Consider the following 144,179-nt stretch of genomic DNA (forward strand, 5'->3'; position numbering starts at 1 on the left):
TGTCCCATCATTAAATAAGGTTTTCATGTCCATATAATGGTGGAGTGATTATAGTTGATGTTCAGGCTCCTATATACTTGGGCGAACAGGGTGAGAGTCATTAGATTATTGTCTTGAGATGCAGGACACAGCATAGAAGGTACAACACTATTTTATTGCAGAGCATAGAAGTATACAGCTTGTACAACACATCTAACTTGGTAACTGTGACATAGACAATCAATCCCCTAAACCACACCCCCATCCGGTGAAGTCACTTCCCACTCTTATCACAATTATATTTTGGGAAATACTATATGGGATGATTTTTGGTGCAACTAATTTATATTTATTAGTTTTTAATAGGATAGAACCATGAATACCTTGTCATAGTGGGTTAAGCCACCCCTTTAAGAAATTAGAATTTTGTGTAATTTTAAAATGTATCTAATATTTTTAAATTTAAATATTTTAAAACCAAACATTTTCAGATAACAAAGAAATCACATAGTACTTGAACATAAAGAGATATGCATATCTCTGATTATCAAACTTCATCCATGCATGTCCTTACATTTTATTTGATTATTACTTCTTTCAACCAACCTTCCTCTGAAAACTAGTCCCCCTCTCCAGGGTGTCATTGTTCTAAACCTACTCATTTTTATAAATTGTAATAGTGACAAAAATAATACATTTTGTCTTCCAATTATTGTTTGAACAATAAAGATAATACTGATTTGAAATATTTACACCGAGATTACGAGTTTTGCGGTAACAGGGGTGCGGTGCTAACAAGCCTTTTTTTCCCACCGCTTCCTTAAGACAACGCTGGTATTACATGTTTTTTTAAACCCGACGTTAGCCTCTAAAAAGTGAGCGTAGAGCAAAATTTAGCTCCACATCTCACCTCAATACCAGCGTTGCTTAAATCAGAGGTGAGCTGGCTAAACGTGCTCATGCACGATTTCCCCATAGGAAACAATGGGGCTGAGCTGGCTGAAAAAAAACCTAACACCTGCAAAAAAGCAGCGTCCAGCTTCTAACGCAGCCCCTTTGTTTCCTATGGGGAAATGAATTTTATGTCTGCACCTAACACCCTAACATGAACCCCGAGTCTAAACAACCCTAATCTTACACTTATTAACCCCTAATCTGCCGCCCCCCGCTATCGCTGACACCTACATTATATTATTAACCCCTAATCTGCCGCTCCGGGACACCGCCGCCACCTACATTATACTTATGAACCCCTAATCTACTGCCCCCAACATCGCCGCCGCCACCTACATTAGAGTTAGGGACTAGCGGTTTATGGTCAGTCTCCAGACTAAATTTCTCTAAACCCACTAGGTAACGCTGGAAGCGCTTACAGGCCCAAACTGCAGCCAGGCACTCTTCAATTTGGGCGTATTTCGACTCAGCAGCCGCCAGTGTACGGGAACAGTAGGCGATGGGCTGTAGTTTGTTCTTATTCAACTGCAGGAGGGCGGCCCCTAACCCATAACTGCTCGCATCAGCACTAACCACAGTCTTTTTAGAAGGGTCGTAGAACCACAACACTGGGGCAGACCCCAGCAGGGACTTGACTTGCACAAAAGATTCTTCCTGTGAAGGTCCCCAGACCCAGGCAACATCTTTCTTCAACAACTCTGTGATAGGGTGTAGTATTGTGGATAAATCTGGAAGGAATATGCCCACATAATTCACAAGGCCCAATATTTGTCCCAGCTCATGTACATCAGAGGGACTTTCTATCTGTTCAATAGCAAGGATTTTATCAGGGTCCGGCTTGATGCCATCCCCATTGATAATATGCCCAAAGTAACATAACTCAGCCTTCCTAAAATGGAATTTCTCCTTATTTAATTTCTAGAGGTATATGCCAGAAGTCACTGGAAGCATCCAGTGTAGAGAAGAACTTTGCCCCAGCCAATTTCGGAGCTATGTCTTCAAGTGTCGGCAGCACATATCTCTCTCTCTCTCTTCACTGCCTCATTCAGCCTTTTTAAGTCTACGCAGATGCGTACCTTCCCGTTTTTCTTCGCAACAGGCACAATGGGAGCACACCAGTCAGTTGCTTCAACAACTTCTTCAATAACTCCCATATTCTTCATACGCAGAAGTTTCTTCTCCACTTGAGGCATGAGCGGGAACGGAATTCTACGAGGAGTGGTAATGCTGTATGGGACTGCGTCACCTTTAAAGGGACAGTCAAGTCCAAAAAAAAACTTTCATGTTTCAAATAGGGCATGTAATTTTAAATAACTTTTAAGAGGCCTTTATTACCCCTTACCATAGAAATAAATCATAAGACCCTCAATTTATAGAGTGATGTCCCATCATTTAAATAAGGGTTTCATGTCCATAATGGTGGAGTGATTATAGTTGATGTTCAGGCTCCTATATACTTGGGCGAACAGGGTGAGAGTCATTAGATTATTGTCTTGAGATGCAGGACACAGCATAGAAGGTACAACGCTATTTTATTGCAGAGCATAGAAGTATACAGCTTGTACAACACATCTGACTTGGTAACTGCGACATAGACAATTAATCCCCTAAACCACACCCCCATCCGGTGAAGTCACTTCCCACTCTCATCACAATTATATTTTGGGAAATACTATATGGGATGATTTTTGGTGCAACTAATTTATATTTATTAGTTTTTAATAGGATAGAACCATGAATACCTTGTCATAGTGGGTTAAGCCATCCCTTTAAGAAATTAGAATTTTGTGTAATTTTAAAATGTATCTAATATTTTCAATTTAAATATTTTAAAACCAAACATCTTCAGATAACAAAGAAATCACATAGTACTTGAACATAAAGAGATATGCATACAGGTATACCTCACTTTACAGCGCTTCGCTAATACAGCGCTTTGTGGAGCTGAAGTTCAGCCTCCAAAGATTTTGAAACAGTGCTGTAATCATTGTGAGATTGCGAGAAAAGTGACTGCCACCATTTTGTTATGCTTAATTCACTCTGTTTACAGCATTACAGTTCAATCTGTGTCTCAGTGCTATAGTCTGGCAAATTTTACTACAGTAATTGTCACTATTTTACAGGTACAGTATTTATTGAATACTAATTGAATACTGTGCTGTGCTAGTGTTAAACTAAACGTAGCACTATTGCACCCCTAATATATGTTAGTTCAAACATGTTTTCAAGTTCTTAAACACACTGGCAAGTGAAAAGAAAGCTAAAACGGCCTTGTTTCACTTTAAGGCGGTTTTCACTTTACAGCGGGGCTCTGGTCCCTAACCCGCTGTATGAGCGGGGTAAACCTGTATCTCTGATTATCAAACTTCATCCATGCATGTCCTTACATTTTATTTGATTATTACTTCTTTCAACCAACCTTCCTCTGAAAACTAGTCCCCCTCCCCAGGGTGTCATTGTTCTAAACCTACTCATTTTTATAAATTGTAATAGTGACAAAAATAATAAATTTTGTCTTCCAATTACAGGGAGTGCAGAATTATTAGGCAAGTTGTATTTTTGAGGATTCATTTTATTATTGAACAACAACCATGTTCTCAATGAACCCAAAAAACCCATTAATATCAAAGCTGAATAGTTTTGGAAGTAGTTTTTAGTTTGTTTTTAGTTATAGCTATTTTAGGGGGATATCTGTGTGTGCAGGTGACTATTACTGTGCATAATTATTAGGCAACTTAACAAAAAACAAATATATACCCATTTCAATTATTTATTTTTACCAGTGAAATCAATATAACATCTCAACATTCACAAATATACATTTCTGACATTCAAAAACAAAACAAAAACAAATCCGTGACCAATATAGCCACCTTTCTTTGCAAGGACACTCAAAAGCCTGCCATCCATGGATTCTGTCAGTGTTTTGATCTGTTCACCATCAACATTGCGTGCAGCAGCAACCACAGCCTCCCAGACACTGTTCAGAGAGGTGTACTGTTTTCCCTCCTTGTAAATCTCACATTTGATGATGGACCACAGGTTCTCAAAGGGGTTCAGATCAGGTGAACAAGGAGGCCATGTCATTAGATTTTCTTCTTTTATACCCTTTCTTGCCAGCCACGCTGTGGAGTACTTGGACACGTGTGATGGAGCATTGTCCTGCATGAAAATCATGTTTTTCTTGAAGGATGCAGACTTCTTCCTGTACCACTGCTTGAAGAAGGTGTCTTCCAAAAACTGGCAGTAGGACTGGGAGTTGAGCTTGACTCCATCCTCAACCCGAAAAGGCCCTACAAGCTCATCTTTGATGATACCAGCCCAAACCAGTACTCCACCTCCACCTTGCTGGCATCTGAGTCGGACTGGAGCTCTCTGCCCTTTACCAATCCAGCCACGGGCCCATCCATCTGGCCCATCAAGACTCACTCTCATTTCATCAGTCCATAAAACCTTAGAAAAATCAGTCTTGAGATATTTCTTGGCCCAGTCTTGACGTTTCAGCTTGTGTGTCTTGTTCAGTGGTGGTCGTCTTTCAGCCTTTCTTACCTTGGCCATGTCTCTGAGTATTGAACACCTTTTGGGCACTCCAGTGATGTTGCAGCTCTGAAATATGGCCAAACTGGTGGCAAGTGGCATCTTGGCAGCTGCACGCTTGACTTTTCTCAGTTCATGGGCAGTTATTTTGCGCCTTGGTTTTTCCACACGCTTCTTGCGACCCTGTTGACTATTTTGAATGAAACGCTTGATTGTTCGATGATCACGCTTCAGAAGCTTTGCAATTTTAAGAGTGCTGCATCCCTCTGCAAGATATCTTACTATTTTTGACTTTTCTGAGCCTGTCAAGTCCTTCTTTTGACCCATTTTGCCAAAGGAAAGGAAGTTGCCTAATAATTATGCACACCTGATATAGGGTGTTGATGTCATTAGACCACACCCCTTCTCATTACAGAGATGCACATCACCTAATATGCTTAATTGGTAGTAGGCTTTCGAGCCTATACAGCTTGGAGTAAGACAACATGCATAAAGAGGATGATGTGGTCAAAATACTCATTTGCCTAATAATTCTGCACTCCCTGTATTGTTTGAACAATAAAGATAATACTGATTCGAAATATTTACACCGAGATTAAGAGTTTTGCGGTAACAGGGGTGCGGTGCTAATGAGCCTTTTTTCCCACCGCTCTCTTAAGACAACGCTGGTATTACATGTTTTTTTAAACCCGGCGTTAGCCTCTAAAAAGTGAGCGTAGCTCCACATCTCACCTCAATACCAGCGTTGCTTAAATCAGAGGTGAGCTGGCTAAACGTGCTCATGCACGATTTCCCCATAGGAAACAATGGGGCTGAGTTGGCTGAAAAAAAACCTAACACCTGCAAAAAAGCAGCGTCCAGCTTCTAACGCAGCCCCTTTGTTTCCTATGGGGAAATTAATTTTATGTCTGCACCTAACACCCTAACATGAACCCCGAGTCTAAACAACCCTAATCTTACACTTATTAACCCCTAATCTGCCGCCCCCGCTATCGCTGACACCTACATTATATTATTAACCCCTAATCTGCCGCTCCGGACACCGCCGCCACCTACATTATACCTATGAACCCCTAATCTACTGACCCCAACATCGCCGCCACCTACATTATAGTTATTAACCCCTAATCTGCCCCCCCCCAACGTCGGTGCAACTATATTAAATTTATTAACCCCTAATCTGTCGCCGCCACTATAATAAATGTATTAACTCCTAAACCTAAGTCTAACCCTAACACCCCCCTAACTAAAATATAATTAAAATTAAACTAAATAAATTTACCATAATTAAATAAATTAATCCTATTTAAAACTAAATACTTACTGATAAAATAAACCCTAAGCGGGGGGGGGCGGAGTTTGAAGCCGAGCTGAGCAGACGTGCTGAGTGAGAGCTCTCCTTACAACACAATCTTTTTGCCCAAAAACTGCATATATTTAGTGGGAATATACCTGCACATTGGCTGTGTTGGTTACTGAGGGCCCCTGGAGTGCATAGAACACCCGCTTCTACAAAAAAAATCGGACCTCGCAGGACCGCACCAAAGAACCGGAACTAACCTCAGGACACACCGCGGCTGCGGCCTAGATCGTTAGTCACAAAGGGGCTGTGACTGAAACTCCAAAGGCAGCAGGCTTCCCAGATCTGACCACTACTACCTGCAAATACCACTGTCAGCTCCGGAGGGTCGGGGATCCGCTCTGGAGCCCTGCTGATAAACTATAGCTACAAACGGAGACACCAAGCAGATAGTACCACAGCAGAGGTATCGAGGTGAGGCGGTTGCCTTAGTTAACCCTTCAGCACCATCGAGAACTGTGAGTTCTGGCCATCTATCTGTTCCCCACAACAGCCACACCTGTACAATCACACAGGCTAATCCACAAGCCTTACACAGCGTCCAGGACATAAGCAGGCAGCAACACATGTGCTCTGACTGTGGCGCAAATCGCCATTTCTTTAGTCTCCCTCTCAGGTGCGCAGTTCACTGCTGTTCCGGCCAGACTTTATAAAGCTCCTGTTGGCTCTTTGGCCTGTTTGTGATAAAAATCCCCTAAATATCTGTGAAGGATTTTGCTCAATCCAGTGGCAGTAACTACAGTTAAGGAGAACTGGTAACCCCATATACGCACACATTTGCCTATCAATGAGCCTCCATTCTCCTACCAGACACGTGGAGCTTTTATGTGCTGCTGAGATCTATGACAGACATTATCACTGGCAATGTTTGGGGTGTAAACTAGAGTTACAAGCAACTACTTTTGTTTTGTGTGGAAGGGAAGCTTCTATAAATGAGTAATGAAGTTACTGGCCTTTGATTGTATACCCTGTAATTGACTCTGCTAATGACTTTTTAATCAGGGCAGCCAGGCTTGATTTTTTTTTTCCACCTAGCCTCCCCTATTACTCAATATACGGAGGGCCAGGAATTCTATTCACCTCATTACTATACCAGCAAACCTGTGGCCACCCTGCCATCTGACACAGCCCATCCCCATATAAAGTTAGGGGAACTACAGAGGTCTTTGAACTCAAAATAACAAGAAGGACTAATAGGGACAATCTATTTTACATAGGGTGTTTGCATAAATCATTTCAATAGCTGCCAGTTATTTCTCCCAAAGCTGCTGCGTCAGCGTTATTGCCTAATAACAATTTCTTTCTCTCAACAATCACTGTAAGGTTATACATAAATATTGTTTAGAGGTTCTGTGTGAGTACTGTTTTAAAACTAGTATATCAAGTGTGCTCTTAAGGGGCCTCCTACAACTGCATCATCACTGTCTGCCTAACCACTTTTATTTCTTGACAGGCTTCCATTATTGTTGTCTTACTTATTGAAATTGCTTAGTTATTGTTATTTTAAGGCAGTGACCCCTCAAGACTCACCCTTTCCAGCCTAGCTAGTCTAGGCTGGTCGCTACCCCTTCCCCTTTTCCCTTCCTTAGGGTTGTATCCCCTGTCCCTGAGTCAAGAGGGGGCCCTGGTGATCCGGAGATAGCCCATCCAGCAACTCAAATTCTAATCATTTCTCTTTATTGTGCTGTACCCTAAAGATATGTAGGTTACTTTTCTATGCCAAGGCCCCAGTCAGCCAGATAACAGCAGGTCTTTATAGTGCCTACAAATCTAACTGAAAACCCATGCAAGTCCACAAAATGCCTCAAACATTTAAAAGAAAACAGAAACCCCTGAATACCCCTAAGCGTACAATGGTTGATCACTTTAGCAATCCCCCCTCCAGATCTCAGGCTGGCTCTGATGAAGAACTTACAGATGCTAGTAGCTCAACTGAGACCACCGGTGAGCCGACCTTGACCCAGGCTGTGGGACGTTCATTGCGTGCTGAAAAGGAGGTTAATAACAACCTTATGGACTCTATAACAGCACTTATGGCCTCACACCATGACTCCCTAACTAAAAAATTCGAGAAGAGCCATGCGGATTTGAAACGCGACATAGCCTCCATAGGTGAGCACACAGACATAATAGAGCGCAAACAGGAGGATCTGATGATCGACCATTCCAATCTCCTTGGGTACTCTCAATGCTTAGCTGAGCAAATAACAGATCTTGAAGTCAAATTGGCGGACCTAGAAGATCGTACCCGACGCAACAATATACGGGTGAAAGGTATCCCTGAGACTGTCTCCCCACAAGACCTAGAGAAATACCTCCGGGAGATGTTCACTACAATATTAGGTCCAGAAGAAGGTCAAGAGATGTTGATTGATCGGGCGCACAGAGCACTGAGACCCAGATCTAGTGAAGGTGATAAGCCTCGGGATGTTATAGTCCGCCTGCATTATTATACCTTCAGAGACAAACTCCTTCAAGCTCTTGCAGGGGGCAGAACCCTCCCGGGCCAATACTCAGAGGTGCAGGTCTACCAAGATCTCTCACCACACACCCTTCAGTTGCGGCGCCACTATCAGCCGTATACCAGATTAATGAGAGATAAAGCCATCAAATACCGTTGGGGGTTCCCCGTCAAGCTACATATCACCAAAGAAGGCCATCAATACACAGTCTCCTCACCGCAACAGGCTAGAGAACTCATGCAAAAATGGGACTTGTTACCGCCAGATCCGCCTGATTCCCAGCAACTTAAAGATCCAAACAGGGGATTGAGGGCTTCAGCTCCAGAGTGGCAACCTCTCCTCCAAAGAGTGGGAAATGCTCAGAAAAAAAACCCTCAGTACGCGGAGAAGCACCCACCCACATGCAGTACCTCTACTTTTCCAGGCGCAACATGACCCCACTTCGCTTAACACTTCTCACTAATCTTTGGGCAATGAGGCCCCCTATTTCCCCTTGAGGTTCCAGATATCCCTTATGGGATTTACTACCTTTACTGTTCTCTAAAGGACTTAGCATGGATGTTTTCAGTCTCTTCTGTTTTGTGGTTCCTCCTAAATCCTTTCTTTTTTTTTTTACTATATGTTCCCCTCTCAACACAGAGGGATATGCAAATGTTAATGCGTTATAATATTGTTATTATCACTAATGATTGTTTGTTTATATTTCACAAAGTCAAGAGACTTGTTTGTAGAATAGATTATCCAACACAGTCAGGTGTAAGGGCGGTTACTCTGCCAGTTTCCGAAGCATAGGGACACGGCTTGACAGTAACAATCTCCCCTTTGGTAACCATGTACCGCCACTCTATACCTTGGGAACAGTTACCTTGTTATCAATGTTTGTTGCTGGTTAGTAGACTGTTAAGTAGAGAGCTATACCGCAAGAATAGACTATCTAGCATTATTGCCAATATTTTTGTCTGTTCCAGTTACTACCTAATAGTCAATGACATTGCTTAACTCTTTATGCTGGGTTCACCCTTACTGAAACGTGGTAATGTTTTGTTCATGTTGAGCTGTGTATTTGTCACGTTTGACCCACCACACACCATACGTGAAACGATACGCATGACATAGACCAGAGAACCTTGATTTTAGTTGACACTAAACACATGACACAGAACAACTGACTGAGGTCAGGCTCCATGTGCTGACCTCCCCCCCACCTTAATAGTTGTGACCTCTTACAATTTCTTGTAAGAGCACTCATAGAGATAGTGTAACTTACACATCGCTAAATATCCTGACAGTTCCTAAATAACCTATATCGTTGCTTGAGAGCAGACAGATTCACCCCTCCCTTCTTTTATTTCCCCCCTCTTCCCCGGTAAATATCCCACTCCCACTTTGTTTTGGCCTACTAGTGACATAGAACCTTTTAGCCTTATGGCGCCTATAACTGTAGCCACTCTAAATGCCCAGGGCTTAAACTTAAACGTAGCCTTTTATCTAGCTACCTCAACTCCCACAAATTACATATTGTGTTTCTCCAAGAGACTCATTGGGATAACAAAGCCAAGCCGTTTCGCAACCCAATACACTACCCCATATGTGAAACAGCTTCTATCTCAGAGAAAAAGAGAGGGGTAGCAATCCTGATCCACAGAGACATCTGCTGTACTATAGAACATGTTGATCGTGACCCCGAGGGTAGATATTTGATCCTAGTCTGTTTATTAAATGGAATGCTGTACACCTTAGCCTCTATCTACACCCCAAACGCCAAACAGATCCCATTCCTGAGAAAGTTCCTGGGGAGGCTAGGGGAAGTTAAAAGGGGACACTTGCTGATAGGAGGCCCTTAATTTGGTTTGGGACCCTACCTTAGATAAAAAAAACTCCGAAAGCTTACCTCTCTGACCGAAACCTTAATACCCAGTCCAATGCGCTACGCAAACTTATGTACCAACATGGCCTCTATGACATCTGGCGCTGCCTTGCCCCGACCGAAAGGGACTAACACCCATCACTCCAAACCACATAACTCCTACTCCAGGATTGACTACCTCCTGTGTGACTCCTGGACTTTGGATCAATTCTGTACCCCACGTATAAGACCATGCCCCTGGTCGGATCACGACCTTGTCAGTGCCAGGTGCTCCATACTGCGTCCTCCTGATTGCAGGCCCTCCTGGAAGCTTCCTGACCATTTCCTAGCAGAGGGGGAAATCCCCCAGCTGGTGGAGACAATCTCGGATTTCCTGAGACACAATGATACGGGTGACACGAGCCAGGGATTCCTGTGGGCTGCACTTAAAGCCTATCTCAGGGGTCATTTTATTAAAAAAAGTGCATTGTTAAAAGCTAAAAACAAGGTTTCCCTCGCTAAGCTGTATGCGGAACTGAGACAGACTGAATTGGCTAAGAAGAATATTCCCCCTCCCACTCTGGGTGAACGGGTTGGCGCCATCAGAGATGAAATTGCCAAGAGAGAGCAACTACGAGTTCAGGCAAACCTACTTCGACTTCGACAAGTGTATTTCTACAAAGGAAACAAGGCCTATAGGTTGCTGGCCCGTAAACTCAGGGATCGTGCGGTTCAGGCCAGAATCCCCACGATCTCTACGGCGACAGGAGCAGTCCATTCGCCAAAAGATATAGGGAAGGAGTTTGCTGACTACTATACTTCCTTATATAATCTTAATAATGACTCCTTGGGAGTCGACGCCCGCAGAATAGCGACTCAGCAGTTCCTGGCGAGGTTAGACATTCCCTCCCTAGAGGCAGACTCAGCGGAGGACCTAATTGCCCCATTCAATTTAGAGGAAATCAAAACAGCCATATTGGCCTTGAAGCCTCACAAGGCTCCGGGTCCGGATGGATTCACGAGCCTTTTCTATCGTACCTTTGCCCAACTACTGTCACCTACCCTGCTCCTTCTTTTTGGTTAGGGAGGAGGGAGCTTTCCTCCCCGAATTCTTGGAGGCCAGTATCTTGACTATACCCAAAGAGGGAAAAGACCCGACGCTCTGCGAGAGCTATCGGCCCATCTCCCTTATTAATGTGGACGTGAAAATATATGCTAAGGTCCTTGCGACCAGACTTGGAAAGCACTTACCCTTAATGGTCCATTTGGACCAGGTGGGATTTGTACAAGGAAGGCAAGGTACAGATAACACCCGTAGGCTACTGAACATATTTATGGAAACAGCAGATATGGGACTGCCTCTCCTCACCCTGTCCATGGACGCAGAAAAAGTGTTTGATAGGGTGGGATTATATGTTTTGCACTTTAGAACGTTTTGGGATCCCCCAACATTTCGTACAGCTATTGCCACTCTCTACACCTCTCCGACGGCCGTGATCAAGGGTATGGGTTTCTGTTCCTCTAAAATTGCGATCAGGAACGGGACCAGACAGGGGTGCCCCCTGTCCCCGCTCCTTTTTGCGTTGGTGATGGAACCTCTTGCGGAGGCAATTAGAGAAAGCCCTGAGGTCCAGGGTCTTCAGATACATGACACACTTCAGAAATTGGCACTTTTTGCTGATGATCTCACTCTCTTTCTCACAAACCCAGTGGAGTCACTTCCCCGCCTTTTTGAGATTATTGATGCCTTTAGTAGCATCTCGAACTATAAGGTCAATGTGTCTAAAACAGAGGCCTACATGATTCACATTGAACAATCAGAACAGAGACGTCTTAAGAGACTCTACTCGTTCAGGTGGTCGATAGATGGGATCAGACATTTAGGTGTCTTTCTGTCACATGACAAAAACACAGTGCTACAGGAAAACTACACTGTCCTTCTACGGGAAGTCGAGGTGAGATTAAAATCTAAAAAAATATGAGGAAATCTCTTGGATGGGCAGAATTGCTGCTCTGAAGATGATGATTCTCCCTAAGTTACCTACCATATGCGGTGTATCCCCTTTCCAGTCCCGGAAAAGACCCTACATGGCTTCCAAACCACATTCAATGCCTATGTTTGGGACAATAAGCGACCGAGGGTAGCGGCGGCCACACTTTAGGTCCCAATAGACCGAGGTGGGCTGGGGCTGCCCAACGTTCAACTTTACCATCAAGCGGCGATGATTTCGCATGTCTCAGCATGGGGGCCAGCCCTACCCCCTACCAGATGGAGGGAGCTAGAGCAGGCTTCACTCCCTGCTCATGTTGACCTCTCGGATCTGCTGTGGGTTCCACCGCACTTAGCCGCCCAGATACCAATCTCCAACCATCTCATTAAAGACTGTCAATTGGTTTGGTTCTGCTTAAGACACCACCAGTTGATAGCCCCACACCCTTCGCCCATCCACCCGGTCGTGTCGCTCCTACAGGGGCTACCTAATATTCGGCTCGCTCCCTGGAAGGCCCTAGAGATCGCTTCTTTAAGTGACTTCTACCTGAATGAGAATCTCCTCTTGCCCCAAGACATGATAACTAAATTCGGCATCCCCGGCCCCCTAGAATTTGACTTTATGAGACTAAGATCCCTGATGAAGGCTTGGGGATTCCTGATTGAAAAGATCAGGGCCCCCACCATCTGGGAGATGAGATGGAAGGCGAACCTACAACTGTGCAAACCTCTCACTGCCCATTACAGATCTCTCCCTGGACCTTCCACTCTAGTAAAAACTAGACATATGACCTCCTGGGAAACAGAATTGAGACTCACTTTTATGACACTTGACTGGACTAAGGCGATACAGTTGACTAAATCCGTGCTTCATTGTACCACAATGTATGAACTCTACTTCAAGATCATCACCAGATGGCACTTAGTACCGACCAAACTTCGGACTCTGTACCCTGAGCACACCCCCCTATGTTGGAGAGAGTGTGGAGAGATAGGTACCCCGCTCCATATGTGGTGGTCATGTAACAGACTCCGACCACTTTGGTTGAAAGTCTGTGCGGTCTGCACGGCCCTAGAACTCCCGATTCCAGATACTCCAGGCCTCGCTCTTCTGCATTTGGGGGTTAAAAAACTACCAAAACACAAGAGATTTTTGTTAGTCTACCTGTTGACATCAGTCAAGATGTTAATTGCTAGGAATTGGAAGAAACAGCAGCCCCCAAGATGGCAGGCAGTTATTGATTACCTGCAATACATTAAAGCAATGGAAGACTATGTCTTTCGGACTAGGAAACAGTCGGACGTCTTTTGCCTAATCTGGGGACCCTTGGAGACCTACCTAAAGCCGACTACTTAATGCCCCTTTTTCTTTAAACCTAGCGACCTTCCCGCAACTATGTCACTTCCCCCTCCTAGAGGAAGCGCCTCACTATGTCAGGCCTGAGGTGCCCCTCATTGTTCTGCCCCTTCCCCCCCCCCCTCCTGATACCTCTACTCCCCCTCCAATACCCCCCCTCCCTTTTAGGAGAGGTGGGTGTCTACTCCTACCAGTATTACTCTCAAGCATACACACTATATATGTTTCCTATTATGCCTTACTTAACTGTCAGGCTCATTGGATATGGCGTAAATGGCCATACGATACTCAAAATATAAAAAAAAAAAAAAGTTTTTCCTCAGACAAACCAATCCACAACATCTGTAACGTACGAATACACTGCTGATGAATGACTATTTTATAGGCTTGACCATTAAGCTGGGTAAACTGATCCTCTTTGAATGTCATTTAACCTTTGAATGTTTGAATGTAACCCCGTTACCAATTATGTCAAGTAAAACTGTGTTGTTATGTGGTTTTGTACCATTTTCACTAATAAAAACTTATTTAAAAAAATAAAAAAAAATAAACCCTAAGCTAGCTACAATATAACTAATAGTTACATTGTAGCTAGCTTAGGATTTATATTTATTTTACAGGCAACTTTGTATTTATTTTAACTAGGTTCAATAGTTATTAAATAGTTATTAACTATGTAATAACTTCCTAGTTAAAATAAAGACAAATATACCTGTAAAATAAATCCTAACCTAAGTTACAATTACATCTAACACTACACTATCATTAAATAAATTACCTAAACTACCTACAATTAATTACAATTAAATTCAATAAACTAAAGTACGGAGAAAAAAAAAAATTACAGAAAAAAAAAAAGAATTACAAGAATTTTAAACTAATTACACCTAATCTAATCCCCCTAATAAAATAAAAAAGCCCCCCAAAATAATACAATTCCCTACCCTATACTAAATTACAAATAGCCCTTAAAAGGGCCTTTTGCGGGGCATTGCCCCAAAGTAATCAGCTCTTTCACCTGTAAAAAAAATACAATACCCCCCCAACATTAAAACCCACCACCCACACACCCAACCCTACTCTAAAACCCACCCAATCCCCCCTTAAAAAAACCTAACACTACATCCCTGAAGATCTCCCTACCTTGAGCTGTCTTCACCCAGCCGGGCACAAGTGGACCTCCAGAGGGGCAGAAGTCTTAATCCGATCCGGGCAGAAGAGGTCCTCCAAGCGGAAGTCTTCATCCAGGTGGCATCTTCTATCTTCATCCATCCAGAGCGGAGTGGGTCCATCTTCAATCCAGGTGACGCGGAGCCATCCTCTTCAAACGAAGTCCAAGCGAAGAATGAAGGTTCCTTTAAATGACGGCATCCAAGATGGCGTCCCTTGAATTCCGATTGGCTGATAGGATTCTATCAGCCAATCAGAATTAAGGTAGGAAAAATCCTATTGGCTGATCCAATCAGCCAATAGGATTGAAGTTCAATCCTATTGGCTGATTGGATCAGCCAATAGGATTGAGTTCGCATTCTATTGGCTGTTCCAATCAGCCAATAGAATGCGAGCTCAATCCTATTGGCTGATTGGATCAGCCAATAGGATTTTTCCTACCTTAATTCCGATTGGCTGATAGAATCCTATCAGCCAATCGGAATTCAAGGGACGCCATCTTGGATGATGTCATTTAAAGGAACCTTCATTCTTCGCTTGGACTTCGTTTGAGGAGGATGGCTCCGCTTCGGCTGGATTGACGATGGACCCGCTCCGCTCCGGATGGATGAAGATAGAAGATGCCGTATGGATGAAGACTTCTGCCGCTTGGAGGACCTCTTCTGCCCAGATCGGATGAAGACTTCTGCCCCTCTGGGCCCCGGCTGGGTAAAGACGTCTCAAGGTAGGGTGATCTTCAAGGGGTTAGTGTTAGGTTTTTTTAAGGGGGGATTGGGTGGGTTTTAGAATAGGGTTAGGTGTGTGGGTGGTGGGTTGCAATGTTGGGGGGGGGGGTATTGTGTTGTTTTTTTTAGGTAAAAGAGCTGATTACTGCTATTTGTAATTTAGTATAGGGTAGGAAATTTTATTATTTTGGGGGGCTTTTTTATTTTATTAGGGGGATTAGAGTAGGTGTAATTAGTTTAAAAAAATGTAATTCTTTTTTTTCTGTAATTTAGTGTTTTTTTTCTTCGTAATTTAGTTTATTGGATTTAATTGTAGGTAGTTTAGGTCATTTATTTAATGATAGTGTAGTGTTAGGTGTAATTGTAACTTAGGTTAGGATTTATTTTACAGGTAAATTTGTACTTATTTTAACTAGGTAGCTATTAAATAGTTAATAACTATTTAATAACTATTCTACCTAGTTAAAATAAATACAAAGTTGCCTGTAAAATAAATATAAACCCTAAGCTAGCTACAATGTAACTATTAGTTATATTGTAGCTAGCTTAGGGTTTATTTTACAGGTAAGTATTTAGTTTTAAATAGGAATAATTTATTTAATTGTAGTTATTTTATTTAGATTATTTTAAATTATATTTAATTTAGGGGGGGTTAGGGTTAGGTTTAGACTTAGGTTTAGGGGTTAATACCTTTAATATAGTAGCGGCGACGTTGGGGGTGACAGATTAGGGGTTAATAAATGTACAATGATTCACAAGGGAAGATGTGTTCAGAGAAAAATTCCCCTTTAGGCTTCTTCAAAATGGTATATATAAGAAACCTTGGGAGTGGGGAATACAGTCCCAATATCAGTATATACGGGAACAAACAGTCAGAAATGTTCGTAGTATCCACAACTGCAGATACTAATGATAGTAATTTGTATTTAGATTTATTTTAGCTTGATAGATACGCCCCCTTGTATCTAAGAGTCTGCAGACTGCTCCTTATTTCAGTTCTTTGCAGACTTGCATTTTAGCCAATCAGTGCTGTCTTCTTAGTAACTCCAGGGGAGTGAGCTCAATGTTATCGATATGGCACACATGAACTAGTGCTGTCTAGCTAGCTGTAAAAAAACCTGTCAAAATGCCCTGAGATAATAGGGCTTAGAAATTAGCTTATGAGCATACCTAGGCTTAAAGGGACAGCTCTACACCTTAGATTATGCTGCAAATAGCCTTCTGCACCCTTTTTATATCATGCAGCAGGAACAGTAAAAAAGTTAATTTAAAATTTATAGTGTTTCTGGCCAGTTTGAAATGGCTTCCAAGCTCCGCCCAGTGATGACATCAAAATCTGGGTTTCATCTAGGCACTCTGCTGAATAGCATTGACAGTCTGTTGAATCCAACTAGTGAGCCTTTTGTGATTGGATGCCATATGTAGCCCAGATCATGATGTCATCAGTGGGCGGAGCTTGGCAGCCAATTTGAACTGGCCAGAAACACTATTCATTTTAAAATAACTTATTTATTGTTCCTGCTGCATGATATAAAATTGGTGCAGGAGGCTATTTGCAGCTCTAAATTAAGACACGGTTATATTAATATACTTTTTACTTCTGTGATTACCTTATCTCAGTGCTATTTACAGACTTGCATTTTAGCTAATTAGTGCTCACTCATGAATAACTCTGCAAGAGTGAGCACAATGTTTTTTTTTGTTTTTTTTTATAGTCAATGTTATCAACAAACAGAAATGAAATACACCATGTTTGGAGACGCACTTATAAACATCAATACATTGACATTTTTATACTTCTATGACCTACATTAACACACCGTCCGGACAAAAAAACAACGAGAAAAAAAGGGCAAAACTCAAAATACTATGTGTCTTTATAATTATAATAATTATAATTATGACCCCCAATGTTGCGGGAGAACGTTTTTCAAAATGAGTAATATGAACTCCGGTGCATTACTAAGAGGGTAAACAAATTGAGTCTGGACTGGTGGAGGCCAGGCTAAAATTATATTGTGTAAAATGTCAGACTTTTCTGCTTTACATTTATAACATTTACATTTTTGTGTTTCTGAAGTCCATTTATTTATTCTATCGGGTGTTAAATAGTAGTTATTCAGTAACTTCAGTTGTGATTCCTTCCAACTACATATTACCGTGGTTGCCTCAGCGATGCTGAGACTTTTTTTCTATATCATACACTTGAGTCTGAGGAAAAAACTTGTCTAAATAGCCTTTGAGCTGATTGGTCCCTACTTTATATAATTTAATGCCCAATTCTATCTCCTGCATGTCCCAATCAAAACCATATATATGGAGTTTCTGCATGAAATAACTCCTAATCTGAAGATAAGCATAGAAATTTCTAGCGTGAAGTTGATATTTAGTCGCTATCTCAGTCTGAATACGATTGAATTGATTGCAGATTATCTTGTTTAAGCTGTGCAAAGTAAGTTATTCCTTTCTCTCTCCATTCTCTGAAAACCAATTCATAAACACCAGGTATAAAATCCACAGCACCTATGAAAGGAAGGTATTGGGAAACCTGGAACCTACTTTGCATTGCATTACAATGTTTCTGCCATGCCATAAGGATGTTACTAAAGGTCAACATCTTGCTAATATTACTTGGCAGTTTTTTCTGCTCATAATGCAGTGCGGATTTAACATTGAATGGGGCAATCAAGTCTGATTCTATATTATAATATGATACATACTATAATATAGTGGTGGCGACGTTGGGGGCGGCAGATTATGGGTTAATAAATGTAGGTAGGTGGCGGCGATGTTAGGGGCGGCAGATTAGGGGTTATTAATATTTAACTAATGTTTGCGATGCGGGAGTATGGCAGTTTAGGGGTTAATATGTTTATTATAGTGGCAGCGATGTTGGGGCGGCAGATTAGAGGTTAATAACATTATGTAGGTGTCGGCGATGTTGTGGGCAGCAGATTAGGGGTTAATAATATTATGTAGGTGTCGGCGATGTTGGGGGCAGCAGATTAGGGGTTCATAAATATAATGTAGGTGGCGGCAATGTCCGGAGCGGCAGATTAGGGGTTAATAAGTATAATGCAGGTGTTGGCGATGTCGTGGGTGGGAGATTAGGGGTTAATAAGTGTAAGATTAGGGGTGTTTAGACTCGGGGTTCATGTTAGGGTGTTAGGTGTAAACATAAAATGTGTTTCCCCATAGGAATCAATGGGGCTCCGTTAGTGAGCTTTACGCTGCTTTTTTGCAGGTGTTAGATTTTTTCTCAGCCGGCTCTCCCCATTGATGTCTATGGGGAAATCGTGCATGAGCATGTACAACCAGCTCACCGCTGACTTAATCAGCGCTGGTATTGGAGTGCGGTATGGAGCACAATTTTGCTCTACGCTCACTTCTTGCCTAATAACGGCGGGTTTCTGAAAACCTGTAATACCAGCGCTGTAGGTAAGTGAGCGGTGACGATAACGTGCAAGTTAGCACCGCACCCCTCTTAACGCAAAACTCGTAATCTGGCCGTTAGTAAGTGCTGGAAATAAATTATCCCAATAGATAGAGTCACATGCTTTCTCTACATCTATCGCTAGCAAGGCTAAGTATCCTTTATTTTTATTATCTGCTTTCCTGGCTTTGTTATAATAATAATCCAGTGTTAGCAATACACGTCTCACATTTCTACCTGGCATGAAACCTGCCTGATCTTTATGTGTAAGATCCCCCATAACTTGTTTTAACCTTTCTGCTAAAATTGCCATCAGGATCTTATAATCTACATTTAATAATGATATGGGCCTATAAGACCCTAATTCTTCCGGGACCTTACCTTTTTTGTGAATTAAGGTAATTGTGGAATCAGCAAAATAAGATGAGTACATTTTATTCTTAATATAATAACAATTGAAGAGTTTGTCTAGCGTCCCCGCTACTTCCAGTTTACTAATTTTATAAAATTCGGCAGGTAATCCATCAGGGCCCGCTGCTTTATTGGGTTTTATCTTTTTTATTGCTGCCATAATTTCTTCTATCGTTATTTATTTATTAATCCCCTGCAAAGCCTCTCCTGAAAGCCTGGGTAGCTTTATTTTTTGCCAAAAATCTCTCCTTCTCCGATTCATCTACAAGCTCCGTGGAATATAATTTCTGATAATACCTAAAAAAAGACCGGTCTGATCTCAGAGGCCTGTGTATACTTCCTTTATGCTAGCAATTATATTCTTATTCTTTCTAAGTTTGACAAGCTTTGCTAAATATTTATCTGAGACCCCCTGATGCCCCTGAAAGAAAGCTCTTGTTTTCATATCTTCAAATGCCCATTTTCCTTTCAGAAAAAACTTCTCTCTCTAGCTTAGCCTTCATATACTTTTCCCATGTATTGGTATGAGGATTATTTAAATATCGACTGTAAGTGTTCTTTAATTGATTCGCTAATTGCGTTTCCCTAAGCTGATTCTTCTTTTTGCTTTAATCATGTACGCCATAATTTCTCCTCTAAGAACAGCTTTCCCTGCCTCCCAGAAGATCTCAGTCTTGTCTACATATGCATGATTCAATGTGCAATATTCTTTCCACCTGTTAATCAACCAGTTACAAAATCGGCTATTATTGCTCATATAGCTTGGAAACCGGAAACTATTTCTCCACTTTTCTTTAGTTAACGAAATTTTCATGCTAATAATAGCACGATCTGAACGTATGATCTCATTAATTTGGGATTCAATATTCAGATTCAAAAGCTTATTTTCTACCAGAAACAAATCTATCCTAGAATTTTTTTTATATGCTTTAGATTCACATGTAAAATTATGTTCATCTGGATGTTGTAATCTCCAAATATCTTTCACCTGTAGAGTCTTATTATATTCTCTGAATACTTTAGCTTCCTGAGCATACAATTTATTATTTTTTTGGCAGAATCTATCCATTTCTGGGTTCATCGTCATGTTAAAATCCTCAGTAATTACCAGATTTTGTCCCAGAAGGGGAATTAATCTTTTTTTAAGTAATTCCAGAATTCCCTATCAAATTTGTTTGGTCCTTACACATTACAGAATTACCAAGTTCTTTTCCCAGTTTCCACCTGCATAATCAAATAACGCCCATCGGGATCTAGTTCAAGTTTTATTATATTGTACTCCAATCTTTTATTAAACAAAATAACAACTCCACAACTCTTCTTATCACATGATGTCGCTATGATTTCCTTTATCCAGTTTACTTTTAATTTAGAAATTTCAGCCTTTTTCAAGTGTAATTCCTGAAGGAACATAATATCTGGTTTTTGTTTTTTTAAAAATTTAAGAATATTTTTCCTTTTAATCGGAGACGTAATCCCCCCACATTCCACGAGACTATAAACAAAACGTGAAAAAAAAGAGAGAGAAAAAAAAAATACTTAAAGGGACACTGTACCCAAAAAATTTCTTTTGTGATTCAGATTGAGCATGAAATTTTAAGCAACTTTCTAATTTACTCCTATTATCAAATTTTCTTCATTCTCTTGGTATCTTTATTTGAAATGCAAGAATGTAAGTTTAGATGCCGGCCCATTTTTGGTGAACAACCTGGGTTGTCCTTGCTGATTGGTGGATAAATTCATCCACCAATAAAAAAGTGCTGTCCAGAGTACTGAAACCAAAAAAAGCTTAGATGCCTTCTTTTTCAAATAATGATAGCAAGAGAACAAAGAAAAATTGATAATAGGAGTAAATTAGAAAGTTGCTTAAAATTGCATGCTCTTTCTGAATTACAAAAGAAAAAAATTTGGGTACAGTGACCCTTTAATACTTAAAACCCTGGAGAGCCGAGGTCTGTCTTCCCTCTGGTCTCCCGTGAACATGCAACACATATATACAGTACCAATTATAATGACATTAAAATTCTTTTTAACTGAATTATTGCTTTTTACCCTTGCAACCTGGGTTCCTAGTGAACCACTACAATACTCTACTCCTCTTGCTGAGTTACTAAACCTTACAAGTTTATATTCTTTTCCATAAAGAATGCTTTAGCGTCTTCAATGATGTTTGGTTAAACCCTCAGTATCTTCTACAATAATTTTAGCTGGGTATCGTAAACTAGCTTTAAAATTATTCCTAATAAGGCTTGTACAGTAGGGTGCCATGCTTTTTCTTTTAGTTGCAGTTTCTATTGAGTAATCTTGAAAAATATATATCTGATTAGTCCCTATCATTAAAGGGTTACACTTTCTATACGCCCGAATTATGTCAATTTTCTCTTGAAAACTCAGGTATTTAACCATGATGGTTAAATACCTGAATTTAACCATGGCTTAGTATTCCCATCTGGGTATCTCTTACTGCAACCGGTTCTATGTGCCCTTTCTACCTGTAATTTCCCACCTTGAACTTGCATCCCTTGTAATTGTGGTAATGTTATAGCTGCAAATGTCATTAAATCCTTATAGTCATTAGATACTTGTAAGCCCACTTTGCGAATATTATTGCGGCGAGATCTATCTTCTAAATCCTCCATCTTTGCCTGCAATGCTCTTATTGTATCTAGGGACTTTTTGTTAATTACTTCTTGTGAGTTACATAAGTCTTCCAAGTCAGAGACCCTTGTCTTTACTTCAGTTATACGTTTAGAAAATTGTCTTACTTCTATTGTCAAGCTGGCTAATTCTTTCCTAACCGATTCAAATTGTGGCATAATCATTTCAGCTAACTGGTTAAGCATCGTTTGTGAGTCTGGTGTCGGCTACACTCAACTGAATTTTCAGGGGAGGTCTCGTGGGCCATTTTTGTCTTTTTATCCTTTTTCAAGGGCATAGCTGGTGATCTTGTCTTTGTATTTGTCATGTAGTTTTCCATTACCTGGCTAAATGTGACTTAGTGTGAAAAAGTGTATTGCAAAGTCTTTTTTTTTTTTCTCAAATGCATGCATGAATTATAAGTTCCTTGCTTGGAGGTGGTGATAATAGTTTCTAGTACCTTAATTTAAAAAAAAAAAAAAAGTGCTTCAGAGGTTTATAATTTTAACTAGTGACAAAATACTCTTATGCACCCATTTTGCAAATTAGTTTTGTCCAATGCCCTTTCCAGCTTGACCCCCCCAGTATACTCTGCACCTCCCATCACTGGAATTTATCTCCTTCCCCAAAAAGTTTCAATATATACATGAGGTTACTGTCACGGATACTGGGCTGCATGGGTTAAACTCCCTACAACCTCACCCCTGTTGTTTCTCAGTGGTTTTGGACTCCTTAGAGCAACCACAATCTCTGGAAGCTTTTTGTTTGCTTTTTGTTGGCTTGTTTTTGTGTTAAGAGAAGAGCTGGTCTATGACCGGGAAAACCCTCCTAGGCTGGCCGGGCTCCTGGAACTCCCGGTTGGCTGCCTCACAACGGACACCCGCCTAACCCCTCTCAGGCTGTCCGGGCTCCTGATACTCCCGGTCGGCCACAGGACAGCAGGACACCAGCTAACTTTACCCCTGGTCGCTCCAGCAGCCCTTTGCCCCAGATCTCCGCTCTTTTAGGGATTGGTAGCCCCTAAGGAGGACAAGAGCTGGGGAAATTATCGGAGGGGAGCTCCTTTGAGAACCAGGGGTTTTGGACACCCCTAACCCCATAACTTCAATGGACTGTAACTCCGGTTCCCAGTAACGAATCATGCTGATTTTTGGAATCTTGCATCTGGGGACTGAGAGCTTTAAAATGACACCCTGGAAGTGCCACCCCTAGGCATTGGGTTTATGTGGGACTGTGGCTGCTATGGAGGTGCCAGTCAGTCTGGAGGGGCGGGAATGGCGGGAAAATTGTGGGATTGTCCTTTGTCTTATCAAGATGAACTGTGTGTATAAAAGGAGAGTATGTTTTTCAATAAAATCAGTTCCTGTTTCACCTGAATGCTAGTATGTCTAGTTATTTGGGTGGGCTCCTGCTAAAATCACTTTCCTGGGCTACATAGCAGCCTGTTCCAGGCAGAGGAAGGACCCTCTGGCAGAGCTACCTAGTCTGGGTAGCCGGAGTCTTCCACAGGGTAGGACCCTGAGTACTGGTGCTGTCGGGCATCAGGGGTGGCTACAGGCTGTGGTCACTTGCCAGCTACATAGCTGCAGTCGGCAGGGAGGAAGCAGGACCTGTTTGGCGGAGCTACCCAGTCGGGGTATCCGGGGTATCCATCACAGTTACTATATTTGATATTATCAAATGCTCTCTAGCCTCTCTCGTTTACCTAGGCTGTCTGTTGCCTCCCTTAATAAATGCCACCTTGATTTAATTAAATTCTTGAATACTTTGTTGATGTATTAATTCTATGCCAACCTTACTTATACTGTATAGAGTAATGCTTCTGGGCTTCCAGATAGTTCTACTAATAAGGTCTTTGCTCCACATCTGTAGCCTCCATCTATAGCTCATTAGTGTTCCAACGGACCTCTACTTCTTATATGTGATTATTGGTCTGTCCCTTTGCACCGCAGCTACTGTCACTACCAACTACTATCTAAATACAATCAGACACTATTATCCTGACAGTGTATGCCACTTATATATCACACAATTGCTCTTAAAGATACACAGACCCCTGCACACAAAAAAACAGGTAATATTTTCAATAGCACAAAGCTCTACATTCATCTAGTTTTCGTCCATGAACTGATTTTTTATACATATTTATAATATATAACAAGGGGCTCTGCAGGCCAATATCCAAATGACTGACTGTGGGTAATCACATATGCCTAGTCACTCCACGAAGGGGCCACCTTCATTAGGTCTGTGCTTGATGTTGTATCCAAACCCGGAGTTACACACAAACCCTTCTGGTCTTTTAAACATGCAGGTGCTTCCAAAGACACAGCATATAATAGCACCAATCTTAAGTCCCCCATATGGATATACCCCCACAAACGTGTGGTAACTTTTCCTTTCCTCTGACGTATCTAATGACTTCAGTTATTGCTTTATAACGCAAGGGTTATGCAGCCACAATGACCAATGTTTACAGTTAGGGACACTTTAATCACTTCCCTTTTCTGAGTTGTATTTTACATAGCACCACACAAATATATAATATTCTCTTTTCCTAGACGGCTGTAGTATGAAAGCGTTACTTTTTTGCCCAAGTTTACCGTAATTTTACCATAACCAGAAAAAGTAAAAGCTTTAGGCAATCGCCTTGTCCAGACCAAATAATCCTCTGTTCTGAGCGTACATTCTGTGCTCACACAACCTTACTGAACTCAAACAGCGTGTTCTTTAGTGTGGGCTCACTCCACAGGTTACACTCCCACCACAACCAGGAATTATGCCCACTAACATATTATATATCCTATGCACGATATCAGCCACTTTACTTGCGACTTTATCTTGGGTTATATTAAACACAATACTTACGATTTTATTCCAGTTTTCCTTGTGCAGACATCTGTTAGACCCTTTGAGCCGTCTTTCTATGCAAACTCCTTGAGAAGCCGCTCCCACCAGGACACCTCTTGTGTGGGGCCGAGTCCCATATTCGCGTGACTATTTCAGGCTTGCCAGCCGTTGGGTTTTAAAAACTGACCATGTTGCACCTGCTTTCTTTTTTACATTGCCGTGTTTCATGTAGGCGCTGATTTCTCCACTGTCTCTTACAGCAATCTTTGACATCTGGTTGTGGGGTCTGTCGCTATGACTGGGGTCGGCGCCACCCGACTATCGAGGCATTTGCGGGTCTTCCAGGGCACAGCCGGATACAATCCTTCTCCTTGAGCGGTTTGCTGTGTTCCCGCCAACAGGAGATCGACTGTCAGGTAAGATTTAACTCACTCTTTCGCCCACAAGCTTTGAGCGCTTGCTGCTTGCTCATGCTCCGCCTATGGGAAGTCAACAGTGAGCACAATGTTATCTATATGGCACACATGAACTAGCAGCCTCCTGTTGTGAAAAGCAAATAAAAAAGCATGTGATTAGAATCTTTAATGTCTTAGAAACAGGCAGAAATGTAGAGGTTTCAATGTTATAAAGTATATTAATATAACAATGTTGGTTGTGCAAAGCTGGGGAATGGGTAATAAAGGCGTTATCTATTTTTTTAAAACAATACAAACTTTTGAGTAGACTGTCCCTTTAAGCTTTAGAGAAGCACTGCTGTAGCCCCAAGCCCTTCCAGGAATCAGCTAATTTAATTCACACTAATTTACCCATAGATATATAGGTGAGTGATTGTTTCCTTTGTCTATGCAAATATAAATGGCACCATCTACATTTGACTGTATGCTCCCCATATATCGTTCCTATAGATGCCTCTGGGCCCAATTGGGGCCCCAATACACTATTCAAGTCAACAAACTAATCTATTAGGTAAGGATGGCAGCAATGTGACTATTCATTGAATCACCAGATGCTGATTTGCTGTTCTGCTCCGGAGCAGGAACGTTAGATCCATTTTCGAGTCGACATGATATATAAACAATCTTTTTCTTTTCTGGTATTCTGCAACTGCTATAAAGGTAATGTTCCTTGCTGAGTCTTCTTTAGGATGGTAGAAGTGGCCTTTATTTTTAGCTAATCACACACGGCTAGATTGCGAGTTTTGTGTTATGATTGAAAAAGCCTCATAACGCTGCTTTTTCACTCCAGCTGCTATTACGAGTCTTGTAGGTATAGCTGTACCGCACACTTTTGTGGCAGTAACGCAACGTAACTACCGCACCTTTCAAAAAGTCCTTTTTCAATGGGACTTCCATAGTGCCGGTATTACGAGTTTTGCCTGGGAGGCCAAAAAGTGAGCGGTACAGCCTATACCGACAAGATTCATACCGCCATCTAAAGTCAGTAGTTACGGGTTTTGCGCTACAAAGCTGTTACAAAGTACACTAACACCCATAAACTACCTATTAACCCCTAAACCGAGGCCCTCCTGCATCGCAAACACTAAAATAAAATTATTAACCCCTAATCTGCCGCTCCGGACACCGCCGCAACTATAATAAACATATTAACCCCTAAACCGCCGCACTCCCACTAAACTGCCAATAGCCCTTAAAGGACCAATCAACACATTCGATTTGCATAATCAACAAATGCAAGATAACAAGACAATGCAATAGCACTTAGTCTGAACTTCAAATGAGTAGTAGATTTTTTTATAATAAATTTCAAAGTTATGTATATTTCCACTCCCCTTGTACCATGTGATAGCAATCAGCCAATCACAAATGCATATACGTATAGTCTGTGAATTCTTGCACATGCTCAGTAGGATCTGGTGACTCAAAAATTGTAAATATAAAAGACTGTGCACATTTTTTTAATGGAAGTAAATTGGAAAGTTGTTTAAAATTACATGCTGTATCTGAATCATGAAAATTTAATTTAACCTGAGTGTCCCTTTAAAAGGGCCTTTTGCAGGGCATTGCCACAAAGAAATCAGCTCTTTTACCTGTAAAAAAAAATACAAAGAACCCCCCAACAGTAAAACCCATCACCCACACAACCAAACCCCCCAAATAAAATCTTATCTAAAAAAACCTAAGCACCCAATTGCCCTGAAAAAGGGCATTTTAATGGGCATTGCCCTTAAAAGGGCATTTAGCTCTTTTTCTTTGCCCAAACCTCTAATATAAAAATAAAACCCACCCAATAAACCCTTAAAAAAAAACTAACACTAACCCCCGAAGATTTTTACCAGACATCCATCCTCATCAAGCCGGGAGAAGTCTTCATCCAAGTGGGCAGAAGTCCTCAATGAAGCCGGGAGAAGTTTTGATCCAAGCGGCAAGAAGTCGTCCTCCAGGTGGGCAGAAGTCTTCATCCAGACGGCATCCTCTATCTTCATCTTTCCGACGCGGAGCGGCTCCATCTTCAAGACATCCGGCACGGAGCATCCTTTTCATACGGTCCCAGGCGAACACTGAAGGTTACTTTAAATGACGTCATCCAATTTGGCGTCCCTTGAATTCCGATTGGCTGATAGAATTCTATCAGCCAATCGGAATTAAAGGTGAAAAAATCCTATTGGCTGATGCAATCAACCAATAGGATTGAGCTCGCATTCTATTGACTGATTGGAACAGCCAATAGAATGCCAGCTCAATCCTATTGGCTGATTGGATCAGCCAATAGGATTGAAGCTCAATCCTATTGGCTGATTGCATCAGCCAATAGGATTTTTTCACCTTTAATTCCGATTGGCTGATAGAATTCTATCAGCCAATCGGAATTCAAGGGACGCCATCTTGGATGACGTCATTTAAAGGAACCTTCAGTGTACGGCTGGGACCGTATGAAGAGGATGCTCCGCGCCGGATGTCTTGAAGATGGAGCCGCTCCGCGTTGGAAGGATGAAGATAGAAGATGCCGTCTGGATAAAGACTTCTGCCTGCTTGGATGAAGACTTCTCCCGGCTTGATGAGGATGGATGTCCGGTCTTCAAAAACTGTAAGTGGATCTTCGAGGGTTAGTGTTAGTTTTTTTTAAGGGTTTATTGGGTGGGTTTTATTTTTAGATTAGGGGTTTGGGCAAAGAAAATGAGCTAAATGCCCATTTAAGGGCAATGCCCATACAAATGCCCTTTTCAGGGCAATGGGGAGCTTAGGTTTTTTAGATAGGATTTTATTTGGGGGTTTGGTTGTGTGGGTGGTGGGTTTTACTGTTGGTGGGTTGTTTGTATTTATTTTTACGGGTAAAAGAGCTGATTTCTTTGGGGCATTGCCCCGCAAAAGGCCCTTTTAAGTGCTATTGGCAGTTTAGTTTAGGCTAGGGTTTTTTTTTTTTGGGAGGGGGGCTCTTTATTTTGATAGGGCTATTAGATTAGGTGTAATTAGTTTCAATATTTGATCATTTCTTTTTTATTTTGTGTAATTTTTTTTTTTATTTTTTTGTAATTTAGTTAATTGTATTTCATTAATGTAATTTATTTAATTGTAGTGTAATGTTAGGTGTTAGTGTAAGACAGGTTAGGTTTTATTTTACAGGCAAATTGGTATTTATTTTAACTAGGTAGTAAGTAAATAGTTAATAACTATTTACTAACTAGTCTACCTAGTTAAAATAAATACAAACTTAGCTGTGAAATAAAAATAAAACCTAAGATAGCTACAATGCAACTATTAGTTATATTGTAGCTAGCTTAGGGTTTATTTTATAGGTAAGTATTTAGTTTGAAATAGGAATTAGTTAGGTAATGATAGTAAGTTTGATTTAGATTTATTTTAATTATATTAAAGTTAGGGTTAGACTTAGAGGCATATTTATCATAGGTCTTGCGGACCTGATCAGACAGTGCGGATCAGGTCCGCAAGACCTCGCTGTATGCGGAGAGCAATACGCTCTCTGTATTCAGCATTGCACCAGCAGCTCTTGTGAGCTGCTGGTGCAACGCCGCCCCCTTCCGACTCGCGGCCAATCGGCTGCAAGCAGGGAGGTGTCAATCAACCTGATCGTACTCGATTGGGTTGAATTCCGGCGATTCCTGTCCGCCTCATCAGAGCAGGCGGACAGGGTTATAGAGCAGCGGTCAGAAACACCAGGCATCAAGCTCCATTCGTTAATAACTTTAGTATAGTGGCGGCGGCGATGTTGGGGGCAGCAGATTAGGGGTTAATAAATTTATGTAGGTTGCGGCGACATTGGGGGCAGCAGATTAGGGGTTAGTAAGTGTAATGTAGGTAACAAAGACATTGGGGGCAGCAGATTAGTGGTTAATAAGTGTAGTTAGGTGGCGGCGATGTCGGGTTGGCAGATTAGGGGTGTTTAGACTCAGGGTTTATGTTAGGGTGTTAGGTGTAAACATAACTTTTCTTTCCCCATAGGAATCAATGGGGCTGTGTTACGGAGCTTTACGCTCCTTTATTGCAGGTGATAGGCTTTTTTTTAGCCGGCTCTCCCCATTGATGTCTATGGGGAAATCGTGCATGAGCACATAAAACCAGCTCAAAGCAGCGCTGGTATTTGTGTGCGGTATGGAGCTCAACGCTGCCATATTGCCCGCAAATGCAGGTTTTTGGAAAACCTGTAATAGCAGCGCTATTAAAGCTGAGCGGGGGAAATAACTTGAAAGTTATTACCGAGCCACTCAACGCAAAACTCGTAATCTGGCCGTGTCTTCTTTAAAGGGACAGTATACACTCATTTTCATATGCATGTAATAGACACTAGTATAAAGAATAAGATGCACAGATACTGATATAAAAATCCAGTATAAAACTGTTTAAAAACTTAATTTGATGCTCTCAGTTTAGATCTGTTGAAAAGGTAGCTGGAAAGCCCACTGCAAGTGGGAAATAAGACACTACCCCCCCCCCCCCCCCTCTCCCTTCTTTTGTATATAAAAAGACCATTTACACAAACAGGAGCAAGCTGGGGTAGGTATCTGACAGTATTCTCATAAAACTTTGGGGCTTGGTTAGGAGTCTGAAAATCAGAGCAATGTTATTTAAAAAAAAAAAAACCTTTATGGGCTATATAAATAGATCATCTACAAAACATTTATGCAAAGAAAAAATGAGTGTATAATGTCCCTTTAAGGAAGTATTTTCTGCACAACAGTTAATTCAGTTTTGTCTGGCATGGAGCCTAGATACCAGAGGCTACAAGCGGTTATGTAATCACAGAGATTCTCACAATCTGTAAGTGGTGAAATGAGATCAGATTAAGCTGAAGCTAAGAAAGAAAGACTTATGTTTCACTAGAAGAGGGGAGTGGGTGTATGGTGTTGATTAAAGGGACATTACATTCAAAATTAAGTTCCTCATAAAGTGTTGAAATGAAGATAGTAATCAATGGCAATTATGCATTTAGAGGGTTCATGAAGTAATCCATCGTTTTCACTGCAAACACCAAAATACCTTACCTTGGTTTATTCTTAAAGTGCAGTCCCCTCTCACAGGCTACTTTTGTCTCCTGTACTGCTTCGCTCATTCTGTAGACAATCACAGAGAGACTTTGCTGACCAAAGCAGCACAGCCTCATATGTTTTCTTTCATGTCTGAATTAATAGAAAATTTGACAACGTATACAACATAAACCTTATTTCTCTGCACCCTCACCTTGTAGACTGCAAGCTCTTAGAAGCAGGACCCTCCTCATCCTGTACTAAGTTGTTTTGTTTAGTCTGTTATTAAAGGGACACTCAAGTCAAAATTAAACTTTCATTATTCAGATAGAGCATGCAATTTTAAAGAAAGTGCACAGACTTTTTATATTTAATCTTTTTGAGTCACCAGCTCCTACTGAGCATGTGCAAGAATTCACAGAATAGGCGTATATGCATTTGTGATTGGCTGATGGCTGTCACATGGTATGTGTATGCATTTGTGATTGGCTGATGGCTGTCACATGGTACAGGGGGAGTGGAAATAGACATAACTTTTAACATTGTCAGAAAAAAAAATCTACTATTCATTTGAAGTTCAGACTAAGTGCTATTGTATTGTCTTGTTATCTTGCATTTGTTGATTATGCAAATCTACTGTGTTGAATCTTAGCACAACTATTTTTCGCTCTGCTTTCCTTTACCATTGCAAATTGTGCTTGTTCGTTGGACTCCGGAAAGTCTGGAATATATATATAGTGTATATAATATTTAATATGAGAGTAAGGTAGTTTTCTTATACATATGCACACTATATATCAGCATTTAACTGAACATTAAACTGCTTGAGATTGTAATTTTAAGGGCTAATTTACAAGTGGTACGGTAAATCATTTTTAGTCACGTATTACAAATCTGATGCGCGGTAACTTCGGGACTTTGAACTGAGTTTTGTGTGTGTGTGCGTATATATCACTGTATACACGTGTATTTATGTGTATATATGTATGTATGCGTGCACATACATATTTACACATAAATGCACGTTTACACATATATACACACACATATATATATATATAGAAAACAAGAGAGAATAGTAGACAAAAAAAAAAATAGTAGACAAAACAGGGCGCACTATTAAAAAACTATCAACTGGAAGGGAGTATAAATTGTCCCACCCTCTTATACAAGCAATACAATATCGGTATAGTATCAACTAGCTATCTAGCAGTTCTCACTAAAGATAGACTAGGATGTATACAATAAATTAAATTTAGATACAGTAGTGAACAATGTCAAATAGAAACAGTAGGCAGCAAAAAAACACATAGAACATAAAAAATGCAAAAAGTATTAGAGTCTCTGGTCAAATTTCAATCTCTTGTATATCAAACACCAGTGAACAGTTAATAATCATTCGTGATTGGCAAGGATATATAGATATACAGATCCGGTATTGATCCAGAGAAAAAGAAAAGTGTGTCCAAACCAAAATCCCCAGTGCCCGGAGTATAAAAGTTCCCCTTTGGGGGTTTACTTACACTCCTTACCCCCAATCAGTATGAGGTAAGTGTCGCGCAGTGTAGGTAGAAACTTTCTCTGGCTCCCAGGGGTACAGTTGTCAGCTGCTGGATCTTCTCAAAGACTTTATCTCATGTAGCCATATGCAGAAAAGACAAGAATAAAGAATAATAGTGTAACTCTGCGTAATAGTTAGCACCACACTCTGTTTATTACGAGTTATACTACTCACATTCATGAACCTCAATACATTATGAGGTAATTAAAAGCATTAGGTACGGTCAAAAGACCCACAATAAAACTATGGCCAACAGATAGATATAAAAAGATAAGGAGACCACAGCTTAAAAGTTCATCACATATATAGATACAGCAGACTGGTTATCCTAATGTACATACACTGTTTTATATATATATATATATATATATATATATATATATATATATATATATATACACACACACACACACACACACATTGGAGCCCAATGGTCAAGCACCTTGTCATATACCCTATCCCTTTTTAACCCATTTAAAACATTTTAATTTATATTAATATATATATATATTTTTTTTTTATTTAAAAGGGTATATATGTGTGTAATACTTTATTTTAATGTGTTTTGCGCAAATTTTTTAACCCTTACAGTTTACTGCAGGTCTCAAGGTACAATAAATATTCTAGCACAGTTTCTGCTTCAACTTGAGCACAAACTATAACTTTCAAGTTAGAGTGGTTGCTCTATGCATTGAAAGTATCGGCTGCGATTGAGCAAAGTCGGCTGCGCTAACCCTCCTTAGTCCACATTACCATGGAATATCAAAGTTGCGTGGTAATGGTAGCAGGGTCAATCAATATTGATTATCACATGTGCCATGATTAGCACACCACTTGTAATTTGGCGCTAAATGTTTAATTATGTGTAGTAAAAAAACAAGGCTTTGTGGAAACCCTATTAGATAGTTACTTTAACAATCAGAAGAGATTGATAAGGGGAAAACCTAGGTTCCAACATGGCATATCTGATAACTTTTTAAAAACTAGAGTACCTTATAGAAACTAATGCTGTACACTTATATCTTCAATAGTCAATCTTCAACAACTAATATGATTATAAAAATACAATTACATATTATTTTCAGGGTAATTTACATAATTATATCTAGCATTTATTTACTGGTTTATATCCCTTTATGTTTGAATATTTTTTATTATTTTGCAAAAAGAATTGTAAAAAAGAACATAAACATTGATAGACATACCTTCCACCGTATTCATCGCTATCTTCAGGATCTACGGGGATCAGGTTTACAAAACCTTAATTACATACACTTGATGATTTGGCTAACATAACAGAGGCATGCTCAAACCATTACTCCGTGGTCCTTAAACTATGATGATGCATTATCTATGAATCTTCTTGCATATCAAACAACGACTATTGATAAAAAGTGTTTGCTTTTGATTATTTCTCGTAAAGTCTTTTGATGCACTAAGTTAAAACGTACAATGGAGTTCTATCCATTTTCCAAGTCACTGTTTGACTTCAGTTGAAGTTACCTCACATCAATAAAAGGGTAAGGTATAACAATTAACAAGGGGTGGGGTGGGAATAGAGGGGGGGGAAAGGGAGGGGGGGGAGTGACGACACACCATACTTTCAGCTATGTTGTATGTGTAGAAAGTTAATAAAAGCTTTATCTCTGTTTAAGCCATCTAAGCCTGTTCCTCATACTAGTCTTATGTCTCCTATTCTGATTTAGTTATCCAATAGTACCATACCATTTGGACTACCTCTTTGTTATCTAGGGTATGTGCTGCTAATTCGTACATATTGTATGTATATTGGATTTTATTGTAGATTTCTGTCCAGGTTGGGCTACCTATCTTCCAGTGTCTGGCTATGCAGATCCTCGTAATTGTGCACAGTATTCTTATAAATGTATTGATATGTTTGTTAAGTCTACCCATATGAATATGTAGGAGAGCATGTTGGATTGTAAGATCTATATCTTCATTTAAGAGTCGACTAAGGAAAGAAGAGAGTTGCTTCCATATCCCCGCTACTTCCTTGCAGTCCCACCACATGTGCCTATATGTACCTATTTCACCGCATCCTCTGTAACATAAGGTGCTTCCTTGTTTGTTCATATGAGCTGTTCTTGTGGGTGTTAAATACCATCTGTATATTGTCTTAATGACATTTTCCTTAAGGTCTACACTTATCAACCCTTTTTCTGCGTTTTGGAAAATTCTCTCCCATTCTTTAATTTCTTTACTGGTATGTAGTTCTCTTTCCCAGGCTAACATGGTGGTAGTTTTTATGTTAGATTGTGAGGTCTGAATGGCCACATATAGGGTAGAAATAGTATGTTTGTCACGTTCCTCAGATTTGCATAAGGTTTCTAACGGTGAAGTGCTATTATTTCTAGGTTTTTTCAGGTATGATCGGATCGCTGAGTATATTTGTAAGTACATGTACCAATGTAGCGTCAGGGGGCTCAGTTTTGTCTTAAGTTGGGTAAATGTAAGAGGTCCTCCGCCCTCCATGAAATCCGCCACTCTGTATAACCCCTTATTTTCCCATTTCTGCAGTTGTGCCCATATTTCACTGGGCAGGATATATCTTATCGGTGTATATAAAGAGTGTTGTGGTATGAGATTGTATTTTGTTTTCGCTTCTTTCCACATATCGATTGTGAGATTAGTAGTGTAGGGGTTAGCAGTCGTCTGAGCAGACTGTGCTTTCACTGGTTCCCAAATAATTGTATCAGTTTCGCCCCAGCCGCCTAAGGTTGCTTCTAATGTAGGCCATATTATTTCCTTATTTCTTTTTAGGAGTAAGCTATCTTGTGCTAATCGGGCTGCTTTGTAATATTCTATTAAATTAGGGGCCCCAATACCTCCCAATTTCTTATGCCTATTAAGTATGGATTTCGCTATTCTGTTTGTCTTATCTCCTCTAATGTATATAAGTATTTCTTTTTGTAATGCTTCTAGGTCTTTTTTAACTATCTTAATAGGTAAAGTTCTAAATAGGTATAGAATTCTCGGTAAAGTGGTCATCTTAACCGCAGCTACCCTGCCCATCCATGAAAATTTATAAGATTTCCATTTTAATAAATCTTTTCTAATTTGTTTAAACAATGGTGTATAATTTGCTTTATAGAGTTGCATAGAGCATGCTGTCAAGTGGATTCCCAGGTATTTTAAGGAGTGTTTCATCCATTTAAATTTGAAATTGGATTCTAAAAGTGTCTGAGTGTGGCGGGGTATCTCAATGGGAAGTGCCTCACATTTCTCTGTGTTTATTTTGAAACCTGAAATACTAGAAAAAGTCTCTAAGGTTTGATAAAGATTGGGCAGCGATATTAGGGGGTTCGTCATAGTTAGCAGGATATCATCCGCAAATAAGGCTAATTTATATTCCCTGGTATCTGTCTTTACTCCTGTTATATCTTTGTTTGATCTGATTTTAGCGGCTAGAGGCTCTATGCATAGAGCAAAAAGGAGTGGAGAAAGGGGGCACCCCTGCCTGGTCCCGTTGCGGATAGGAAAGGGTAGGGATTTGTATCCCGCCGATGACACCTGAGCTCCTGGCGCAGAATAGATAGCTCTCAGGGCCTTCACTATTGCTCCCTCAAAACCCATCTTATGTAGCACTAGAAACATGTAATTCCAATCAATTCTATCGAACGCCTTCTCTGCATCCAATGATAGGAGAAGGGAAGGCGTATGTGATTCTTTTAGGGTTTGGATTAAATTAGTGACTTTGCGTATGTTGTCTGGGGCTTCTCTTCCTTTAATGAAACCCACCTGGTCTGGGTGGACCAGATGCGGTATGATGTGTTTAAGTCGGTTAGCTAATATCTTTGTAAATATCTTGAGGTCTTGATTAATAAGGGATATTGGGCAATAATTTTGGCATTTTTTATGATCCTTTCCTGGTTTGGAGCTCAGGTGGAATGGGTCCCCCTTCCATAACGTGGTTACAAAATTTAAGTAGGTGTGGGATCAGTGCTACTTTAAAAAGCTTGTAATATTCGCCTGGAAAGCCATCCGGCCCCGCCGCCTTCCCCGGCTTAAGATCTTTGATTGCCCCTATTATTTCTATAGTGGTTATGGGGGTATTTAATGCGTCTCTCTGATCTTTGGATATGGTTCGAAGTAGATTGTGGTTAAAGAAAGTCGAAGTAAGTGTCTCTGTCTCTAAAGTGTGAATGACTTTCCTCCCATCATAGAGGTCGCCATAGTATGTCGCAAAAGTATCTACTATCTCTTGTGGGTGCGAAGTTGTTGTGTTGTTAGGTGTCTCAATTAGGGAGATCACTGAGGCTCGACAGCGCTCCCGGATTTTATGCGCCATGTATCTATCTGGTTTGTTTGCAAATATAAAATATTGTGCTTGTCGGCTCTGTATGGCTCTAGTGGCTTGTGAGTGGAGGAGTGTAGCTAGTACTGATTTTTTCGAGTGGAGAGTTTTTAGGATGGATGTAGTCTTAGCGTGTTTGTGACGTCTTTCTAGGTCTTCAATTTCTGTGTGGAGCTGTTTTATCTGTTGTCTAAATTGTCTAATCTGTAGCGATTTTTCCTTGATAAGTATCCCCCTTAGGACCGCTTTATGAGCAGCCCAGGTAATCCCTGGATTTGTTACTGTGTTTGTGTTTAGATGCCAATATTCATTCAGTAATTTAAGCACATTATCGTGTGTTTGGGGATTTCTGAGGTATGACTTATCGAAGGTCCACGTTTTACTTCTTTTTGGATCACTTAGACCATCCACCTGTAGGGTGATAATTGAGTGATCAGACCATACGCAAGCATGGATTTGAGAATTTAGCAAGAGGGGCTGAAGTATTTGACTGACATATATGTAGTCCAATCTGATATAAGTTTTATGTGCTGCAGAATAAAATGTTGTGTCGTTGGTCAAGCCATATAATGTTAACCAGGAATCTATTAGAGAGTGAGGCAAAAGGGTTTCTTGTATTGATTTCACTATACGATTGTGCCTAGTTTGTTTGTTGGTTAAGGGTTTAGTGTCACCTGATCTAATGGTCGACATGGTAATGTTAAAGTCTCCTGCTAAGACTAATTTGGTGTGAGACCACTGTGTGAGTAAGTGTGAGAGTTTTTGAAAGAAGCTATGTTGATTTTCGTTCGGAGCATAAACATTGCATAAGGTGATTTCGGTGTCTGAAATCCTTCCTTTTACTATAATATATCTCCCTTCGGTGTCTGCAATTATATCCTCTTGTATGAAATTGAGTGAAGAGTGTATCAGAATGGATGTGCCTCTTTTTTTTGAATTAGCTGTTGAGTGGAAATGAGTATTGAAATGTCTAGCCCAGTATTTTGGGATTTTATCTTTAATCAGGTGAGTCTCCTGTAGAAATAGGATGTTGGCCTGTAATGAAGTGTATTGTGTCATCGCCATTCGCCTCTTTACGTCCGTGTTTAATCCCCTAACATTATGGGATAATATTTTCAATTTGGGAATCATGGTGGTTTATCTGTGTTAGTGTGATGTAAGAAGCATTTTGTTACCTGTAAGTTGTTGACCTGGTATTTTAAAGTATGGCGTGGTAGCTGATCAAGAGTACAGATGGTGGAAAGAGATGTGTCGTCACTGGGAATGGATGGGAAACTAGAAAAAAAATACAACATTAATAACATAATAAATAACAGTGTAGGGTCCCCAACATTGGGACTTCTAGAGGGTATACTATGATATATCCTAACAGTATACATGAAAGTATCTTATCTTATTCTGTTCGGGGCGAAGCTATATTCCCACAACATTAAGAGTCTTTTTTGAAAGAATGGTTGAGCTGGAGTCTCTGAGGGAAGGGATCCATTAGGAATAATAAGTGTCAGATAGGGACCTGATGAGCCAAGGTTGAAGATACCTATAGGGTGATCTAAAACTATCTCTGCTCGTGGCCCACTCAACCCCCCTCTGTTGTCCTCAGGCTCCACAAAAAATTCGTTTTACTTCTTTGTAGTTGTGAAGTGGATATGACTTCGTCTATGAGATTTTTCCTCTTGTTTCTTTAACTTTTTGTTTTTTAGCGTTGATAGCCTGCCATTTAGATAAATCTGGGTGTCTGTCTGGATTTCTGTTCTTCTCTGGGGCTGCCGTTATATTTGGGGTGATGGGAGTCTCTAGATCTAAGATCTTGCAGATCTCGGGTATATCTTCTGGGTCTTTAAGTGTGATTGTTTTAGAGTCCTTCATGATATACAGGGCAAATGGGAATCCCCATCTATATGGGATCTGATGCTTTCTGAGCAAGTTGGTAAGGGGACGTAGGGCTCCTCTTCTTTGTAGTGTCCTAATACTGAGATCTTGGTAAAATTGTATAATGTTACCCTGGTATTTGAATGTTGGTTGTTTTCTGGCTGCCTGTAAAATTTTCTCTTTATCCGGGAAGAATGTCAATTTGATTATAATGTCTCTTGGGGGTAGATCTGGTTTGGGTTTGGCCTTTAGTGCCCTGTGTGCTCTTTCTATGTGAAAGATATAGTCAGCTGGAGAGTTGGTGATGCTAGTGAAGAGTTGGGTAAGATAGGCTGGAATTTCAGTAGGGCTCACCTCTTCAGGAACACCTTTAAGGCGAATATTGTTCCTCCTGCTCCTGTTCTCCAGATCCTCCAATTTATCTTGAAATTCCTCTAGTGACTGTTGTTGTGAGGATATAGTTTGGGACATTTCATCCATTTGTTCGACCATCGAGTCCTTTTGATCTTCCAGTGTTTCAATTCTGTTACCCATATCATGTAGGTCAGATTTTATTTCAGATAGGCTGGTAGTAACGGTTGAGTGTATGGAGTCGATTTTCTCCCAAAGTTTTTCAAAATTGTCTGCAATGTCCTTTTTTGATACTAGATTTCTAAGATCAGCCTTAGTTAGCGGACTTTGGTCTGGTATTTGTTGTTGTGAATCAGTGTCTGAGTCCTCGTCTGCTTCAGTTTCTAGTGGCTGCTTATTTGTTTGGGAGGATTTGAAAAATGTAGACACCATTGAAGATTTTATGGTTTTGTCACCCTTTGTGGGCCTCCTAGTGGTCATCTTAATATCTGACAAATGCAGTATAGAGTACTATAGACTTAAGCACACAGAGCTGTTATGCTGTTTCCTGGCAATTTTAGTCTCTCTTGGGCCTAAAGTTGCGCTTATTATGCTCCTAAACAAAAAGAAATTTATGTTCCAGACTTGACAGTAGTTATGTTGCATAGGCAGGTATCTCTTTTAAGATAGCAAGAGATATGTCTTTTGATCTCAGTTCACATAGAGATTTATTTTAATGTTGTGGGTTTTCATTTGCATGCTCTTCTTGTCCCCCCATAAGAGTCAATATATGATTCACATGTTATGTCATATATATTCTTGATCTGTTATAGCTTGCTGATAGAAAAGTATAAGCTTATTGTTGTTAGATTGAGCATAAGCTGGAGAGCAGAACGTTAGAGGTTAAATTAGCTGTAAACTCTATGTAGTGTGCCACACTTATGTAACTGCGTTTATTCCTGACTTCTTGTAAGGCTTTTGTGTTTATGGAAACGTATCTTATTTAACCAGGCCTCTCGGCCTCACTGTTATTATAGGCTAGGATCACTATTTCTTTCCCGGCAGTTCTGGCTGTGATCTTTAAGGCTCCCCTCAAACACTCTCTTAGCTTCACACTCCGTGCCGTGAGCACTCACTAGAGCACCACAGTTTATATCCAGAGAACTCCCCCTGATATTTGGTCTGCAGATTCCAGATTTTGTCACTCAATTCTCCTTAGGGCCTTGTTGTATCGCTAACTGCGGACTATGCGTTCTATACACTGTCCCTCTTGTCTCTCTCTTAGGAATTTAGCAGTATAAAATAGAGAGGTTTTTCCCACTTCACTCCTTTCTTTCTCCCAAGGGATTGATGGTATTCTTTAATATGGCGTGGGTGGGAGGCTGATTAATGCTTGGTATGGCCCGTGGGGTGTGCACAGCCGTGCGTATGTAAGACCGGGTGGCCTAATTGGATGCAGGAGAGCAGCAGGGGTGCGTGTGTAACAGTAATGTCTTACCGGTGAGTAGGTAGGAGGCGGGTATGTCCGGATCACTTTCCTGTAGCTGTCTCGTGGACGATCTGATGTCCGTTCGGCTTCACCTCCCAGGATATGGCTACCAAGATGGCGGATCTTCGCGCCGAAACTGAGCCGGTGGAAGTGGCCTCAGCTGTCGGTCCCCTTCAGGTATCACTGTTCAGTTAGGGCTTTAGAAACGAAGTCTCTTGTAGGCTGTAGGTTTCTGTTCACCTGTAACCCACTGCTGTACTCTGTGGATCTCCGGTCGTCACGGACCTTTCTATGTTTTCCCCGTCAGGGTTTCAGGCTAGGAGACCTCTAGAAGTTGTACTTCAGTCCACCGGAGCGGATCCCCGACCCCGGTTTATATCCCTTTAAAGGGACAGTTAACTAAAAAAAAGTCTCACCTTTAATTTGTTCCCAATGATCCACTTTAGTATTTCCATTACCCTTATATTAGCATTAAATATAGTTTATTTAGCCTGTGGTATCCTCACCCATCCTGAAAGTTTTTGGCCTAAAGGCCAAGCTGTGTAAATAAAGCCAGTAGAAGAAATTACACTCCCAGTGGGTTATATAAGAGATAAGGTAATACAATGTTACTTTTCCATTGTTCTCTCCAAGTATTGGTGATTGGTTTATGGACAGATATAAGATAAAGAAGCAGGTATATGTACACAATGTGATAAAGTAATGAGATCTGATTATACCTACAAGCTCAACCCATTTTATTAGGTTGTGGCTTCAAAACACAAAATCAGCTAATTTTATATACACAAATAAGCCTAAAAAAAGCAAATCTCATACATTTTATACTCTACAACTGGTAAAAAAAGTAATTGGAAACACATTAAAGGTACAGTCTAGTATAAATTAAACTTTCATTATTCAGATAGGACTTTTAATTTTAATCAACTTTCCAATTTACTTTTATCATCAAATTTGCTTTTTTCTCTTGGTATTCTTAGTTTAAACTAAACATAGGTAGGCTCATATGCTAATTTATAAGCCTTTGAGGGCTGCCTCTTATCACAGGCTTTTTAAATCAACACAAAGAGACAGAAAGTACATGTGGGCCATATAGATAACACTGTGTTCAGGCACAGAAAGTTATTTAAGATTTAGCACAATAATAAACAGTCACAGTCATGTGATCAGGGGGCTAGAAGAAGGTTTCTAGATACAAGGTAATCACAGAGGTAAAAAGTGCATTAATATAACTGTGTTGGTTATGCAAAACTGGGGAATAAGTAATAAAGGGATTATCTATCTTTTAAAACAATAACAATTCTATGGCAGACTGTCCCTTTAAGGGAAAAACAATTTTACAGTATACTGTCCCTTTAAGTACTGCATTGCAGGGGGATTTAGCTAAGTCTTACATGTAAAATATTTCATGAACATCTGAAGATATTGAGCTGTTGTTTTCACTAAATTCTTTGTAGAATAGTTTTTCATAGAGTTATTGATACCAATTTTTTATTTTAAATCAAAAGCTACATATTAATAATGATTTACTTATCAATTGAATTGTGCTTTGATGTTGTGACAACATTAAATTACACACACTGTTATCTACATTTATTTCAATTCAATCAGTTTCATCTTCCCTCTAATTTTTCTTGCCCCTTCTAAACCCCCACCTCTGAACTCTATTTATGACTTTGCATACGGATTCAAAGAGATCGACAAAAACAGACCCACAGAAGGTCTGCGATTTAGGGCAAAAAGATTGCAGTGTAATTGCATTAAACATAAGCGCAAAATGAATGGTCACAACCACACCATGCCCAGTGAAAGCTTGTGTTAATAATGGCTGACTGAGAGAAGGTGGCAACTCAAGTTGAAGTTAGCATAAAATTGACATTTTTTTTGTGTGTCATTTTCCTTAGTTTAAAAAAAATAATAATAATATAGTGCAATAATAAAATGCTGTAGTACATTAGAGTTGTTTCATTATCACATGCCATGTCCCTTTAACACCAATATATATGTTCTGTTTTACCTCATAAAATATCAGCAGTCCCTCTTATCTACCCTTTCCCCATTTAGGCCTAGTTTAGAAGAAAAGCTAAAAATATTAGCGCTATGTGCATTAACATTGCTTAAGTCCCTTTAAGGGCAATCAACAGCGCTTCTGTTTAGTGCTCAAGCAATATTTTTAGTGCTCTAGGGTGCTCTAGCATCTGCATGTCAGATAGGACAGGTGCGCTAATTCCCTTACATAGGCTTTTATGGGGGAGTGCAGTAAAATGCATGTCAGATATTGCTTGAGCAGTAAGCCGATCCTACGCAAGTACATCACTATTTGGGACTGCTCAAGTGCAGTGAGTGCGCTAATAACACTCACTCTGATATCCATTAAAAGGATATGGCACGCTAAAAAATGTTTCAGCCACGTTAATGAGCTTTGGTTAAAATATTTACCTAATCCACTTGTAATATCAGATTGTGCGTTATGAACTTGTTGGCATTTGAGTGAAACTGGTTGCCTCATTACATCAGTGGTGTTTAATACAGAGAAATTATTGATTAATGGATGACAATGAGAGGATAAGACAGAAGATATGAGAGATTATGTTATATACAGGTAACTGCTAAATTACAACCATGAATATATAAAAAACACTGCTGTCTTTTCAACATTCTTGTACCTTCTTCATATATAAACAGCAGGGTGTTAAATACTAACGGCGAGATTTCGAGTCTTGCGTTAGCCTTAAAAAGCAGCGTTGAGAGGTCCCAACGCTGCTTTTTAACGTCCGCTGGTATTACGAGTCTGGCAGGTACAGGTGTACCGCTCACTTTTTTTCCGCGACTCAAGCTTACCGCAAATCCCCTTACGTCAATTGCGTATCCTATCTTTTTAATGGGATTTGCCTTATGCCGGTATTACGAGTCTTGGAAGAAGTGAGCGGTACAGCCTCTCCTGTCAAGACTGATACCGCATTTAAAAGTCAGTAGTTAAGAGTTTTATGGGCTAACGCCATAACATAAAACTCTTAACTAAAGTGATAAAAAGTACACTAACACCCATAAACTACCTATTAACCCCTAAACCGAGGCCCCCCCACATCGCAAACAATAAAAAAAAAATGTAACCCCTAATCTGCCGACCGGACATCGCTGGCACTTTAATAAATATATTAACCCCTTACCCGCCGCACTCCCGCCTCGCAAACACTAGTTACATTTTATTAACCCCTAATCTGCCGTCCCTAACATCGCCGACACCTACCAACATTTATTAACCCCTAATCTGCCACTCCCAACGTCGCAGACACTATAATAAAGTTATTAATCCCTAAATCTAAGTCTAACCCTAAATCTAACCCCCCTAACTTAAATATAATTTAAATAAAACTAAATAAAATTACTACAATTAAATAAATTATTCCTATTTAAAACTAAATACTTACCTATAAAATAAACCCTAAGCTAGCTACAATATAACTAATAGTTACATTGTAGCTAGTTTAGGATTTATTTTTATTCTACAGGCAACTTTGTATTTATTTTAACTAGGTACCATAGTTATTAAATAGTTATTAACTATTTAATAAATACCTAGCTAAAATAAATACAAAAGTACCTGTAAAATAAATCCTAACCTAAATTACAATTACAATTACACCTAACACTACACTATCATTAAAATAATTACCTAAATTACCTACAATTAAAGGGACATAATACTCATATGCTAAATCACTTGAAACTGATGCAGTATAACTGTAAAAAGCTGACAGGAAAATATCACCTGAGCATCTCTATGTAAAAAAGGAAGATATTTTACCTCACAATCTCCTCAGCTCAGCAGAATAAGTTCTGTGTAAAAAGTTATACTCAACTGCTCCCAGCTGAAGGTAAAAAAATTTAAAAAAATGAAGAAATGAACAGCAGCCAATCAGCATCAGCAGTGCTGAGGTCATGAACTTTTACTGTGATCTCATGAGATTTGACTTAACTCTCATGAGATTTCATTGTAAACTTCCTTTACCTGATTGGTGAAATAAGATGAGAGTGCACAATGCTCATCCCTTCAGATGTCCCAGGACAGACACACTAAAATGCTGCTTAGAAATCCTTTACAATGGGAGGTGGCTACTGAGGAACGTTTGAGGTAAAATATCTTTCTTTTTTACATAGAGATGCTCAGGAGACATTTTCTAGTCAGCTTTTTACAGCTATGCTGCATCACTTTCAAGTGTTTAAACATTTGGGTACTATGGCCCTTTAACTAAAATGAAATAAAATAAATTAGTACGAAACCCCCCCCCACTAAATTACAGAAAAAAATAAATTAATTACAAGACTTTTAAACTAATTACACCTAATCTAATCCCCCTAATAAAATAAAAAAGCCCCCCAAAATAAAAAAAAATCCCTACCCTATACTAAATTACAAATAGCCCTTAAAAGGGCCTTTTGCGGGGCATTGCCCTAAAGTAATCAGCTCTTTTACCTGTAAAAAAAATACAATACCCCCCCAACATTAAAACCCACCACCCACACACCCAACCCTACTCTAAAACCCACCCAATCCCCCCTTAATAAAACCTAACACTACCACCTTGAAGATCACCCTACGGTGAGACGTCTTCACCCAGCCGGGCACAAGTGGTCCTCCAGAGGGGCAGAAGTCTTCATCCGATCCGGGCAGAAGAGGACCTCCAGAGGGGCAGAAGTCTTCATCCAGGCGGCATCTTCTATCTTCATCCATCCGGAGCAGAGCGGGTCCATCTTGAAGCCAGCCAACGCGGAGCATCCATCCAGACCGACGACTACCCGACGAATGATGGTTCCTTTAAATGACGTCATCCAAGGTGGCGTCCCTTGAATTCCGATTGGCTGATAGGATTCTATCAGCCAATCGGAATTGAGGTAGGAAAAATTCTATTGACTGATGCAATCAGCCAATAGGATTGAGCTCGCATTCTATTGGCTGATTGGAACAGCCAATAGAATGCAAGCTCAATCCTATTGGCTGATTGGATCAGCCAATAGGATTTAACTTCAATTGAACTTCGTTAGAAGCTGAACGCTGCTTTTTTGCAGGTGTTTGTTTTTTTCTCCAGCCGAATCAGCCCCATTGATGCCTATGGGGAAATCATGCATGAGCACGTTTTTCCAGCTTACTGCTACCGTAAGCAGCGCTGGTATTGAGGTGAGATAAGGAGCTAAATTCTGCTCTATGCTCACCTGTTTGCGGCTAACGCCGGGGTTAAAACAACCTGTAATACCAGCATTACTTTAGGTGAGCGGTGAGGGAAAACTAAGCGTTAGCAACGCACCCTTGTTACCGCAAAACTTGTAATCTCGGTGTAAGTTTGGTTATGACCTGCTGAAGTTCTAAGGAAAATTTAAATCACTAAGGCCTCTATTTTTCAAAGTCTCGCGGACAACCCGATCATACTCGATCGGGTTGAATTGCGGCGATGTCTGTCCGCCTGCTCAGAGCAGGCGGACAGGTTATGGAGCAGTGGTCTTTATAATTGGTGTTTCTGGCGAGCCTGCAGGCTCACCAGAAACACAGGGCCTCAAGCTCTATCTGGAGCTTGATAGATAGGCCCCTAAGGCTCTAATGATTGAAACATCCACAATGTGGCAATATATTCAAAAGGAGCGCACCTTTTCAGCCATATCAGTCTAACCAGTGGCTAGAACTTCCATTGTGAGAAATCTAGTGAATGTACAGTGAACCTGAATTTACAAATGCATAATTTGAAGTTTTTGTTTTTGTGAACACGCTTTGAAGACAGCCCCCCACTCCGCCAACATTGCAGCTAAGTGGTGATGTGGGGGTGCTTTAGCTGAAGGTGCAAATCCTATTATTTCCTATGGGACACATCGCCACTCATTGGCACAGAAAGGTTCAGCCCAATTTTTTGAATATATTGCCAGACCCATGGACTTCGAGAGTGGGGAGGCCAAAAAAGGCAATTTCTCATGGGTCTGACATTGTATTGAATATACATTATAAGTGATTAAAAAAGGAATGAGGTTGTGCATGGAGTTAAATGCTTTTTTCTGTGGTAAGTATAATGTCACTTACAAGGAGGTTTGCTGTTCAGATCCAGAAATAGGCAGAATTCAGAGCCTAATCTGGCTTGATCAGGATTTGCTGACACACAGATGTCCTGCAGAGTGAAACTGCTTTACTGTGATCTGCAGATCACAGTAAAGCTGTGTTTATTTTTAGGTATTTTGTGTGCCAAGACATTCAGTAACCATTCTGTACATTATTGTTTCTGTATATTTTGATTTTTCAAGCAATTTTATTTCAATCCTCTGCACATTGGGCCAGAATAAGATTAGAGCGCAAACTTTGCACCCAAACTATAATGGGTTTATAGCGGGGTTTGCGCTCATCGGGTTTACCACTGGTATTACAAGTTGAAAGTAAACACGATCACTTTAGGGCAATCACGATTTACGCTAGAATAATTACCACGACTTCAGAGCTCTGGTTAACTGTTTTGTTAAACATAAAAGTTGCACAAAACACATCAAAATACATTACAAAGTATAATTAGAGTCATAATAACACCATCTAATAAAAATTATTAAAAAAATATTTCACTAAAAAGTTTTAAGGGCTCAAAGATATGAGGTCTCAGGTGTTAGAAAAAAAAAAGGCAGACAAAGGGCTTTAACATAGAGATACATACATATACATGTCTACAGATGTATGTGTATGTATATATGTATTTATATCAGTGCTTTCCAAACTGTGTGTCGGGACACACTAGTGCGTCGGCAGCAGTGTGTAGGTGTGTCCCTGCTTCAGCACAATTTTTTTAAAATGTATTTATTTTTTTGGTTTCTGACTTTCCGCCTGCCTGCTACGCTTATCACATGGTTGACACATGATTGATACCTTGGGGGTCACAGATTATCTTAACCAATTGGCGCAGCTCAGTGGGAACTGAAACTATTCCCATTGGCCGCTTTGGCGGCACATTGACTCCTGACTGCACGTGTAGTCTCCTTAATTGGCTCGTGACTGCATGTGTAGTCATTGAGTGGGACAGGAGTGTGTTTGCAGCGTGGGCAGTAGTCAATCGGACTCACTGAGCTCTGAGGGCGGCAGCTTAAACGCTGAGCTGAAGTCAGAAGTTTTTTTTGCAGCTAGCTCCCAGTAGTGCATTGCAGTCCTGCTCTTGATATATGGATAGGAAATGGAAACTTAAAAATGCTTGATGATGAAATGTGTCTTTATCTAATATTCCACCAAATATTCAGAAATTGTGTTCATCCCATCAACCTCATACATCCCATTAAAATAGTAAGTAGCTATTGGTGTTAAACTTTTTTTTTAATTCTTGCACATACTTACTGTTACTTGTAAATACATTTAGTTATATAATTTATGTATGTGTCCGTATCTCTTAAAACAAGTTAGTTTAACCTCCTGTTTGCTAGTACAACTGAATTACTGTGTCGCAAAATGATGTAGGTCTAAAAAGTGTGTCACCAACATGAAAAGTTTGGAAAGCTCTGATTTATATATTTATATGCGTATATATGTATTTACAGACATATGTACTCACATAAACACATATATATATATATATATATATATATATATATATATATATATATATATATATATATATATATATATATATATATATATATATATAATGTGCATTAGAGTCCTTTTCAGTTAAAGGGACAGCCTAGGCCAAAATAAACTTTCACGATTCAGATAGAGCATGTCATTTTAAACAATTTTCCAATTTACTTTTATCACCAATTTTGCTTTGTTCTCTTGGTATTCTTAGTTGAAAGCTTAACCTAGGAGGTTCATATGCTAATTTCTTAGACCTTGAAGCCCACCTCTTTCCGATTGCATTTTAACAGTTTTTCACCACTAGAGGGTGTTAGTTCACATATTTCATATAGATAACACTGTGCTCGTGCACGTGAAGTAATCTGGGAGCAGACACTGATTGGCTAGACTGCAAGTCTGTCAAAAGAACTTTAAAAAAGGGGCAGTTTGCAGAGGCTTAGATACAAGATAATCACAGAGGTTAAAAGTATATTATTATAACTGTGTTGGTTATGCAAAACTGGAAAATGGGTAATAAAGGGATTATCTATCTTTTAAAACAATAAAAATTCTGGTGTAGACTGTCCCTTTAAGTAGATAAAAACATGTAAAATCATATTTATGCAATATTGATTTTTAATAAAGATTTTAGCTATGTATTTACTGTATATATTTGACATTCCAATGTTCTGCACATAGCAGAAAATGTTCTATGTATTTATAAATAAAAATGCATATATATATATATATATATATATATATATATATATATAAATAGCTATATATATTGTACCAAAATACCATCACTTATATGTAGAAATATGTATTTATGAATAAATAGAACATATTCTGCAACGAGGAGAACATTGGAATGTGATATATTTATATTTTCATGTTAGGTTAGCTTAAATGAGAATATGCGATCGGGTAAGTGTGAGAGTGGGGCGTTTTCCCCCACTTTTTTTTCTCCTTTGACTTCTATGGGGGAATACGTGAACACACACACGATATTCTAGGATAGGCTTTTTGCTTATGTCAAGTTAGCACAAGAGCGAAAACACTTTACTTTTAACTCGTAATACAAGCACAACCTGACAAGAGCAAAGTGCTTACTTTTAGCGCAATTTACACTCGAGCTAAAGCGTTAATTTGCGCTCTACTCGTAATCTGGCCCTATATCTGTGTTTCAGAACTCTTCAAGTTATCATATTTCTGTCTAAAATTATGATTTGTTGGATGTTATTATTTGGATGCTTTGTTTTCTTGGCCATACAGCATTATTTTACTTCTATGTTTTATCCTACATCTTATATCTTTACACAAAATATCTATATTAATCTCTTTACTGCTAACCCAATTTTTACCATATTTTCTGCTTGCACTAAATATAAGCAATTTTCAGTGAGTAACCCACACAAATTATATATATATATTCCATTATAATTCAGGACGTCAAAATGCTGGACCCAATACTGAGCCTACCTAGCTATTCTTTTCAACAAAGGATACCTATATAATGATGCAAATTAGATAATAGAAGTAAATTGGAAAGTTGTTTAAAATTGTGTGCTCTACCTGAATCATGAAAGAAAAATGTTGGGTTTCCTGTCCCTTTTAACATCAACATTGTGCAGCCCATTATGATAGTGCTATTCTGCTTTTACTTTCAGAGTATGGAGAGATGGGGTTTGGATTGGTTAGTAACCAATCATATATGGTTTTAGTCTTTTTAAACAGGCACAGGTTCTACAGGACCATGTGGCTGTAATTATAGCTCTATGTAAAAATGCGTAAACCGGTCCACTTTCACCTACTTTTCCAAGCTGTGAGCCGTCTATGCTATGCTTTTAAATTAATCCAATAAAGTGTTTATATTTTAAGGATTGTGAGCAGTTTCCTTTTGTTTCAATGGATATAAAGCTCACAGTTTTGACATTGATAAGCTCCATTTGTAGCTTTTGTGCACACACACACACAACATATGGAATATTTTAATGTATGTGTTTGACCTGTAGATACTTCAACTGGTGTAGATGTATGAGTTGGTGTAGATGTAGGAGTTGTAGATGTTTGAGCAGGTGTAGATGAAGGAGCTATAGATGCCTGAGATGGTGTAGATGTAGGATCTGTAGATAATTGAGGTGGTGTAGAATGTATGAGCTGAAGATGATTGAGGTGGTGTAGATGTATGAGCTGTAGATGATTGAGGTGGTGTAGATGTAGGATCTGTAGATGATTGAGGTGGTGTAGATGTAGGATCTGTAGATGATTGAGGTGGTGTAGATTTATGTGCTGTAGATGATTGAGATGGTGTAGAAGTTAAAGTTCCAGATGCCTCCTACTCTTGGTCTTCCTCGCTTGGAGCTTCTTAATCAATTGGTCAGGACCACCATTGATACGTGTGTTTTATGAGTACTTCAAACAGCTCACTGTCAGCCAGATAAAACTGAATAGTAGTACATCCTTCTTTTACTGGCTTAATAAGTTTGGGTTTCTGTTGTACAACCATAATGTCAAACCTATTCTGCAACCAGTAGTAGCAAGGTATCTTCTTAGCTGCAATTTTAGCATTTTTCACTTCATCCACTAACTGTTAATGATGTTCATCAGTTAGAAACAAAGTGTTCTGGGTTGCCAACCCTCCCATATTTCCAAGGTTTTCCCGTATTACAGTTAAATTTTAATTATCTTCCTTGTCATGTATTTTGGTGCCTCCTGGTGGTCTCAGAGCACTTGCTATTTCCCCCTTTACACTTTGTCTCGGTCATGTCATTTCGATTTTTATGTCTCCTCCAACTGCACAGCGTGTGTGAGGAGGTCAGGGTGTGTGGATCTCAGAATACAGTAACAGATACATTGAACAACAAAAGTCTTTTAAAAACTTTATTGAACGATAAGCAAAAGAGCAGTTGGTAGTTCAAACTGAAGATCAAAGATACAGCAAGTTTGAACATAGGTCCAATTGCAGAACACTAAAGGCCAATGCAAAGTTCAGAATTTTTACATAGCTTGTAGTTGCAAAGTCCAGTGGACACTGATGCTTGAATTGTGCATCAGTGTCCGGATGAGGCTGTTACGGAATACCAGGTGGCACAGCTGGTTGGAGGAAAGCTGACACAGGATACTCAGTAGGAACAGGATACCCAATGGGTACTGTTGGTGAGACTGTCACAGGATAGCATGTAAGTACAACAGGCACAGCTGGCTTGAGAAAAGCTGTCACTGGTATAACAGACAGAGGATTTTCAGCAGGCACAGGATAGCCAGCGGGTACTGCTGGTGAGACTGTCACAGGATACCAAGTAGGTACATTAGACACAGCTGGTTTGACGAACGATGTCACTGGTACAGTAGACACAGGATACTTAGCAGGCACAGGATACCCAGCAAGTACTGTTGGTGAGACTCTCACAAAATACCAGATAAGTACTGCAGGCACAGCTTCAGGAACAAGATGAGCACACATAGGTATCAGGCAAGTCTGCTTGGCTTTCAGGAAGCAGGTGAGCATAAGCAGGTAACAAGTAAGTATGTTTGGTCTCTGGAGTAAGGTAATTATATGCAGGTATCAGGTAGGTATGTTTGGTCTCTGGAGCAAGGTAATTATATGCAGGTATCAGGTAAGTATGTTTGATTTCTGGAACAAGGTAAGTATACACAGGTAATAGGTAAATATGCTAAACTCCGGGAATGCCTGAAGCCTCCAGGTGAAAAGTTCCAGTTATTAGGACATGGCCCCTTTAAATTTCAGCAGCCTGCGACCATGCATGCCTAAAGGGAATCAGCAGCTGCAGCAGGAACCTGGCCCTGCGTTCCTCCATGTTGGATGCCGAGACCGAGGGAGCAGGCTTCGGCATCTCACCAGGACTGGGAGCCGCGTTATCACAGGTAAGTACCTAACAGTGCGAGTTTAGCTTCCTCCCTTCCCCTCTCATGTTGATCAGTGCATGTCTTTACTCATCCCTCCCTCTGTCATGGTGAGCAGTGCATGTCTTTACTAATCCCTCCCTCTGTCATGGTGATCAGTGCATGTCTTTACTCATCCCTCCCTCTGTCATGGTGATTAGTGCGTGTCTTTACTCATCCCTCCCTCTGTCATGGTGAGCAGTGCGTGTCTTTACTCATCCATCCCTCTGTCATGGTGATTAGTGCGTGTCTTTACTCATCCCTCCCTCTGTCATGGTGATTAGTACATGTCTTTACTCATCCCTCCCTCTGTCATGGTGATTAGTGCGTGTCTTTACTCATCCCTCCCTCTGTCATGGTGATCAGTGCGTGTCTTTACTCATCCCTCCCTCTGTCATGGTGAGAAGGGCGTATCTTTACTCATCCCTCCCTCTGTCATGGTGCGCAGTGCGTCTCTTTGCTCATCCCTCCCTCTGTCATAGTGATCAGTGCATGTCTTTGCTCATCCCTTTCTCTGTCATGGTGATCAGTGTGTGTCTTTACTCATCCCTCCCTCCCTCTGTCATGGTGAGCTGTGCATTTCTTTACTCATCCCTTTATCTTTCATGGTGATCAGTGTCTGTCTTTGCTCATCCCTTCCTCTATCATGGTGAGCAGTGCGTGTCTTTACTCATCCCTCCCTCTCTCATGTTCACCAGTGCATGTCTTTACTGATCCCTCCCTCTGTCATGGTAATCAGTGTGTTTCTTTACTCATCCCTCCCTTCCTCTGTCATAGTGATCAGTGCATGTCTTTACTCATCCCTCCCTCTGCCATCGTGAGCTGTGCGTGTCTTTACTCATCCCTCCCTCTGTCATGATGAGCAGTCCATGTCTTTACTCATCTCTCCCTCCGCTCACCCTGCTTTGTTTGCTGCTGGCTGCCATTTTACTTACCTCTCTCACTGAATCTGATGCAGAGTGTGTAACGCTGCTCTCTCATCTGGGCGCCCTCTTATGGCCAAACTGGTGAACATCATCAGTGTGAGACAGGTTGCAGTCCCAGGATTATGATGTCACACTTATTATTTAAAGGGCCTCTGTTCAGTATGCTTTTGCTCTTGTGTTGTCTCAGACTTGTTTGTTAGTTCAGTGTAGAGGAGGTGACGTAGCTACAGCCCATGGAGGTGTGTGAGCTGCTGACTAATCAAAGCCCTTGAATATCGGCAAAATAGAAAAGCACTAATGGCGGGGTGCCAGCTTGAAAAAGAGTCGAGCCAACTTTATGAAACAGGGATAGAAAGAAGCAGCACTCCAAAATCGTGGGGTAAAATCCAAAAACTTTATTCTTTGATTAAAAATGAAATATATGCAGCGCAGCACAGCACAATGCAAGTGTCACAGATGGAGAGGGGAGCGGAGTCCTAACATGTTTCGTGCTATGCAGCACTTAATCATAGGATAGCTCCCCACTGTGCAGTGCACCTTTTAAGGGTGTCCCAACCAATCACAATATAAAATTTAAAAGGTTTGACACACCCTCAAGAGTAAATCCGTGGGTATAGGATGTGCACTACAAAGGAGTGAAGAATAGTGTAACAAAATAATATAAAATACAATTAAAAACGAACAATGCGTGAAATGAAAAAACATATTGATACAAACTCTCAATATTATATATAAGATCAAAATAAATATAGAATCATATGAATTTATCAGTAATAGAAAGTTTCGCTACACAATTCTAAAATTAGCCCCAAACATTTACTGGACCAATGTTAATATTGTGATATAAACTATTTTTCATTAATTTATTATTTTATTTATTTATTTATTTATTTATTTATTTAAAGGATCATTATTTCTATCTCAATATAATGATGTACAATTGATATAGATGCTCACACAATATTAATTCAATATGCAACACATAATGTCTTCAAGGTGTCAATAAAAAAACTCTCTATTACTGATAAATTCATATGATTCTATATTTATTTTGATCTTATATATAATATTGAGAGTCTGTATCAATATGTTTTTTCATTTCACGCATTGTTCGTTTTTAATTGTATTTTATATTATTTTGTTACACTATTCTTCACTCCTTTGTAGTGCACATCCTATACCCACGGATTTACTCTTGAGGGTGTGTCAAACCTTTTAAATTTTATATTGTGATTGGTTGGGACACCCTTAAAAGGTGCACTGCACAGGTGGGGAGCTATCCTATGATTAAGTGCTGCATAGCACGAAACATGTTAGGACTCCGCTCCCCTCTCCATCTGTGACACTTGCATTGTGCTGTGCTGTGCTGCATATATTTCGTTTTTAATCAAAGAATAAAGTTTTTGGATTTTACCCCACAATTTTGGAGTGCTGCTTCTTTCTATCCTTGTTTGTTAGTTCCTTTTCCTGTGTATTACCTGGCTTATCTGATGTCCCTTCTGGTTCCTGATCCCTGGCTTGTTCCTGACTCTGCTGTTTTCCTAGTTCCTAATCCTGGCTCATCTGATTACTCGCTTTGGCTCCTGACTCAGCTCGTCTGACTACCAGCTCTGGCTTTGACTCCTGGCTTTTCATTTGGCTTGGGGACATTTTATTATTTTTTGTTATTACTAAAGGTGTAATTGATTTTGCACTTCACGTCTCAGTCTGATTCCTGGTACCCTGACACGAACATATATAATGAAATATGAATCTTTAAATGTTATAAGATTATGAAAGTTAATATCCCAAGCACATGCAGTGTTTATGGGACCAGTTAGAGCTAAAAGCTGAAGATCTATTTGTGATAAGATCATAGGATTAATACATAGGATTAATACGGATTGTTCTGAATCACACGATTTTCGCGCCCAAAGGTGGCCGCCTGTGCCACCTTAAGGAAGCGCTGGCCCTGCCGGAATGCAATACAGATTTAAATGGAAGGAGTGTGATTTATATTAGCAATCACACTCCTGTCATGCTCAGCCAGCCTGTAAATGCTGGGATAGTGAGATCCCAGCATCTACAGGGCTATTACTGAATGTATCTGTATAGAGGCATTCCGTTATAGCAGTAGCTGGCTGTGCAGGGCTTATAATGGCTGTGATAACCATTCACAGCCATTATAAGCCCTGAGTGACAGCTGGTCCCAGTGCATCCTTGGATCAACTGTCACTGGGCTATTACTGGGTGCCTCTAAACTGGGACATCCATTAATAACCACAGATCAGGTAGTGATTATGACTACATGCCATAATCACTACCTGATATGAATGGCAAGCCAATGTTAAAATACCCTTGCTGTGCCAAATCCCTTTCTCTCCCTGTCAGCACTAGCTAACATAGAGAAAAGTTCAACTGTAAAAAAAACCAACATACATACATTTACTAAAAAAATAACCCCTTACAGTAAATATCTGCAAACCTAAGGGATTTCTTTTTTTTTGGAGGGGGTAAAATTCACTGTTGTCTGTGTTGGCTGGACTTGCCCCCCAGGCCTAAGGCTGCCAGCCCTCCCCTGGTCATAACCCGATTGTTCAATCACACTTCTTAAAATCCATGCTATATTTACCTGCAGCAGGGCACCACAATAGCAATACACATGTAGTAAAATGCATTTAAAGGGACATTCTGGTCAAAATTTAAATGCACATAGATGAATTACATCTTTGAATAGAAACATATTTGCAATATACATGAATTGGCAGAAATGCTTCTAGTAAAGGTTATCACTGTTTTAGAGTTAACATTTTTCTCTTCACATACATGTGAAGCATAGCTAGATATGCTCAGTGCACCAGCATTTTAATACGGCAGCTGCTCAGAGTGCCAGTGGGGGTTTGTATTATGTCAGCAATTAACAAATTGAGTCATTACCAGCTGGTACAAGCACCTTACGCTGTGTTTAAAATGCTGGTGCACAGTGCATACTTAAATACACTTTTGAAACAGCTATAGCTTTATTAGAAGCATTTTTGCTAATACATGTATATTACAAAAAGGCTTCTATTCAAAACTGAAATGCATCCATGTGAATTCCAATGTTGGCTGGAATGTCCCTTTAATGCTAGTATACTCAAATTTATTTCAAATCACCTGGTTTTAATTTGTGCAAACTTTTCAACTACAGAATCAACAGTCCATTTCACCCCCTCCCTCCCATGCACTTCTCATGTCCATCCTCCCTCCTTTATGTCCACCCCCCTTTACATGTCCATTCCCACCATTTCATATCTAGTCCCCCTTTTCATACCCATTAAACTCTATATTAAAGCTCAAGCATTTTGTAACAGAGGAAATGAAGCAATCTCCATATGACAAACTGGTAACTTGGGACGTGTGGAGGGTAAAATATATTCCATGAGATAACAGTTTCAGATCATGCAGTGAGAACATCTTCATGCTGTTACTCAAGTTACAATAAGCCATTTAACAAATAATTATAGTACAGGCTTCTTGATTTGCTAAATGGACCTGTCCCAGAAAAATGCTTTCCATGCCACTGGGAGCCATACTGTTTATACTCACTATGCATACAACCTACACTCAGTACAAGACACACTCACTATGTATACAACAACCTACAGTCAGTACAATTCACTCACTGTGTATACAGCCTGCACTCAGTAAAGTCATACTCACTCTGTATACAACCTACACTCAGTACAAGTCACACTCACTGTGTATACAGCCAGCACCCAGTACAAGTCACAATCACTATGCATTCAGCCTGCACTGAGTACAAGTCAAGCTTACTCTGTAGCAGCCTGCACTCAGTGCAAATCACACTCACTCCGTATACACCCTGTACTCAATACAAATCACACTCACTCTGTATACACCCTGTACTTAATGCAAATCACACTCACTCTGTATACACCCTGCACTCAGTGCAAACCACACTCACTCTGCATACAGCCTACACTTGGTACAAGTCATACTCTCTTCCTATACAGCTCAGTACAAACCACACTCACAACACATACAGCATACACTCAGTACTAGGCACACTCTGTATATACACTCTACATTTGTAATGTCATACTTTATCCCTATACAGCCTGCACTCAGCACACTGACACTGTATACAGTATGCACTCACTACAAGTCGCATCCCCATACAGTATAGGAAGTTAAAAGCTTGTCTGGGTCGGTATCCGGTGCTCCGGGTCACTGTCTGGCTCATGGTGCTGTGAGCTGCGCTCATTGTACACGTTACCATGGTGACTTAGGCGCTCTCCACTGTGACAATCAGTAGTTTAGGGTCTGAGGTTACAAGGAGCTAAATGTCAGAATAAGCCCCACAGAACCCAGTGGTGCCTGGGGCCCTTGTCATATATTCCCAGGGTATGTGGGAGCCCCGCATTAGATGACCAGCATTGACCGGGGACCTAATTTGTACAGGGACAGTCTCCTCAATCCGGGGACTGTCCCCAGAAATAGGGGACGTCTGGTCACCCTATCTTAAAGGGGTAGTCTTGTACCTGCAAAGCAACACAGCTGTGGAAATTGGCCTAGCAAGACTGCATTCTGTAGTGTCAGTTATACACTTCCTGCTGCGTCCAATATAAATACAAACACATTTTGATAATCACCTAAATACTATTAATCTCAGAATATAATTTTCTTTTATTTTCACCAGCTACTCATACCAGGCATTATCATTATAAATTAAACATTCTCTTTTACAAGAAACTATATTATTGTGAGACCCATTCCAAAAATAACTCATCATTTGTCCCTACGTATAATCTTGTGCTTGAAGAGTTCAAGGCAGGCAAGATTCCCTCCCGCACAGTTCACAAAACAATTTGTTCTTTCCACCAAAAAACAAAAACAGAAAGCACCAAATTTGGCCTGAGTTCCTCAGTATGACAAGAGTTCCACTAGTGTCATTGGTTAAGAAGGATATCGATCTTTTAGGTGCATTTCTCTTTCATAACACAACTTGTAAAGAGCAGTATGTAGTACATGAAAATATTATACATAGAAATCCTACCAGTTCTAAGACCAATCTCAATGTAGAGCCACGAAAACAGTGGGTGTAGTAAGCAGGAGCTCAGATATTACTGAGTGAATGTATACAACTTACATTCATAGCGTTTCATTATGTACAACCAGTGACACTTCAGAGGCCAACATGGTTCTAAACTATATTACATTTTTTTTGGATGTTTCATAGCTTCAGTTAGTAAAGCAATTCAGAGCATGTGATTTTAAACCACTTTCCAATTTACTTCTGTTATTAAAGGGACAGTAAACTTAAAAAATAATGTTATATAATTCTCTTTTTAAGTTTACTGTCCCTTTAAATTTGCTTCGTTATCTTTCCATCCTTTGTTGATGGAGCAGCTATGCACTGCCAGGAGATATCTGAACACATCTGTTCCACCATTTTTGAGCAGCCACCAATTAGCAGCTAGATCCCAGTAATGCATTGCTGCTCCTGTTACTACCTAGGTATTCTTTTCTAATAAGGATACCAAGATAATGAAGCAAATTAGATAATAAAAGTAAATCGGAAAGTTGTTTAAAATCATATGCTTTGTCTGAATAATGAAATATTTTTTTGGAGTTTCATGTCCCTTTAATCTTTTGTATCAATTTGCATTGTCAAATCTTACCGTAATGTGCTGTGTACCCTCTTACTATATAGGGTCAGATTACAAGTGGCACGCTAACTGTTTTAGAGTGAGCGAATTTGGTTTATCGTGGGTGTTTGCATATATCCGGTTTACTTCTTGTATATAAGTTGAAAGTAAAGGTGAACGCATGAGCGCAATCGCGATTTACTCTAGCATGATTAATGCAACCTCAGAATCTGGTTAACTGTTATGCGAAACAAAAACGTGTCACAAAACACATAAAAAATACATAATAATAACACAATCTAGCAAAAAGTATTAAAAAAATATTGCACAAAAAAAGTTATATGGGCTCAAAGATATTTTAGTGTTAGAAAAAAAGGCAGGCAAAGGGCTTTAACATAGAGATACATACATATACATGTCTAAAGATGTATATATATGTATAAATATATATGTTTATATATGTATATATGTATTTACAGACATTTATACACATAGAAACACATACATACATATGTACTTATATGGAGCCCTTTGCAGTTAAGTAGCTGGAAACGTGAATAATCATATTTTTCTTTCCATCCTTTTCTTCAGTTTGTGCATTACATTAAAACGTGCTTCTACACAAGCTCTGAAAAACATTACAATAATAGAATTGGTGCAGTTCAAAAGATGGTTGCACAGGGGCCTCTAGTGATTGCTGAGCATATAGCCAAGCAACTGTAATCAGGTATTATTAAAGGGCCAGTAAAGTCAAAATTAAACTTAAATGGATTTAATAGGGCATTCAATTTTAAGCATCTTTCCAACTATATATTAATATATATTAATACTTTTGATTGAGGTTTAGTTATTAGCATGCAAACAATAAATTGCAGCAAAACTCAATTACAATACAATATTTTCACCTAGATTACGAGTTTTAAGCGCTATAGGGAAAGTAAAGAACGCCACAAAATTGACGTTATTTAAACCCCTATAGCGCTGCCATTACAAGTTTAAAAAACCCCGGCTTGTGCAGGCGATATGGCTGCGCTGAGCTCCATACTGCACACAAAAGCAGCGGTGTTCTGAGGTGCTCATGCACGCTTTCCCCATAGACATCGATGGGAGAGCCGGACAAAAAAAAGTCTTAACACCTGCGATCGCGGAAACAAAAGCTCAGCAACGCAGCCCCATTGATGTCTATGGGGAAAAAGAAACTACAGCCTAACATAAACCCTGAGTCTAAACACCCCTAATCTGCTGCCCCTGACATCGCCAACACCTGCCTACAGTTATTAACCCTTAATCTGCCACTCCCGATATTGCCGCAACCTAAATAAAATTATTAACCCCTAATCTGCCGCTCCTGATATCGTAACCCTAACCCTAACACTCCCTAACTTTAACATAATTAAAATAGATCTAAATTAAACTTTCAATTATTAACTAAATAAACCTATCAACCCCTAAACTGCCAGCCCCCCACATCACAACAATCTAAATTAAACTATTAACCCCTAAACCTAACTCTAACACCCCCTAACTTTAAAATAGATCTAAATTAAATTTACAATTATTAACTAAATAATACATAGTTAAAACTAAATACTTACCTGTGAAATAAAACCTAAGCTAGCTACAATATAACTAAAAGTTATATTGTAGCTAGCGTAGGTTTTATTTTTATTTCACAGGTAAGTTAGTATTTATTTTAACTAGGTAGACTAGTTAGTAAATAGTTATTAACTATTTGCTAACTGCCTAGCTAAAGTAAATACAAACTTACCTGTGAAATAAAACCTAAGCTACCTTACACTACATTACAAAAAATAAAAAAACTACCATTACAAAAAAAAACAACTAAATTATCCAAAAAAATTAAGATTATTCATATTCTAATACCCTTAAAAAAAAAAATCACCCCAAAATAAAAAAAAGTTAAACAGCTCTTTTGCTCCAAAAAAAATATAAACACCCCCTAACACTATGCAAACCCCCACCCCCAAACTACCAAAGGTACTTAAAAGGGCCTTTTGGGGGGGCCTTAAAAAAAGTATTTTGTAGGGCATTGCCCTAAGTTAACAGCTATTTTGCTACAAAAAATAAAACACCCCCTAAAAATATACATTACACAAAATAAAAAAACTAAATCATCCAAAATAAAAATAATTACAGCTAATCTAACAGCCCTATCAAAATAAAAAAGCCCATCCAAAATTTTAAAAAAAACTCTAGCCTACAATAAACTACCAATGGCCCTTAAAAGGGCCTTTTGTGGGGCATTACCCCAAAGATATTAGCTCTTTTACCTGTAAAAAACCCCACAAAGACCCCCCAACAGTAAAACCCACCACCCAACTGACCCCCCTGTCATGAGATGCAGGACACAGCAATGATGGTACAATTCTATTTTATTACAGAGCATAGCAATACACATCTGGTCAGGTTGATTGTACTAACTAACTGCGACACAGACTACCGGACCTAAGCCCCGCCCCCAAACTAGTGACATCACATCCTGCTCTCATCACATCTTCCCCTTTTTCAAAGGCGAAGCATACATTTGAATATAACAAATAACAAGGTATACGAACAGAGTATACAACAACATTTTTTTTTTAACAATATACAAACAAATAGGTTCAGAAAATATTAACACATAAATTACATCCTGACTTGGACATCGGGGTAGACTACCCTAGTCCACAGTGACCATGGGATTATTCTGCCCATACTTCCGGTCACTGTTCTAGCTAAAGTCAGTCCCTATATCGGGTTTCACCACTCTTCCGCTTGATGTAACTTTGCATGAACTGTCCTCTGATACAGAAGATGGTGAACAAGAGTCCGCTGGAGGCAAAGATATATCCCCGTTGTGGTCTTGCTGAGGGGAAGGCACCTCTCTTAGAACAGGGGATCCCACCGCCGGTGGTACTGAGGCATCCAGTTCCAGACTCTCAGGTACAGACTGAAGATGTCTTCGGTTACGGCGTGTAACCGTCCCTCCCTCCGTAAGGACTGTATAAGACCTTGGTTCTGGAGAGCGGCCAACTACCGTAGCAGGCGTCTTCCATTTCTTCTCATCATCCAGTTTAATTCTGACACTTTGGCCTGCTTTCAGTTCCTGTAAGGGCCTGACAGAATGTCTCCTGTCGTAGAAGAAACGATAACCCTTTTTGGCCTCTTCATCCCTCCTAAGGACTTCGTCTCGAGGAACAGGGCCAGGCAGCTTGAAGACACCCACTGAAGGTAAAGTGGTGCGAATCTGGCATCCTAGCATCAGCTGTGCCGGGCTAAACCCGGTGGCTTGAATGGGCGTCGCCCTGTATGACAAGAGGGCTAGGTACGGCTCAGATTGCTTTAGAATGAATTTTGTGGTTTGAACTGCCCTTTCAGCCATTCCGTTGGCCTGCGGATAATGTGGACTTGACGTGGAATGTACAAAATCATACTCCCTGCTGAAAGCACTGAATTCTGTAGAAGCGAACTGCATACCATTATCACTCACTAGCTCCATTGGAATGCCCCAGCGGGCGAACAAGCTCTTCAGGCGAATAATAACGGCCTGACTTGTGATATCATTCAGGGGTGCAATCTCCAAATACCTGGAATAGTAGTCGATCACAACAAGGAACTTTTTCCCGTGCAGTTCACACAAATCAGCAGCTATTTTCTGCCACGGCCCCGCAGGCAGCGGAGTAGAAATCAAGGGCTCCCTTCTCTGAGTAGGCCGGCGTTCCCGGCAAAAGGCACATTTAGACACGTGATTTGCAATGTCGGAGCTGATCCCAGGCCACCACACAGCTGTAGCTGCCCTTTCTCTGCACTTTGTAATGCCTAAGTGGCCATCGTGAATCCTGTTTAACATCTCCTTCCTCATGCTGCGACCTCTCTGGCTGGTAAGCACTTAAAGACATCCAGGCTGCCCGGCTCTCGGGCCAGCCTTCTTTTATGTACCTTATAACCTCTTGCAGATCTGTGTCCAAATATGTCTCTCTCTTTATTTCCTCCAGTTTCCTTGAAGAAATGGACTTAGAGGCCAGAACTGAATCAACATACACTTTCACCTCAGATTCTGTGGAGGATTCTTCAGCAGCAGCCAGCGGGAGCCTGGATAGTGTATCCGCCACAACCAGTTGTTTCCCCGGCACATGCACTGCCTGAACATTGAACCTGAGCAGTCTCATTAAAAGTCTCTGGCATCTCAGGGGTGTTTTGTCAATGTCATAGGAGTTGATTAGAGGGACTAGCGGTTTGTGGTCAGTTTCCAGACTAAATTTCTCCAAACCCACTAGATAACGCTGAAAGCGCTCACAGGCCCAAACTGCAGCCAGGCACTCTTTCTCAATTTGAGCGTATTTTGACTCCGCAGCCGTCAGTGTGCGGGAACAGTAGGCAATGGGCTGTAGTTTATTTTCATTCAGCTGCAGGAGTGCAGCCCATAACTGCTTGCATCAGCACTAACCACATTCTTTTTTGAAGGGTCGTAGAACCCCAGCACTGGGGCAGACCCCAGCAGGGACTTGGCATGCAGGAAAGCTTTTTCTTGTGAAGGTCCCCAGACCCAGGCAACGTCTTTCTTAAGTAACTCTGTGATAGGGTGTAAAACTGTAGATAAATCTGGAAGAAACTTGCCCACGTAATTTACAAGGCCCAATATCTGTCTCAGCTCATGTACATCAGAAGGACTTTTCATCTGTTCAATAGCACAAATTTTCTCGGGGTCTGGCTTGATGCCATCCCCATTGATGATATGCCCAAAGTAACATAATTCAGTTTTACTGAAATGACATTTTTCTTTATTCAGCTTCAGCCCAGACTCTTTGATAGCCTGTAGTACACAACTTAAACGCTGATCATGCTCCTCCACCGTAGACCCATACACTAGAATGTCGTCCATGACGACTGCCGTGCCCACATGGTTACTCAGGAGAGAACTCATTTCCCTTTGAAAGATTTCAGGAGCGGAGGATATCCCAAAGGGGAGTCTGCAGAAGCAGAACCGACCTACCGGTGTGATAAAGGTAGTCAGTTTGCGGCACTTTGGATCCAGGGGGATCTGCCAAAAGCTGCTAGAAGCGTCTAATGTGGAAAAGAACTTAGCCCCAGCCAACTTTGGAGCTATATCTTCTAATGTCAGCAGCACAAATCTCTCTCTCTTCATCGCCTCATTCAACCTTTTCAGGTCCACACAGATGCGCACCTTTCCGTTTTTCTTTGCAACTGGAACAATGGGGGCACACCAATCAGTTGCTTCAACAACCTCTTCAATAACCCCCATAGACTTCATGCGCATAAGCTCTTTCTCCACTTGGGGCATGAGCGGGAATGGAATTCTACGGGGAGTAGAAATACTGTATGGGACTGCGTCACTTTTAAGTGTTATACGGACAGGTTTGCAGTTCAGTAGACCCAACTCGCCAAACATATCTTCGGAAATCTCATTCACTCTGGCTGCTTTTCTACTCAATAAATTGTTAACACACTGACCTCGGATCACATGCACCCACATGGTGAACTTCCTTTGCTTGTACTCACAGCTGGCAAGAAATTTCCCCACACAATCAATGCGGCCACCAGGACTATGGACATTTGTAGTAACCTTCGCCAGCTGGGGCTGTCGAGGCAGTTTCATAATTTCAGCAAAAGACATTACAGTGATATCTGCTCCTGTGTCAATCTTAAAATCAACTTTGGCTCCCATTACAGTAAAAGTAACTTTCTAATCTTCCTCTGAGCTTGTCCGTTCCACAACGGACCCCACAAAAGACACTTCTTGACCCTCCTGGTCACTGTCCACCTGCATCTCCTTAATGTATTCAGTTTTACACACCACTTCAAAATGGCCTATTCTGTTACATTTTCTGCATCTTTTATCTCTGGACGGTCATATAGCACTCTGATCATGAGCCCGGTAGCACCGTGTGCATCGGGCATGTTGCGCCCATCCACTTCTAGGCCTTTCCAGTACTTTAGATCTACCGCTCACACTGTGCCTTTCACTAGCAGTTTTCCTAGACTGTTGCACTTCATCCACAATACTCTCAGACCTCAGATCAGCACTTTGCTTTTTCACCAGTTCACTCTGGCGGGCCATCCTAATAGCCCCATCTAACGTTAAATCAGGCTCTAACTGCAGCTTCAGTGAGACTTCAGCATCTGCAATTCCAATAACTATTCTGTCTCTGATTTGCTCTTCTTTAGCAACACCAAACTCACAGAATTCAGCTAGTTCATACAGGCTGTGCACAAATGACTCCACAGATTCTCCCACACGCTGATTACGTTTGTGAAAACAAGCTCTCTCATGAATCACATTTCTTTTGGGCACAAAGTGGGCACTGAGTTTATCCATAACTATATCAAAGTTAAATTCTTCCCCTTCTTGGAAAGTAAAAGCATTGAACACTGGCTCCACATCTTTCCCCATAGAGTATAAAAGAGAATTAACTTGTACTTCACCACTCTCCTTGTTCAGTTTGGAAGCAATCCTGAAGCGCTGAAACCGCTGACGCCATGTGGGCCAAGCTGCAGGCTGAGAGAAGTCAAAAGGCTCAGGTGGGGTAAACTTTGACATTGCAATCGATCAGGAACAGAAGCGCAGTCCAGAACTTCTGACACCATGTCATGAGATGCAGGACATATGCAGGACACAGCAATGATGGTACAACTCTATTTTATTACAGAGCATAGCAATACACATCTGGTCAGGTTGATTGTACTAACTAACTGCGACACAGACTACCAGACCTAAGCCCCGCCCCCAAAGTAGTGACATCACATCCTGCTCTCATCACACCCCCCAAATAAAAAAACTATCTAAAATAACCTAAGCTAACCATTGCCCTGAAAAGGGCATTTGTATTGGCATTGCCCTTAGCTCTTAGGTTATTTAGCTCTTTTACATTGCCCAAACCCTAATCTAAAAAAAACCACACCCAAAAAAAACTTAAGAAAACCTAACACTAACCCCCAACGATTCACTTACAGTTGTTGAAGTCCCACTTGAAGGATCAATCCAGCCGGTGAAGTCATCATCCATGCGGCAAAAAGTCTTCATCCAGGCGGCCTCTTCTATCTTCATCTACCTGGCGAAGTCCTCATCCATGCGGCAAGAAGTTTTCATCTAGACGGCCTCTTCGATCTTCATCCAGCCACGAAGTCCTTATCCATGCGGCAAGAAGTCTTCATCCAGACGGCCTCTTCGATCTTCATCCAGACAGCGTGGAGTGGGTCCATCCTTAAGACATCTGCCGCGGAGCATCCTCTCCTCATACGAATTAGAGCTGCTAAAATCCTATTGGCTGTTCCAATCAGCCAATAGGATTGAGCTCTCATTCTATTGGCTGATTGAAACAGCCAATAGAATGAGAGTTCAATCCTATTGGCTGATTTTAACAGCCAATAGGATTTTAGCAGCTCTAATTCCTATTGGCTGATTAAAATCTTTCAGCCAATAGGAATGCAAGGGACGCCATCTTGGATGGCTTCACTTGCATTGAAGAATCAGTATATGGTGGCGACCGTATAAAGTGGATGCTCCGCGCTGGATGTCTTCAGGATGGACCCGCTCCGCGCCAGCTGGATGAAGACCGAAGAGGCCGCCTGGATGAAGACTTCTTGCCGCATGGATGAGGACTTCGCCGGCTGGATGAAGATAGAAGAGGCCCCCTGGATGAAGACTTCATGCCGCATGGATGATGACTTCACCGGCTGAATGGATCTTTCAATCGGGACTTCAACAACTGTAAGTGGATCGTCGGGGGTTAGTGTTAGGTTTTTTTAAGGATTTTTTGGGTGTTTTTTTTTTTTTTAATTAGGGTTTGGGCAATGTAAAACAGCTAAATGCCCTTTTAAGGGCAATGCCCATACAAATGCCCTTTTCAGGGCAATGGTTAGCTTAGGTTATTTTAGATAGTTTTTTTATTTGGGGGGTTGGGTGTTGGGTTTTACTGTTGGGGGAGGTGTTTGAATTTTTTGTACAGGTAAAAGAGCTGATATTTTTGGGGCAATGACCCACAAAAGGCCATTGGTAGTTTATTGTGGGCTAGGTTTTTTTTTATTTTGGGGGGGCTTTTTTATTTTGATAGGGCTATTAGATTAGGTGTAATTCTTTTTTATTTTTGATAATTTGTTATTTTTCGTAATTTAGTGTGTTCTTTTTGTAATTTAGTTATTTTTTGTGTAATTAGATACTTTTTATAATTTTTAGAGTAGTGTTAGGATTTTTTAATGTGAAGTTTTGTTTTATTTAATTGCTAGTTAGTTTAATTTTAGTTTAATAAGTATAATAGTTTGAATGTTAGTTTAAAATTATTTTTTTAAATTTGACAGGTAAATTTTTATTTAATTTAAAATAGGAAAATTGTAATTTTAATATAAAGTTAGGGGGTCGTTAGGTTTAGGGGTTAATAGTTTATTTTAGTATATTCCGTTGTGGGGGGCTTGCGGTTCAGGGGTAAATAGGTTTATTATAGCGGCTGTGTGGGTGGATGGCAGATTAGGGGTTAATAATATTCAAATAGTGTTTGCGATTCGGGAGGGCGGCGGTTTAGGGGCTAATAGGTTTATTATAGTGGCGACGATGTCGGGGAGCGGCGGAATAGGGGTTTATACATTTTATTAGTGGCAGCAGATTAGGGGTTATTAAGTTTATTATAGTGTTTGCGATGTGGGAGGGCCTTCGGTTTAGGGGTTAATAGGTAGTTTATGGGTGTTTAGTGTACTTTGTAGCAGTTTAGTTATGAGTTTTATGCTACAGCTTTGTAGCGTAAAACTCATAATTGCTGACTTTAGATGGCGGTATGGATCGTTTTAGGCTGTACCGCTCACTTTTTAGCCTCACTGCAAAACTCATAATACCAGCGCTATGGGAGTCCCATGAAAAAACGTAATTTTTATGTGTGCGGTACTCACGTTGCATTAAAGGCTAAAAGGTGGGCGGTACACCTATACCGACAAGACTTGTAATGGCTGCGGTGCTGTTTTAACGCTGAAAATGCCATATTTTCAGCGTTACGAGCCGCAGGGCAAAACTCGTAATCTAGGTGTTTGTTAGCAAAACATGGTTTAAAATGATAAATTCAAGAATAAACAGAAGAATGTAGCTGTTTTCATGGTACAGAGAAAACAACATTGGAAATAAATAATAATAATAAAATAATTGTAATTGCAGACCAGTAAATAAGCAGAATGGATTCAATCTATTATCACACAGATTTTTCCTTTATGTTCCTCCAGCAGTGTTTGATGGTAAAGTATAGCTCCTAAATGTTAAATAAGTAGAAGTAGAATTTAAGTTATCCACTGGGGTGTGTTGAGGCCTTTCCCTTACACAGGGCCGCCATATTCCTCAATGGTCCAGCCTGGACAGTCCTGCAACATAGAAATAAAGATATCTCCAGATCAAGTGAAATATCCCCAGCTTAATAAAGTAAAATATCCTGCTGGATTGCTTAACACTATATATATATATATATATATATATATATATATATATATATATATATATATATATACAGGGAGTGCAGAATTATTAGGCAAGTTGTATTTTTGAGGATTCATTTTATTATTGAACAACAACCATGTTCTCAATGAACCCAAAAAACTCATTAATATCAAAGCTGAATAGTTTTGGAAGTAGTTTTTAGTTTGTTTTTAGTTATAGCTATTTTAGGGGGATATCTGTGTGTGCAGGTGACTATTACTGTGCATAATTATTAGGCAACTTAACGAAAAACAAATATATACCCATTTCAATTATTTTTTTTACCAGGGAAACCAATATAACATCTCAACATTCACAAATATACATTTCTGACATTCAAAAACAAAACAAAAACAAATCAGTGACCAATATAGCCACCTTTCTTTGCAAGGACACTCAAAAGCCTGCCATCCATGGATTCTGTCAGTGTTTTGATCTGTTCACCATCAACATTGCGTGCAGCAGCAACCACAGCCTCCCAGACACTGTTCAGAGAGGTGTACTGTTTTCCCTCCTTGTAAATCTCACATTTGATGATGGACCACAGGTTCTCAATGGGGTTCAGATCAGGTGAACAAGGAGGCCATGTCATTAGATTTTCTTCTTTTATACCCTTTCTTGCCAGCCACGCTGTGGAGTACTTGGACGCGTGTGATGGAGCATTGTCCTGCATGAAAATCATGTTTTTCTTGAAGGATGCAGACTTCTTCCTGTACCACTGCTTGAAGAAGGTGTCTTCCAGAAACTGGCAGTATGACTGGGAGTTGAGCTTGACTCCATCCTCAACCCGAAAAGGCCCCACAAGCTCATATTTGATGATACCAGCCCAAACCAGTACTCCACCTCCACCTTGCTGGCGTCTGAGTCGGACTGGAGCTCTCTGCCCTTTACCAATCCAGCCACGGGCCCATCCATCTGGCCCATCAAGACTCACTCTCATTTCATCAGTCCATAAAACCTTAGAAAAATCAGTCTTGAGATATTTCTTGGCCCAGTCTTGACGTTTCAGCTAGTGTGTCTTGTTCAGTGGTGGTCGTCTTTCAGTCTTTCTTACCTTGGCCATGTCTCTGAGTATTGCACACCTTGTGCTTTTGGGCACTCCAGTGATGTTACAGCTCTGAAATATGGCCAAACTGGTGGCAAGTGGCATCTTGGCAGCTGCACGCTTGACTTTTCTCAGTTCATAGGCAGTTATTTTGCGCCTTGGTTTTTCCACACGCTTCTTGCGACCCTGTTGACTATTTTGAATGAACCGCTTGATTGTTCGATGATCACGCTTCAGAAGCTTTGCAATTTTAAGAGTGCTGCATCCCTCTGCAAGATATCTCACTATTTTTGACTTTTCTGAGCCTGTCAAGTCCTTCTTTTGACCCATTTTGCCAAAGGAAAGGAAGTTGCCTAATAATTATGCACTCCTGATATAGGGTGTTGATGTCATTAGACCACACCCCTTCTCATTACAGAGATGCACATCACCTAATATGCTTAATTGGTAGTAGGCTTTCGAGCCTATACAGCTTGGAGTAAGACAACATGCATAAAGAGGATGATGGTCAAAATACTCATTTGCCTAATAATTCTGCACTCCCTATATATATATATATATATATATATATATATATATATACAGTATATATATAGATACACAGCAGAATTTAAATAGTTCAGTCAGAGCTTCCAGTTTTGCGGCCTTCTTCTGCCCTAGATTAGATACACCTCCTTCTATCATAAATGTATTTTGCTTACTTCTCTCTATATCATTTATTAAACAGTAACCCTAAATGAGTTCAGGAGTGCGCACGCGTCCTTAGTCTTCTGGCAGCAGAGCAATGTTATACATAGTTACAAACACTTCTGTAATAGAATGCTACATACACTCTACGGCAGCAGAGTTTGCAACTATGTATAACATTGCTATAAACATTGTTGCAAACACTGCTGCCAGATGGCTAAGGACATATGTACACTCCTGAGCTCACCTAGGATTACTCTTTAATAAAGCATACCAAGGGAACTAAGCTACATTTATAATAGATGTAAATGGACTTAACTGTCCCTTTAATGATTTATAGCAGATAAGGTAACCTCCATTTCATCCTTTTACTATGCTATATCATATTCAGGCTTTTGAGAGCATTTGTCCATTATGTTTGGTTTCTAAATCTGCAGTATTTAAATAAACATTAATTACTGTACAGTGGACCATTACGTACGCTATATTATGAATTCCAACACTTTTAAAACCAGGGGTTAAGTGAGGATGGCCCAGGTCTGAGAAACAAGCAGAGAAAGGGTTCATGGGTGTCCGCAGAAATAATTCTTTTTATATATAAAATAATATTTTTATGTAACCAAATACAAGTATATATTTAATTAGATAACAAGCAAAGTCCCAGGGGGAGGGGCAAATGCACCCACTTGCCCCGTTCCACACACAGATGTAAGGGAGAATTAGTGGGGCAGAGCTCCCAGAACTGGATGGTCCTGCAGATTGTGTGATAACTGGGAGCTTTGCTTTATGATACTTTGTATAAATGTGTGTTTGTATATATGCCTGTAATACACATGTAACTTTCAAACAAGCACACACACCACATAAGTGCTATACACGTGGTAAGTGCTATGAGGTAGAGTAGGCAACAAAATGTGTAAAATAAAAACAAATATATAGAATATCACAAAAATAATGAAAAGTGAAAACAAGCAAGATAATTAATTTTGTGGTCTGCTTTGTTAGTTACCACATACACTCTAGAACCACCCCTGCCAACAGACACCATAGCTTTAGCCTAGACATCAACCAACGCTACCGATCATGTGACCTGTCCCAATTTCCATACATTAGTGGAGGGCATCTGGTGGCATATGGGTAGTATTTGAACTCACATGCCAATATTCAGTAAAACCTGAAAACTAATTTGTTGTGGAAAACAATTTCACCACAATGTTGTAACTTAAAAATTGCAGTATCTATTGTGTTACCTTTCACCACCCTGAGCATACAGAGATTTCCGTTGTGAAGGTTAAAGGGATGGTAAATCCTAGCATTTCAAAAACATTAGAATTTACCAGCACTACAATTAAATAGGAACTTCAGTGATGACTTTGTAAAAAAAAGTGTGCTGATCATACCACTTCTGTGCCGCTGCCTCCTCACTAAAATAAGCATCTCTGGCCGCCCCCGGCACATCGCTCTTTTATCGGTGAGGTGACATTTCCTCTTCTTAGCCAATTGGCACTGTTCTCTATGCTAGCATGGTTTTTGGCTTAGAGGTGAAAATGTCACCTCATTGATAAAAGAATGCTGTGCCGAGGGCGGCCAAAGGTGCGGTGTAGCAACAAGGCAGCGGCACAGAAACGGTACTAAAAGTCATCACTAAAGGTCCTATTTATTTTTAGTGCTGATAAATCCTAGCATTTCAAAAAACTTTAACCACATCACAAATATGCATTTAACACCATACACAAATAAATCGGGGGGAAATGCCTCTATAATACAATCAATGCTAACATAAACAAAAAAAGAAAACTTGAAAACAGTTAAAGGGCAGTTATAGTGAAAACAATACATACTATATATGTCTCTATATGTTGTTGTAGAATGTAATTTTAGCGCTAGCGATCCTGCAGCTTTATATGTTTAAAAAGGAGGCAAACGCAAAGGTAAAATATTGTTATGGAGCCACACAGAACAACTGGTTCCGAGCGGATATGGGCATGGGCCAATTAGCAGTGGCAGTCACCCAACTAGGTTATACACATAGAGTTGCTGGGTCTCTAGTGCTACAATAACATGCTTTATCTGTATTTGTAATTTGCAATTTGTCCACTATAATGGCAAAACATAACCGTGAGAGGAGATAATTAACTGGGGCAATCAAGTCTTTAGGAATTCTGCATCCTGGGTATAGGTGCCAAATCCTGACCACCCCTCTAGGATGACCCAAAACACACATGGCCAGTACTTTATTCACGGCTACAAGATCACTAAGACACCATTCATTTTATGCACATATAAAAGTGGCCCAGGTGTCCCTCTTGTCTTCTTAAAGGTCAGGTCTGCTGCCAGTGTTTTTTTAAATGTTGTGAGGGAAATACAAGGGTTAAAGTAATCATAAAAACCTGGCCTGTTAGTGTGCCCTGAGGACTGAAATTGAATAAAACTGTTGTAAACCATAACATTTATCAAGAGCTACTGGTAGGTGACCCCCCCTACTGATACCTATATTTGTAATTTCTAATCCCCCTATACCCTCCATTATCTCTCTCCTATATTAGAGCACTGGACAAGTAAAAAATGGACTGCTTTTCAAATTTGGGGCAACTGGTACTTTTGAGGATTTGGATACTACAGTTGGGAATATATATACCTCAATAGATGACTATAATAAATACTCTAATGAAATTACACCAAGATTTCTTACCAGAGGATACAATGCAGCACAACTAGATAATGCAAAGAGACAGGTTGATAACATGGACAGGAAATCAATATTGAAATATAAGACAAACAAAAATAAAAAGACAGCTAAAGAACATGACAAAAAAACCTTTCTTTATTACTAACTACAGTAGAGAATACAGTCAAATCTGTACCATTATTAAGAATGCATTACCTATTTTGAGAACTGATAGTGTTATGAGTAAAATTATAGACTCAGGTAGGAAGTAGGAAACCAGGATATCATAGATGTGGCAGTGGGAGATGTAAAACATGCTCCTACATTATCCTAGGAAATGAGTTTAAATCACAGGATGAATCCAGGGTCTACAATATTAAACAATATATTAACTGCAATACGAAATTTGTAGTATATTTATTGACATGCATGGGCTGTGGTAAAAAGTATGTAGGTCACACGACTAGATGTCTCAAAGATAGATTTCTGGAGCATTTGCGTGCAATAGATGACCTAGAATCAACTACACCCATAGCACAGCATTTCCACAAATTCCATGCATCCAATAGTTCTTTATTGCAAGTACAGGGTATTGAACATGTATTCAGATATCCCAGAGGAGGTAACAAGATATCCAAAAAGGTATTTTGGATTTTCACTCTGGGTACCAGAATACCCATAGGTTTAAATAGTGAATTGGATGTGAAACTGTTTGTGGATTAAATCTCTAAAATTGTTGGAACTTTAAACCTTTGTGATAAAAAAAAATGAAGCACTGCAATATAGAAACTTTGTAAATTATGTAAATATTTTGTATAGGGGTTATTCTTATTATGAATTTCTTCTTTCTCTGTTTAGATCTGGTAGAAAATTGCATGCACAAACTCATTAAAGTTTGTGCATGCATTCGTATATTATTCTAAAGAAACTGCAATTAATGAATTAATAGGCCATAATAGCCAAATACATAAGCAGTGTTCTGAATTGGAAATTTTGTATGTATTAGCACATTTAGGCCTAGATTTGGAGTTTGGCGGTAGATGGGCTGTTAACGCTCCGCTGGCTTTTTTCTGGCCGCACCATAAAATTAACTCTGGTATCGAGAGTTCAAAAAAATGCTGCGTTAGGCTCCAAAAAAGGAGCGTAGAGCATTTTTACCGCAAATGCAACTCTCAATACCAGAGTTGCTTACGGACGCGGCCAGCCTCAAAAACGTGCTCGTGCACGATTCTCCCATAGGAAACAATGGGGCTATTTGAGCTGAAAAAAAACCTAACACCTGCAAAAAAGCAGCGTTCAGCTCCTAACGCAGCCCCATTGTTTCCTATGGGGAAACACTTCCTACGTCTGCACCTAACACTCTAACATGTACCCCGAGTCTAAACACCCCTACCCTTACACTTATTAACCCCTAATCTGCCGCCCCCGCTATCGCTGACCCCTGCATTATATTATTAACCCCTAATCTTCCGCTCCGTAAACAGCCGCAACTTACATTATCCCTATGTACCCCTAATCTGCTGCCCCTAACACCGCCGACCCCTATATTATATTTATTAACCCCTAACCTGCCCCCCACAACGTCGCCGCCAGCTACTTACAATAATTAACCCCTAATCTGCCGAGCGGACCTGAGCGCTACTATAATAAAGTTATTAACCCCTAATCCGCCTCACTAACCCTATCATAAATAGTATTAACCCCTAATCTGCCCTCCCTAACATCGCCGACACCTAACTTCAATTATTAACCCCTAATCTGACGACCGGAGCTCATCGCTACTATAATAAATGGATTAACCCCTAAAGCTAAATCTAACCCTAACACTAACACCCCCCTAACTTAAATATAATTTAAATCTAACGAAATTAATTAACTCTTATTAAATAAATTATTCCTATTTAAAGCTAAATACTTACCTGTAAAATAAATCCTAATATAGCTACAATATAAATTATAATTACATTGTAGCTATTTTAGGGTTAATATTTATTTTACAGGCAACTTGGTAATTATTTTAACCAGGTACAATAGCTATTAAATAGTTAAGAACTATTTAATAGTTACCTAGTTAAAATAATAACAAAATTACCTGTAAAATAAATCCTAACCTAAGTTATAATTAAACCTAACACTACCCTATCAATAAATTAATTAAATAAAATACCTACAATTACCTACAATTAACCTAACACTACACTATCAATAAATAAATTAAATACAATTGCTACAAATAACTACAATTACATAAACTAACTAAAGTACAAAAAATAAAAAATAACTAAGTTACAAAAAATAAAAAAATATTTACAAACATAAGAAAAATATTACAACAATTTTAAACTAATTACACCTACTCTAAGCCCCCTAATAAAATAACAAAGACCCCCAAAATAAAAAAATGCCCTACCCTATTCTAAATTAATAGAGTTAAAAGCTCTTTTACCTTACCAGCCCTGAACAGGGCCCTTTGCGGGGCATGCCCCAAGAAAATCAGCTCTTTTGCCTGTAAAAAAAAACATACAATACCCCCCCCCCCAACATTACAACCCACCACCCACATACCCCTAATCTAACCCAAACCCCCCTTAAATAAACCTAACACTAAGCCCCTGAAGATCTTCCTACCTTGTCTTAACCATCCAGGTATCACCGATCCGTCCTGGCATCCGGTGCTGAAGAGGTCCAGAAGAGGCTCCAAAGTCTTCCTCCTATCCGGCAAGAAGAGGACATCCGGACCGGCAAACATCTTCTCCAAGCGGCATCTTCGATCTTCTTCCATCCGGTGCGGAGCGGGTCCATCTTGAATGAGCCGACGCGGATCCATCCTCTTCTTCCGGCGTCTCCCGACGAATGACGGTTCCTTTAAGGTACGTCATCCAAGATGGCGTCCCTCGAATTCCGATTGGCTGATAGGATTCTATCAGCCAACCGGAATTAAGGTAGGAATATTCTGATTGGCTGATGGAATCAGCCAATCAGAATCAAGTTCAATCCGATTGGCTGATCCAATCAGCCAATCAGATTGAGCTCGCATTCTATTGGCTGATCGGAACAGCCAATAGAATAAGTGTAGGCAGGTGTCGGCGACGTTGAGGGGGGCAGATTAGGGGTTAATAAATATAATATAGGGGTCGGCGGTGTTAGGGGCAGCAGATTAGGGGTACATAAGGATAACGTAGGTGGCGGCGCTTTGCGGTCGGCAGATTAGGGGTTAATTATTGTAAGTAGCTTGCGGCGACGTTGTGGGGGGCAGGTTAGGGGTTAATAAATATAATACAGGGGTCGGCGGGGTTAGGGGCAGCAGATTAGGGGTACATAAGTATAACGTAGGTGGCGGTCGGCAGATTAGGGGTTAAAAAAATTTAATCGAGTTGCGGCGATGTGGGGGGACCTCGGTTTAGGGGTACATAGGTAGTTTATGGGTGTTAGTGTACTTTAGAGCACAGTAGTTAAGAGCTTTATGAACCGGCGTTAGCCCAGAAAGCTCTTAACTCCTGTTTTTTTCCTGCGGCTGGAGTTTTGTCGTTAGATTTCTAACGCTCACTTCAGAAACGACTCTAAATACCGGAGTTAGGAAGATCCCATTGAAAAGATAGGATACGCAATTGACGTAAGGGGATCTGCGGTATGGAAAAGTCGCGGCTGAAAAGTGAGCGTTAGACCCTTTAATCACTGACTCCAAATACCGGCGGTAGCCTAAAACCAGCGTTAGGAGCCTCTAACGCTGGTTTTCACGGCTAACGCCGAACTCTAAATCTAGGCCTATATCTTTAGTAATTAAATACTTCTCTCCCAGAAAAACAGCGCAGTAATATCTGGCGTGGTTAAAATCACATAAAGGTATCTTTAAAATAACAGCTGAACTTGAGCAATCCTGTGGTCTGTACACGCTTGGGAAGTGAACAGCGATGTACCCGGTCGGCGTGTGACGTCACCACCCGACAACAGCTGATTCTGTTTTACACTCCGTCTGCATACACTGACTCACAGTGCTCTCTGAATCTCGGCCTCAACGCATTTCTCGCCTCCTGCTGGGCGCTTTTTCAAGAGGAATAATTACCAATCCTTTGCTCCTCTATTTATACATGGTCTACTAGCGCCATCTAGCTTTCAAGAGCAGAATGAAAAAACCCCTTCACCGCATCCAGCCAAGTAAAGAACACTCACCAGGAGGTAATCAGGTCATTATCCAAGTCTACCATAAAGTGAAGACTTTACAAGAGCAAATACAGAGGGTTCACCACAAGGTGCAAACCATTTATAAGCCTCAAGAATAGAAATGCTAGATTCGTCTTTGCCAAAAAATATATAAAAAGCCAGCCCAGTTCTGGAACAGCATTCTTTGGACAGATGATCAACCTGTACCAGAATTATGGGAACAAAAAAGTATGGAGAAGGCTTGGCATACCACATCATCTATAAAACATGGTGGAGGCAGTGTGATGGCATGGGCATGTATGGCTTCCAATGGCACCGAATCACTAGTGTTTATTGATGATGTGTATAGGGATATATTGTCTGCTTCAGATTCAGCCAAATTCAGAAAAGTTGATTGGATGGCGCTTACCTTTACAGATGGACAATGACCCAAAACATACTGCAAAAGCAACCCAGGAGTTTTTTAAAGCAAAGAAGTGGAATATTCTGCAATATCAATCACCTGATCTCAACCCGATTGAGCATGCATTTCACTTGCTGAAGACAAAACTTAAGTCATAAATACCTACGTACAAACAACAACTGAAGACAACTGCAGTAAAGGCCTGGCAAAGCATCATAAAGAAGGAAACCCAGCGTTTGGTGATGTCCATAAGTTACAGACTTCAAGCAGTCATTGCCTGCAAAGGATTCTCGACAAAGTATTAAAAATTAACATTTTATTTATGATTGTGTTAATGTGTCCATTTGTTACATTTGAGCCCCTGAAATAAGGGCACTGTGTATGAACATGGTTTAAATTCCTAAATGTTTAATTAAATATTTTTGTTCAACCCCTTGAATTAAAGATGAAAGTCTGCACTTCAAGTGCATCTTGGTTGTTTCATTTCAAATCCATTGTGGTGGCGTACAGAGCCTGAATTATTAATAGTGTGTCAGTGTCCAATTATTTACGGACCAAACTGTATATATATATATATTTATATAAATATATATATATATTTATATAAATATATCTATATACACACACATACAGTACTGTGCAAAAGGCCACCTTTAGATTTGTTGTTTAAGCATAGTTGTAATGACAATCCATATTTATTTTTCAATATCTTTTGTAAGATACAAACAAAAAATACAGGAAATATGTACACAAAATCTAAAATAACTAAATTTTCAGAACAAAATAGCTTCTTCAGGCAAATGTCAGTATGTAGTGTGACCTCCCTTGGCACTAAGCACATCTTGAACTCGTTTGGGAAAACTGTCCTGTAGTTTTCTGAAGTATTCTTCTGGTATATTATACCAGGCTTCTTTCAGCACTTCCTAGAGTTCTTCTTTAGATTTAGGTTGTCTTCTACTTCTTTCTCTGTCTAGGTGATCCCATACTGCCTCTATAATATTCAGGTCTGGACTTTATGTAGGCCAGTCAGCCAGTCCATGACTGTCAGTGTTTCATCAGCTGTTTTTCTCTACAAATATTATTGCACTGCATTAGCAATGTGCTTGGGATCGTTATCACGCTGAAAAATAAAGCCATTCCCAATCAGGGGCTTTCTAGAAGGAATGGCATGATGAATTAAAACCTGTCTGTACTTTTTAGCATTCATGATACCATCAATTCAGACAATATCACCAACGCCACTGGCAGAAATGCAGCCCCAAACCAGGACAGGCTCTCCACCATGTTTAATTTTAGTGTTCAAACACTCATTCTTTCATCTCTCTCCAACTCTTCTTTTCACATATTGTCGACGATTGGACCCAAAAAAAAAAATCACTCCATAATATTCTTTTCCACTGATCTTCATTTCAATCTTTGTGAGTTTCAGCATATCTTTTCACCCTGTTCCCCTTCCAAAAAGGTTGTTTCTTGGTTGCTACCCTTCCACAAAGACCATTCCTGATCAAGCTTCTTCGGACTGTATAAGGGTCAACTTGGCATCCAGATGAAGCTGCCAGATGCTAAGCCAGGTCTTTGCTGGACTTCCTCTGGTCTCTCAAAGAACAAACTCTGAGAAACTTCTCATCAAATTGTGAAAGTTTTATTGGCCTTCCAGTCCTTTTTCTGTCCTTGACCTCTCCTGATTCTTCAAATTTCTTTATTACAGCTTGAATACCACATCTCGAGTATCTAGTTTGTTTGATGATTTCCCTTTGAGAGTGGCCTTGCTGATGCAAAAGTATGATTTTATGTCTGTCAAATTCTGTAATCTTTGGCATTTTGAATGGAACAATGTGATTGAAAGTTGGTCTTATTAGCAAGCTTCCAAAAAAATAAACTCATACCACATGTGTATCTAATGCTCAAGCATGTCTTCCATAAATCTGGTGTAAGAGACTTTTTAACAGCAGTTTTTGACATGAAATAGTAGGACAAATACAGGTGTTAGCAATTACATTAATTAGGGTTCCATTCCATTTAGGTTTACAAGCGCCAAGTTCCTGCTATTGCTCAAGTGTAAGGATTGGTCACACTAAATACTTGCCAGATAGTTTTGCTAACCCACATATACATTCTATCCCACAGACATATCTTGTTTTGCACTTTTAGGAATGAGCCAAATTAACAGGATTGAATCCCTCTAGTGGTGAAAACTGTGAGAAGCAGAAGTGATGGACAATGAAGAGGTAGGCACATATCAAAGACTGGGAATTTTACTTCTTATATCTAAGCATAAGGACCCAATTTACTAACTGTTATGATAGCAGTGAGTCACCATTTTAAAAAAATGAAGTGCAGCTCATATGTACAACAAGCAACTCTCCTGATTTACATGCTACCACTGACTTCATTATGTTAAAGACATTTAATTACCCTCTAGAAACATTTCTAAGGATTTGGATATCAAATCTTTAAATCATGTTATTGTAATTGCTGCTGGGTGTAAAGTCAGGAAACAGTAATCAATTAAAGAGACAGTGTAACCTACATTTATCCCCTTTAATTTGTTCCCAATTATCAATTACCTGCTGGAGTGTATTAAATTGTTTATAAAAAAAGCTTTTTTACCTCTATTTTGACATTTGAAATAGCTGTTTTTGCCTGTGGTATCCCTACCTATACTAAAAGTTTCTATACTTAAAAGGACAGTTTAGTCCAAATTAAACTTTCATAATTTAGGACTTCTGGTGGGTGGAGCGACTGAGGTGTAGCAGAGTGGAAAAACTCCATGTCCATGCATCAAAAACATCAGTCCCGGTTGCTCCTGCGCACCCTTCTTGCTGGGAACAACTTAGCAACAACCAGCTGAAGAATTTGTGCAAAGGGCTGAATTTGTGCCTTTGCTCATGGAGGGCATAAAAAGCGTGCAAACAGGTGCTATTTCGGAAAAATGCAGTGCCCAAATCTGCATACCAGCCAACGGATCACCGGAGATTATAAGGAGACTCATGCAGGAGGTAACAGGACACTAAACACAAGGTGTCTACCTCACACTGCTTAAGACACAAAAGGAACCTCAAAGGGGAATACCGGCAGCCCTGCAGCATCCTAGCAGCTAAACTGCAGAAACACAGTAGACTCTCCGGTCTACATTTAGGGGCTGATAAACCTGAAGCCAATAGTTCCAGCTTGCCTATAACAACAACCGGACCAGTCATAAGGTACGCTATCTTAGCTACATATCTATTACAGCACCATTTAGAACTTTTCACAACATAACCCTAAAACCTGCTCAAATAGCATTGCCTATACAAAGTTTGGTCAAAGCAGTCCTCTGGATATAAATTTATTCTGTTAGATTGTGTTATTGTAAATGCCTGCCATATAACCTGCAGCTAAAACGCACACACATTGTGAACTCCTGTGAGGGCCACGAAGCGCTAAATGATCAGTTGCCAATGACCTAATTGCATTTAGTTTTTATATTTAACCCAGGATTGAGTTAAAAGACAGCACACCGGTTTGGGTATATGTTTATTACTCTGCACCTTTTATTTAGAAATGTAAGGGGCGCACCTCAAGGTCTACCTACACAGTGTTATTTCTGCATGGACTGCCTATCTGAAGGTGTTATTGCATCATAGATCCTCCGTGGTTGTTCTGTGGAAATATCAGTGACTGTTTATATTCGGAGCAACAGAGTTCTACACATACATAGCCAGCTGCACACCAACTGTTTCCACTCTTGCCAAATTACAACTGCAGGCCTTGCCATATTAAGGCCGACAGCACCACTTGATGACCAATATAGCAAACCACAGGAGAGAAAGGAAACAATAATAAAGACACAGAAACAACACAGGGGACAAATACCCTATGAAAGTTGACAAATACTTCCAGAGACTGTCTCCCCCAGACCAGAAACTAAAACTGCAGGCGATCTGAAGTTGAGGATAAGCAACAAGAATCAGAGGGTTCTTTGAAATATCTCCTAAAACAAAATCAATATCTACAGGAGAGAATTGCCGTAGGCAAAATAACCTACATATCATAGGGGTACCTGAATCTGTCAAAGATAAAGATCTATTGGAGTTTACTGCACTGACATTCCCAAAGCTGTTGGGCATTCTTCCAGACTGGCTACCACTGGATGTGGAGAGGGTGCACTGCTTGGGTCCTGACCGACAACTCGACAACATGAAGACAAGACCCTGCCAAGTAATCCTTAAATGCCTTAACTACCAAGAGAAATTGGTGGTGATGAGAGCATACAGAGCTACAAAAGAACTAAAATATGAGGATCACCGACTTCTCCTGTTTCAATACTTTTCTGCAGAAGTAACACGGAAAAGAAAAGATTTTGCTCCGCTTTGCCCCCGTCTACACAAACAAGGTTGTAAAGTCGCTCTTATATACCCAGCAAAGCTACAACTTCAAACATCTTCTGGTCCAAAATTCTTCCACTCTCCAGCAGCAGTACAAGCCTATCTAGCCTAGCCTCTGAGCAAAGAAAAGAAAATGGCTGAGTTTAGACTGTCCGTTTAGGACACCCTACAGGACTACACTTGCTTTTGGTCACGTAATGTATATTGTTCATTATTTCGCAATTTTGATTTTGCTAAAAGCACAATGTCTGAGTTCACTTTGTAAAGTGGATTCATCTAAAAGTGCAGTGTTCCAAAGACAGGTTTCTATGTTTTTGTTGTTCTATTTGTTTATTTATATATTTTGGTTGTTCTTATGGACAAATAGACGTCTGATTAAAAAAGTTAAAATTCCCCAACCACCCGCCCTTCTATCAAAAAGAGGAACTAACATATCTACTGTTGGAATGTTCTGCTGACTAATCAACAACTTAAAAAAATTACTAGCTCCCAGCTACTATCCCCACTTAATTTTCCCACAATCCCACTTTACCCCTATGCCGAGCAGGCTTATACTGTTGCAGCAACGACCAAGTGCAATCCTTCCCATGTTCCCACTGCTCATTACTCTGGATTCAAATACGCCCATCAACTCATTTTATATACCATCAATGCATCTCAAGGGCTTCCCAGACATAACCCTATGGCAATGCCACTCATAACGAGCCAAATATCAAACCTCACCACATGACCTAATTTACATGAAACAAAGTTGGTGCAAGCCTTTGCTCTGGATAGGGATGATTCTGTTGTTTTACAATGCTCGTATTAAGGCTCCTATCTTTTCTGGTAAATTAATTGTTTATATATTCTGGTTGTTTCACTGTATACATAACTGTAAGGCTTTGTCTAAAACAATCTTGAATAAATGTTATCATCTTCTATGACAGATTGATCTCGGAGTGATTGCAGATCCACCATCCGCAGACCGCCACACCCATACCAGGTCACGCAGTAAGTCCGTTGCTCCCACCAATATTCAAGTAGACCCGACATTAACATTACTTGTTTACACTCTCTCAGGGTGCATATTTTATAATAGCTAATATCTCACAATGACTATGAGGTAAAAAGTAATTTCTTGGAACGTGGGAGGTATAACCTCTCCAGCCAAAAGAGGCATGATACTTCAACATCTTAAGACTCTGCGGGTCAGACATCGCGTTGCTCCAAGAAACCAGATTATCCACTATAGAACATGAAAAATTAAAATCTAAATGGGTGGGACAAATCATATATACCCCGACAGAAGGTAGGAAATGCGGAGTAGCAATACTGGTCAGAAAGGGACTCCCAATAACATTCTCCAATATGGAGGTGGATTAGAATGGAAGATTCATTATCTCCCTTATGCATAATTACACTTACACATATGTTATTTGTAATATCTATGGCCCAAACATCCCCTTTTTTGGTCATCTCTATTAGCTAAATTAGCCAAATTTGACAACACACCAATTTTAACATAGCACAAGCCCTGCTGCTGGACGGATTCAAAGATCCTATGACTATTACAACAACTAACAAAAACACTGCCAAATATAAAAAGGAGGTGAAAATGATACATACATTGAAAGAAACCTTGGATCTTGGAGATTTGGAGGGTACAACACCCAGATAAGAGCAGGGATAGGCACAGACAAAGGCTGTGGCGGACATTTTCCAAAGTACAGACCTTAATGAAGGACACCAAGGTACATTTGAAATTTAAAACATTATTTTATAGTGCTTGGTGTTATTATACTGATGCAGATACAACTGATTCTATAACCAGCCCTCCTCTGGCTATACCCATGTGCCAGTGTCACTACTGTGTCATTATATAGCGCTGGGTGTTAATATACTGATGCAGATACGTACCACTGATTCTATTACCAGCCCTCCTCTGGCTATACCAATGTGCCAGTGTCACTACTGTGTCATTATATAGTGCTGGGTGTTATTATATTGATGCAGATACCACTGATTCTATAAACAGTCCTCCTCTGGCTATACCCATGTGCCAGTGTCACTACTGTGTCATTATATAGCGCTGGGTGTTATTATACTGATGCAGATACCACTGACCCTATAACCAACCCTTGTCTGGCTATACGCATGTGCCAGTGTCACTACTGCGTCTTTGTATAGAGCTGGGTGTTATTATACAGATGCAGATACACATCCAGTATTTCACTCCGGCTTTAGTTATTCCATAACTTATAACCCAATATCGCTAGCAGTCTCTTGACAAACAACTAACTTTATTCACACTACATTTTTTTTTTTATTCCTATTATTCAATCAAAACATATACTAAGGTTGTGACGGACACTGCAAGGGCTAGTCACGGACACCAGAGTCCGTGTACGGACACCTTGCCTATCCCTGGATAAGAGAGACTACACATCCGTATCAAACACACATAACACCCTATAGCGAATAGATTATTTTCTATCCTCCCCAGCATTAGCAACGCAAATACAGCTAACTACAATAGGACAAATTACAATCTCTGATCATGCACCGATTAGTTTGACATTGCAACCACTGCCCCAGAAACCAATGAAGAGATCATGGAGGTTTCCCTCGTATCTTTACAATAATATTGACTTTCGTCAGCACCTTAAATCATCTTGGCTAAACTACACACTAGATAATGATCAGCATAAGAATAACCCAGATTTGTTTTGGCATACGTCCAAAGCTGTCATGCGCGGCAACATAACATCTTTCACGGCACATCACAATAAAACCCTCAATCGCATAGACAACAAGTATCTAGCCAAACTTACAGAGGCTTATAACAAATACATATCTAACCCCTCTCCAACACATAGACAAACATATTATACACTTAAACAAGCCAGAAAACAAACTCAATATCCATAGACAGGGCCATTTCTATAGACATAGCAATAAAGCTGGCAAACTCTTAGCAAATCTAGTCAAACTTTATAACCCCAAATCACAATCAAGTCTAACATTAGTCACCAATGAAAGTATGGTAGAATTTGTTCGTTATTACCAATCTCTCTATTCTAAACAAGTCATAAAAACAACTGCAAAAAAATAAATTTTGAGAAGCAATAAAGGTCCCAGTCCTGACTGTCAGAAGATCTGTGAATGTTATTAATGAAATTATATATATATATATATATATATATATATATATATGAACAATCACAATTGGATCCAACATTCTCTTATTCATCACAACCTCTGGGGTGCACTTAAAACCAAGTATCCATAAATTTTCAAGAAAAAAGGCACTCTCCGTTATAATAAGTAAACTCTTTTACTACTTTGAACGTTTTTGGGGTTACCCCCGTCCTCAGACTGTAACCCCGAAAACGTTCACAGTAGTAAAAGAGTTTACTTATTATAACGGAGAGTGCCTTTTTTTCTTGAAGATTTGTATGTATATATAATATATATATATATATATATATATATATATATATATATATATATAATTTCATAAATATATATGGTTGTTTACACCAAATAATTTTATTTTATTTGCAAAACTCCAGACATCACTGTAACAGATCAACCCCCTCTCCCATTCATCAAAGGAATGGTTTTCAAGTTATCTTAGAAAGAACACTTCAAAAGACCTTATGGTCACTACCTGGAAATGTGTAATAAGATTTCCAACTTCTTACAAGAGAGTCTAGAAGTCTGACTCAAATAAACATGTACTGAACCAACTAAATACACATAGGACATCCGAATTCAAATTACCTACAGACATGAGAAAACAAAATCTCAGATAAAGAAATTATATATATCATTTTCATGTGAGTTTGAAATACTCAAATAACACATATATGTATATACTGTATGTATTGATCTGGGACATACTATATTAAATAAATATTTGCTGAGCTGATAAATACTACAAGTAGATGTATACATGTTTGACTTTTTTTTCCTTTGTTTTACAGACAAGATGTCCTTAGCCATGAACATGGATTTGTGTATTCAGAAATTGTTGGGAATGTGAAATATGCTGTGTTTGTGTGAATATATGCCAGGATGTTAAATGCTGTGATTCTGGGGAGGACCAATGATTGATAGTGATATTGTTTATTAATATGAGCACTAGAAACATACTGTATTTGGTATTGGAGTAATCAGAAAAATGTGATTATATTACCCCAACTATAATTAAAATTGTAAGTGATTAATGCAATAAGTTATAGTATGTTAAATAATCATTATATAGGGAGATATTTGGATCAGCAGTGGTTGATGGTGAGACTGTATTTGCTGGTTATCTGCTGCCCCCTAGGGGATTGGAACTGGTATAACAGCCAAATAAATTGACTATTGGAATCCATACAGAACCAATCAGGGAGGCCTCTCCCAGATAACCAATGAGAGGGACAAGCTCCGTAGGGCGTAACCAAAAACAGATCACCAATGATTATATATAAGGAAAGATGAAAGCAAGAGAGGAGGGTCTTGAGTCTTTTGTCTGCTGAAACTGGTCTGATTGACAAACTGCTGCCATATTTGGGACACAATCAACTTAAGCAAAAAGCTAAGACTAACTTCTTGATCTATGCCATAACTTTTCTTCATATGAGGAGATCTGAAAATAATTGGAAAAGATTGGAATCCTAAATTGGCTCAGGTTGGTAATGTATGAATTCTATAAGTTGATATATTTTTTTTTTTTTTAAACAAGCTTTATTAGTAGTATTTTGTCACCAATACAGTAGTAAAAAACATTATTATACAATATAATTCTTTGAACAAGTGGAGGATTGGAACATACAGAAGCAAACAGACTCTGTCAGCCCGTTAGTATCATAAATCAATAGATAAACAAAAATTAGGGGCAGAATGAATTTCCACCTGACAAATAGGATGAATGTTCTCATTCCGAAATAATAAATGTCTGTATTAGTTCTTAGGTCCAAACGTTTTGACAAAGCTTGATAATTTTACATTTATAATAGATTTAAAATATAAATCAGTTTCGTGATAGTCAAGTCGGAAATGAGCTTATAAAGTGAGTAATAAGCTCAGAAGAGATCAGAAAATAAAAACGGAGAGAAAAGAGAAGAAAAGAAAGAAGAAAGAGAAAAAAAAAAAAAGAGGGAAAAAGGGGGGGAGTCATCCAGGGAGAAAGGGAGAGGGGAGTTTGTTTACTATTCAGTTTCACAGAGGGCAGGCGTGTGTGAAGTGAGTGTTGACCTGCTTATTGATGGCCATTAAGGTGCTGTGCCATTCCAAATGGCTAACATCATCTCATGTGTTGCAGGCTTTTTAATTTTCATGTAATGTAGTTTCTCCAAATTCAACAGGTCTTCCACCGCGGCTTGCCATTCATCAAGGGTTGGAACCCGTGAGGACTTCCACCCCAGAGGAATAAGCCTTTTGGCTCCAGTCAGCATAATCAGCATAAGTGCCCTAGTAGGGTCATCCCTGACCTTGGGCAAGCGTAGAAGTAGCAAACTCTGAGGTGTATTAGGGATAGAAATCTGTAGCTTACTTGACATGTCCCCGAACACAGCCGTCCAGTAGTCCTGTATTCTGGGGCATGCCCACCAAATGTGAAGGAGCGTGCCAGGGCAACCACAGCCCCTCCAACATAGGGAGCTCGCTGCCGGAAAGAGTCTATGTAATTTTGCCGGAGTATAGTACCACCTAGTCAAGAATTTGAGGTGGATCTCTTGTACAACCGCCGAAACAGAGGATCGTTTAGTCAAAGTAAACGCTTTAAACCATTCATCCTCATCTATTATATTGTTAAGGTCATTGCACCACATCGACGTGTACGTAGGTAACTGTAATCCTGGTGGCAAGAGCAGGAGTTTATATACCTTAGATATCAACCGCCTAGGCGGAGTGTGTTCCACACAGAGGGCCTCAAACGGAGTGAGCTCTCTGCCAAAACTCCCCCTACATTTGTGGTGTCTCAGATAGTGTGAGAGCTGATGATATCTGAGCCAGGATTGGAAAAGCTCCCCGTGGCGCCCAGATAACTCATTCAATGTCCGTAGTTTTCCCGCATCTAGTGCGAAATGCAATATGCCATCGCGGAGACTGTAGCTAGTGCCCAGACGAGAACCCAAGACATGATATGGAAGCTCAGGGTTCTCTATGATTGGGACCATCGGAGAGTAGGTCGATGAGATATGGGTGCTAGTGGCAATCACTCTATCCCATTCCTGAAAGGTTGTGATAGTTAAGTGGTATTTGTGAATTATTTTGGGGCGGCTCTGTGCGGGGATCCACGCCAAAGCGCTGACGTTAAGTCGTTTGAAGATTTGACCGTCGAGCCTAACCCATTGTTTATGTGGCATGTTTCGAGACCACTCAACTAGTCTTTGCAATAGTATGGCTCGTCTATATTTAGACAGATCAGGGAACCCCAATCCCCCCCTCTCTCGGGGGAGGTATAGAGTCTTTCTAGAGACCCTGGGTCTCGTGCCGTGCCAAACAAACTGCTCCAGAGAGCGTTGTAGTTGTACAAGAAAGTCACTCGGTAGTGATATAGGGACTGTTTGCATTATGTATAATATGCGCGGCAGGATATTCATTTTAATCAAACTGATCTTTCCCAACCACGATAGCATTTTATTTTTCCAGGATGATAAATCAGTAATTAGATCCCGCCTCAAAGTTAAATAATTGTTTTTAAATAGATCAGTCGGGTTAGCAGTCAGGTAAATCCCCAGATATTTTAATCTGGTAGAGGCCAAAGAAATATTATAATTTAATACTAAAGATTGAATATGTTCTCTGGGGGTATTAATGTTTAGCATCTCGGACTTAGATAAATTTAGGTGGAAGTTGGAGAGATTTCCGTACAGATCAAGTTTGCGTAGGAGTTCCGGGACTGAAGTCTCCGCGTTAGTGAGGGTATAAAGAATATCATCCGCATAAAGCGCCTGTTTGATTTCGATGTCACCCACACCAACTCCCGTGATCTTTGGGTTCCTTCTAATTGTTTGCGCCAGCGCCTCAATAGATAACGCAAAAAGGAGTGGTGACAGAGGGCACCCCTGCCTGGTCCCATTCGTAATTTTGAAAGCATCCGATAATGTGCCATTTACCCGAACCCGGGCATTTGGGGCTGAGTAAAGAGCGAATGTCATATTTATGAACGAATCCCCAAAATTCATTGCTTTCATGACTCGACGCAGAAAAAGCCAGTCGACCCGGTCGAAGGCCTTCTCCGCGTCGGTTGAAAAAAGAACCATTGGAATACCCACGTTTTGAGCGTGGCTGATCAGTTGTATCACCTTGTTGGTGTTATCTCGCGCTTCTCGACCAGGTATAAAACCAACCTGGTCAGAGTTAATTAGAGCAGGGAGAAATGTATTAAGTCTTCTTGCCATAATCTTAGCAAAGACCTTTATGTCCGAATTAAGTAACGAGATTGGGCGGAAATTGGCTGGAGAGGTAGGGGGCTTGCCCGGCTTGGGTATGACCGCAATATGAGCTTCCAACAATGAGCCCGTAAGCGTGGGGTTATGAATGAGCGAGTTGAACAGCGCCAGCATATGGGGGCCCAAAGCATCCAGGAAAATCCCGTAATACCTGGGGGTAAACCCATCCGGACCAGGACTCTTCCCGCTAGGGAAATCTTTTATAGCCTGGGAGAGCTCCTCCATGGAAATAGGGGCATCAAGAGAGTCCCTGTCCATATCGTCTAGTTGTGAAAGGTTTATTGAGGCTAAATAGTCATCAATCTCCGTCTGCCTGCACAATGTAGCATTAGCCCTGTGTCCGTCCTCTTGCATGGGAGAGATATTGTACAACTTATTGTAGTAAGTATGGAAGGAATGTGCTATCTGCTTGCTGCCTTTCAGTATTGCGCCATCAGTGCCTTGTATGTAATAAATATATGATTTTAGTTGCTGCCTCCGTATACTTCTAGCTAATAATTTGCTTGGTTTATTGCCTCCCTCATAATAGTGTTGTTTTGTAGCTATCATTTTGCGGTGCAATGCCTCCAATTGATATTTTCGGAGTTGTTTTTTAGCGTCTTCTAAGGTCTTATAGACCTCCTTATTTGTAGGGTCACGCTTATGTATAGTTTCAAGCTGTGTAATGTTATCTAATATCTGTTTATGCTTCTGATTTTGCATTCTAACCAGTCGTGCCTTGTGCTTGAGGAATATGCCACGGATGACGCATTTATGTGCCTCCCAAAAGGATGTTAGTGATGTGTGCGAAGGGTCATTATGTGATAGATAGTCTGAGAGGGAACTCCGTACATCTGCTTTAACTTCTGGGTTCTCTAGAAGAAATTCATCTAGCCTCCAAATATAAGCTGTGGAGGGTATGTCAGGCCATTGTATGTTACAGGTGAGAGGGGCATGGTCTGACCATGTAATTGGGCCTATTGTGGAATTACTAACCATATCCAATCCAACCGAATCAAACAGAAAGTAATCTATACGAGAATACTTGTTATGAGGTGGTGAAAAATAAGTGTAGTCTTTATCTGCCGGATGTACTGCTCTCCAAACGTCATGGAGCTGTAAGTCTGCTATGGTTGTTTTGATAGATTTAATAGTTTTACTAGGTATGCTGGATGAACCATTAGAAGTGTCCATACTCGCATCATGTGGTGTGTTGAGGTCTCCTGATAGGAAGACCGGCCCTTTAGCTAGATCCAGAACAAGCTTCGCTACTTTTTTAATAAAGTGGTGTTGTTCTAGGTTTGGTGTGTACAGTGTGGCTAACGTCAGAGGGTGGTCATATAGTGTGCCTGTCAGGAGTAAGAATCTGCCGTCAGGGTCTTTCTCAACATGAGTGATTTTTAGAGGGACAGACTGGTGAATCAGAATGCCCACTCCACCTCTTTTAGTGCTACTGAGGCAAATACTGCCGTGGGATATTGTCTAGGGTTCCATTTTGGCTCTTTGCCCTTCCGAAAGTGAGTCTCCTGAAGGAAAATTATGTGACTGTGTAACTTACTGAGTTCTCTCATAGCTATCGATCTCTTGCCTGGATCATTAAGACCCTTTGCATTAATCGTGGTAAGATTTAGACTGTGAAGAGTAAATCTGCTTTGCGAGGGGGCCATCTTTATGCAGGGGGAATAGGGAGGAGTTAAGGGGTGGGAAGGGAAGAAAAAAAAAAGGGGGGGTAGAAAGAGAGAGTCTGTTACAACTAAATGCAAGTTTTTAAGAAAACAAAAAAGAAGAAAGTTATTACTTAAGAGTATTCAGATAGTGAAAGGAAGTGAAGAATAGACTTTAAGATCAGGAAAATAAGAACCTCCGAAAGAAGGAAACAACAACTGCTCGAGCCGTTAAGATAAACCGCTCTTTCAGTTGGAGAGGTAAGATAGGGAAAGTAATCCTTTGGCAAATACAATCTTTATTATATTATTAGAAGTTTTCCCAGACCTAGGAGTTCCTAGGTCGTGGGAGCGTTTTGAATATGGCACCAGGGGTTAAAGGAGGGGGAAAGGGCCTAGATAAGGGGATTGATAGGAGAAGTTGGATGAAAGTGGGAGGGGTAAGCGAAAGAGGGAGAGGTTGTGTGGGAGGAGGGGGGAGGAAAGGGGGAAAAGGAGAGGAAGGAAGAAGGGAGGAAGAAAGTGGGAGAATAAAGGAGGAGGAAAAGTGAGGGAAAAGGGGGTAGTGGGAGCGAGGGAAAGGGGATAGGGAAGACAAAGGAGAGGAGGGGAAAGATAGTGAGGAATAGGGAGGGGGATGTAGTGATGAGGAGATGTGGAAGGGGGAGAGAATTAGAGGGGTGCGGGTAAGGGGGGTGGAGGAGGAAGGGAGGGGTATAGATAAAGGAGGGAATAAGGGGGGAAAAGGAGGTAAAAAGCGAGAAGGAGGTGGGAAGGCAAGAAATGCAGGTGAGAGGAGAGGGGGAGGAATGAGCAGGGGAAACTCAGTAATATGTCGAAAATCATATTCAGAAACAGTGCTTAATTGAGCGAAACAAAAACATATTTAAACATTGACATTGTTGCATAGATTTGTCCGTATCAGTGACACGATTCAGAAACATATGTAAACTTTGATCAATAGAAATACACCAATGAGCATTGAGGTATTAGAATGCACTCTAAACTATGAATCAGTATACTCTGCCTGACCCATAGGGAAGGGATAACATCATCCTTCAAATCATTTTCTCCAGAAGAGGATACTGAGTTGGGTCATGCTAATGGCTTAGGAAACTGTTCCGGAGGACTATATGTGTTAATGTTCCCTACATTGTGAGTTAGGAAGGGGGGGAAAGGGAAAGAGGGAGTGGCGAAGGGGTGGTGGAAGAGAAGGGGGGGGAGGGGGGCGTGGGAGGGGGGGGATTGGATAGGTAGAAGGGGAAAAGGAGGGGGAAAAGGAGGTAGGGCGAGGAAGAGAGGAAAGAGGGACAGGGAAGCTGGAGGGGGGGAGGGAAAACAGTGGGAACTTGGCAATATATTATAACTTATGTTATAATACCTAACTGAGTAAAACATAAACATTTTTAAACAATAACCTTGTTGCATAGATTTTTCTGTGTCAGTGGCACGAGACAGAAACATATATAACCTTTAAGCATCAGGGATGCAACAATAAACAATGAAACATTAGGAGTTAGTCTGACCATGGGTCCTTACACTCAGCGTGACCTATATAATGAAAAGGGGTACCATCACCCCCCAGATCACTAAATCAGAAAAAAAAAAGGATACAGGACTGCGTCATATCAACAGTTCATCAAACTATTCCAGCAGATTGTATGTGCAGATTTTTCACTTTGTTATGGTGTCGATATTGAGCTGTCCGAGTCTACTGCCCGTGGAATTCTGTTGCTGTCTACTAGTAGGTTGTCTAGGAAGGCCTGGGCGTCAGTTCCAGGACGAAAGATTGTTGTTTTGTTATTTCGTGTGGCGATGATAGACACAGGAAAGCCCCATCTGTATGGAATCTTGTTAGCTCTCAACTTTGCTGTTATGGGGGTCAGTTCCCTTCTCTTCATCAGGGTAGCTGGTGAGAGGTCAGAAAAAATCTGTAGGTTCTCCCCTGCATGTTGAACCTGTTGCATGGTGCGTGCACATTGGAGTATCTCTTCTTTATCTTTGAAATTTAAGAAGCGGACTATTATGTCTCTAGGGGGTGCTTTGAGAGGTGGTTTTGCCCGCAAGGCCCTGTGAGCACGTTCTAATGGTAGTTCAGGGGATGTTGGTGTGTTTTTAAGCGTACGGAACAAACTCTGCAGGTACCCCTCAATAGCTGGGGGATGGACTGTTTCCGACACTCCTCTGATTCTTAAATTATTGCGGCGCCCCCTGTTGTCCAGGTCCTCCATTTTTTCAGATAAAAATTGTATAGTTTCAGATTGTTGCTGGATCTCTAATTGCATCTGCGTTACTGAAGTGTTGGTTTCAGCTTGTTTTGTCTCAGATTGCGACAGTCTAGTGTCAAGTAAATTAATGTCCTTTTTGAGATCATTAAACATGTCGCGCATTTCTTTAACTGCATTTCTAATGTCCTCTTTTGAGGATAAATGCTGTAGATCCTCTCTTGTTATATGGAGTGCAGTCTGCATGTCTGTTGTTTGCTGGGATGGCTGTGTAAGTTCAGGTTCCATGTCACCTGCTTGTGCTGGGATGGTCTGTTCAACCTGCTTTAGATATCCACTTAAGGTACGAAGTGGAGTGCCTTTATCTGGTTTATTTAAATGCTTCTTGCAAGGCATATCTGAGTGGTCTCCTGCCTGAAGATGCACTCCTTTTTTCCTTTTCTTTCTTTCTGTGTTATTAAATTAATCTGCCTGTCTGCCAAAATGTTACAGCAAATGGGGGACTCATCAGTTTTTATTTTGTCTTGGGAGCGATGTTTTAACTTTTTATTTTCTATTTTCAGCCCCCATGCACCTTATACACTTGCTGACCTGTTAATAATAAGTACACAGCTTGAATCTCTTAATGTGCGAAAGTGTTATCCAGGGCCACTCACCCCACTCCTCTTACTTTCCCTCTGTTAATAAGAAAATAAACTTATGATAGTCCCAGTAGAGCGTTAGAGAATGTTCAGTATTTATTTGTAAAGTCCATAAGACAGGTGTCATAAAGGTTTTGCTTTTTCTGGCCTCTCTTCTCTTAATCACTTTTTATGCCCCCTTTATTTATTTATAGCTGCAGCTAGCTAGCGAAATGGAGAGCTGTGCTTTGTTGCTATTCAGGATACTGCGATTGTAAGGGAGCAGGTGAGACCAGCTCTAAATCAACAGATATGCCGTGTGATGGGGTGTATGAGACCGTGTTGTCGTTTCACTGCTGCGGTGCTGAGGCGTGCGTGTGCTTATGGCGGAGTGTGTATTCTGTGGGTATTGCGTGCGGCTTCGTTATGCAAGCTTTCAAACAGATATCTTACCCGGCTGCCATAAGTGTAGGTAGACCTCCTCACGCTCCTTACTTGCTGTCGCTTGTTTATTGTAGGCTCCGGTCAGATGTACGGTAATCCCCCGCAGTCAGTGCGCCTTCAAGATTTCAGGCCCCAGGCTTCGCGCCAGCACAGGCCCCCACCGCTCCGGATCTTTTTTTGCGTGCAAAGAAAGATAAACAGGCTAGAAATTATAGAGACCTGTCAGGCAGGATGTTAGTCCAAGATATCCCACAATTTTTAGGGAAAATAAATTAGGAAAGTGCCATTTTTATTCGATTATATTGCCAAAGGATTCAGGAGCTTATTCAGTGCACAGCCATTCGCCTGCGTGGCCAAGCTCCGCCCCCCTATAAGTTGATATTTTAAAGCAAATACATTCATTATTGTTACAATCAAATTGCAGTCAGTAGATTTAAAAAGGGCATTTTGTATTTTAACTTGCATTCATAGCCATTATTGCTAAATAATTTATTTACTAGACAGGGATTTATAAGTCAGTCATTATAGTGAACTCTTTCAGAACTGTACATAAACTGGTTATTGTGATTATATCCCTGGTAGTTATTAATTAAGCATAGTAAGTGGGTAATCCATATTGAGCATTGAACTAGAGTCATTGGTTAATAACAGAAGATTCTGGTATTTCATTGTGATATTTAAATGCAACTCTAATTTGGGAGATTTATGTGAATAAGGTAATTTTTATGATCTTTGCATAGCATATTTTAATAGTTTAAACTTGTATAGTTTTGATTCATATCTGGTTCTCTATAAATATAATTCAATGTGTCTATAAATTTTAACTAATATAAAGAATTTAGGAATTTACATTAATTTTATTGTTTTGTATATGCATTTTATTGGGGGTTTATTTTAAAGAATTATTATTAAATATATTGTATTATAACCCGGCCATATACTGACATGACTATTAACTAACTAAAATATTGGCAGATTGACTAGCAAAGATCTTACCTAGTATCATCCACCCTGACCAGACAGGTTTTGTTAAGGGTCACTCCTCAGTTGTAAACATAAGAAAGACCCTAGCGATCACATCCCACTTCTGGTATGACACTCAGACTAAAAAATAATCAGACCTCCAAGACGAATGCTTATTGGCACTAGATTCTAAAAAACATTTTGGCATAACCGGCAAATTTCACACTTTCTTGCAAACTTTATATACTACACCTAAGGCGTCAATTATAGTAAATGGTGGGCTTTCTCCCTTCTTTAAATTCCAAAGAGGGACCCGACAGGGTTGCCAACTCTCTCCCCTTCGCTCTTTGACTTGGCCATGGAACTGCTTGCTTGTTATATCAGAAAATACGGGGAAGGTATTAAACTAAAAGGCCACAAACAACACTTATCTTTATATGCAGATGACCTACTACTATTTGTGGGTACCCCCCTCTCAAATGTACCTAAGCTTTTACACATAATTGCTGGCTTTGGATCCTTTTTGAGGTACAAGGTTAACATTGATAAATCTGAAGTCATATGGCTGAAAACCCCCAGAAACGACTCGCTAGAAGTCACTGGTCTTAAGACAACAGAGGGATCATTTAAATATTGTGGCATACAAATACATGCAGATCCAAACAAAACATATCAGATTAATATTGGTAAAACTATCACCACAGTAAAGAGCCTTATTCAGGGCTGAGACAAACTTCCTATATCACTGCTAGGAAGGATACATCTATTTAAAATGGTGGCATTGCCTAAATTATTGTAAAAACAGTGAAGGGTGGCAGCAAAACTTCTTTATTGGAGTTTACAGCACAAACAATATAGCAGCAGCAGCGTTTCAGGTATACACCCTTATTCATGCTATCATACAACTGAATTTACTACAATTTATACCCTTAGACCACCAGATGGCACTCTAGGATCAGAACAATGTTAAAGGGACACTGAACCCAAATTTTTTTCTTTTGTGATTCAGATAGAGCATGCAATTTCAAGGAACTTTCTTATTTACTCCTATTGTCAATTTTTTTTTTTTACTGAGGGTAAAACAATGTTTTCATACACATATAGGTACAATAGATATATATAAAGTCATACAGTCAGCAGTCTTCATGACAATAAAATGATGTACAAATCAATGCAGTAATATTGAACGCTGAGGAGTAGCATAAACCATAACCCTCATTTTCATACGCCTTTTAAACAAATGAGGCAACTTTTGGACCTCTAATGAATAAAATAAAATAAAAAGAAGGGATTATAGTGATATTAGGCCACTTTTGGACCTTAGGGCCTTTCAACTGCAAATATAGTAAACATATTTATTTAGATTTATCACCTATAAGTATAACATTTATAAATGATCAATCAAAACTTGAGAGAGCTAAGGCTGTAACTTAAGTAGGTATTCAGAACATAAGAAAACATAATAAGATTTAGATCAACATAAGGCAATCTGTGAAAGCTCTTTTGTGAGAATAATGTATCTGTTACAACAACTATGAACAACTGTAAACAACAGGGACGTGGAGAGCGTACATATAATGCAGGAATGCGTGACAATACTTTTTTTTTCTTCTTTTTTTTATATAATGCCAGTAAGATATGGCTTAGAGGTGTTAGACTCCTAGTCCAAAACGACCCCTGAACTAATTCAATAGTAGTGTGTGATAATTTACTTATGGCAAGAGAGAGTAAGCTTCTGATTAGTGTATCTATATATTTGTGATGCGTGTATTTAGTTTGCAACTTAAAATTCATATGAAACTGGCTAATGCATAGGATTGGTTTCCCTATGGTGAATATAAAGAGTCTGCACCACCTCAGCCGCTGGCAGCACATCTAAACAAAGCATAGACAAAACCATTGAGATATAGAACACAATAAAATGTGAACCCATACAAGCAAATTACAATGTCAGGGATGCCAGTAAACATCTTCAAATGATTTTACATAAAGCAAACAAGGAATATTACACCAGTTATTGAGATGTGCAGGTAAAATCATAAGACCCTATACACATAGTTGTGATCCTGGAGATAAAAAAAATTACAGTGGCAATCACTACACATAAAATACTGGCTCTGTGCATGTAATGTAGTGTCATGGAACAGGAGGTAACTCTTGTAATTAACGTGCTTTGCAATTATAAGGTAATAGCTTTTAGTCCCAGCATTATACTAGTGTGATGCCATCGTTTTTACTAAATTCGCCAGTCCCATTGGGATTATAGGTACAGATATATCCTCCCCTAAGGGTGCCATGGTTAAAAGCAAGGGAGGCTTTGCATACCTTATTACACAAACATTATCAATAGGTAGACTAAAGACCTGCTTGGCACTTGATGTAAAAGTTTTAGGGGTATAGTTCTCACCAGAATCCCTTATCAGAGATAACGTTGCAGGTTATAATATGAGTCAGTTCCTAGGATGTCCATGAGTCGATTCCCAGGCTGTTTAAATTTATAGCAAATAATCTGCCAGGGTCCAATGTTCTTAGCTTAAGATGGAGAGATCACACACGGATCCATATCCATGCTGACTGAAATGGAAGAGCTAGGCCCACACTCAGGGCTTCTAATGCGGTCTGCGACTTTGTTGAGAGTCCCGCCACACCATACGCTTCTATTTGCTTTCTGTGAGACTTGGCAGGGAATAGGGCAAGGGTTAATGCTCCATGTTTTAGCTTCACTCCCTGAAAGGTGAGGACATGGTGAAAAAGCATGGCGAAAAGCGTTGTATCAGAATCCTGTGATATCTTTGCACGCGGCTGTGTGGAGCAGGTTAGGCCCATCTTGTTATCCAGGCTGTGAGGCCTCCACTAAGCAGGTAACAGAGGTAACCTTTTCGGAGAATACTCGCCTCCCTGGTTTATCAACGTGAATGTTGAAGGGCCTCTAGATGCCCCTGGCAAAATCCAGTCTGAGATCCACATGCTTCCGACGGCTTCAACGCCTCCTTTTATAGTAGGTAACGGAATACCCACAACATCTGATGGAATTGCAGATACCGCCGTTAAGCTTTCTCTTGTTAAGTGTATCCAGTCCACGGATCATCCATTACTTGTGGGATATTCTCCTTCCCAACAGGAAGTTGCAAGAGGATCACCCACAGCAGAGCTGCTATATAGCTCCTCCCCTCACTGCCATATCCAGTCATTCTCTTGCAACTCTCAACTAAGATGGAGGTCGTAAGAGGACTGTGGTGTTTTATACTTAGTTTATTTCTTCAATCAAAAGTTTGTTATTTTTAAATGGTACCGGAGTGTACTGTTTATCTCAGGCAGTATTTAGAAGAAGAATCTGCCTGCGTTTTCTATGATCTTAGCAGAAGTAACTAAGATACTTTGCTGTTCTCACATATTCTGAGGAGTGAGGTAACTTCAGAGGGGGAATAGCGTGCAGGTCTTCCTGTAATAAGGTATGTGCAGTTAAAATATTTTTCTAGGGATGGAATTTGCTAGAAAATGCTGCTGATACCGAAGTAATGTAAGTAAAGCCTTAAATGCAGTGATAGCGACTGGTATCAGGCTTATTAATAGAGATACATACTCTTATAAAAGTGTATTTTAAAACGTTTGCTGGCATGTTTAATCGCTTTTTACATATGTTTGGTGATAAAACTTATTGGGGCCTAGTTTTTTCCACATGGCTGGCTTGAATTTTGCCTAGAAACAGTTCCCTGAGGCTTCCCACTGTTGTAATATGAGTGGGAGGGGCCTATTTTGGCATTTTTTTTGCACAGCAAAAATTACAGACACAGACATCCAGCTTCTTCCTGCATGATACAGGACTCCTCTGAAGGGCTCAAAAGGCTTCAAAAGTCTTATTGAGGGAGGTAAAAAGCCACAGTAGAGCTGTGGCAGTTGTGGTGACTGTTTAAAAAACGTTTTTGTCATTTGTTATTCCGTTTTTGGTATTAAGGGGTTAATCATCCATTTGCAAGTGGGTGCAATGCTCTGCTAACTTATTACATACACTGTAAAAATTTCGTTAGTGTAACTGCATTTTTTCACTGTTATTTCAAAATTTGGGAAAATTTGTGTTTCTTAAAGGCGCAGTAACGTTTTTTATATTGCTTGTAAACTTGTTTTAAAGTGTTTTCCAAGCTTGCTAGTCTCATTGCTAGTCTGTTTAAACATGTCTGACACAGAGGAACCTACTTGTTCATTATGTTTGAAAGCCATGGTGGAGCCCCATAGGAGAATGTGTACTAAATGTATTGATTTCACCTTAAACAGTAAAGATCAGTCTTTATCTATAAAAGAATTATCACCAGAGGGTTCTGTCGAGGGGGAAGTTATGCCGACTAACTCTCCCCACGTGTCAGACCCTTCGCCTCCCGCTCAGGAGACGCACGCTAATATGGCGCCAATTACATCAGAGACGCCCATAGCGATTACCTTGCAGGACATGGCTGCAATCATGAATAATACCCTGTCAGAGGTATTATCTAGATTGCCTGAATTAAGAGGCAAGTGCCATAGCTCTGGGGTTAGGAGAGATACAGAGCGCGCAAATGCTGTTAGAGCCATGTCTGATACTGCGTCACAGTATGCAGAACATGAGGACGGAGAGCTTCAGTCTGTGGGTGACATCTCTGACTCGGGGAAACCTGATTCAGAGATTTCTAATTTTAAATTTAAGCTTGAGAACCTCCGTGTATTGCTTGGGGAGGTATTAGCTGCTCTGAATGACTGTAACACAGTTGCAATTCCAGAGAAATTGTGTAGGCTGGATAGATACTATGTGGTGCCGGTGTGTACTGATGTTTTTCCTATACCTAAAAGGCTTACAGAAATTATTAGCAAGGAGTGGGATAGACCCGGTGTGCCCTTTTCCCCACCTCCTATATTTAGAAAAATGTTTCCAATAGACGCCACTACACGGGACTTATGGCAGACGGTCCCTAAGGTGGAGGGAGCAGTTTCTACTTTAGCAAAGCGTACCACTATCCCGGTTGAGGACAGTTGTGCTTTTTCAGATCCAATGGATAAAAAATTGGAGGGTTACCTTAAGAAAATGTTTATTCAACAAGGTTTTATTTTACAGCCCCTTGCATGCATTGCGCCTGTCACTGCTGCAGCGGCATTCTGGTTTGAGGCCCTGGAAGAGGCCATCCAGACAGCTCCATTGAATGAAATTATTGACAAGCTTAGAACGCTTAAGCTAGCTTACTCATTTGTTTCTGATGCCATTGTTCATTTGACTAAACTAACGGCTAAGAATTCCGGATTCGCCATCCAGGCGCGTAGGGCGCTATGGCTTAAATCCTGGTCAGCTGACGTGACTTCAAAGTCTAAATTACTCAACATTCCTTTCAAGGGGCAGACCTTATTCGGGCCTGGCTTGAAGGAAATTATTGCTGACATTACTGGAGGCAAGGGTCATACCCTTCCCCAGGACAGGGCCAAATCAAAGGCCAAACAGTCTAATTTTCGTGCCATTCGAAATTTCAAGGCAGGAGCAGCATCAACTTCCTCCACTTCAAAACAAGAGGGAACTGTTGCTCATTCCAGACAGGCCTGGAAACCTAACCAGTCCTGGAACAAGGGCAAGCAGGCCAGAAAGCCTGCTGCAGCCCCCAAGACAGCATGAAGGAACGGCCCCCTATCCGGAAACGGATCTAGTGGGGGGCAGACTTTCTCTCTTCGCCCAAGCGTGGGCAAGAGATGTTCAGGATCCCTGGGCGTTGGAGATCATATCTCAGGGATATCTTCTGGACTTCAAAGCTTCTCCTCCACAAAGGAGATTTCATCTTTCAAGGTTATCAGCAAACCAGATAAAGAAAGAGGCATTCCTAAGCTGTGTGCAAGACCTCCTAGTAATGGGTGTGATCCATCCAGTTCCGCGGACGGAACAAGGACAGGGATTTTATTCAAATCTGTTTGTGGTTCCCAAGAAAGAGGGAACCTTCAGACCAATCTTGGATCTAAAGATCTTAAACAAATTCCTCAGAGTTCCATCATTCAAAATGGAAACTATTCGGACCATCCTACCCATGATCCAAGCGGGTCAGTACATGACCACAGTGGACTTAAAGGATGCCTACCTTCACATACCGATTCACAAAGATCATCGTCGGTTCCTAAGGTTTGCCTTTCTAGACAGGCATTACCAATTTGTAGCTCTTCCCTTCGGGTTGGCCACTGCCCCGAGAATTTTTACAAAGGTTCTGGGCTCACTTCTGGTGGTTCTAAGACCGCGAGGCATAGCGGTGGCTCCGTATCTAGACGACATCCTGATACAGGCATCAAGCTTTCAAATTGCCAAGTCTCATACAGAGATAGTTCTGGCATTTCTGAGGTCGCATGGGTGGAAAGTGAACGTGGAAAAGAGTTCTCTATCACCACTCACAAGAGTCTCCTTCCTAGGGACTCTTATAGATTCTGTAAAGATGAAAATTTACCTGACGGAGTCCAGGTTATCAAAACTTCTAAATGCTTGCCGTGTTCTTCATTCCATTCCATGCCGTCAGTGGCTCAGTGCATGGAAGTAATCGGCTTAATGGTAGCGGCAATGGACATAGTGCCATTTGCGCGCCTGCATCTCAGACCACTGCAATTAGAATGGGGATTACTCAGATTTGTCCCCTCTACTAAATCTGGATCAAGAGACCAGAGATTCTCTTCTCTGGTGGCTTTCTCGGGTCCATCTGTCCAAGGGTATGACCTTTCGCAGGCCAGATTGGATGATTGTAACAACAGATGCCAGCCTTCTAGGTTGGGGCGCAGTCTGGAACTCCCTGAAGGCTCAGGGATTGTGGACTCAGGAGGAGAAACTCCTCCCAATAAATATTCTGGAGTTAAGAGCAATATTCAATGCTCTTCTAGCTTGGCCTCAGTTAGCAACACTGAGGTTCATCAGATTTCAGTCGGACAACATCACAATTGTGGCTTACATCAACCATCAAGGGGGAACCAGGAGTTCCCTATCGATGTTAGAAGTCTCAAAGATAATTCGCTGGGCAGAGTCTCACTCTTGCCACCTGTCAGCGATCCACATCCCAGGCGTAGAGAACTGGGAGGCGGATTTTCGTCAGACTTTTCATCCAGGGGAGTGGGAACTCAATCCGGAGGTGTTTGCTCAACTGGTCCATCGTTGGGGCAAACCAGAACTGGATCTCATGGCGTCTCGCCAGAACGCCAAGCTTCCTTGTTACGGATCCAGGTCCAGGGACCCGGGAGCAACGCTGATAGATGCTCTAGCAGCTCCTTGGTTCTTCAACCTGGCCTATGTGTTTCCACCGTTTCCTCTGCTCCCTCGACTGATTGCCAAAATCAAACAGGAGAGAGCATCGGTGATTCTGATAGCGCCTGCGTGGCCACGCAGGACCTGGTATGCAGACCTAGTGGACATGTCATCTCTTCCACCATGGACTCTGCCTCTGAGGCAGGACCTTCTAATACAAGGTCCTTTCAATCATCCAAATCTAATTTCTCTGAGACTGACTGCATGGAGATTGAACGCTTGATTCTATCAAGGCGTGGCTTCTCCGAGTCAGTCATTGATACCTTAATACAGGCACGGAAGCCTGTCACCAGGAAAATCTACCATAAGATATGGCGTAAATATCTTTATTGGTGTGAATCCAAGAGTTACTCATGGAGTAAGGTTAGGATTCCTAGGATATTGTCCTTTCTCCAAGAGGGTTTGGACAAAGGCTTATCAGCTAGTTCTTTAAAAGGACAGATCTCTGCTCTGTCTATTCTTTTGCACAAGCGTCTGGCAGAAGTTCCAGACGTCCAGGCATTTTGTCAGGCTTTGGTTAGGATTAAGCCTGTGTTTAAAACTGTTGCTCCCCCGTGGAGCTTAAACTTGGTTCTTAAAGTTCTTCAGGGAGTTCCGTTTGAACCCCTTCATTCCATTGATATTAAACTTTTATCTTGGAAAGTTCTGTTTTTGATGGCTATTTCCTCGGCTCGAAGAGTCTCTGAGTTATCTGCCTTACATTGTGATTCTCCTTATCTGATTTTTCATTCAGACAAGGTAGTTCTGCGTACCAAACCTGGGTTTTTACCTAAGGTGGTTTCTAACAGGAATATCAATCAAGAGATTGTTGTTCCATCATTGTGTCCTAATCCTTCTTCAAAGAAGGAACGTCTTTTGCATAATCTGGACGTAGATTTTCGTCAAACATCTGCCCTGTTTGTCATTTACTCTGGACAGAGGAGAGGTCAAAAAGCTTCGACAACCTCTCTCTACTTTTGGCTTCGGAGCATAATACGCTTAGCCTATGAGACTGCTGGACAGCAGCCCCCTGAAAGGATTACAGCTCATTCTACTAGAGCTGTGGCTTCCACCTGGGCCTTTAAAAATGAGGTCTCTGTTGAACAGATTTGCAGGGCTGCGACTTGGTCTTCGCTTCACACCTTTTCAAAATTTTACAAATTTGACACTTTTGCTTCTTCGGAGGCTGTTTTTGGGAGAAAGGTTCTACAGGCAGTGGTTCCTTCCGTTTAAGTACCTGCCTTGTCCCTCCCATCATCCGTGTACTTTAGCTTTGGTATTGGTATCCCACAAGTAATGGATGATCCGTGGACTGGATACACTTAACAAGAGAAAACATAATTTATGCTTACCTGATAAATTTATTTCTCTTGTAGTGTATCCAGTCCACGGCCCGCCCTGCCCTTTTAAGGCAGGTCTAAATTTTAATTAAACTACAGTCACCACTGCACCCTATGGTTTCTCCTTTCTCGTCTTGTTTCGGTCGAATGACTGGATATGGCAGTGAGGGGAGGAGCTATATAGCAGCTCTGCTGTGGGTGATCCTCTTGCAACTTCCTGTTGGGAAGGAGAATATCCCACAAGTAATGGGTGATCCGTGGACTGGATACACTACAAGAGAAATAAATTTATCAGGTAAGCATAAATTATGTTTTTAGTGTCTCAGTATAACCCTCAGTGTAGGTCTTTTCCAGCTCTGAAGTATGAGTGCTCTTTCTCACTGTGGCAGGTTGGATGTCTCCTTGAAATGGGTCAGTGTGTGATTGCGGAGTCATAACCTCAGTTGTCGTCTTGAATGCTTCATGTAAGTTTTGCTCAAGCACTGTAAAATATTGTTTTATAAGACTTATGATCTCAAGCTCCCATACTTCTAATGGCAACATAGTTGAAAGATTTCAGTGTCTATGCACTGTATACTCGGCCTGTATATTTACCGGGGGGGGGGGGTGTTGAGATCCGCTCAGTGGTGAGCCTGCCTTAGGCCTCAACTCTCTGGGTTGGTTTGCAGGTCTGAAATATCTAGTAAAAAATATATCCTTCTGATCAGATTGAGCTTTAGTCACTAAATATCCAGGTAAAGTTGTGAGATGATCATAAAGTCCACTGATAACCGGCAGATTATCTGTGGTTCACGCAGAGCTACCAATATTGCGACCATTTAAGGTGCTGCCCGGAGACACGCCCCCTCCTATTATCAATTATTCTTCATTCTCTTGCTATCTTTATTTGAAAAAGAAGGCATCTAAGCTTTTTTTTGGTTCAGCCTCTGGACAGCACTTTTTTATTGGTGGATGAATTTATCCACCAATCAGCAAAAATAACCCAGGTAGTTCACCAAAAATGGGCCGGCATCTAAACTTACATTCTTGCATTTCAAATAAGGATACCAAGAGAATTAAGAAAATTTGATAATAGGAGTAAATTAGAAAATTGCTTAAAATGTCATGCTCTATCTGAATCATGAAAGAAAAAATTTGGGTTCAGTGTCCATTAACTGCCTCCTTAAAGACAATCAGCTAGATTACAAGACTGTGCGTTTGTCTTTTAACGCTGAAAATATGGTATTTTCAGCGTTAAAACAGCACCGCAGCCATTACAAGTCTTGTCGGTATAGGTGTACCGCAAGCTTTTTAGTCTGTAACGCAACGTCAGTACCGCACTCGTAAAAATTAGTTTTTTTCATGGGATTTCCATAGCACTGGTATTACGAGTTTTGCGGTGAGGCTAAAAAGCGAGCGTTACACTCTAAAACGACAAGATCCGTACCGCCATCTAAAGTCAGTAACATAAAACATAACTAATGTGTTAAAATGTACACTAACACCCATAAACTACCTATTAACCCCTAAACGGAGGCCCTCTCGCATCACAAACACTATAATAAATGTATTAACCCCTAATCTGCTGCTCCCCGACATCGTCACCACTATACTAAAGTTATTAACCCCTTAACCGCTGCCCTCCCGCATAACAAACACTATTTAAATATTTTTAACCCCTAATCTACCGTCCGCCCACATCGCCCCCACTATACTAAAGTTATTAAGCCCTACACCGTCGCCACTATAATAAACCTATTAACCCATTAAACCAAAGCCTCAACACGAAATATAATAAATTAATCTATTAACCCCTAAACCGAAAGCCCCCCACATTGCAATAAACTAATTTAAACTAGCAACCCCTAACTTTATATTAAAATTACAATTTCCCTATCTCAAATTAAATTTAAACTTACCTGTCAAATAAAAAAAACTAAGTTTAAACTAACAAACTAATATAATTATTGAACTAAAGTTAAACTAACTACCAATTAAATAAACTAAACTACACATTAAAAAAATCCTAACACTACTCTAAAAATTACAAAGTATCTAATTACAAAAAAAAAAACCTAAATTACAAAAAATAACAAACACTAAATTACGGAAAATAACAAATGGAATTATCAAAAATAAAAAAGAATTACACCTAATCTAATAGCCCTATCAAAATAAAAAAGCCCACCCAAAATAAAAAAAACCTAGCCTACAATGAACTACCAATGGTCCCTTTTGTAGGGAATTGCCCTAAGTTAAACAGCTCTTTTACCTGTAAAAAAAAATACAAAGACCCCCCAACAGTAAAACCAACCATCCAACCATCCCCCCAAAATAAAAAACCTAAATCTAAAAAAACCTAACCTACCCATTGCTCTGAAAAAGGGCATTTGCATGGGCATTGCCCTTAAAAGGGCATTTAGCTCTTTTACATGCCCAAACCCTAATTCAAAAAATAAAACCCACCCAAAAAAACCTTAAAAATACCTAACACTAACCCCAGATAATCCACTTACAGTTTTTTAAGTCCTGCTTGAACGATCTTCATCCCGGTGGAGAAGTCCTCCTCCAGGCGGCGAGAAGTCTTCATCCAGGCGGCCTCTTCAATCTTCATCTTCTATCTTGATCCCGGTGGCGCGGAGCGGGTACATCCTGAAGACATCCGGCACAGAGCATCCTCTTAATACAGTCACCGCTGTACACTAAATCTTCAATGCAAGGTACGCGATCCAAGATGACGTTCCTTGCATTCCTATTGGCTAAAAAATTTGAATCAGCCAATAAGAATTAGAGCTGCTAAAATTCTTATGGCTGTTCAAATCAGCCAATAGGATTTAAGCAGCTCTCATTCTATTAAGGGTTTTTTGGGTGGGTTTTATTTTTAGATTAGGGTTTGGGTAGCAAAAGAGCTAAATGCCCTTTTAAGGGTAATGCCCATCCAAATGCCCTTTTCAGGGCAATGGGCAGCTTAGGTTTTTTTAGATAGTTTTTTTCTATTTTGTGGGTCTGGGGGTGGTGGGGGTTTGTAATGTTAGTGGGTATTTGCATTTTTATTTTTCAGAAAAAGAGCTGATATCTTAAGGGCCATTGTTAGTTTATTCTAGATTAGTTTTTTTATTTTGGGGTGTGTTTTTTTTTTAATGGGTATTAGAATAGGAATATTTTTTATTAATTAACGGCCAGATTACGAGTTTTGCGTTATGAGCTGTGCGGTGCTAACGTGCAGTTTTTTTCTCACTGCTCACTTACCTACAGCGCTAGTATTACGGGTTTTTACAAACCTGGCGTTAAAAGGCAAGAAGTGAGCGTAGAGCAAAATTGTGCTCAATACCGCACTCCAATACCAGCGCTGCTTAAGTCAGCGGTGAGCTGGTTGTACGTGCTCGTGCACGATTTCCCCATAGACATCAATGGGGAGAGCCGGCTGAGAAAAAGTCTAACACCTGCCAAAAAGCAGCGTAAAACTCAGTAACACAGCCCCATTGATTCCTATGGGGACACACATTTTATGTTTACACCTAACACCCTAACATGAACTCCGAGTCTAAACACCCCTAATCTTACACTTATTAACCTCTAATCTGCTGCCCCCGGCATCGCCGACACCTGCATTATACTTATTAACCCCTAATCTGCCGCTCCGGACATTGCCGACACCTACATTATATTTATTAACCCCTAATCTGCTACCCCCAACATCACCAACACCTACATTATATTTATTAACCCCTAATCTGCCGTCCCCAATGTCGCTGCAACCTACCTACACTTATTAACCCCTAATCTGCCGCCCCCAATGTCGCCGCCACTATTCTAAATTTATTAACCCCTAAACCTAAGCCTAACCCTAACCCTAACACCCCCTAACTTAAACATAATTAAATTAAATCTAAATCAAACCTACTATTAATAACTAAATTATTCCTATTTAAAACTAAATACTTACCTATAAAATACACCCTAAGCTAGCTACAATATAACTAATAGTTACATTGTATCTAGTTTAAGGTTTATTTTAATTTTACAGGTAAGTTTGTATCTATTTTAACTAGGTAGAATAGTTAGTAAATAGTTATTAACTATTTAATAACTACCTAGCTAAAATAAATACAAATTTACCTGTAAAATAAAACCTAACCTATGTTACAATAACACCTAACACTACACTACAATTAAATCAATTCCCTACATTAAATACAATTAAATAAATTAAATTAAATTAGCTAAATCACAAAAAAACCCCACTAAATTGCAGAAAATAAAAAACAAATTACAAGATATTTAAACTAATTACACCAAATCTAATAGCCCTCCAAAATAAAAAAACCCTAGCCTAAACTAAACTATCAATAGCCCTTAAAAGGGCCTTTTGCGGGGCATTGCCCCAAAGAAATCAGCTCTTTTACCTGTAAAAAAAATACAAACAACCCCCCCAACAGTAAAACCCACGCAACCAACCCCCCAAATAAAAGCCTAACTAAAAAAACCTAAGCTCCCCATTGCCCTGAAAAAGATGGATGGGCATTGCCCTTAAAAGGGCATTTAGCTCTATTGCTGCCCTAAGCCCTAACCTAAAAATAAAACCCACCCAATACACCCTTAAAAAAATCCTAACACTAACCCCCGAAGATTCACTTACCGGGAGAATTCTTCATCCAAGCGGCAAGATGTCCTCAACGAAGCTGGCAGAAGTGGTCCTTCAGATGGGCAGAAGTGGTCCTCCAGATGGGCAGAAGTCTTCATCCAGAAGGCATCTTCTATCTTCATCCTTCCGGCGCAGAGCGGGTCCATCTTCAAGACATCCGATGCGAAGCATCCTCTTCTTCCAACGGACTAACGACAAATGAAGGTTCCTTTAAATTACGTAATTCAAGATGGCGTCCCTTAGATTCCGATTGGCTGATAGAATTCTATCAGCCAATCGAAATTAAGGTAGAAAAATCATATTGGCTGATTGGCTGATTGGATCAGCCAATAGGATTGAACTTCAATTGAAATTCAAGCGGCAGATTATGTTATTATGTTATTATAGTGTTTGCGATGCCGGAGGGCCTTGGTTTAGCGGTTAATAGGTAGTTTATGGGTGTTAGTGTACTTTTTAGCACTTTAGTTATGAGTTTTATGCTACAGCTTTGTAGCGTAAAACTCATAACTACTGACTTTAAAATGCGTTAGGAATCTTGAAGGTAGAGGGTGTACCGCTCACTTTTTGGCCTCCCAGGACAAACTTGTAATACCGGCGCTATGGAAGTCCCATAGAAAAAAGGGTTTACGAACTTTACGTAAGTCAGTTTGCGGTAAGGCCAAAAAAGTGTGCGGTGCCCCTAAACCTGCAAGACTCATAATACCAGCAGTAGTGAAAAAGCAGCGTTATGACCTGTTAACGCTACTTTTTCAGCTTACTGCAAAACTCGTAATCTAGCCGCAAGTAATTTAAGTATAAAGTGTATTTGATAATTTGTTTGTTATTTTTTTGTAATGTATGTTTTTTTTGTAGCAAAAGAGCTGTTTAACTTAGGGCAATGTCCTACAAAAGGCCTTTTTAAGGGCCCCCCAAAAGGCCATTTTAAGGGCCGTTGGTAGTTTGGGGGATGGGGGTTTGTATACTGTTAGGGGTTTTTTTTGGTAGCAAAAGAGCTGTTTAACTTAGGGCAATGCCATACAAAATAACTATTTACTAACTACTCTACCTAGTTAAAATAAATACAAACTTACCTGTGAAATAAAAATAAAACCTAAGCTAGCTACAATATAACTATTAGTTATATTGTAGCTAGCTTAGGTTTTATTTCACAGGTAAGCATTTAGTTTTAAAGGTATTATTTAGTTAATAATTGTAAATTTAATTTAGATCTATTTTAATTATGTTAAAGTTAGGGGGTGTTAAGGTTAGGGTTAGTTTTAGGGGTAGGTGTAGGGGTTAATAGTTTAATTTAGGTTGTTGCGATGTGGGGGACTGGTAGTGTAGGGGTTAATAGGTTTATTTAGTGGTAGTGATGTGGGAGGAGGTTTAGGGGTTTATAACTTTATTTAGTTGCAGCGATTTCGGGGAACGGCGGAATAGGGGTTAATAACTTTAATATAGTGGCAGCGATGTTGGGGTGCAGCGGAATAGGGGTTAATAACTTCAGTATAGTGCCGGCGATATCGGGAGCAGCAGATTAGGGGTTAATAACTGTAGGCAGGCATCGGCGATGTCGGGGGCAGCAGGTGTTTAGACTCTGGGTTTATGTTAGGGTGTTAGGTTTAAACGTAACTTTTATTTTCCCCATAGACATCAATGGGGCTGCGTTACAGAGCTTTTCTTTCTGCGATCGGAGGTTTTCTGACTCGCTCTCCCCATTGATGTCTATGGGGAAAGCGTGCATGAGCACTTCAGAACAGCGCTTGTTTTTGGTGCGGTATGGTGGTGCGGTATGGAGCTTAAAAACCCCATATCACCCGCACAACCCGGGTTTTGTAAAACTTGTAATACCAGTGATATAGGAGATTAAATAACGCCACTTTTGTTGCGATCGTTAATTTCCCTATAGCGCTCAAAACTCCTAATCTAGGCAAACGTGTTTTAAAGGCAATTTTAGACATCAATTAAAACCAAGAAAACCTTCTCCCAAACATCAGAGACCAATTATTACATATATTATACAATTTTAGACAAGGGTCTAAATAATTATCAGCAATATTACAAAAGAAAAAACATATTAACATAGTTACAAAAAAAATGACAAATCCCAATCTATGATAAGACCGACTGGCTCCATAGTTCCAAGTTTAAAAATCCAAAAGGATTTCTTTGTTTAAAGGGACAGTCTAGTCCAACATAAACTTTCATGATTCAGATAGAGAATGTAATTTTAAACAATTTTCCAATTTACTTTTATCACCAATTTTGCTTTGTTCCCTTGGTATTCTTAGTTGAAAGCTAAACCTAGGAGGTTCATATGCTAATTTCTAAGCCCTCAAATGCCGCCTCTTCTCTCAGGGCATTTTGACAGTTTTTCACCACTAGAGGGTGTTAGGGTGTCATGTGTGTCATATAGATAACACTGTGCTCATGCACGTGGTGTTCAGGTGAGCCAGCTCTGATTGGCTAAAATGCAAGTCTGTCAAAAGAACTGAAAAAAGGGGGCAATTTGCAGAGGCTTAGATACAAGGTAATCACAAAGGTAAAAAGTGTATTTATATAACTGTGTTGGTTGTGCAAAACTAGGGAATAGGTAATAAAGGGATTATCTATCTTTTTAAACAATAACAATTCTGGTTTAGACTGTCCCTTTAAGGATACGCACTCTATCTCCAACCCTACATGGCATAGCTATAAACTCTATTATTTGGAACCTCAATTGGTTTATAGAGTGGCACATTTTAATAAAATGATGAGAAACAGGGGCTATGACATTACCAGTCCTGATATTACTTTTATGTTCCACTATCCTGTCTCTAATGGCTCTGGTTGTTTCTCCAACATATCTCCGCCCACATGGGCACTTGATCATATTATCATGAATTAGGTTCTAACAATATATTTATGTTAGATTTGTAGCTGATTCCTAAATTCAACTCATATAGCTTAAAATGAGTGAAGCAGATGGAATAAGCAGATTTGATATTAGTAATGGATATGGTTTGAATTATGCTAAAATGCGCAATAAATCTATATAGAGATAAACATTAAAGTTTACCCCACAAGGTGTAAGTAAATTCTTACAGAGACAGAGCTGGGCAACTTAGTAAATAGACAGAATAGACTCTCCAGAGTAAATAATAAATAGTGTTGCGGATAATGAATAAATGACACAGTTCCAGTAATTCAGAGTATAGTCTTAGGTTGCGTTACTTATTAACGGTAAATACTTGCAGGACTTACTTGAGAGGTAGTTCAGTATTGAGCGAGAGAGGTTTTGTACCTGAGCGGTGTCTGGCACTGTGACAGGGTCTCAGCAGGGAAGCTGCAGGGTAGCGTGTTCTGCATACGCTCAGCAGCACAGACACAGCAGGGATGCTGCAGGAAGGCGTGTGCCGCGTAGGCTCTGAGGAACAGCGTCTGAGAAGAGTAGAGTCTCAGCTGGAAGTCGGAGTCGGATGACGTCAGTGGATCCAGCTATGGGTAAATGAGTAGGCTGTGATCCGTAGGTTGATAAGCTGAATGAGATTGCTTCTGAAATCGCAGGTTAGGAATGAAGGTATAAGTCGGAGTAGGTAAATCCACAAAGGCAGGAATAAGGCTTGAATGAGGATACAAAGTGAGGATAGAAAGCACAACTGTTTCACAACATCAATAATCAAGCATTAACCAGGTGTCTCTGATAGTCTTTTATAGGGTAATAATAAAGGTGGACAGCTGAGAGTTAAGGTGGAATAGTGACAGATCCCCCTTCTCAAGGCGACCCTCCTGGGAGCACCGAACCAGGTTTGGAAGGGTAACGATGATGGAATTCACGCAGTAGATCAGGAGCGTGAATATCACGCAGAGGAATCCAGGAGTCCTCTTCAGGACCATACCCAGTCCAACGAACCAGATATTCCACCCGTCTCCAACGGTTGCGGGAATCCAAGATCCTTTCCACCTCAAACTCAGACTGGTCAGCACACAAAGTCGCATCGAAGACTTCATCCTCAGGTAGTGAATCCGAACTACCAGAATAAGGTTTTAAGAGAGACACATGGAAAGACGGATGAATCCGTAGATGTCCTGGTAAATGGAGAACAACTGCATTAGCATTAAGGATTTTCTTTATCCTGAAAGGACGGATAAATTGGTTCGCCAATTTTTTGCAGGGAACTTTTAGTTTCAGGTTCTTTGTAGATAACCATACTCGATCACCAGGTTTATAAGGTGGGGGAGGTATATGTTTCTTGTCAAAGTAAAGTTTTTGTGTGTCTTTTGCATTCTCCAAATGTTTTTTCAATAGAGGTAAAGAGTTTTTCAATTCAGTAAAATACTCAACAGCGTAAGGTGAGGAAGAGGTGGTGTTAGAAGTGGGTATTGTTCTCGGATGGTATCCATAAGAGGCAAAAAATGGTGACATTTTAGTGGAGGTGTTAATCAAATTATTATAGGCGAATTCCGCCATCGGAAGCCAGTCGGACCAATCATCTTGAACTTGTGAAATGTAGCACCTGAGATACTGCTCTAATGTTTGGTTTAGACGTTCTGTTAAACCATTTGACTGTGGGTGAAAGGCTGTTGTGAATCTGGGAGAGATCTTCATTAGACGACACAATTCCCTCCAGAATCTGGAGGTGAACTGCGTTCCCCTATCTGTAACTATTGAAAGAGGTAGTCCATGCAATTTAACAATATGGGAGATGAAATAGTTAGCTGTGGTTGTAGCAGTGGGTATCTTCTTAAGAGGAATGAAATGTCCCATACGGTTGAGATGATCGACAACTACTAGGATACAGGTGTAATTCCTCAAGGGTGGTAGCTCTACGATGAAGTCCATTGATATCATGTGCCAAGGTGTGTCTGGAATGGGTAGAGAAGTCAACAAACCGAATGGTTTATGTGGTATTCGTTTGTTTTGGGAGCAAACTTGGCAGTCTGTGATATGGTTACATACATCTTGCTTCATCTTTGGCCACCAATATTCTCTATTCAACAATTCAAGGGTTTTGGTAATACCCGGATGTCCTGATAGAGGATTCTCATGGTAATGTTGGAGTAACTGTTTTCTCAGTGTTGGTGGTACATACAAAAGTTTGCTGTAATGGAATAAACCGGTCTTCAAATCCTTGGTACATAACAAAGGGATAGTAGAGTCATTAAGTTGAGCAGTTAGTAGATCAGAATGAAATGAAGTAATAGAGGCTAGGAATTTGTGAGAGGGAATGATGTTTTGTGCCTCTTCTTTTTCGGGGATACTTTGGAAGGTTCTGGAAAGAGAATCTGCTTGAGTATTTTTTGATCCCGGTCTATAGTGTATCAGATAGTTGAAACGATCCAGAAAAAGGGACCAACGGACCTGTCGTGAAGATAACGTTTTGTTTTTCTTCAGGTCTGTAGATTCTTGTGGTCAGTCAAAACCAAGAAGGGTTTGGATGTTTCTTCTAGAATATGCCTCCAGTGTTCCATAGCGACTTTTATTGCCAGGAGTTCAAGATCGCCCACTGAGTAATTCCTTTCTGCAGGCGTTAAAAGTCGTGAATAAAAGGCAACAGGGTGGCGATCTTGAGATCCAACGCGTTGTTGAGATAAAATAGCCCCAACACCAATATTAGAGGCGTCAACTTCTAAAGTGTAATCCGCATCTGGATCAGGAAGCTGTAAGATTGGAGCTGAAGTAAAACATCTTTTCAGGTGTTCAAAAGCTTCTTTTGCTTCGTTCATCCAACAAAATCTGTTTTTTCCTGTCAATTTAGTTAGGGGTTGAGCAATGGATGAATATCCCTGAATGAATCTTCTGTAAAAGTTGGAAAATCCAAGGAACTTTTGAAGAGACTTTAAACTGGTAGGTGTAGGCCACTCCAAAACAACTTTTACTTTGTCAGGATCCATTTTTATGCCAATTGGGGAGATGATATAACCCAGAAATTTGATTGTCTTTACATGGAATTGACATTTCTCTAACTTAGCATAAAGATGATGTTTCCTTAACCTCATTAAAACCCAACATACGTGTTTGATGTGGTCAGTCATGGACTTTGAATAAATTAAGATGTCATCTAAATATATCACTACGCAGATGTCTAATAAATCCTTGAATATCTCGTTAATGAAAAATTGAAATGTCGCTGGAGCATTTGTCAACCCAAATGGCATAACATTATACTGAAATAAGCCATATCGTGTCTTGAATGCTGTCTTCCACTCATCTCCCTTCCTCATGCGTATAAGATTATATGCCCCCTTCAAATCTAGTTTGGTAAAGATTTGAGCATCAGTTAATCTTTCAAGGAGTTCGGGGATGAGTGGAAGTGGGTAACGGTTTTTCACCGTGATTTCGTTTAATCCCCTATAATCGATAATCGGGCGTAACGTGCCATCCTTATTGGTCACAAAAAACATTCCAGCAGCTGCTGGAGAAGTGGAGGTGGATATAAACCCTTTCCTCAAATTTTCGTCGAGATATTCTCTAAGGTATTGCAACTCTTTATTAGACATAGGATATATTTTACCAAAAGGTATGGTGGTATTAGGTTTAGTGTCTATAGGGCAATCGAATGGCCTATGAGGTGGTAGATTTTCTGCCTCTTTAAGGTTAAACACGTCTGAAAATTCAATGTATTCTGAGGGTATCTGAGGTTGTATGTGGTTCAAAGAGAGAATGGGATAACAAGTAGTGGTACAGTACTTAGATGAGTACTGTATGGTATTTGTAGCCCAATCTATACTTGGGTTATGTTGATGTAACCAGGGGAAACCTAAAATAATAGGGTGTATAGAATTAGGTAGTATATCGAATGTGATATATTCAGTATGCCCATTACCTGTAGTAGTGAGTAGTGGAATGGTGTGGTGTGTTATTGGACCTTTTAAATGAGTGGAACCATCAATAACTTTTACATGCACAGGGAATTGCTTTGACACACTGGGTATTTTATTTTTAGTAACATAAGCTTGATCCATGAACATGCCAAATGCCCCTGAATCGATCATGGCTTCATTCCGGAGAAGATGTTGATCCCACTGCAAAGACAATGAAATGGTTAAGTGTGACATCACTTTAGAATTAATTTGAGGGTTAACTATCAGTACCTTACCCCTCTTCTGGCGCATCAAATTCGGACAAGTGGATACTGTGTGGTCCTTGTTTCCACAGTACATACATCGATTCAAATTCCTTCTTCGTTGTTTTTCTTCGTATGTTAGTGGACCTTTTATTGTTCCGATTTCCATAGGTATAGGACCTGAAGAAGGTTTCTCTACTTGGGGTACGTGGTACTTCTTTGGGTAGGTTTCTGATGGCACTTTTTCGGCACGACGTTCCCTGAATCTCCTATCCATTGAGATAGAGATCTTTATAAGAGACTCAAGGGTGTCTGGGAACTCAATACGAGAAAGCTCATCTTTTAAATGTTCAGACAGTCCCAGGCGAAACTGGTTGCGTAGAGAGACTGAGTTCCACTGAGACTCCGTGGCCCATAGCTGAAACTCCGCGACGTAGTCTTCAACTGGTCTTTTTCCCTGCTTAAGTGTTCTCAGGTTGTTTTCTGCAGTGAGTTGGGTGTTGCGGTCTTCATACAGTAAGGCCATTGCATTAAAGAATTATTCCAGAGATCCTAAAATGGGATCATTAACTTCAAAAAATTTATCAGCCCATAACCTGGGTTCACCACTTAAATAGGAAATCACAGTGCATACGTTTACTCTGTCAGAGTAATACGTTTTAGGTTTCATAGAAAACATAAATAAACAGGCATTGCGAAATTCGCGAAAACGAGTGCGTATACCTGCAAACACACATGGAGGGTTAATTTTTGGTTCAGGGTGTTCAGCAGCCTTTTGTGTGACAAAGTCATTTATGATACGCTTCAAGGTATTATTTTCATTTTTTAACTCTGTTAAACCCTGAGCTAATATCTCTACCTTCTGATTTAAACTGGTTATTTCATTTGCCATGGCTGCAGGATCCATAACTCAGAGTAATTCCTTATATAGTTTTTTAGGCTTGATTATTCTATCATGAATTAGGTTCTAACAATATATTTATGTTAGATTTGTAGCTGATTCCTAAATTCAACTCATATAGCTTAAAATGAGTGAAGCAGATGGAATAAGCAGATTTGATATTAGTAATTGATATTTTTTTGAATTATGCTAAAATGCGCAATAAATCTATATAGAGATAAACATTAAAGTTTACCCCACAAGGTGTAAGTAAATTCTTACAGAGACAGAGCTGGGCAACTTAGTAAATAGACAGAATAGACTCTCCAGACTCAGAGTAAATAATAAATAGTGTTCCAGTAATTCAGAGTATAGTCTTAGGTTGCGTTACTTATTAACGGTAAATACTTGCAGGACTTACTTGAGAGGTAGTTCAGTATTGAGCGAGAGAGGTTTTGTACCTGAGCGGTGTCTGGCACTGTGACAGGGTCTCAGCAGGGAAGCTGCAGGGTAGCGTGTTCTGCATACGCTCAGCAGCACAGACACAGCAGGGATGCTGCAGGAAGGCGTGTGCCGCGTAGGCTCTGAGGAACAGCGTCTGAGAAGAGTAGAGTCTCAGCTGGAATTCGGAGTCGGATGACGTCAGAGGATCCAGCTATGGGTAAATGAGTAGGCTGTGATCCGTAGGTTGATAAGCTGAATGAGATTGCTTCTGAAATCGCAGGTTAGGAATGAAGGTATAAGTCGGAGTAGGTAAATCCACAAAGGCAGGAATAAGGCTTGAATGAGGATACAAAGTGAGGATAGAAAGCACAACTGTTTCACAACATCAATAATCAAGCATTAACCAGGTATCTCTGATAGTCTTTTATAGGGTAATAATAAAGGTGGACAGCTGAGAGTTAAGGTGGAATCGTGACACATATATATCACATATTGGGTATGACAGGAGTGGTACCCTTTAATGTCAAATCTCTTCCCAGTGGTGGAAAGATAGAAAGCATTACATTTTATCATATTGTTACAACATGAAAATTTCAAGCATGGATAGCAACCTTCCTTTTTACATGAAATAAAACCTTGTATCAATTTCTTACTAGGGCCCACATCAGCTCTTATCAATTGTTGCTGAAGGTTGAGACCATGCTTGTAAGCAGGCATTGGGTAATTCTGAAATTCTTTAATATTTGGGTTACAATCAGCAAGTACATCCCAGTGCTTTTTAATTATCCGTTGTATCTGGTTACTCTGTGCATTAAACTCAGAAACAAACACAAGGCGATGCTCATCTTTAGTAATACCTTTTTTCAGACTCAAAAGGGTCTCTCTTGGAATTGTTGAAGCATATGCCATTTCTTTATGTATAATAGAAGGAGGATAGTCCCGCTCTAAAAATCTATTACTCATTTCTTTAAGTCTAATGCCACTTAACTCATTATCTGAGACAATTCTACGGGCTCTGAGGAATTGACTGCAAGAAAGCGCCTTAAGTAAAGACAGAGGATGGGCACTATCAAACCTCCATAAACTGTTTCGGTCAGTGTCTTTCCTAAATAGATCAATTTTAAAGGAGGAACCATCCTTAATCACTTTAGTATATAAAAATGCTAAACTATCCTTGCTCCAAGTTAATTTAAATTTAATGTGCCTAGTGGCACTGTTAAGATCCTTAACAAAAGGCATCAGGGAACCAACGTTACCCCACCAAATCACAAAGATATCATTGATATAGCGCCACCAACAGGCGCCATACCGATGAAACCCCTGATTGGTAAATACAAATCTTTCTTCAAAGATATTCATAAAAATGTTGGCGTAATTAGGGGCGACGTTAGAACCCATGGCTGTCCCCTGGATTTGCAAGTAGTAATCAACTTCAAACAAAAAATAATTGCAATACAAAATGAGAACCAGTAATTGTAGTAAAAAGTCAATATGGGCCTTAGTGTACTCTTTGTTGGTATACAATACTGATTTAACAGCCCCTATCTCACTTTCGTGAGTGATGGAGGTATATAAACTCTCTACATCTAAGCTGTATAACAGAAATGTATCAGTCTCCATAACCAATGAGTCTATCTTCCTAAGAAAGTCACCTGTATCCTTCAAAAAGGAATTAGAGATATCCACGTATGGCCTAAAGATACGGTCAAGAAAGATGGACACATTTGTTAACATCGAGTTTGTACTAGCCACAATTGGATGGCCAGGGGGTTCAGAGGGGTGTTTATGAACTTTGGGTAAAGTATATATCACAGGGGTACATGGATGTTCATTTATCAGATATTTAAATATGTCCTTATCAATAATATTATTTTTTAATGCAATCTGGCAAATATTTTTTAATTTCTTTTGAATTAAAAAAACTGGATTAAAGGACAATTTTTTATAAACATTCTTAGCACTTAATTGTTGCTTAATTTCATTAACATAATATGTTTTATTCAAAGCAAAAATAGTGCCACCCTTGTCAGCTCTTTTCAATATCAAGTTCTTATTGTATTTTAATGACTTGATAGCAGATACATCTTTGCTAGAAAAATTACCGATACTCATATCTCTTTGCTTGTGTTTATTAGAATTAACAATGCCCATTCTATAACCTTTTTCAGTGCACATTTTATCCTGGAGTTTTTACATCATTTTTTACCAGACTCACATAAGTCTCAACAGAATGATTGCTTTTCGGAGGGATGAACGAACTCCTTTTCTTAATTCCCAAACTAGACAAGTTAAAGGCAAATTTGGTTTTTAACATCCCCTCTGAAAATTCAGGATTAAACATAAAACATTTCAACCTAAGGCCTAGATTTGGAGTTCGGCGTTAGCCGTGAAAACCAGCGTTAGAGGCTCCTAACGCGGGTTTCTTACGGACTCCGGTATTTAGAGTTCAGTTACCGACACTCAAAAAACACCTAACGCTCACATTTCTACCGACACCTCAGACCCAGTAGTAAACATATACCGACAAAAAAAAGATCCACGAATCAAAAAACAAATATTACACAAACTACACTTACAGTCATACAAACAATACACTATGTTTATTTTTCATATTTAATAATTTTTCATCAAAATACAAAGGATTAAAGTTGCGAGATCTCGGGTGTTAGAAAAAAAACAACACAAATCCATTTTCCCATTGACTTACATTGACACACGGGAAAAGACCCTCATATACCTACATCTAACTAATAACATTATCACAAACATACACTCATCGATGCATACAAACAATATACACCACATGACATACCAAAAATATTTATTTATTACAAAAAGAACACGATTTAGTTACTTTTTCACACAAGCTCATGACGTCATTCACTTTACGAGGAAAACCAGTCTTAGAAAAAAAACAAGAACAAATTTTAGAGCCTCCATTGACTTCTATTGGGAAGACGTGCTCGTGCACGCGAAACCCTCATTTCCCTAACGCACGCAAATAGCGTAGACAGAAAAACTACAAATACCAGCGCTAGAAAAGACATGATTTCATGCGTTAGACCCAGCTATGATAAATAGATCAAGAAATGACTATTTCCCTATGGTGGATTTATGGATTTTACTGTTTGAATATTCACAACACCATTAAATTCTTTCAGACTTTTATATTACATCAACTACAAATCAACATCACTAGTAACAACATTTTTGTTTTAAAAATATTACATTTAAACGGACACAAAAATAATGTCAACTTTTCAGGATTCACAAACACTACACAATGGGAAACAATTCTCATTTACCTTTATTATTGCATTTCAGTTATTCAACTCATATGCTTGCAGCAACAGCATATCTACATAGGCTTAACACATGATCACTCATGGATGCACATACATTACTTTTAACATTCACTCATACATGTGCATTCAAATGATGGGGGACAAACACATTACATTCTCTCGAGGAATCACAAAACACAACATATGGATTTTACTGTACTTTTAACATCATGATTCCATCACCAGAAACCATTAGGAATTACGTACAACAAGAACATCATTACACCAGATTACAGATGTCACTTTATGGGAAGGAACAACAATGCCAGACCGCTATATAGAAGTCAGCATATGTGGGACACAATCACAATATATACGTACATGTACATAACACGCATCACCCATCACGCAACCACAAAGCACACATTTAGATTTTATTCAGCACACAATAACAATGTAGCACAATACAACAACACAATGAGGATTTCAGAACTACATAGGCAGGTTAATAATATCATGACGTCATTAGAAGATTCAACCATACACATTACAGATTCACGACTGTACCGCCCCTTTCTGAACTTTAACACTCAATACTACAATACAACATATACGTAAATAACAGTTTGGAACAGCATTATTAAGGCGATTTCAATGGGACAATTAATAAATATTGCCAGATCGCAAATCACTTATATATATAATACTACAGATGACAGCCGGAAGTTCTTCAGTATTAGTGCCATTTGAATGGGACGCATACAATATTGACAGCTCGGCAATCACTTATATATACAATACTACAGGTGACAGCCGGAAGTTATTCAGCATTAGTGCGATTTGAAAGGGACGCATACAATATTGACATCTCGGCAATCACTTATATATACAATACTACAGATGGCAGACGGGAAGTTCGGAATTATTATTGCGATTTTAAAGGGACGCATACAATATTGACAGCTCGGCAATCACTTATATATACAATACTACAGATGGCAGACGGGAATTTCGGAATTATTATTGCGATTTTAAAGGGACGCATACAATATTGACAGCTCGGCAATCACTTATATATACAATACTACAGATGACAGCCGGAAGTTATTTAGCATTAGTGCGATTTTAAAGGGACGCATACAGTATTGACAGCTCGGCAATCACTTATATATACAATACTACAGATGACAGCCGGAAGTTATTCAGCATTAGTGCGATTTGAAAGGGACGCATACAATATTGACATCTCGGCAATCACTTATATATACAATACTACAGATGGCAGACGGGGAGTTCGGAATTATTATTGCGATTTATAAAAGGACCGCATACAATATTGACAACTCGGCAATCACTTATATATACAATACTACAGATGGCAGACGGGAATTTCGGAATTATTATTGCGATTTTAAAGGGACGCATACAATATTGACAGCTCGGCAATCACTTATATATACAATACTACAGATGACAGCCGGAAGTTATTCAGCATTAGTGCGATTTTAAAGGGACGCATACAGTATTGACAGCTCGGCAATCACTTATATATACAATACTACAGATGGCAGACGGGAAGTTCGGAATTATTATTGCGATTTTAAAGGGACGCATACAATATTGACTGCTCGGCAATCACTTATATATACAATACTACAGATGGCAGACGGGAAGTTCGGAATTATTATTGCGATTTTAAAGGGACGCATACAATATTGACAGCTCGGCAACCGCTTATATATACAATACTACAGAAGGCAGCTGTTACTTTATCGTTTACAAACAATATTGCAGCAACATTGATCGATCACATTCGATGCACATTATACACAACTATGCACTTTCATTCATGTTAGCCTGGACGTGTGTTTGTTACTATAAGATCGCGTTTAAGAAATATTGATTACGCATATGAACAAACATTACAAACATGCACTGTATGTGTGATATTTGACACTTTCACATTGAGAATCATTGTTTGAAAATAACATTTCAGCAAACAACAAATAAACGCCCACTGTGAAAGCATTCGCGCCGCTCACATACAAACAGGTGAATACAATCAGCAATCATTACAAACTCACTACCATTGGACTAATTGTACTATAAATCCCCCAAACAACATGGCCAATGCATCACTTGTGATCCACATCAGATCAAGTGCTTACCTTGTTATGCTGTTTTGAAAGATGATGACGATGACATGGTAGACGCTGCTGGTGCTGCTATTGGCGAACTAGCTGTTGGTCGAATCAGGCAGCCTCGGCGGCTCAGACTGAGACGAAGGGGTCGTCTGGTTCGAGGTCCTCCTGTCTACAGGGTGAGACCCACCTTGGAAAACATGAGCGACTTTGAGGTTTTTGATAAGTATCGGCTCGATCGCGAACAGCTCATTGGCCTTTACGATCTTCTTAAACCTCATTTGGAGCCACGTATAAGAATAAGGACTGCTGTTCCCGCCATGAGTAAGATGCTAAGCTGTCTATATGTCCTGGCCTCCGGGAGTTTTCAATCCGGAGAACTGTACATGCATGGCCTGGCTCAAGGTACATTCTCTGGGGTGTTTGATAACTTTCTGGACGCCATGGTACGTATCAGTAAGCAATACATAGGATCAGTGGCGTCACTAGGGGGGGGCGGGGGGGGCGGGCCGCACCCGGGTGACACCCTCCAGGGGGTGACACCAAAAAAAAAAAAAATTTTTTTTTTTTTTTTTTTTTTTTTACATTTTATTGAAATTCAAAGAAATACAATGTTGAGATGCATAGGTTATTTTATTAGAGGCTGGCATTTGTGAACATTAGTGGGACTGGGGAAGTTGTAGACACACAATTTTTTTGCCCCTTGAGCCAGTGCTGCAATTTCAACAAATAGTTTTCCCGGCTGCTTTTGCTTGTTTGTACTTTGCTCCTCCCCTGCCCAATTTCACTATGAATGTTGTGGGTGTGCCGTGGGGCTTGCAAAGTTGCGCTGCTAGCCTAAACCTGCCTGCCTATATGTGCTCACTGCTCAGTGACATGCGGCCCAGGGCTGTGCACTGACAGACTTGGAACAGGGTCAGAGAGCAGAATTTTCATAGTTTGCGTGCTTAAACCTTTTCTTCAGTGATTTATTTTAGAGTGCTCTGTTTATCTTTCATTTGATGTTCTGCTGAACCAGGGAGCAGCTCTAGGCATGAGCTTCCTAATTAATGAAGTGCAGTTTACATATTTTGTATGTGTGTGTCTGAGTTTTTGTGTGTCTCAGTGTTTTTGTGTGTGTGTTTTTGTGTGTGTGTTTTTTTGTGTGTGTCTGAGTGTGTTTCCGAGTGTTTGTGTGTGCATCTGAGTATGTGTTTAAGTGTGTCTGAGTGTTTGTATGTGTGTTTGCCTGTGTTTTTGTGTGTGTCTGCTTTCTGGGGGGGGGTGACACCATGACTTACCGCACCGGGTGACACCAACCCTAGTGACGCCACTGCATAGGATTCCCACAGAATGATGGTGATTGGAGGCGCCTGAAGCAGGAATTCTTTGATATTGCTCAAATGCCCAATGTCTTGGGAGCCATAGATTGTACCCACATTGCGCTGCGTGCTCCAATTGATGACTCGCCCTTCAGAAATCGCAAACATTGTCATAGCCTCAACGTGCAGTATGTTTGTGACGCACAGATGAGGATTATGCATGTGTGTGCGAATTTTGGAGGTGCTTGTCATGATGCCCGCATCCTCTCTCTGTCGTCCCTGTGGAGACAGTTTGAGGAAAGACAAATGCCCCCTGGTTATCTCGTTGGTGAGTATTTGTGCACAACATGGTTAATTATTTTGACAATTGCCACTGTAGTTTTAAAATTTTAGCGTAATGTTCAGCTATAGGATGCAATTTAACCATATATTTTCCCCCCGCTAATGTCTACTTTTAGTTCAATGCAGATATGTAGCATGTCTTACCTTAAATGCTCAGATAGAGAATGTAATGTAACCATGTAGTTAGCATTTTACACAAGGCTTGATTTAGTAGAAATACGCATATGTAGCATGTCTTAGCTGAAATGGGAAGATATTAGCTAATGCAATTTAACCATGTCATTGTCTCTTTCCGCAAATGTCTTTTAGTTCAATGCAGATATGTAGCATGTCTTACCTTAAATGCTCAGATAGAGAATGTAATGTAACCATTTAGTTAGCATTTTACACAAGGCTTGATTTAGGAGAAATACGCATATGTAGCATGTCTTAGCTGAAATGGGAAGATATTAGCTAATGCAATTTAACCATGTCATTGTCTCTTTCCGCAAATGTCTTTTAGTTCAATGCAGATATGTAGCATGTCTTACCTTAAATGCTCAGATAGAGAATGTAATGTAACCATGTAGTTAGCATTTTACACAAGGCTTGATTTAGGAGAAATACGCATATGTAGCATGTCTTAGCTGAAATGGGAAGATATTAGCTAATGCAATTTAACCATGTCATTGTCTCTTTCCGCAAATGTCTTTTAGTTCAATGCAGATATGTAGCATGTCTTACCTTAAATGCTCAGATAGAGAATGTAATGTAACCATGTAGTTAGCATTTTACACAAGGCTTGATTTAGGAGAAATACGCATATGTAGCATGTCTTAGCTGAAATGGGAAGATATTAGCTAATGCAATTTAACCATGTCATTGTCTCTTTCCGCAAATGTCTTTTAGTTCAATGCAGATATGTAGCATGTCTTACCTTAAATGCTCAGATAGAGAATGTAATGTAACCATGTAGTTAGCATTTTACACAAGGCTTGATTTAGGAGAAATACGCATATGTAGCATGTCTTAGCTGAAATGGGAAGATAGAGAATAATATTGAACTAGATATTTTAAAGTTAAAATAAACATTTGTTAATGGATTATCGTGTACAAAACTTTTTATTGTACTACAAATACTATTTTGAGGATTCTGTTGGAATTATGTTCTGTTCATAATTTATAGGTGATTCTGGGTACATGAGCCGGCCTTGGCTCATTACCCCCTTGCGTAGCCCGACTGATGTGTCTGAGGAGCGCTACAATAGGGCTCATAAGAGAACCAGGGCGGTGGTTGAACGGATGTTCGGGTTCCTGAAGATGAGGTTCAGGTGCCTGGACAGGTCGGGAGGAGCCCTCCAGTACAACCCAAAGAAGGTGGCTAAGATCGTTGTAGCCTGTAGCGTCCTGCATAATATTGCACAGCGGGCTGGGATGCTGCAGGCCGTCCGGCCAGACAGAAACCTCCTCAGAGATGAGGAGGATGATCCTGTTCTAGAGGGGCCATTCCGGGACGAGGGGCTCAATGTCAGAGCAGACATCATCAACCACAACTTTAGACGGTAAAGAATAGAAGTTAGACTGGAGTATTATCAATAGATGTGAACTGTAGGGAAATGACAAGTAGAGAATTGTGCAAACATGTTAGGATTGTTCATCAAATGCTAAAAATGTGTTTCATTTATTAATATAGGTGATGCTCTGGCCATTGGGTCCTGTAGCGAGTCTTTGCCACCTGGTTTTTAAAGAGGACATCAGCTGGTAAGTATAAATGTCTGGACTGTTGCTGGCATGAATTGTACACAAATACATCATATGGCATACATTTTCTAAACTAGTATTTAGTTTACACATTACTTAAAATGAAAATACTCAGAAAGGGATCCTCTAGCATGACTATGGTTCAATGTCACACATTAAAGGTTTGTTCTGCTCAATATGACTCATCTTCACACTTGATACAACATAACACAAGATGCTACACAGTAAGCTAGTGACAGAAATTTCTTATGAAATGGTGGGTGGGAGAGGGCTACAGAAATGATTCACACACTTGTAGTAATTTTGAATAAACCTTTTATGCCATTAGGGAGCTGACTTAATCTAAAGACTGAAAGGGAAGAATTAGAAGCCTGACAGTGAAGATTGCCCAGACTGACAGTGGAAAAAGCCAAGATTGAAATTGAAGTATACCAATGGGATCATGTCTGGCATTATCTTTCAAATCTGCTGACCTTGAAAACCATACAAAGACATGTTCACATGGTAAGTGCCAACTATTTAATAGAATAAGGCTGTTGAGGCATCCTATTGGAGACACTTAGATGATTTTCAAATTTTTAGATGGTATTTCACAGTCCTCTATTTTTTAAATGATGAATAAGACACCTATTGAAGATCAACTTTTTACCCCTGAATTGACTTTCAAAGACCATGCATTATCCATGTTGGTGTACCAATGCATGCTAGTTAAGAATCACAGGAAGAATGTTGAATATTAGTAGCTTACATACATTAGTCATATTTAGTTCTTAATTAGATATTTAGGGATCACAATCAGACACTTAGATGAATTTCTAATTTTTAGATGGGATTTCAGTCCTCTATTTTTGAAATGATGAATAAGACACCTATTGAAGATCAACTGTTTACCCCTGAATTGACTTTCAAAGACCATGCATTATCCAGGTTGGTGTACCAATGCATGCTAGTTAAGAATCACAGGAAGAATGTTGATTATTGGTAGCTTACATACATTAGTCATACATATTTCATCATTAGATATTTAGGGATCACAATCATAAAAAGGAATACATATTATAGTTGATATAGAGGTATTTGAATGGACATGAAATATGACATTTATGTTCAACATATATATTATTGAAATGTGATATACATTTTTATGTATAATTAGAAAATCAGATTTATTTATTTATTTTATTTTATTACACAATATAATTTTTTTTTTTTAAATATAATTAATAAATATCTTTAAAAAATGTTGAACAAAGTTAGAGCATAGACACAAGATGATTGTAAATGTATTTTATGAATCTTTGACTACGTGTGTATTAACTTTTGTAAACATTTTTTTTACATTTCAGATTGGCATCTGATGACTTCCAGGAATATATTTTTCTTTTTGGTTCAGAAACTATTACATTTTAAAAAGGTAATAATAAACATTTTAGTATTAAATACACTCTTTGGAACAGATTATAATAAATATCCATATAATCTGTCAATAAAAAACAATTTGACTCCCATGACTGGTAGTTGTCTATTTGACAAGCACATGAATAAGATCAAATAATGCATTAATTGTGGAAAATCCACTGATTCCGAGAATATTACATTAAACTATCTTTTTTAACATTCATTGGGGAGTGAGATCCATCGATGCTTTTCTTTTGAAATTCTTAGATGTTAAAATAATTTCGGATATGTAGTCAATTTCTCAAAAATTAATTTTTTTCACTTTTAAGAAGGGGAAGTGGTTCAATTACATTAAAGTGACAGTGTTGTTGAATGTAAAATTAATTGTATAAGATCTTGTATCTTCCTTAGGTATCTCAAAACATTATTTGCTAAATTATTTTAATTTTTACATTTATAAATGGTAGGTCATTTAACTTTATATTTTTCACAAGCTAGTTATTGGATGGCAGGTTAATCGATTTGATTTTCTAGTGGAGTCATTTAACTATAGTTAATAATATTATGTAGTTTTTAAAATCTTACCTCTTGGGTTAGACATCACATATCTATATATAATTTTCATTCCCCTTTAGTTTATTTTGACAATGTTAAATCAACATTACAAATGTTTTGGTCCTTAAAGGGACATTCACAAAGTATATTGTGTATTGATTTTTAAATAATTCATAAAAGAATTTAAACATATTTAGAAAGTACTATAGAATTACATTCAGTCTTTAAATATACTTTGTAAAAAAAACATCAATGCACATATCTTAGTCAATTACATAAGGTATCTATGTGCAACCAACAATCAGCATCAAAATAGCCTATGTAGATATGTATTTAATCCAAAAATATATATAATTACAATCTAATGATTGAATACCAAAACATATTAAGTTGTTCAAATATTATAATCTTATCCAAAATGCATACATAACATATAGCTTAATGTCCCTCTAAGCTGAAGACTCCGAAATACCTCCTTTACAATATATATTTCAGTCAGTGTGTAAAACAATCCAGAAGTTAATCTACATTTTATATACTCATATGTTATACTAATTTATCAAAAGGAAGGTGCCTAGGTTTCTGATATTTCAAGCATTATTGTGAAATGTTTATTTAAAGGGACATGAACTAAAAATATACTTAAAGGGAGACCATTAAAAAATTAATTATTTATACATTCTGAATGAGTATTCTATTTTAAGCAACTTTAAAAATTGTCTCATATTATGAATGCTCCTTGTGATGTTGCTATCATTACTTTAAAAATAAGGCATTAAATAGATAATTTATTTGCTTCAGTACTCTGGACTGAACTTGGTTTTTTGTGGTGGATTAATTTATCCAACAATCATCAAGGACAACCCAGGTTTTTTGAAACAATTGTCCGTAATCTCAAATATCATTATTGATTTGCAAAGAAAGATAACAAGATAATTGTTAACATTTGAGAATCGGATTAAATTATAACGTTGATTAACATTTCATGCTCAATCTGAATCACCAACGCTAAATTTGTTTGGACAGTGTCCCTTTAAGAGATTTAAAGAGTGTATTTACTTCTCTTCCTATCATGACATACTTTGCTTGAAAAGCATATCGAGATAGGCTCAGTAGATGAAGATTGGTGGATGCACATAGATGCCTTATGTGATTGTCTCAACCATGTGCATTTAAATTTCTTCTGTTGAGGATATCTAAATACTAAGATAAATTGATTTACATTTTAAAGTCTAAACAATCTTCTATCTCTACAGATCATTTGATACAATTGTTTGTTTGTAATGTCTATTTAAAAATAAAGACGCCATTGCACAATAACATATATGAGCACTTCAGACAAATACAAGCTCGAGGTTTATTTACTAATAACAAACAAACCTGTAGTTTAACATTTATAAACAGATTATCCAAGTTACTGACCTTATAACCTGAATTTGAACATTCAGAAATATTGAGTGGGAAACGCATCTTGAAACACCAGATTAGCATCTTTAAACATTAGAGTCTAATGTCACGCAATAGCACACAATCAATGTGCATTATGAAATACATTTAATAGAGCAATATCAATACTTCACAATAAGTCAATAAATGGATTTTATGAACAATAAAGACATACAATATTAAATGTGTATTTGTATTAAAGAAACAGACCGTTATTAAACCGAGAAATGTCTACAACATTAATAATGTGACAGTATTAGATGTTAAATAGAATTTAATCATTAATATTTAACGGATCACGGATATTAAATCTGCGTCACACATATCCGCATGACAGGCCCATGAGTTACAAATAAGTCTACATGAAAAATGAAGTAACAGCACCACCATGAGGTATGTGTAAGGAAGTTACTAAGATATGAAACATTAAGGAACGGCCAATCAGAGTTCATCACACAAACACAACTTGAGTCAGGATGGTCTCACAGACATTCTAACAATATTTCAAACTTTTATCCAATCAGATGTACAGATAACTTGTCCCATGGTGCATCTCATGTTTACTTCACCATATAAAAGTCCATTACACGTTGCCATCTTTGTCAGTTCTCTAATGCCTGCAGGCAGTTTATATTATTATTATTATAATATATTTATTGGACAACCCAGCAGGCATGTCAGCTCCCAGGTTCACCAAGGAGGAGAGCGCTGCACTGGTCCACGCCGTCAAGGACTTTTATCCCCAGCTGTTTGGGAACAAGAGGAGGTTGACAGATGCGCCTGTTAAGAAGGCCCTCTGGGAGTCTATCACCAATGCGGTTAGATTGGTGTGTGACGTCCAGAGGACCCAGGATCAGATCATGAGGAGATTCGGAGATATGAGGTTGCGGTTAACCAAAAAAGTCAACCTCATAAGGGACTGGGTACAAGCCCGTAAAAGAGGTGGCAAAAGAGAGGCCCCGCGGAAACTGTACCTACTCCCTTATGAGGTAACTTTATGCGAGCTCCTCAATCTCCGGGTCCCCAAAAGATTCAGATCCTCACCATCCTCGGCCTCCTCTTCTTCCCTCCCAGCTGCGGGATCTAAAATTCCTGACGCGGGGGCCAGGGCAGCTGCTTCTCCGTCCGGTGGCCTGGGAGGAGATGGAGAATCTGAACCAGGTAATTATCCAACTTCATATATCTTATTTTTTTTTTTTAAAACAATAAATGTGTATATAGTCAGATACTAAACCTATACAGATCTCACAACATACACTACATATGATGTTTAGATATCTGATTTTAGATTAGTGACACATGAAATAGGAATGATGTGTCTTGCGCTCTACAGAATATGCGTCACAGAGCGAAAATGGAATTTCGCATACACGTTAACATGGGTTAGCTGTAAGTGGCATTGCTTTATACATGTTGGTCAAATGACGGATGCGTAATTCCGCTTTGAATCATTGCGCAATGATCGCGAAAATGGAATTGCGCATACACGTTAACATGGCTTTGCTGTAAGTGGCATTGCTTTATACATGTTGGTCAAATGACGGATGCGTAATTCCGCTTTGAATCATTGCGCAATGATCGCGAAAATGGAATTGCGCATACACGTTAACATGGCTTTGCTGTAAGTGGCATTGCTTTATACATGTTGGTCAAATGACGGATGCGTAATTCCGCTTTGAATCATTGCGCAATGATCGCGAAAATGGAATTGCGCATACACGTTAACATGGCTTTGCTGTAAGTGGCATTGCTTTATACATGTTGGTCAAATGACGGATGCGTAATTCCGCTTTGAATCATTGCGCAATGATCGCGAAAATGGAATTGCGCATACACGTTAACATGGCTTTGCTGTAAGTGGCATTGCTTTATACATGTTGGTCAAAATGAAATGTGAATTATTATATATGTGAAGAATACAGTATTCTTATTTTCAATATTATACATAATAAAAAAAGAAGAATCCAAATAAATTATAACATATGCCCATCAATTGATGAGAATGAAATAACACCAAAAAATAATTAAAGCTACAGTAAACAACACAACTGATTGAAAATAAGAGTACAGGATATATTTATCATGAATTGAATTGAGGAAACAATTAACTCATGGGACTACCAAAGGATTAATAGTTTTAAATTGATTTGCTAATAATGTAAAGATTTTAAACATGGCATGATTTGTATTAATGATATGCAATCCTCATTTAATATATTACAGATATGGATGTTGCTGCTGGATCCTTAAGGCAGGGCTTGTCACAGTATGGTATGTCTCATTTTAATTGACATTTGTCTTAGAAACATGGACAGAACATTACATACTAAATCCACATTGTTCAATATTTATATGCAATGTCCCTTTAATAGATGAAAATTAAATAATTCTTCGGATATCCTTAAATAACATATTAGATTTGAATTGCATGCTCAATCCCATTCATTACATCAACATATGGAGTAGAGAATTCATTAACACCAACATTGTCAAATCAATATAATTTTATATTAAAGGGATACTGATCTACAATTATTAATGTTGTCATTCAGATAGAGTATGCAATATTAATAAACATTTAAATATAATACTATCATCATATGTGAAATATTCTATTGCTAAATGTATTTTAAAATCAAGAATGTACGTTTATCTGCATCTCAATTTTGGTTGAACAACCTGGGTTTTTATTGATGATTGGTGGATACCTTCAACAAACAATATTTATTGAATACAATATTGCTTATCTGCCTTTAAGATTAAAATGTAGCAACATTCAAATTATAATAGGAGTCAATGTTAAATCATTTTGAACAGTTTGAACAGAGAAATCAATGATTTAAATTAATCATGTCAGTGTCCCTTTAATAAACAATAGATCCATTCATCTTTACATTCTTTGGATTAAACAATATTGATATATAATTCACATATTCACTGTTGGAGTTACTTTATAGATATCAGCATACTCTAACAGCACCATGATTTCATATTTGTACTAATCAATTTGGTTTTGTATTGTGATAAATATGTGTTGTGTCCTAAACAAGATTACTGTACATTGCACAAATGGCTCGATGTGCCACATGTGTTTGTTTAGATTTGTCAACAGCTGTTCTTCAAAATGTGGTTTGTGTGTATTCTTTTAAGAACATTGATCAATGGGTATATTTAGATATGCAATAGCATCGTATGAGATGAGTTTGATGTCTAATATAGTCTGAAATTAAACATATGTTCAATACATCATTTTTAACAGAATCCCCTTGATTCAATCAAGCATTTTCTGGTTTAATGACTGCTCTATTCTTCACATTTTCAAGTTGATTAATCTTAAAATTCGATACAGATGTGATTTAGTGATATCCCAAATGTGTTACCTAATATATATCTATATCATTCATAGAGAGAGTTGGTGTGGTGAGCCCACAGGAATCCAGCAGTGACACAGAGCCGCCTTTGCGGTCTCCTGGTAAGTCCATTGACTCATTTATATGTCATTGAAGGTGTATTGATAATCAATATTATGAGCATGATTCTGATGAAGCATAACATTTGAAACAAACATATAATTTTCTCTTCTGATTATATATTAATTTTCTTTTAATATTGAAAGATTAATAATTAAAACTTTATTAGTCTACACATTTGTTATTCAGAAGATGTATAGCATATGTTTGTTTCCATGTTCATTTTTGACAACAGTCATCAAGTGATACACACATGAGAAATCTTAAATGTTCTATGTACTATGCTTTTATGATTTTTAAATTAATACAAACAATACATCGAAAATATGAATCATTGAGAATAACAAATCTAATGTAATTTGTATGCTCCATCAAAATGATGTAAATCATAACTTTGGGTGTGTATATCTTTAATGCAGCATTGATGTGTGTCTTTGAACAACAGTAACATATGTTATAATATCTGTTCTTAACGTGTACACAACTTGTTATGTTTTACAGAGATTGATTTAACATATGTGACGGAGGAGGAAGAGGCTGCCTTGGAGTCTAATGGTATGTGAAATATATCTATCATGTTTCCAACATGTTGCTTTATTTGAAATCATTTCATTGAAGACATTCAAAGTCTACAGCTTTTGCACTTTAAAAAGGAATATTATTTGTCTGTTCAAATACACTACTGCCCCCTTTCTATATCAGGCAGCATGAAAATATTATTTTTTTTAAAAATGTATAATTCATGCCATCATTATGTCACATGCATATTCCAGGCCAAAACACAATAATAATGTTATAATTGTACAGACAGTAATTGATATTCATCTGAGTGCCTATATGCATACCATATCCTCATTTCATAATTGTTTACAAATTCAAACACACTTCTAAGTATATTGAAAACATAATCAATTTGAAATGCGTTGATTTGATTTCATGATGTATGAGATGTTAATATATATTTTTTAATTTTTCAGATGGATCCGCCACTTCTGTTCATCTGGTTTCCGCCCCTGCCCAGTCCCCTGACCACTCACAGACCCCTGCCCATGCCTAGACCCCTGCCCATGCCCAGACCCCTGCCCATGCCCAGACCCCTGCCCATGCCCAGACCCCTGCCCATTCACAGACCACTGCCCAGGCCCAGACCCCTGCCCATGCCCAGACCACTGCCCATGCCCAGACTCCTGCCCATGCCCAGACCCCTGCCGACCCTTCCCATTTATCATTTCCTGCCCCTCCCAAAAAACGCCCCTACAACCCCCTTCACCGCATTCCCCGTATTATGGCCCGTACAGCTGCACAGACCCCAACTCCCCACTCCCCAGCTGTACGGCCTACCCCGGAGCATCAGCTCATCCCTCCCCAAGCCAATCCCATCCCTCCCCAACCCAATCCCATCCCTCCCCCCTGTCTCAACCTTCATTGTCCTGGGTGTCGGATTGTCCTTCCCAGGCACAGCTGTAAGTATCATTCAAAATCAACATTATAAGATACTTAAAGGTACACTGAAGGTAAATATTTTCTATTGTGATTCAAATAGAGCATGCAATGTTAATCAAATTTATAATTTACTACTCTTATGAATTATTCTTCATTCTCTTGATATCTTTATTGAAACAAAGAAATGCCTATAATTATTTTAAAAAATAAAATAATTGTGGACATCATTTCTTTATTGTTGGATGAATGTATCCATCAACCAGCAGGGACAAACAAAGTTGATAAACAAATATGGCCTGCCCTAAAAACCGACATTCTTGCATTCAAAATCTAGCTATAGAATTCAAACATTTAAAGAATATGTGTAATTTTTAAATATTTGTAATGTCATGCTCTATCTGAATCAGTCAAATAAATATTTAGGTTCAGTGTCCCTTTAATTGGATATCACTACATATACCAATCACCACTACTTGGATCCAACAATTAATGTACAAATGTTTATACATTATCTCTTGTCTAACCCAGTGGGAATGTAATTTCTTCAGGTTGCTATGTTTACACAGCTTGTCCTCAATGCCAAAATGTTTAAGGATAGGTGTGCCTACCACAGTATAATTAAAATATTTAAATTGCTAATGTAAGTACAATGTAAATCCTTTAACAAGATTTGATACACTCAAGCTGTATAAGTGGATCATCTAAAACCAATTAAAGGGGACAACATGTTTGAGTAAACTGTCCCTTTAATGATTTCGGTCTGTCTGAATAACATATTTCATGTGTAAAGAATAAATTTAAACTACTTGATGTAAAGAATGATTTGTCTTTATGATGACAATGTATCTTTTCTTTTTTTTTCGTCTGTTGTGTAATTATCATTAATATTTAATTTATTCTTTATTTTAGGCTGTGAATCAGCATGGCTCATGCTAGAAGGTATAGCAAGAGTAGAGCAGGCCGTGTTGAGGAACGCAGCTGTCCTGAGAGGGATGAACGACACCATGCAGGCCCAGCTCCGGGTTCAGGACTTGACTCTGCATGAAATTATGCGATTAAGTTCAAGGCCTGAATCTGGAGCTGGACATGCACAGGTCGATGAAGAGGATGACCAGTAAGTGGAGGATCTGGAGATGCTCCAAGGTGGCAGATAAGAATCCTCCGTCCACATGTTGATGTTTTTTTGTTATTGTTGCCATTTGGCCTTTTTAAAAGTTTATTGTTGTGCCTGTTGCACTCTTTTACCTTGTCATATGTCTCCAATTGGGCTATGGTGGCCCTTGGCAACTCTCTTCATGGACTGTGATGCACTGTGTTACCTTGTCATATGTCTCCAATGGGGCTATGGTGGCCCTTGGCAACTCTCTTCATGGACTGTGATGCACTCTTTTACCTTGTCATATGTCTCCAATGGGGCTATGGTGGCCCTTGGCAACTCTCTTCATGGACTGTGATGCACTGTGTTACCTTGTCATATGTCTCCAATGGGGCTATGGTGGCCCTTGGCAACTCTCTTCATGGACTGTGATGCACTGTGTTACCTTGTCATATGTCTCCAATGGGGCTATGGTGGCCCTTGGCAACTCTCTTCATGGACTGTGATGCACTCTTTTACCTTGTCATATGTCTCCAATGGGGCTATGGTGGCCCTTGGCAACTCTCTTCATGGACTGTGATGCACTGTGTTACCTTGTCATATGTCTCCAATGGGGCTATGGTGGCCCTTGGTAACTCTCTTCATGGACTGTGATGCACTCTGTTACCTTGTCATATGGCTCAAATATTCCTTATTTTTACAAGATTATTTCTAAACGTTGTTGATGTTTTCTTACATACTAATAAAAGACATGTAATTGCACGATTCTTTGTCCTCATTCTTCATGTTATTTTTTTAAAGCTCTAGTTTATCTTGTTGATCCTTAAAGGGACCTACCAAAAATAATTTTTAAAAAAAAATCATATATGTAAGACAATTGTAAATTACTTTAAGATTAACATCTCCAATGTAATCTTATTATTTGTCTTTATATATTTTTCTCTTAGCTTTATCATTGCATGATTATGATTAGCATAGTATTTGTTTTATATATGTATATATAGATTGTTATTTGTGTATATATGTATATTTCAATTTTCACATCCATGTGTGTATTTAGAAACTCTGCATGAATTGATGCACCTTTAACAAATGATCTGAGGATTGATACAATGATATAATCCCTGTAAAGTGTTCATTTTATTGAAATAGTATTGTCTATGTGTATCCTCTTTTTAAAAACAAAATAATGTCCCTTTAAGGGATGGTGAGCACAATTGTTAATGAATGTATTTCCATTTCTAAAGCGTTTTTGTCCTTTTTACATGAACAAGGACATATAATCTTATTAATAAACAATCTTATTGTAATGTTGACAGCACATGTATTTCATTTTCTATTCTATCTTATTGTAAAAGTGTAACCAAATAAATCTCTGTGTGTAATGCAAATATTTTAGATGATGAATATTTTTTTAAAAATATGTTAACAAAATAATTCTACTCCCATATATGGCTATAGGTAGGCTGACCATATTTAAACTTGAATAAATGACACGTTTAATCAATCCATGTATCATTATTGTTATTCCAAAACAATCAAAACATATCTTAAAACATCAATGGCATATGTATTTCTCATGTGTATCTTTTAAATGTTAAAGATATACACCATAGCTATAGTTCAAGGGACAGTCAAGTCCGAAAAGATGATTCATGATTTGGTGACATTCCTAGATAGCAATCTAGACACATACTAGTTCCTAAAATATAAATAAGTTTCTTAGTGATATGCCAAGCTGTCAACTGAGTCCTTGTATTGGCTGCGTTTTTTCAGCTATCTCGGATGCGCCATGTTGCTTAAAACGTCACCTGCCAGGCTATCCAATGATTCCTTGTATTGACTGACTTTCTTACGTGATCAAGAATGTGCCTTTTATTGGATGGCGTTCTTACGTGATCAAGGAAGCGCCATGTTAAGACGTCACATGCAAAGGTAAAAAAACGTCTGATTGGATTACGTAGTCCCGCAATATTTGTTTGTGCACGTTAAACACGTTTGTGACTGCAGCCAATTTTAAAAACCTTGCGAATATGTATTATTTGCATCATGTTACATTGTTAAACCGTAGCTGTTAAAGACCACCACATTCTCTTTTGCTGGATGTCTGGTTGAATAAACGAACGAAAGCAAAATGTTTTCATGCATATGATATTTCGAGGCAAGTGCAAATCTCTATAGTCCATGTTGTTTAATATGTTTGTCAACAATATGTTCCTTTTTCATAAAAATGACTGTTGTTTTTAATGTTAAAGATATCTAATTAATAAATATGCGCTATTGTGTTAGAATAAAGTAATCAATATGCATTTAGCTTTATCATATGCTAAATATATGATGCCGACTTCTTCTAAATGTAATTTCATTGTATATTTTATTAAAGGTTCATTAGACACTCACATTATAAATCAAAACTTTTTATTTTGTCTCTAGTTAGATAGTCCATTGTTTAACAAATACACGTTTCATTTTGCTTCTGTTCAAAGAAAATGTAATTAATTTTCAGACTCCTCGCCCAGCCTCTGAGTTTCATGTGAGTACCATCTCCAGCTTTCTCCTGTTTGTGTAATGGGTCTTTTCATATGTTAATGATGGGGTATTGTCTTGTTTTACGGTTGTAATGGGGGTTCATCTATATTTTCAATAGAGCTAACCCGATTTTCTTTGAAAGTGTTTGAAGCTTTGTAATATTGATATCAGTATATGTTAATCTTGTTTTTTGTAGTAGTGTCTATTACATACAGTTCTGTTAAAAATATAGTATACTGTCCCTTTAATGCAAATGTTGATTTTTGTATCATGTATGAGTTCCACATTGTTTAATCTTCAAATATATTATTGTTAGCATATTTTCACCCCCCACTCCTAAAAGGACTTTAAACCATATTCATTGTTCAAACAAATGTCTTTCTAAAAAAAAATTACCACAATAATGTCTCTTTAAGAAAATATACTTTATTTAACACGTCAATATAAATCTGATTTCAATATTTAATTTTTGACCAAGTACATGTAGATATACCAACAAGCTTCAAATATGTGTTAGAATATGTAATTTTGTTAAAGGGACAGTTTAGAAAACAAATAATGTTTTGCATTATTCTAAAAGTCAATTTTGTAATATCAATGATATATAAAACCTTGTGCTCATACAGCATATTATTTACCATGTATTGATCATTGATATCTAAAATGTTGTTATGTCAGAAAAACAAATAAGTGGTCATTTTTCCTAGTCATAGATACAAGGTTAAGCACATAAGTCACACGTATTTCTCCATGTTTTGTTGTTTCCAACTTGATAATGCATAATACAGTGTTTTCTTTGTAATCAATAAACAATGTCCCTTTAAGCTGTGTTATTGGCATTCAAACAGTAATATGCCATCATGGATAATTGTAATGGTAATTTTGTTTGCGATTCGGGAAACAGTTTGGACATCACATCACAGAAACCAATCAATATCATGAACAAGGATAGGTATGTGATGATGTGGTTTTCACACACTTATAACCCACACTCTGCAAACAATCTTCCTCCATGGACCCGGTCCCATAGAAGTAGATTATATACAGAGTGTGGTCCACAAGTGTATGAAAACCACATCATCACATACCTATCCATTACACATTAAATAAAAAAAACATTAAAGATGAAAATAAATACTTACTTCCTCTTCCTTCCCCTCTTCCCACGGGGCTGAGGCTCTGGGAGGGGCAACTGCCAACTCCAAAGAGTTCTCCTTGGAGATGTTGTGGGAAGAGTGGAAGGAAGAGTACTGGGATGACCAAGGTGAGGAGGAGAAGATGGCTGAGGAGGAGAAGATGGCTGAGGAGGAGAAGATGGCTGAGGAGGAGAAGCTGGCTGAAGAGGAGGAGATGGCTGAAGAGGATGAGATGGCTGAAGAGGAGTAGATGGCCCGGCAGGAGTAGATGGCCCGGCAGGAGTAGATGGGCCGGCAGGAGTAGATGGGCCGGCAGGAGTAGATGGGCTGGCAGGAGGAGATGGCCCAGCAGCAGGAGGCCCAGCAGCAGGAGGCCCAGCAGCAGGAGGCCCAGCAGCAGGAGGCGGACCAGGAGGTAGACCAGCATGCGCCTCCCGGAAAAAATTGAACATCTCTTGGTGCAGATTAAAGATTCTGTTTTGGCCTTGTTCGATTCTATTGAGTATGTTTATTATTTGGTTTTGTCCTTCAATTATTTGATTTTGTCCATCAAGAATTCGAGTGCGGCCTTTGATATTTTGTATCCGGGAGTTACGCATCTGGTCTATGTAGTCCAGTAGAACCCGCACCTCCGCTATTTCCTCTTGTTTTGCTTGGCGGGGTACCCGTGCACGGCGGGGTGCCCGTGCACGGCGGGGTGCGGGTCCTTGAGGGTCCTCTGGTTCCGCGGGCTCCTCCTCTGCTTCCGGGGCCTCTTCATCAGCTTCCGTGCACTCTTCGTCACGGGGGGCCTCTTCCCTCCGAAGTGGAAATTCCTCCCCACCACTCTCATCCCGGGGAGATAGATGAGGCTGTGTTTCTTGTGCTGCCTCCTCCCCAGACTCTGTATATTAAAAAAAAAAAAAAAAAAGGTATATATTAGCATATTTGCAAATCAAGCTTTAAATGACTTAGCTTACGATACAATTACAAATGCAGAATCATTAATCCACTTTGAAATCTAACAAACAATCAATACGATTTCCGCTTTTTCAAAACCGTGTTTGTGATATCTCTGGTCAATCTGAATGTTTTCACGTTTGTTTTCAGTCTGTTTAAATGCACACCTAACCTATAGCCTAGATACTGATGTAACCGCAAAGTAATTGAATGCGTGTAAACAACGTTATAGCATTAATCTGATCCTTAAAGGGACATGAAACCCAATGTTTTATCTTTCATGATTTAGAAGCATACATTTATTATCAACTTTCTAATGTACTTTTCTTATCTAATTAGCTTCATTCTCTGGATATTCTTTGCTGAAAAGCATATCTAAATATGCTTATAAGATGCTGATTGTTAGCTGAATATAGCTGCCTCCTGTGATTGTTTCACCGTGTGCATGGCTATTTCTTAATTAAAATATATCTCAAGAATGATTCAAATTAGGTAATATAAGTACATTTGAATGTTTTGTCAAATTGTATTCGCTACCTCAATCATGAAAGTAAAGGTTTGCGTATAGTGTCCCTTGAAATACATTCGTATGTGAATTTATTGTTCAATGAGCTTACCGTCAGATGAGAGTGGCAGGTTCCCGGTATCAATTCCTCCGATACAGACTATTTCCACCTCGGAGATGCTGGGCCGCAACATTTCCTCCCATCGGCAGTACTCTATTTCCAGGGCAGGTCCGCCACCGGTTCCTGCGGCATGTCGGGCCTCCAGGCTTAACTTTTTCTTGAGATCCATCTTACAGTCCCGGTAGCGATGTTTTATCGAATCAAGATCTCTGTTCCGGCCACCCACTGCATTGACTGCATTTCTTATCTCATTCCAGAGCCTCCTCTTGTCAGTCGGGATAGTCTTCTGGTGCTGCAGCCTCCTATACCTGGCCATATAGGCCTCTACGAGGGCCTCCTTCTCCTCCATCGAAAACCTCGCCTCCCTAGTCGCCTTGGCCTTCCCCTGTGACGATGCCCTCTGTTTCCCGGACTGTGAAGCCCTACTCTGTCTGCCACTGGGCCCAGCCACTTGTTCATCTTGAACCAAGTGGCTGGGTCCACCCACCGCTTCCACCCCCGCTTCCTGCCCCCCTTCCTGCCCCCCTTCCTGCCCTGTTCCTCTCCCCCTCCCTCTCCTCCCCCCTCTACCTCTCCCCTGCCTGGCCTCCATCTGTTCCCTAAACTAAACCCCAAATAATCAAACAAAAAGTGAGTGTGATGAAATGAAAGGGGGTCAAAATAAAGAACTAAAAAGACAAAAAAGTGCTGAAAGTGTGAGAGGGATGTAAAAAAACAAAGAGGGTAAGGAGTATTTAAATAAACCAAAAGAAGAAGAAGACTAAAAGGAGGATATGTAAACTAAATGTAACTAGGGGATGGGTATGGGATGGGTATGGGGTATGGGATAAGAGTAAATATGATGAAAGGGAATGGGACTACAGGGAATGGGGTATGGAGTGTAGTATGAGGGGGTAGGGGGTATGGAGTGTATGTAGTGTTATTGATAAGTGTATGTATGTATTGAATGTGTTTGCGTGTAAATGTGTTACGTGTACAGAAAAATCACTCGCTCGCTAACTCACACTACTACTAATTCTCACTAACACACTACTACTAATTCTCACTAACAAACACTCCCACTAACTCTCACTAACTACCACTAACTGACGCTCCCACTAACAACTCTCACTAACAACTCCCACTCCCACTAACTCACTCACGCTCCCACTAACAGACTCTCTCCCACTCCCACTAACTCCCACTAACTCACTCACGATAACACTAACAACTGACTCTCTCACGCTAACACTAACTCACTCACAATAATGCACCAACTCTCTAATCTTAAACCTCCAATCTCCAAAGACCCACCAGCAACACAGTCAAAGAAGCCCTGCTTGTGTGGTGCTTATATACCCTGTGTAAATGTTTAATGATGTACCAATTTCCGTTGTAAATTGTGTTCAGGTGTGCTTTATTAGCAATTAATATTAGTGCAATTTGTATTAGTTGTGTGAATTTGCGCATGCTCATTTGGAGTTAGTATTTGTGGAATGTGTAGAATGCGATTATGTCATAGTGCTCGTTTTCTCTAACATTGTCCAATAGTATTCTGTTTAAATGTGAATTTGCGATGGTGTGTTATTAGTGAAGTGTTGTATATGTATGTTTGTCCTAATATATAGTGATATTGAATGCGATTATTTTTCTAGTGTATGTATATATTTTTAATTCCTTGTTGTTATTTTGCGAATTTCCGCATCTTAAAGTATATGCGTATTCCCCGTATTAAATTTTATTAAAAATCCCCCCGCTTGTGAATGTGTAATGCTTGTGTGCTTTGTTGATTGATTGTTGTTGTGACATTTGCGGCGTGTTATTGTTGTGCATGATGTGGTATGCGTCATATGACCGAGCTGTGCGTATTCTCGCGAGATCGAGTGTTAGGTGAAAAAAAGCTATTTTTTTGCTTTCCCATTGATCTCTATGGGAGACTGTCTAACGCGGGCAGTATTACGCGTGTGACATACACGCGTTAGGAGCATCGTTAGATGGTCTTTTTTGAACTCTAAATACCGGAGTCAAACAATGCCGTGCGTTAGACATAAAACACGCGTGGCGTTAGAAACCCATCTACCGCCGAACTCCAAATCTAGCCGTAAGATTCCTAAAAAAACTATAACAAATTTTATGCAATTGAAAAAAATTACAAGCCTGTTTAGGACAAAAAAAAGTCCTTTGTTCAAAGCTGAAAGTTCATCGTCATGAATAGTAATGCCTGAAAGGTTAATAACAGTGTCCTCAAGGTTTACATTGGTGTCAGCAGTATTGTATGGTGTATCGCAATTTACGATTACTTTTTGTTGCGGGAAAAGGAACGCAGCTGTCAGTTCTTCTCCTTGATAGTACCGGTGCTTATGTCTCCGCCCTCCGTGCCAAGTTCAGCGTCAGAGTTCCCCGTCGAGATGTCAGATGATCCAGAACTACTGCCGCTCTTAGCTGGATAGCGACTACAATGTCTAGGAAAACAGCAAGTCGCTCTTCGTTATGCCCCTTCTGGGTCGTATCTCCAGCGGTATACACGATTCAGGGCATAGTCCGTTTCATCACGGGCAAACTTGGTACGTTTCTGTTCTTGTATTATTTTCTTCAAATCACCAATTTTATTACTGACTTGAGATAGAAGTTTAGTGGATTCATCCGATGGCAAAGTATTCTGTATAACAGCTTCCATTTCAGATAGCTTGATGTCTTGATCACCCACTTCCTTTGTAAGGCAATCCATTGTCAGGACCATAATGTCTAATGAGCACTTATTAAGGATTTGCTTAAATTTTTCGCAAATACTCTGTGTTATCCCTCATAAGCGTAGGACGGGCATTCATTCATAGGCCTCTAGGGATCGTTTTAACACTATGCTATTCTGCTAATGTTGTAGCATGCAGGTCATACGCCAATCTCTTTTTATGCAACAATCTTATTGTAATGTTGACAGCACATGTATTTCATTTTCTATTCTATCTTATTGTAAAAGTGTAACCAAATAAATCTCTGTGTGTAATGCAAATATTTTAGATGATGAATATTTTTTTAAAAATATGTTAACAAAATAATTCTACTCCCATATATGGCTATAGGTAGGCTGACCATATTTGAACTTGAATAAATGACACGTTTAATCAATCCATGTATCATTATTGTTATTCCAAAACAATCAAAACATATCTTAAAACATCAATGGCATATGTATTTCTCATGTGTATCTTTTAAATGTTAAAGATATACACCATAGCTATAGTTCAAGGGACAGTCAAGTCCGAAAAGATGATTCATGATTTGGTGACATTCCTAGATAGCAATCTAGACACATACTAGTTCCTAAAATATAAATAAGTTTCTTAGTGATATGCCAAGCTGTCAACTGAGTCCTTGTATTGGCTGCGTTTTTTCAGCTATCTCGGATGCGCCATGTTGCTTAAAACGTCACCTGCCAGGCTGTCCAATGATTCCTTGTATTGACTGACTTTCTTACGTGATCAAGAATGTGCCTTTTATTGGATGGCGTTTTGACGCGATCAAGGATGCGCCTTTTTTTGGGCGTTCTTACGTGATCAAGAATGTGCCTTTTATTGGATGGCGTTCTTACGTGATCAAGGAAGCGCCATGTTAAGACGTCACATGCAAAGGTAAAAAAACGTCTGATTGGATTAAGTAGTCCCGCAATATTTGTTTGTGCACGTTAAACACGTTTGTGACTGCAGCCAATTTTAAAAACCTTGCGAATATGTATTATTTGCATCATGTTACATTGTTGACCCGTAGCTGATAAAGACCACCACATTCTCTTTTGCTGGATGTCTGGTTGAATAAACGAACGAAAGCAAAATGTTTTCATGCATATGATATTTCGAGGCAAGTGCAAATCTCTATAGTCCATGTTGTTTAATATGTTTGTCAACAATATGTTCCTTTTTCATAAAAATGACTGTTGTTTTTAATGTTAAAGATATCTAATTAATAAATATGCGCTATTGTGTTAGAATAAAGTAATCAATATGCATTTAGCTTTATCATATGCTAAATATATGATGCCGACTTCTTCTAAATGTAATTTCGTTGTATATTTTATTAAAGGTTCATTAGACACTCACATTATAAATCAAAACTTTTTATTTTGTCTCTAGTTAGATAGTCCATTGTTTAACAAATACACGTTTCATTTTGCTTCTGTTCAAAGAAAATGTAATTAATTTTCAGACTCCTCGCCCAGCCTCTGAGTTTCATGTGAGTACCATCTCCAGCTTTCTCCTGTTTGTGTAAAGGGTCTTTTCATATGTTAATGATGGGGTATTGTCTTGTTTTACGGTTGTAATGGGGGTTCATCTATATTTTCAATAGAGCTAACCCGATTTTCTTTGAAAGTGTTTGAAGCTTTGTAATATTGATATCAGTATATGTTAATCTTGTTTTTTGTAGTAGTGTCTATTACATACAGTTCTGTTAAAAATATAGTATACTGTCCCTTTAATGCAAATGTTGATTTTTGTATCATGTATGAGTTCCACATTGTTTAATCTTCAAATATATTATTGTTAGCATATTTTCACCCCCCACTCCTAAAAGGACTTTAAACCATATTCATTGTTCAAACAAATGTCTTTCTAAAAAAAAATTACCACAATAATGTCTCTTTAAGAAAATATACTTTATTTAACACGTCAATATAAATCTGATTTCAATATTTAATTTTTGACCAAGTACATGTAGATATACCAACAAGCTTCAAATATGTGTTAGAATATGTAATTTTGTTAAAGGGACAGTTTAGAAAACAAATAATGTTTTGCATTATTCTAAAAGTCAATTTTGTAATATCAATGATATCAAAGGTTTCTCACCAATTAATCATTTGTCTTTGTTTATTTAAATTTGCTAGCTAAACCTATGAGGTTCGTGTGCTCATTTCTTCGAGCTTGAAGAGTGCATGTAATCATTATACAATTTGACCACTAGAGGGCATTTGTATAGCATTTGTATATGTAAAACCTTGTGCTCATACAGCATATTATTTACCATGTATTGATCATTGATATCTAAAATGTTGTTATGTCAGAACAACAAATAAGTGGTCATTTTTCCTAGTCATAGATACAAGGTTAAGCACATAAGTCACACGTATTTCTCCATGTTTTGTTGTTTCCAACTTGATAATGCGTAATACAGTGTTTTCTTTGTAATCAATAATTTTCAGACTGTCCCTTTAAGCTGTGTTATTGGCATTCAAACAGTAATATGCCATCATGGATAATTGTAATGGTAATTTTGTTTGCGATTCGGGAAACAGTTTGGACATCACATCACAGAAACCAATCAA

At 39.5% G+C, this 144,179-nt stretch overlaps 1 long non-coding RNA gene across 1 annotated transcript; it reads left to right on the top strand.

Annotated features, from left to right (window-relative positions):
* Positions 1-25,041: 25,041 nt before the first annotated feature.
* Positions 25,042-85,158, top strand: LOC128641643 (uncharacterized). Its single transcript, XR_008399576.1, has 4 exons — positions 25,042-25,127; positions 78,326-78,402; positions 81,471-81,534; positions 84,510-85,158. It is a non-coding gene; the product is annotated as an uncharacterized LOC128641643 (long non-coding RNA).
* The last annotated feature ends 59,021 nt before the right edge of the window (positions 85,159-144,179 follow it).

Source organism: Bombina bombina, chromosome 1 (genome assembly GCF_027579735.1).
Source record: "Bombina bombina isolate aBomBom1 chromosome 1, aBomBom1.pri, whole genome shotgun sequence".
Lineage (NCBI taxonomy): Eukaryota > Metazoa > Chordata > Amphibia > Anura > Bombinatoridae > Bombina > Bombina bombina.